The sequence below is a fragment of the Saccopteryx leptura genome, chromosome 7, assembly GCF_036850995.1.
Source record: "Saccopteryx leptura isolate mSacLep1 chromosome 7, mSacLep1_pri_phased_curated, whole genome shotgun sequence".
In the NCBI taxonomy this organism is placed as follows: Eukaryota; Metazoa; Chordata; class Mammalia; order Chiroptera; family Emballonuridae; genus Saccopteryx; species Saccopteryx leptura.
The window spans coordinates 60,327,525-60,471,703 of record NC_089509.1 but is presented as its reverse complement, the minus strand read 5'-3'; the positions used below and the strand labels follow the sequence as shown (position 1 = coordinate 60,471,703).

The 144,179-nt window shown below is 39.7% G+C and overlaps 4 protein-coding genes across 11 annotated transcripts in view; 2 read left to right on the top strand and 2 right to left on the bottom strand.

The window, feature by feature from the left end:
- Positions 1-47,351, top strand: part of GPR155 (G protein-coupled receptor 155) — a 50,837-nt gene extending 3,486 nt beyond the window's left edge. Inside the window, exons 3-17 of one of the 3 annotated variants that reach the window (XM_066345087.1) lie at positions 1,897-2,393; positions 12,178-12,577; positions 15,688-15,853; positions 16,714-16,869; positions 18,624-18,707; positions 19,321-19,438; positions 22,806-22,890; positions 23,906-23,996; positions 25,631-25,841; positions 30,365-30,469; positions 33,130-33,266; positions 34,878-34,973; positions 39,023-39,087; positions 41,142-41,279; positions 44,876-47,351. In XM_066345087.1, coding sequence (XP_066201184.1) covers positions 1,928-2,393; positions 12,178-12,577; positions 15,688-15,853; positions 16,714-16,869; positions 18,624-18,707; positions 19,321-19,438; positions 22,806-22,890; positions 23,906-23,996; positions 25,631-25,841; positions 30,365-30,469; positions 33,130-33,266; positions 34,878-34,973; positions 39,023-39,087; positions 41,142-41,279; positions 44,876-45,167 — 2,610 coding nt within the window. In that variant the 5' untranslated portion in view covers positions 1,897-1,927 and the 3' untranslated portion in view covers positions 45,168-47,351. Of the gene's footprint in view, positions 1-1,896; positions 2,394-12,177; positions 12,578-15,687; positions 15,854-16,713; positions 16,870-18,623; positions 18,708-19,320; positions 19,439-22,805; positions 22,891-23,905; positions 23,997-25,630; positions 25,842-30,364; positions 30,470-33,129; positions 33,267-34,877; positions 34,974-39,022; positions 39,088-41,141; positions 41,280-42,381; positions 42,540-44,875 lie in introns of those variants that run through there. The other 2 variants (XM_066345090.1, XM_066345089.1) reach the window with 2 other exon arrangements.
- Positions 47,352-52,936: 5,585 nt separating this feature from the next.
- Positions 52,937-87,178, bottom strand: SCRN3 (secernin 3). 5 transcript variants are annotated; one of them, XM_066346552.1, is made up of 9 exons: positions 87,094-87,141; positions 85,557-85,691; positions 85,048-85,217; positions 83,477-83,658; positions 82,727-82,926; positions 78,621-78,833; positions 60,919-61,081; positions 59,754-59,934; positions 52,937-56,129 (listed from the first exon to the last, which is right to left on the bottom strand). In XM_066346552.1, the coding sequence occupies exons 3-9, from the start codon at positions 85,204-85,206 to the stop codon at positions 55,959-55,961; spliced, it is 1,269 nt and encodes a 422-aa protein (XP_066202649.1). In that variant the 5' UTR covers positions 85,207-85,217; positions 85,557-85,691; positions 87,094-87,141; the 3' UTR covers positions 52,937-55,958. The 5 variants fall into 5 exon arrangements, with proteins under 5 accessions (XP_066202649.1, XP_066202648.1, XP_066202651.1 ...); XM_066346551.1 differs by lacking the exon at positions 85,557-85,691 and having other exon boundaries at positions 87,094-87,178; XM_066346554.1 differs by lacking the exons at positions 78,621-78,833; positions 85,557-85,691 and having other exon boundaries at positions 87,094-87,178.
- A 28-nt stretch (positions 87,179-87,206) lies between these two features.
- On the top strand, positions 87,207-122,076 carry CIR1 (corepressor interacting with RBPJ, CIR1). Of its 2 annotated transcripts, XM_066346549.1 has the most exons (10): positions 87,207-87,358; positions 92,353-92,447; positions 96,106-96,179; positions 96,761-96,771; positions 96,857-96,921; positions 97,215-97,263; positions 98,614-98,731; positions 117,363-117,469; positions 118,907-118,992; positions 120,779-122,076. In XM_066346549.1, the coding sequence occupies exons 1-10, from the start codon at positions 87,287-87,289 to the stop codon at positions 121,680-121,682; spliced, it is 1,581 nt and encodes a 526-aa protein (XP_066202646.1). In that variant the 5' UTR covers positions 87,207-87,286; the 3' UTR covers positions 121,683-122,076. The 2 variants fall into 2 exon arrangements, with proteins under 2 accessions (XP_066202646.1, XP_066202647.1); XM_066346550.1 differs by lacking the exon at positions 96,761-96,771 and having other exon boundaries at positions 87,314-87,358.
- An 8,958-nt stretch (positions 122,077-131,034) lies between these two features.
- SP9 (Sp9 transcription factor) lies at positions 131,035-134,797 on the bottom strand. Its single transcript, XM_066345454.1, has 2 exons — positions 134,672-134,797; positions 131,035-133,656 (listed from the first exon to the last, which is right to left on the bottom strand). Exons 1-2 carry the CDS (start codon positions 134,690-134,692, stop codon positions 132,220-132,222), a joined length of 1,458 nt encoding a protein of 485 aa, XP_066201551.1. The 5' UTR covers positions 134,693-134,797; the 3' UTR covers positions 131,035-132,219.
- Between the last annotated feature and the right edge of the window lie 9,382 nt (positions 134,798-144,179).

The following is a 144,179-nucleotide window of genomic DNA, read 5'->3' as shown; positions in this document are numbered from 1 at the left end:
GTGAGCATGGCCCCAGATGTGCAGAGCATTGGGTTCCCAGGTGGATCTCAGTCGGGGTACATGCAGAAGTCTGTCTATTTCCCCCCCTTCACTTAAATTAAAAAAATAAATAAAAGAAAACAAAGAGAGCTTTCTGTCAGTGAATTAGATAGTTCTTAAAAAGAACACTGATTTACTAAAAAGTGAATTAATTATGCACATATGGAGTCTCCTGTGTGCCATGCACTGTTAGATGTTAGGGATGCAAAAACAGTAAGCAAAAACATGCATAGATTGTGTTTCCATAGCACCTGAAGTCTAGCAAAGTAGATGGATCTGAAACAGTCACTCTAATGCAGAGGATAAATATAACATGAGAAAAGTGGCCTAAAGGTAAAGAACACAGTTTTATTTGAGAAAAACTCCTGGGCTGGCTGTGGAGTCAGAAAAGCCTTATTTGATAAAAGCAACTCCTGAACTATATGATTTGGAGAATAAGTAGGTGTTATTATGCAGGGAGTAGTGGGTGGGTAGAGAAGAGAACATTTTCAAGTTAACTGCATGTGTGCAAAGTCCATGTAGCACAAAGGACTATGGGACATTCAAGAATGCCAATATGTTGGCTGGTGTAAAAGAAACTAATAGTAGGTTGGTGGAATGCCATGAATTTTTTTCTTTTTTTTTTACAATTTTTAAAAACATTTTATATACAGAGAGAGAGAGAGAGAGAGAGAGAGAGAGAGAGAGAATGAGAATGGGGGGAGGAGCAGGAAGCATCAATTCCCTTACATGCCTTGACCAGGCAAGCCTAGGGTTTTGAACCGGCAACCTCAGTATTCCAGGTTGATGCTTTATCCACTGTGCCACCACAGGTCAGGCTGTTTCATTTTCTCTCTTAATGCTGCCAAATTATATTTAACTTTTGTTAAGTGATTACTTTGTGCCAGATGTAAGGACTTTACTTGAATAATCTCAGGTTCCTTTGAGGTGGGTACTTTTGTTACCATTACACAGATCAGGAAAATGAGGCACAGAAAATATAAGTTTTTGGTTCAAAGTTGATATATGATGCTTTACTATACCTTTCTTCCTAACCCATAGTCAAGTATGACCATAGGCTGGAAAGGTACCTTCTGTCTTGTGTGCCTCCTTGATGTAACCCTGAGAACTACTGAAATTTTTGGAGACTTTGGATACTGGTAAACATTCTGCAGAGACTCTGTGAGCTCCATGCTCTTAGTCACTAGGCGGAGCTCGAGGGTGGAGCACTGGAGAGGAGGCCAGGGCATCACTGCAGCTGTATTACTCAGGTCTGGTACTGAATATAGGATAGCAACATAAATATTTTGTACTGACCTGCCTTTGAGTGTAAAGAGGTTATTGTTTGGCCCTGGCTAGTTGGCTCAGTAGCAGAGCATGAGCCCTGCATGTGGATGTCCTGGGTTTGATTCCCAGTCAAGGCACACAGGAGAGGTGACCATCTACTTCTCCATACCTCCCCCACCCCTTCTCTCTCTCTCTTTCTCTTTCCCTCTCTCTTCCCCTCCCACAGCCATGGCTCGATTGGTTCCAGCAAATTGGCCCTGGGCACTGAGGATGGCTTCGTGGAGCCTCTGCCTCGGGCACTAAAAATAGCTAGGTTGTAAGCATGGCCCCAGATGGGGGTTGCCAGGTGGATCCTGGTCTGGGCACATGTGGGAATCTGTCTATCTCCCCTGTTTCACTTGGGGAAAAAAAGTTATTGTTTGCTGGGAAACACTCCTACTCTTTTTTTTTTGTATTATTTTCTCTGATGGTAGTTGAGGAAAAGTATGTGTATTTATTTGGCCATTTAATAAGTCTAAGTTTGCCAATGTATCCTTTCACCTAGAATTCTTCCAACTGATTGTACACTGAATCTTTCTTTCTTCTTTTCAGAGATCTAATTGAAGTTCGAGGGTGAAAGAAAATGAATTCTTTTTCTGATTTACCTGCCAAGAACTTAACCATTGCAGTCAATATGACCAAGGCTTTGTCTTCAACAGTAATGCATGGATTTAATTCCACGAACGACCCACCTTCAATGTCAATAACAAGGCTTTTTCCAGCCTTACTAGAATGCTTTGGCATAGTCTTTTGTGGCTATGTAGCAGGAAGGGCCAATGTCATAACATCAACACAGGCCAAAGGACTAGGAAATTTCGTCTCTAGATTTGCACTTCCAGCTTTATTATTCAAAAACATGGTTGTACTTAATTTTTCCAATGTGGATTGGTCTTTCCTATATAGCATCTTAATTGCCAAAGCCTCTGTATTTTTCATTGTATGTGTATTAACCTTACTAGTTGCCAGTCCTGATAGTCGATTTAGCAAAGCTGGACTATTCCCTATTTTTGCTACTCAAAGTAATGACTTTGCACTGGGATATCCTATAGGTAAGTTATTATTTATTTTTTTAAAGTTTTTAAAAAATTCAAGAGTTCTAGAAGTTACCAAAATTTAAACCTTTTAATTTAACTAAGTATTTGTTAGTGATAGATACTTACCGTCTATATAAGAAATCTTTTCATATTATTTTCTTAAATATGTCTTAAATTAGGATGGATTCTATTTTTCCTTAACTTCAGAGTTTGAGGCTCCTTGAAAGGACTATCTAAAACAAACTGTCATATTCAAATAAACTTAATGAACTTTCTTTCTAATAGTATTCTTTTTCTTCTGAATAATCCCATATGAAAGAAGTTTAATTTCCAGACGAGATCAGATTCTGATTTAAATTATGTAAAAAAAAAAAAAGATAAGCATATGTCTGTGTAATAGCAGTCATTATTAAATGTTAGCAGTGGGATTTTATGAGTGACTTCTTTCCTCCTTTATTTTTCTTACCATCTAGAATATATATTATTTTATATTAAAGCTCATTTTTTAGCTTATTCTTCAAACTGTCAATATACTTTAGTTGAAGTTAATTTCTTGTTTAAGAACAAAAATAGTGAAGGCTTTTCACCTTTTTTTTTTTTTTTTTAATTTTTTTTTTTTGCATTTTTCTGAAGCTGGAAACAGAGACAGTCAGACAGACTCCCGCATGCGCCCGACTGGGATCCACCCGGCACGCCCACCATGGGGTGAAGCTCTGCCCACCAGGGGCATGGGGCGAAGCTCTGCCCACCAGGGGGTGATGCTCTGCCCATCCTGGGGGTCGCCATGTTGCGACCAGAGCCACTCTAGCGCCTGAGGCAGAGGCCACAGAGCCATCCCCAGCGCCCGGGCCATCTTTGCTCCAATGGAGCCTTGGCTGCGGGAGGGGAAGAGAGAGACAGAGAGGAAGGCGCGGCAGAGGGGTGGAGAAGCAAATGGGCACTTCTCCTGTGTGCCCTGGCCGGGAATCGAACCCAGGTCCTCCGCACGCTAGGCCGACGCTCTACCGCTGAGCCAACCGGCCAGGGCGGCTTTTCACCTTTCCAACTTTTCCTTCTTTACCTTTCCAACTCTTTAAGAAGCCTAATTTTATATTTCTCTGTGTTTATATTTTTCTTATAAAACAGTAAACATACCAGTTTGAAATGTTGAGATATCCTGAAACATCTTTTCTTTCCAGACCACTCTGCCACTAAGAAAATGTACAGTTAGCCCTGGCCGGTTGGCTCAGCGGTAGAGCGTCGGCCTAGCGTGTGGAGGACCCGGGTTCGATTCTTGGCCAGGGCACACAGGAGAAGCGCCCATTTGCTTCTCCACCCCTCCGCCGCGCTTTCCTCTCTGTCTCTCTCTTCCCCTCCCGCAGCCAAGGCTCCATTGGAGCAAAGATGGCCCGGGCGCTGGGGATGGCTCTGTGGCCTCTGCCTCAGGCGCTAGAGTGGCTCTGGTCGCAACATGGCGACGCCCAGGATGGGCAGAGCATCGCCCCCTGGTGGGCAGAGCGTCACCCCATGGTGGGCGTGCCGGGTGGATCCCGGTCGGGCGCATGCGGGAGTCTGTCTGACTGTCTCTCCCTGTTTCCAGCTTCAGAAAAATGAAAAAAGAAAAAAGAAAAAAAAAATTAAAAGAAAAAAAGAAAATGTACAGTTAGTAACTACTTTTTATATGTTTATTTTTGCTTTCTGTTGTGCTTTCATTATGTATCCTTATGTGGGGACCTGAATATTATGGATCTAGTCAGTCACTCATTCATTCACTCATTCACATGGGCCCATTATGTAGCAGTAACTGTGCTAGCTTCTGGGCGTACACCTGTGAACAACATTCTTTTTTTTTTTTTTTTCCAGAGACAGAGAGAGAGTCAGAGAGAGGGATAGACAGGGACAGACAGGAAACAGAGCGATGAGAAGCAGCAATCATTAGTTTTTCTTTGTGCGTTGCAACACCTTAATTGTTGGTTGCTTTCTCGTACGTGCCTTGACTGCGAGCCTTCAGCAGACTGAGTAACCCCTTGCTCGAGCCAGAGACCTTGGGCTCAAGCTGGTGAGCTTTTGCTCAAACCAGATGAGCCCATGCTCAAGCTGGCGACCTTGGGGTCTTGAACCTGGGTCTTTCACATCCCAGTGCAACGCTCTCTCCACTGCGCCACTGCTCGGTCAAGCTGCACAACATTCTTATATATATTGAATTTACTTTTTTTTTTTTTTTTGGTATTTTTCTGAAGTTGGAAATGGGGAGGCAGTCAGACAGACTCCCGCATGCGCCGGACTGGGATTCACCCGGCATGCCTACCAGGGGGCGATGCTCTGCCCATCTGGGGCGCCGCTCCGTTGCAACCAGAGCCATTCCAGCGCCCAAGGCAGAGGCCATAGAGCCATCCTCAGTGCCCGGGCCAACTTTGCTCTAATGGAGCCTTGGCTGCGGGAGGGGAAGAGAGAGACAGAGAGGAAGGAGAGAAGGAGGGGTAGAGAAGAAGATGGGCACCTCTCCTGTGTGCCCTGGCCAGGAATCAAACCCTGGACTCCTGCACGCCAGGCCGACGCTCTACCGCTGAGCCAACCGGCCAGAGCCTGAATTTACATTTTAATGGGAAAATAAAATTAAAATTAAAATAATATCATGTAAGACAAGGGCCATATAAATAAGTAAAGTCTAAATAGTATGGAAGGATAGGAATGGGGGGATGCTACTTGAGATAGGGGGTCAGTAAAGGCATTTCTGATGATATAGCTTCTAAGCAGAGACTGAAAAAAAAACTTAGTGAAATGGACAGTTGAAAGTAACTTTCAGAAACTTTCACCAATAGTTTTAACACCCGCCCCCCCCCAGCTTATCTTACCACCAGCACCAAAAGGATTCTAGTGGACTATGCTTTTTATCTTTCTCCTCCTTTGACTACCTTCTATCTCTTTTACCGGAAACAGAGATATACCTTAAAAATTAAAATGACCACAAGTAAAGCAGAAGGTTTATGAGAGAGGAAAAGCTAGGCTTTTACATAACTGTGCTGTTAAGAGAAACTAGATGTGTTCCTTTAAGGTTATTGAATTTTAAAATTAAGAATGGCCCTGGCTGATTGGCTTAGTCAGTTAGAGCATTGTCCTGAAACATCAATGTTGCAGGTTCGATCCCTCGTCAGGGCATATACAGGAAACAACCAATGAATGCACAACTAAGTGGAACAACAAGTGAATGGTTTCCTCTCTCTCTCTCTCTCTCCTCCACTCTTTCTCTCTCTCCTTTCCTCTCTCTGTCTATAAAATCAATCAGTAAAAAAATTAAATTAAGAATGAACTAAGCATTTAAATAAAGACTTTAGAAATAAAAACAAAAAGTTAATGTGCTATCCATCTCTTCAGAGCTGCGTTAATAATGTAAATTTGTCAAGGTATTTATGGTATAAGGATCTAAGAAGTAGCTCTCTATCATAGTGTTAAATATTTAATAAATAATGCTATATCTTAATTTAGACAAACTGTAAGTATATGATTTCATGCTCTCATAGATTAGTAAGCCCATAACTAAATAGAACTAACATTTGTAACTTTATAGCTTATAGAGCTCTTTCTTATTTACTTATCTCATTTGAGGTAGAACAGATATTATTCTCTCTTTAAATAAGGAGACAGGCTTCAGAGATTTCACTGTTTTATCCCAGGTCATATAGCTTACAGTTACCTGAGACCAAAACCTTGGTCTTCTGGTTCTAAGTCCTGGGCATTCTCTTATGCCACACAGTTATATAATATGCCCATTTAATCTTCAGAAGACCCAACTAGCCCTTGTAATACATTACTTTCACAGAGAATCATTTTATTATCTTTGCATTAATCTAAAAATGTTTCATAAAATGAGTAGTAGCGGAAAAGACCTATTAAATTATCCATTTTCATATTGAGGCAGAATCTCCAGCTAAAACATATAGTCAGCCATATTCATCACTGCTTTTTTTTTTTTTTTAAGCAAGACAGTGGCAGACAAGAACGGAGATGAGAAGCATCAACTTGTAATTGCATCACTTTTAGTTCATTGATTGCTTCTTACATGTACCTGACTGGGCGGCTCCAGCCTAGCTAGTAACCCCTTCCTCAAGCTAGTGACCTTTGGGCTCCAGCCAGCGACCTTGGGATCACATGTATAAATATAATCCTACGCTGAAGCAAGCAACCCTGTGCTCAAGCTGGATAAGCCTGTGCTCAAGGCAGTGACCTTGGGATTTTGAACCTGGAACCTCAGTGTCCCAGGTCAGTGCTCTATCCACTGTGCCACCACTGATCAACTTCATCACTGCTTTTCTATGTCCCACATTAAATCAGTGAATCCTAGCAATGTGGTAGACCAGTTTTCCTGATGATTATGCTTATAGATTTTGAGTTGTGATTGTGGGGGTTTTTAAATTTTTAAATCACAAATAATATGAGTTTTTTTTATAACATTGGACTGTAGACAATACAGAATTCTTTACCAGAATTCAGTAGTATAGACAGAAGCACTTTTTCCTATACCTGCAGATTGGAAGGGGTGGTGCAGAACGGCAAGGCTGTGTATCTGCTCCAGTGAGATGATTTATCTGCCTCAGTTTGTTTCAAAATGGACATTCAAAATGATGACTTATCTGCCCTTTCAGTTTGTTATGTGGCCTCTCCCAGGAATTCCCACTCTCTTGTTCCCAGATAAACATTATAAAGTATAAAAAATGTCCTTTTTAAGACTACATTTGTTTTACAACATCAGTCCAGTTTCCGGCAACTAAAGAAAAGGCAGATAATGAATAAAGGAGAAGGACAGTCATGTTTCCTTTTTCTCTATGCTATGATAATTATAATGGTCTGTGAAACTACATTAAAATGATTTATCTATATCAAGTGACAGAAAACTACAGTGCCTTATTACAGACTAAAAATGAAGCTCTCTGTTTTTATAGAACAATTCTTTCCAAAGGTACTTAAAGAAATCACTGTGTGAGAGGAAACGAAGGTATAATGTTGATGTCAGCGCATCAGAATGGTCCCTGCCTTGGTCGTTAAAAGATACTAATAGGGCATAGTAAAATCCTATAATTTATTCCTCAAACAATGCTGATAGCATAAGTACCCTGACTAATCATAATTATGCTCTAGTGCCTGAGATGTAAACAAAAAGGAAATGAAGCATTTAACTATATATCATTAAGTAATAGAATGATCTTGTCTGGGTCTTAGTGTTATTTGCTAGGGATTGAAAACCTGCCAGAATCAAAATAGGAGCCACAATGGGTGGCTAATTTTCTCTTAATTCTTCAAAACTATATAATAATTCCTCATAATGGGATTTGCCCCTCCCCCCAAGAGCCTTATTTCTAAATATTAATTAGAACTTAATAGTTGATGTAATGAGCCCTGGCCGGTTGGTTCAGTGGTAGAGCGTCGGCCTGGCGTGCAGAAGTCCTGGGTTCAATTCCCAGCCAGGGCACACAGGAGAAGCGCCCATCTGCTTCTCCACCCCTCCCCTTTCTCTCTGTCTCTCTCTTCCCCTCCTGCAATGAGGCTCCATTGGAGCAAAGTTGGCCTGGGCGCTGGGGATGGCTCCTTGGCATCTGCCCCAGGCGCTATAGTGGTTCTGGTCGCAACAGAGTGGCGCCCCTGAGGGGCAGAACATCGCCCCCTGGTGGGCAGAGCGTCGCCCCCTGGTGGGCGTGCCAGGTGGATCCCAGTCGGGCGCATGCGGGAGTCTGTCTGTCTCTCCCCGTTTCCAGCTTCGGAAGAATACATAAATAAATAAATAAATAGTTGATGTAATGATAATAAACCTAATTTGTTAGTATGGGTCACTGCATTCATATATACTTTTTTCATATTTGAAATACCATCTTGGCCCTGGTCAGTTGGCTCAGTGGTAGAGTGTCAGCTTGGCTTGTGGACGTCCTGGGTTTGATTCCCAGGCAGGGCACACAGGAGAAGCCACCATCTGCTTCACATCTGCTCCCCCTCCTCTTTCTCTTTCTCTCTCTCTCTTACTCTCTCTTCCTCTCCCGCAGCCATGGCTCGATTTGTTCAAGTGTGTTGGCCCTGGGTGCTGAGGATGGTTTTGTGGATCCTTTGCCTCTGGTACTAAGAATAGCTTGGTCACAAGCATGACCCCAGATGGGCAGAGCGTGGGCCCCAGACGGGGTTGTGCGGTGGATCCTGGTCAGGGCACATGCAGGAGTCTGTTTCTCTGTCTCCCCTCCTCTCACTGGAAAAGAAGAAAAAAAGGAAAAGAAAAACCATCTTGATTGGTAACAAAAGAATAGCACTACCAGTTTATAAAGACATAATGTTATGTAATTATGCTAATGAATGGCAGAAGTAGACTGAAATTTCCATGTTTAACCATATTTTGTTAGTAATTTAACAAGTATTTATTCCCCATCTTTTACTGTGTACTACTAGACTAGGCTTTTTTTTTTTTTTTTTTTACCTCCAAATACCTGTTCAACTGACTTAAAATACCCCAATAATAACTTGCTTGATAAATACTCAGAATATGAAAGAAGAAGAGGCCCTGGCCGGTTGGCTCAGCGGTAGAGCGTCGGCCTGGCATGCGGGGGACCCGGGTTCAATTCCTGGCCAGGGCACATAGGAGAAGCGCCCATTTGCTTCTCCACCCCCGCCCCCTCCTTCCTCTCTGTCTCTCTCTTCCCCTCCCGCAGCCAAGGCTCCATTGGAGCAAAGATGGCCCGGGCGCTGGGGATGGCTCCTTGGCCTCTGCCCCAGGCGCTAGAGTGGCTCTGGTCTCGGCAGAGCGACGCCCAGGATGGGCAGAGCATCACCCCCTGGTGGGCAGAGCTTCGCCCCTGGTGGGTGTGCCGGGTGGATCCCGGTCAGGTGCATGCGGGAGTCTGTCTGACTGTCTCTCCCCATTTCCAGCTTCAGAAAAATACAAAAAAAAAAAAAAAAAAAAAAAGAAAGAAGAAAATTTGGATAAAAAAAGAAAACAGATTAACGAACAACAATTAGATATAAATTACTGTGTGCTACAAAATATATTTTACACTGTCTGCAACTTTGGACATTCATTTATGTGAGAAAGTACTTGGTGATTGGCTAGCCATACATAATAAAGACTGTTGCTCAAATTTGTATTGAGCTTTAAAACAATCTGAAGTCTATTATATGATGCTGATTAAAGCTAGTGTGCCAGGAAAGTAAATTCTGGGAAAAGGCATTTAACTTAAGTGGCTTTGTGGGCTGTAAGTTGTCAAAGTTTATGTGTTTTATCTTGGCTACTTGGGAAAATTCTTGTGCTCAGATCGAAAACACAAGGCTTTTCCAAAATATAGTCTATAGTCTCTGTTTTTAAAATTGAGTGGTGGGAAGGTATGGATGTCTCCTCTTAGAGCTGATCAGAAAAAGTATAGCTACCAAGAAAGTTAACAAAAGTGCTGCTTTTTTTACTTAAAAGATAAAACCTGATGAAACAGGAAAGGAAACCACTAAGAATTATAGAGCTGTTATATCTAGCTTGGAAATTGGAAAGAATTTGTGAAATTTTATGTACTCAAATGTGTTTTGTTTAACCACTGCTTCATTTCAGAAATATTATAGACCTCTGTATATGCTTAGCTAAAAAGAAGGAAATTAAATCTTATATAAAGTAGTTTTTAGCTAATGAGAACAAGGTTATATAATCTAGTTATATAACTTTAACGAGATATGAGCATGACATTACCTGAACTTATGTATCCTGAGGAAGTAAACAAATTTTCCTACCTGTGTCACTTTATCTTAATGTAAATTGAGAAGGCTAATCTTTTACATTTTTCCACATGATTGCTCCCTCCTTGTAAGTGATTGTAGCTGTTCTTTTGTCTTTCTTAACCTCAAATCACTTATGAATCAGCTTTTATATATTAGGTTGAATAATTTCAGAACTCTGCCAAAAATGTGCAAGAGACCAGGCTGCTAGCTTCAAGGCTCTAAGTTGCCCTGATCAACCTGCGACCAGGTCACCAACCCTCACTTCCACCAAGAAACTGCTAAAAGTCTGATCCATACCACGTACACTTTCTAAGGAGACTGAACTTATGCAGTGGTTAGGTTCTAACTTTGTCATGTACAGTCAAGCCCTTGAAAAAAATCCCTTAAATCACCTACAAAATGTAGCACACATACTTTGTGTATATTGTACCGTTTTTCCTAAGTCTAACACAGCCTAACTGGCGTCATTGTTCTTCAGTGAACAGCAAGTGAAGTAATTTATTTGCATTTGGGAACTTGCTTTATGAAAGAAAAAAAAGCTTTTGTTTTTCTATGAGAGAGTAATTGAATTTATGTTGGTTAAATATGCATTACATGACTCTACTGTATTCCCTTCCCTAACATTCTTTATCAACCTTTCCATCCCTAATTCTTCAGCATCTTCACTCTTCTTCCCTAAAGCCATGCATTCCCGTTCATTCATCTCAAATGGAGGCTGTCCATTTTCTAATCGCCTGCATACTACATGAGCAATAGCAGATGGGACTGGCATCCTCATAGCCACCTTGTACCACTGCTAGGTCATTATTTTCCCTTTTGTAAAAACTGCTTCTTTGAGGTTCATGCTCAACCTCATTGCTGTCATCTGCTGACTTCATTCGAGTCATTTGTTCTCATTCACTGAAGACTTGAAAATCTGGCTCACTGTTATCTTCTCTGCTCCCAAGTTTTGCCATTATCTTTTTTCTTTCTTTCTTTCTTTTTTTTTTTTACAGGGACAGAGAGAGAGAGTCAGAGAGAGGGATAGATAGGGACAGACAGACAGGAACAGAGAGAGATGAGAAGCATCACTCATCAGTTTTTTGTTGTGACACCTTAGTTGTTCATTGATTGCTTTCTCATATGTGCCTTGACCGCGGGCCTTCAGCAGACTGAGTAACCCCTTGCTCGAGCCAGCGACCTTGGGTCTAAGCTGGTGAGCTTTGCTCAAATCAGATGAGCCCGCGCTCAAGCTGGCGACCTTGGGGTCTTGAACCTGGGTCCTTCCGCATCCCATTCCGACGCTCTATCCACTGCACCATCGCCTGGTCAGGCTGCCATTATCTTTTTTGACTAGCATCCATGTGAACTACCCATCAAATTCTCTGCCCTCTTAATTCCTTGACCTTGTCTCCTGTGTTTTTCTCTACACCATTTCAGCCACCAACTAACATGGCCATCCTAGGTTATCCTGGACCTACTCATCTGGGAAATATTAAATTCAATAGCCCACCATCTGACTTACTCTGAACTCCTAAACTTCCAACTACTTCTAATGCTCACACTTCGTAGGGAACTCGAGTCTCTTCTGTCAACCATCTTCCCTTCTCTACAGCTTGGATGTTATCACTTCCATGTTCATTTTTGAGTTTGCTGTCTCCTACTTGCTCCTCAGTCCCCTGTGCCCTGACTTCTGCCTCACCACTCCAGTTAAACCTCTTTCTCAAGGGAACCAATAGCCAGCCAACTTGTTGCTATTACTACTTAAATGTTTTATTACAAGACTTTACTTTGAATTGTTTATTTTAAGAGTTCTATAATTCTTCCATTTTATTGTGATTTGTCTAAGTAAAATTTAGTGGGTATCACTAAAGATAATTTGTAAAAGTTGACTATCATTTTTAAGCTAAATGTTATTTAACAGTATTTGTTTGTTTTTTCAACTTTCCTACTAAAATACTTTTTACAAAATAAAGCTAATGCGGTCATTCTACATTATTTAGATTTCATTTACGATAAGCTATACTTATACACATAAAATATTATAATTTATTAATATGTTTCTGTGGTAATCATTTTAAAATCAATTGTAACTCTTGTTTTGCAGTTGAAGCTTTATATCAAAGTACATACCCAGAATATCTCCAGTACATTTATTTGGTGGCACCAATATCTCTTATGATGTTAAACCCTATAGGGTTTATTTTCTGTGAAATCCAGAAGTGGAAAGACAGTCAAAATGCTTCTCAAAACAAAGTAAAGATTGTGGGACTTGGACTTCTGCGAGTATTACAGAACCCAATAGTATTTATGGTCTTCATTGGCATTGCCTTCAATTTTATTCTTGATCAAAAGATTCCCGAATATATGGAAAATTTTCTTGATGGACTTGCAAATTCTTTTTCTGGATCAGCTCTATTTTACCTTGGTCTTACAATGGTTGGAAAGATAAAAAAACTGAAGAAGTCAGCATTTGTTGTACTAATGCTTCTCATCACAGCTAAACTGTAAGTTTTACTTATCTAACTTGGGGATTGTATTTTGTGAAAGTCTTATTTAGCCAGCTCATTGGGATGTGTATGCAACTATTTCCTCCTTTAAATAGTCTGATAATAATCCCCCTGAGTAGTTGCGATTTAAGGGAAAATATGATGTTGATGCATAGTGGAAAGTCATTTTCTTATTCCTTGTAGGTTATTCTTTCCATTTTAATGTTAGAGGATAAAGACTATTGGTTTCCCTGCAGCTTTTATATAGTTTTACTTAATATTTCCTAATTTCCCAGTTCAATAATATTTTTTTATTAATTTTAATGGGGTGACATTGATAAATCAGGGTACATATGTTCAGAGAAAAACATCTCCAGATTATTTTGACATTTGATTATGTTGTATACTCCTCACCCAAAGTCAAATTGTCTTCTGTCACCTTCTATCTGGTTTTCTTTGTACTCCTCCCTCTACTCCCCCCCCCCCCATTACCATCACATTCTTGTCCATGTCCCTGAGTCTCATTTTTATGTCCCACCTATGTATGGAATCATATAGTTCTTAGTTTTTTCTGATTTTTTAAGGAATTTTGCAGGGTTTCTGAATTTTCTAAATCTGTTAAAATCCTAGTCAAGGCCCTGGCCAGTTGGCTCAGTGGTAGAGCGTCAGCCTGGCTTGCAGAAGTCCCAGGTTTGATTCCCGGCCAGGGCACACAGAAGAAGCGCCCATCTGCTTCTCCACCCCTACCCCTCTCCTTCCTCTCTGTCTCTCTCTTCCCCTCCCGCAGCCGAGGCTCCACTGGAGCAAAGATGGCCCGGGCGCTGGGGATGGCTCCTCGGCCTCTGCCCCAGGCGCTAGAGTGGCTCTGGTCGCAACAGAGCGACGCCCTGGAGGGGCAGAGCATCGCCCCTTGGTGGGCAGAGCGTCGCCCCCTGGTGGGTGTGCCGGGTGGATCCCAGTCGGGCGCATGTGGGAGTCTGTCTGACTGTCTCTCTCCGTTTCCGGCTTCAGAAAAATACAGAAAAAAAAAAAATAATAATAATAAAAATCCTAGTGAAAAGCATCTTAGTTATGATAAGAACAATAATTTTGTATATAAACTTTTTATCTCATGAACTTGAGGGAAATATTTTGTAATCTGAGAGTGGTTGAAACATTTAAATATAAGTAAATTAATATGAATGATTATGATTAACCATCTGATCCAAGCTATCAGCCCCTTAGTTCATAGTTCTTCAGCTTACTTAGCTCGCTAGCCTGGTTATTTCATGGTGCAAATGACCTTGATTTCACTACAAGATTATCCCAGGGTACTTGGGGCATTCTTAACTATGAGTTCACCTATTGTATCAGTTAAATTTATGAGACTAGTACAATATAAATAGTATTTATATTTTCAAAATAATACAACTGAATATAAATTCTGAATATTATTTATGATGGTATTATGATCCTAAGAAATAAAGTATTAGTTAGTATTGGCACAGTAATAAATATGGTCCTGACAGTAATGATATCATCAACTTATAAGCAGAATTTAAATAGTCTCATTATTTTTAATTTTTATTTATTTATTTCAGAGACAGAGCAAGAGTCAGAGGGAGGGATAGACAGGGTCAGACAGGAACGGAAAGAGATGAGAAGCATCAATCATCAGTTTTTCGTTGCAACACCTTAGTTGTTCATTGATTGCTTTCTCATATGTGCCTTGACCGCGGGCCTTCAGCAGACCAAGTAACCCCTTGCTCGAGTCAGCGACCTTGGGTCCAAGCTGGTGAGCTTTTTGCTCACACCAGATGAGCCGGCACTCAAGCTGGTGACCTCGGGGTCTTAAACCTGGGTCCTTTCGCATCCCAGTCCGATGCTCTATCCACTGCACCTCCGCCTGGTCAGGCTATTCTCATTATTTTAACATCTTTTTTTCTGGGTCTTTGGTCCCTATTTAATATTTTTATCTATTTTTTTTTTTTACATAAAAGATACTCAGAAGAGTAGTTTGTTACTCAATTCTAGAGTATCTCTCTCAGTGCTGCTGTGACAATTTCATCAACCTTGGTCTTGCTCTTTTTTGTTTTTGTTTTTTTTTTACAGAGACAGTGTCAGAAAGAGGGATAGATAGGGACAGACAGACAGGAACAGAGAGAGATGAGAAGCATCAATCATTAGTTTTTTGTTGCCACACCTTAGTTGTTCATTGATTGCTTTCTCATATGTGCCTTGACCGCGGGCCTTCAGCAGACCCCTTCAGCAGACCGAGTAATCCCTCACTCGAGCCAGCTACCTTGGGTCCAAGCTGGTGAGCTTTGCTCAAACCTGATGAGCCCGAGCTCAAGCTGGTGACCTCGGGGTCTCGAACCTGGGTCCTCCACATCCCAGTCTGACGCTCTATTCACTGCGCCACCGCCTGGTCAGGCGGTCTTGCTGTTTTTACAGAAAAGTTCTGTTAGCTCAGCTACTGTAGATAATGCTCTTTCTATGGGATCCTAAAGGTTTGTGTAATCGACTCTTTACCAGGTCCAAATTTCACTGCTTTTTTTCCTTAGTTAGTTCAGTTGTTTAAATGCCTTTGCTAGATAGACCTTTTTGTCTTTCCAAAGAAGAGCTAATTGTGAGACACCCATTTTTCTAGTGGTTTGAGAATCTAACTGAGCAGCATGGTTATCATTACCTGAACCATTTAAGCCCCTAATCATAATAAAGATCAGCTTTGTTTCTCAAAAAGGAGTTTAGTAATTTTCTTAAAATAAAGTTTACTCAAATATCAATCTTTTTTCTTTTAACATTTCAATGAATTAATAGAGGAAACGGGAAATAGCAGCTATTATTATAACTTTTATAAACTTTTTGCAAGAAAATTATTTGTAGAACAATAAAGTCTAATTTTCTTCCTCCTGATTCCTGATCTTTGACGTATTTCTAGAATATTGTTATACATAATGGCCCTAAGTTGTTCTTGATTCTTTCAACAAACTGTCCATACGTAAGCGTACAGAGAAGATGTGTATGCAAAAAAGTATGCCTTCTAGGAAGGAGAAGACTAACCAAATGACAAGTTCACTAGAGCAATTTACTGCTTGGGGACCAGCATGCTTGGATATCAAGTTATCATGTATTTCTTGTTTTTTCAGACTGGTGCTGCCCCTTCTGTGCAGAGAAATGGTAGAAGTCTTGGACAAGGGCAACAGTGTAGTAAACCATACAAGTTTATCAAATTATGCATTTTTGTATGGTGTCTTTCCTGTTGCACCAGGAGTGGCTATCTTTGCAACACAGTTCAACATGGAAGTAGAGATTGTATGTATATACTACCTTCTAAGTTTGATTGTTTGTATGGTTGGTAGAAAATTAATTTTCAAAATACAGAAATTAGCATTTTTAATGAGAATTTGATATCTGTAAGTTGCCTCATGGTATATAAGGAGGCATCATGTAATGATAGCTATTTAATCTAGGGTCTTTATTCAACAAGGACTTTTTCATTAGTCTTTTTTAGTGTCAAGTATTTTATTGTTATACTTAAGTTTTGAGGGGAAAAAATTCTATTTCATTCCCTGATAATTTAACCATCTGATGCAAAACACCACATAACTACCTACAGTAAGTAGCTAAAATCAATTAATACCAAATTGTTATCAGTGTTTAAGCATATTGTATATGTCATCTATAGCATTAGAGTAAATGTTTTTGAAATAGAGCATGAAAGTACTAAATTGTTTAACAAAGGTCAGTTCCATTTTTAATCTGTAAAATGTTTGCATAGTAATTTTTCTCTTTTTGAATGGCTTTTATTGCCCTATATTTTATGAAATAATATGGAAGGAAACTTGTCATCAGTTTAATTAGATCATTAATATGGTTTACTTCCTAGAACGTAGAAGATAAGCATCAGCTATGGGATGTCTCCTACTTGTTATGTGAAAATATAAATTGAACATAGATTGGAAACGAAGCCAAGGGAACTTAATTGTGCTTTCTTTTAAGTACTCTTAGAAAGGGGGACTATGGTATTAGATAACATGCTGGATTCTGTGATGTCTTTTTACTGACTCCTGCTTTTATTTAGAACGCCTTAGTGTGCTGTGGCTATTTCAAGTTTAAGGTAATTGTTTAAGTGCAACAGTGACCCTTTCCTCAATTTGATTTTATTTTTGCAGATAACCTCAGGGATGGTAATAAGCACATTCGTGTCTGCGCCAATCATGTATGTTTCTGCCTGGTTATTGACCTTTCCCTCAATGGACCCTAAGCCATTGGCATATGCCATCCAGAATGTTAGTTTTGATATAAGTATTATCAGCCTGGTCTCCTTGGTAAGTACATTTCAGTGTAAAAATGGATGAAGATCACAGAATGAGTTTGTGACTAGCTTGGTAACAGAGATTTAAAAACCGAATTTTGTAGGCAATAGAAACACTAACGCCTACCCATGAAATATAATATCAGCTTTCTGAGATTTGTCTTTTGAACTGAAGTTAGAGTTGTATAGCTGACAAGGCATGAAATTTAGTCAGACCTGGATTTAGCTCTGGCCCTATTACACACTGGCTGTACGTCTCTGTAGAGTTACCTTAACTGTTCTAAGCTTCAGTTTTCTCAGATATAAAGTAGAGATTATAATTTTACCTGTTTCCTTGGTTGTTTTAAGGATCACATGAGACAATAGATGTGAAAAGTGTTCTGTATGTGTCGAATCACTGTACAAATACTAGCTTTTGTCGAATCATGGGGTTTAGGGATCCTCAGGATCACATCCAACCTTTTAATGTTAATGAAACTTTTTGGATATATCTAGCTCAGGTTAAATACTTAAATATTTGACAACTTGAGTATGTTATAAATCAAGTTGCCAATTAAATTTAAGCAGTAGGCCCTGGCCGGTTGGCTCAGTGGTAGAGCGTCGGCCTGGCGTGCAGAAGTCCCGGGTTTGATTCCCGGCCAGGGCACACAGGAGAAGCGCCCATCTGCTTCTCCACCCCTCCCCCTCTCCTTCCTCTCTGTCTCTCTCTTCCCCTCCCGCAGCGAGGCTCCATTGGAGCAAAGATGGCCCGGGCGCTGGGGATGGCTCCTTGGCCTCTGCCCCAGGTGCTGGAGTGGCTCTGGTCGCAACAGAGCGACCGCCCCGGAGGGACAGAGCATCGCCCCCTGGTGGGCAGAGCGTCGCCCCCTGGTGGGCGTGCCGGGTTTATTCCGGTTGGGCGCATGCGGGAGTCTGTCTGACTGTCTCTCCCTGTTTCCAGCTTCAGAAAAATACAGAATGAATGAATGAATGAATGAATGAATAAATAAATTTAAGCGGTATTTTGGCTGAAAATGAAAAAAGGGCAACTTTGACTTAACAGAAAGGAGGTGGGGATGCATATGTATATTGGTAACAAATAAACGTGTAATAAATGTAATTTAATGATGTTTTACTTCTGTTACATTCTTAAAATGTATGTCCTTTGGTAAGAGGGCCGTCTGGGGAGAGAGACAATATAAATTCTGATTGCCAATGAGGGGAGCAGAATAAGGAAATCAGCCAGCACACCAGGCTGCCCACTGCATAGGTAGAGTAGAACCCAGTCTTCTTCAGTGTACGGAATCCAAGGTAGTTAGCCTTAAGGTGAGCAGTGCGTATTGTTTGAAGTAAGATGGCCCGGATTTAGATACTGCGTGAGTCAATATGGTAGAATCAAAAAGGGAAAACTTAGTGCATGGCAGCCGCATCTCCCACTAAAGTTCTTTTCCTGAATGGTTAGTGGGCTATAAACCCGTGTCCCACCCCAGCCACAAAGGTAGGGGGTGTTAAAACGTGGCCCTGGTCAAGGCATTAGTTCTTAAAAATCCTGTAATTTTTGGATATTTAATTTATGATAGGATCTCTCCGTGCTTTTTATTTTACTTTAGATATAGTAGTTTACCTTAATACCCTTTTGGGAACTAGATAGATAAAAGTAAGTGAGATATTGGAATTTCTCTCTGAACCAGGATGAAATGGATTCTTTAAAGAAGCTAATCAATGAATTCAATAGATAATTATAAAGATTAAGAAGCCTGAATAACTCTTGAATCTTTTGTTTTTAAGATCTGGTCTTTGGCTATTCTTCTTTTAAGCAAGAAATATAAACAGCTTCCTCATATGCTTACAACTAATTTACTCATCGCTCAGGTTAGTAAACCTATAGTTATTTAGAACTATAGTTTCTCATTGATTATACCACTATAGAGGAGAAAATTACTTCTCTGTTTTTTTCCACTTATAAATTCAAAGATACTTTTTACCAAATGCATTTAATTATAATTTGATAACAATTAATTTATACCTAATCTATTAAATATTGCAATAGGTCTTGAACTATATAAAGTTGAGGTTAATAAGACATTTGATAATTTTGCATTTTAATAGAAATAATTGAATCATTTAAATTGAATCCTGACAGTCTTATTTCTCTAGTTAAGTCTTTGCCAAAAAAAAAAAAGTCTGTGCATGTCTCAAATTATAATGGAAAAACAGCATTTTCTATGTATACCATTACTAAATATGATGTTAGTATTTAGAATATTGTCATTTGTTGTAATTGGATATGTATATTGTTGAAGACTCTGTATAAGAAGGGTTTTTTTTACCATAAAACTTAAAGTTTTAGTTTAACTAGTATGCAATAGTTGATAATTATCCAGCAATAATTTAAATTGAATAATTATATTTGCTGTGAGTAAACACAAGTATGACTTTTATAAATATGCCTAACTTTGTTTTTTTCATATATATATATTTTTAGTCTATTGTTTGTGCTGGAATGATGATATGGAATTTTGTTAAAGAAAAAAATTTTGTTGGACAAATTTTGGTGTTTGTTCTACTGTACAGCTCCCTCTATAGCACCTACCTATGGACGGGTAAGTTGGATCATGAGTGACAATATTGGTCTGTCCCCTCTTTATCACTAGAAGGTCTTAGCTTTTAGCGATCTATTTGAAGACTCCTAGTACGGGAGTAAGGCATTCTCTCAGACAGTTACACCTACTAAGGTAGGCAGGCTGCACAGCTGAGTTTTGTTTCCTGTGTACTGTATTTCTCTGTGCGTTTGGGCAGTTTCCCCTCGCAGTCCTTTTCCTCAGGGTGTTTGGCTCTAGGCCACAGTCATCACAGCTCTCCTTTGTGAGACACCAAGAGTGCAGGTCCCAGAGGCAGGTGGAGAGAGTGGGGAACGGTGCAGAGAGGTAGGAGGCATCTAACGTGTGCCCCAGAGCTCGCTATTCGAGTCCAGCTAAACTGAATGAAAAATTCTAGCTGTTTCCTCATTGGTAAGACTGAGTCACTGCACCTTACAGAGTTATTTTGAGAATGAAATATGGGTGTTTATGCCTGGTATGTGGTAGGCACTAATAAATAGAACTGTGTTATTAAATAGAGGAAGAAATAGTAATATGAGAACAAGAGAAGAAATAAGAGGGTATGGAAGTAGAGGTATAACCAGTAAGAAAGACTGTTTCTCATTTCAACTGGCTCCCAAAAGGACTTTCAAAATGATTTAGCACATTGCTGTTTGGAAATATAATGTGTATTTATTTAGGTGCATTCTGGTATGTTTGTGAAACATTCTGTCTGGCTGTTTTGTATTCATATTACAAATGCAAACCTGTAAAATGGCTCATAAAAGAAAAGTGTAGAATGGCAGGGCAGTGATAGCCACTGTTAGGAGGCAGGTGTCAGGAAGTGGCTATGAGAAACAGGCCTTTCATTTCATGCCTTCAGGATCAAAAGCAGGGCCCATCTAAGTCAGCAGGCTTTTGAAGTGAAGCAACAATGTGGTGAGGAATTACACAATGAAAAAATCAGTGCAAAGAGGAGGTTTGAGGTTTTTGGGTGTTTTTTTTTAGGTTTGAGCTTTTTAAAGGCAAACACACCTTGCATAGCATAAGGAATTTCATGAGATGTCAAGTTAAAACAGCTTAAAGACTTTTATTTCCAAATACAGATAAACCAACTTGATCTCTAATACTTGAGTTTTTTAAGGCTAAATTATAATAAGAATAAGACAGCAGTAAATAGATCAATGAATCAAAAAGCCACAAGTCTCCCTGAAATACTCTTCAAGCATGCAAATGAAATCTATCCAAAAACGTTGTTCTGCATTACCTGACCCTGATGAAACTTAAGATTATTATGAATTTAAACCTAAAGTTTAAAATTCATTTTAAATCAACCCAATCAACCATTTTTAATTTCACTCATTTACATACCATCCTCATGAGTTTTGCCATATCTGCATACCACATGTCCTTGTTTTTTTCTTTAAATTACCTCACTTTTTTTACTTTGATAAATTGAGCCTTAATCAGTAAAATCCCAGGTTTCATGTGCTAGTGAAAATTTTTTGAAGCACATGCTAAAATAAACATATAACTAGTCAAAAAATTTTCACCCTTGTATCACCTGTTGTCTCTATACTTTTGAAAACACTAATCTGTTTTAAATCTTTCATATTGCAAATGAGGAAATCAAGGCTCAAAGAGTTCAACTGTGAGTCAGGAGCTCTCATAGCTTTGTTAGTGAGAGATCCAGGACTAGATTAGACCTGTTCCCATATCAGTCTTTTCACAGGGAAGAAATAATAAACGTTGGGAGGTAAAGAGCGCCCTCAGTACTGTAACACAGCTGGCCCACTTTTGTGATTGGTTACTTGTTTCCCTGGCCCTTTAAAAACCTGAAACTATGGAGTGTACAAATGTATTTAGAGAAGAGCAGTGATACTATAGTATCTCTTGAACTTGAGTGATGTGTGTAAAGAAAGCAATTCTCAAGGACCTTGGTGTTGATTTATATTATTTCTAGCAGAGGGCAACTTAATCTGTACAACCATAAATCTGGGTATGAATTCCTTATATAAAGCTAATATACAAAACCAAAGCAACTTAACAAACGAGATTCAAACAAAACTATAAATATTAGCAACATTATCAACAGGACAAAGAATCTTGTTTTGCTAACCTGAATCATAGTTTGAAATGTCAAGTGGAACTCACTTCTCTGGTTAGGGTTCTTTTTAGTTGGGCCTGCTTTATTTCCATGTGTGGGTTTATGATCTGGTTTTCTCATTGCTTTTCTCTCTTTAAACTACCACCGAACCCTTCATTTGGATGGTATGTTGTGATATCATTTGGCCTTCACTTGGCTCAAACTGAATATAAAACCACATGTAAGCCCTGAAATCATAAGACTGTACTTTGGTCATAAAGTGGGCATTTAGGTGATTGTCATTGAAAATATATTAAAAAGACTTGAAATTTTCAGCTTCTGACCAATATGTCTTAGGAACCATCAGGGTCTGTGGATCTGAGTTTTAAAAATACTGATAGAGTCGGACTTGCCTCCAATCAGATGGCTGGGTTTCCAGGCCAACTCTGCCCTCTGCTGGCTGTGGGGCTTGAGCAAACCCTCATTTCCCTATCTGTAAAATGAGGGTATTTATATATTTAAAACAGTGGTCTGTTCCAACGCTACAGTCCTAAGAGTCTAAAGCTATGTAGAATTTGTTAACTAAGACATTACTTGTATAAATAAGTATATGGTATAAGGAAAGCTAAAGAACTTAAACACGTTTGTTTTGTATTAAGTTCATATTGTATTAGATCCATCATTTAGACTTGGGGCATTTTCTAAGAACAAAATCTGTGTAAGAATTGCCTGGAGTTTCTTAGCATCAATAAAATGGGAGTGATTTTATTCTTATAATTGTTCTGTAGCTACTTAAAATTTTTCCTTTTCCCAAAAATACTCAGATTCCAAATACATCAGTCAAAAGAACAAGATGATTTTGGGCTTTTGGGAAAAAAAAGACCCTCATAGATTTGAATAAAGACACAGCATAGGAGGGAAAACACAAATGATTTTGAATTAAGAAAACCTGCCTCAAAATATTGGGGACAGCGTTTACAGAGGAATAAATTCTAGGGCAAAAACTGTAGACTGCTCCTGAAAGAAGCTTGGTTAAGTACAGTTCCATGGAGAAGCTACTTGATGCAGAAGGTGCACGATGCAGTGTGCACGTGGTGTTATATTGAGTTGTACACTTGAAACCTGTGTGGGTTTGCGAACCAATGTCATCCCAATAAATTAAAAAAAAATTTACAACCCTTCACTTTGATGCATTACACAGAATGGTGCTCCAGAAAATTTTTTTTAAATGTGTAAAGTTCCATGAAATCTGGTCAACATCAAGAGTACTTATGTATCTTTCGACCTCTGATTTCTTGTTCCTAGGCCTCCTAGCAATTTCTTTGTTTCTTCTGAAAAAGAAAGAGAGGGTACAAATTCCTGTTGGAATCATCATAATATGTGGCTGGGGGTAAGTTAGTAGTTTGTTCTATGCTTACATATTTCTGTAATACAAAAAATTTTGACTTCCATGACTGAAAGTATTTTTAAAAGAAAGGGTTTATTAGGCCATTCCTAGCAAAAGAGACCAGTCTTGGGGCATGTATTCTAAACTACCAACTACATGGCTGGGTAGGAAAGACAGCATGTCCATTTTCTCCGAAGTTACAGATATTTTTATAAGGTAAGGGAGAAGGAGAAGAAAGATGTAAGGCAGGGGTAGTCAACCTTTTTATACCTACCACCCACTTTTGTATCTCTGTTAGTAATAAAATTTTCTAACCGCCCACTGGTTCCACAGTAATGGTGATTTATAAAGTAGGGAAGTAACTTTACTTTATAAAATTTATAAAGCAGAGTTACAGCAAGTTAAAGCATATAATAATAATTACTTACCAAGTACTTTATATCGGATTTTCTCTAAGTTTGGTAGAATGAATCTTTACAAAACAACTTACTATAGTTAAATCTATCTTTTTATTTATACTTTGGTTGCTCTGCTACCGCCCACCATGAAAGCTGGAACACCCACTAGTGGGCAGTAGGGACCAGATTGACTACCACTGATGTAAGGTGTAGAAAAAATTTGTATTACCTGTAGGCAAAAGGATGGGAGAAAGTGAAGTGGGCCAGCTCTGGGGTAGGCAGGGAGTCCTCAAAAAGAAATATCCGCGCCTTTGGATTGGCGGTGAGCAGCAATCTATAAAGTCAACATGTAAACAAAAAGCAGATACCCTGGAGTTCAATATTGCCTGGCTAAAAAATCATCTATGGAACCAGCCATGTAGAAATCAATCCAAAGTTCTAACAGATATACAGGAATGTGAGCAGTCTTTTGTTAGTCAGCCAACAGCCATTTTCTAGACTAACAGTTCTTTCTTTCTCTCGCTCTCTGGCTGCTTTAATTTAATTTAGAACATCTCAGAATTTTCTTGTCAGTAGTTACTATTCATCCCTTCTTTCCCTATAAACCTTTGATATTCCAGAATTCCTGCTCTCCTTGTTGGTATTCTTTTGATAACTGGAAAACATAATGGAGATAGCATTGACTCAGCCTTCTTTTATGGAAAAGAGCAGGTGAGAAGAATGGATTGACAATTCTGTTCTTGGGAATGGTTCTTTTTAGCTTGTTAATGTGTTTTGCTATACTGGCATTAAAATTAATTTTGAAAATCGATTCCAATTTATCACTTATCACACTGGTGATCCTTCATCACTTTGCTAAGTTACCCCTCAAAATGTGGTAGATCTTACCATCTAAGTTTGCTCTTAGCTGAGGATTTCCAAAGTTTGTAACTTACTGAGTCTTCTTAAACACACTTATGAATTATGTTTTCGCTACTGGAGGAAAAAGTGATTAATGTAAAGCCATTTAATGAGTTAACAGTAATAATAAAAGCCAAGTTCTTGACTTCAATCCTGTAATATAAATTTCAGAACAAAACGTATCTGCGAGAAAGTGTGCTTAAAAAGCTTAGAGGAGGAGACTTGTGGCACCTGCTAAATCAGAAACTCTCCAGGGGGTAGGGCCCATGGATGTGTTTTTTAAAAGCCTCAAATGATTTCAATTCCTTACCTTTTTTGGTTTTGCTTTGTAATTTTGAATTTTATTGGGTTGTTGTAAGAATAAATAAGATTATACATATAAAGGACTTAGACAGTCTTAATGTTGGCACATAGTCTATACTCAGTAAATATTAGCTATAGTTATAGACCGCATTTCCCCATGTATAAGACGCACCTTAATTTTGAACCCAAAATTTGAAAGAAAAAAAAAGTATTACATAAACTTATTGAACTCAAGTTTTATTCATCATAAAATTCATAGAACTCTTCCTCGCTGTCAAATGCAAGTAAAAAAATATACCATTCTATAAGATGCACCCCAAATTTTTAGGAAAAGGTGGGGTTTTTAGACCCCAAATTTTTTGAAAAAGGTGCATCTTATACATGGGGAAATATGGTAGTTTTAGTATTATTACTATAACAGAATATCTAGTTGAAATATGCTTGAACTATGTATTTTTTTATGTGTGTATTTTTCTGAAGTGAGAAGTGAGGAGGCAGAGAGACTCCCATATGTACCTGACTGGGATCCAGGTGGCAAGCCCACTAGGGAGCGATGCTCTGCCCATCTGGGGCTTTGTTCTATTGCAACTGGAGCCATTCTAGCACCTGAGGCAGAGGCCATGGAGCCATCCTCAGCACCAGGGCCAACTTTGCTCCAGTAGAGCCTTGGCTGCAGGAGGGGAAGAGAGAGATATAGAAAAAGGGGAGGGGGAGGGGTGGAGAAGCAGATGAGTGCTTCTTCTGTGTGCCCTGGCCAGGAATTGAACCTGGGACTTCACACGCCAGTCCAACGTTCTACCACTGAGCCAACCGGCCAGGGATGAACTATGTATTAAAGCAAGCAAAAACTTTGAAGAAGAGGTTTGTAACCAATTGTTTTAATTACATATGGAAGAAACCAATGGCATTGATGTATAGTGAAAGAAGTGTCTAGAAATTTTATATGATTCCAAGCAAACTAATTTTTCCACAAGTAACTACATCCCTTTAGTACTCTTATTTTTAAAGGACCACTGTTCTAGAGCATTTATAGCTATGGAGATATCATATTTTCCATCAAAAAAGTACCCTTAACTTATTCTACTAAGATACCAAGATAGAATTGTGAAAAGTGACATAATGGCTTTTTGCAATGTTGGCAGATGATCATCACATCAGTCACCCTGTTCTGCAGCATTGCAGTAGCCAGCATATCACTCATGTGTATGAACCGCACCACCCAAGCAGGACTCTATGAAGGTTTCAACCAGTCTGAGAACCACAAAGCTGCAGAGCCTGAAAACACTGCGTTTGAGGAGAGTCCAGTGCCAGTAAATGAGCCTGAAGCTTTTACAACTGCTATCCCAGAAACAAGTATGATCCTTAAATATAAAGAAACTCATGTATGCTAACTGTGTTGTTTAAGGGAACTTCCTTGAACTATCTTGAATAGCGCAAGTATAGTATTTGTCTGATGAAGAACTTGAATGATAGTCGATAATAGGAAAGAGCCTGCAAGTTCATTCGTCAGATTCTTGTTTATAAATCTTTGTGAGGATAGTCTTTTGTTAAACCCTAAAACTTCCTAGGACCTGAGAGTTTTAGAAAAAAGGGAAGCTGAAGGAAGGCCCTTTTTAGGAAACTAAATACCTACATTTGTTAATTTAACAACTGATATCAGGCAAGCACCATCAATAAAATGCTAACGAAGACCTGATGAAACAGGATTAATGGTGGTCAGGAGTTGACAAACTACAGTCCAAAGGCCAAATCTGTTCAATCACCTGTTTTTATGTGGCCCAAGAGCTAAGAATAGTTTCTATATTTTTTAAGGGTTAAAGAAAAAAATTTAAAAGCAAATATTTTGTGACACTTGAAAGTTATATGAAATTTAAATTTTAGTGTTCGTAATGTTTTATTGGAACATAGCCATGCTCATTCATATTTGTATTGTCTATGGCTACCTTCACGCTATATTGGTGGAGTTGAGTCATTGCACAGAGACTCAGTGGCTTGCAGATATGTATCATATGGCCCTTTATGGAAAATATTTAGCAATCCTTGGTATAAGCAAAAATATAACCCTGACTGGTGACTTTGTTCGTAAGTTAACAATTGTTGTGGGGTTTGCTTCAATTCATGAAGGGAACTCAGCAATGGAGTATACATTTTGGATTCATTAGTGCATGTGGAGATTTCACAGACAAAATATTGTGCTGCCTGACCTGTGGTGGCGCAGTGGATAAAGCGTCGACCTGGAAATGCTGAGGTCGCCGGTTCGAAACCCTGGGCTTGCCTGGTCAAGGCACATATGGGAGTTGATGTTTCCAGCTCCTCCCCCCTTCTCTCTCTCTGTCTCTCCTCTCTCTCTCTCCCTCTGTCTCTCTCTCTCCTGTCAAAAAAAAACAAAAAAACAAAACAAAACAAAAAAATATTGTGCTTGGGGTACAAATGACAATACATACTTTTTTAGAGAGTTTGTAGAATCAAGGGATGACTAATCTCAAACCTATTAGTTGTAAAGATCAATAATAAGAGATAGAAAGAGAGTTAAAAGAAAAGATTAAATTAAAAACATTTTAACTGTCTCTATCTCAACAGGAAAAAAGTACCACAAATCATTTTTTTTTTAAGATTCAGTTTCTGGACCTATGTAGGTAAGGCCCAGCTTATTTTTTTATTATTGTTGTTGTTTTTTAATTTATTTTTTATAGAGACAGAGAGTGAGTCAGAGAGAGGAATAGACAGGGACAGACAGACAGGAACGGAGAGAGATGAGAAGCATCAATCATTAGTTTTTCATTGCGCATTGCAACACCTTAGTTGTTCATTGATTGCTCTCTCATATGTGCCTTGACCGTGGGCCTTCAGCAGACCGAGTAACCCCTTGCTGGAGCCAGTGACCTTGGGTTCAAGCTGGTGGGCTTTTTGCTCAAACCAGATGAGCCCACGCTCAAGCTGGCAACCTCGGGGCCTCGAACCTGAGTCTTCTGCATCCCAGTCCGATGCTCTATCTACTGCACCACCGCCCGGTCAGGCAGTACCACAAATCTTGTAAGCCATTTTACATTGCCTTTCTTCTCTCTCTCTTCCTTTGTCTGTCTCACACTTGAAGTATCTCGTGGTTAAAAACAGGGGGTTGGAGCCACACCGCCTGGCTTCGCATCCTGACTCCACAGTTTACTCCTGTTTACTCTTGGACAAGCCCCTCCTGCCTTGGTTTCCATATCTGATGCTGATAATACCTACTTCATAGGACTGCTGGGGCCTACTGCATAGAGCTGTGGTTTGCCAGCCAGCTTCTGACCTTATTAGCCCTGCTTCTATCAGGCCTCCTTTAATTCATTTTATTGATGATGCTCACTGATTTGTTAGATCTTTTGTGATTGTATCATCAGAATTTCATTCTTTTGAGCCTTCTTGACCATTTTCCCTGTTAAAACAGTAGTTTAAGGAGTACCTTTATGTTTTCACTAAAATTTTAAAAGCTACTTTCCCTAAATCTAGAGTCCTTTTCTGGTCATGCCCAGAATCCTTTCCTTCTTCACTTTCTTTGTAAACCCGTCTACTGTTTGTGTTCAGGCAGAGCTTGGAGGCCACCATTTCCAGCCGGTTCCCTTCCTGTGAGTGTTTCGGAACAGGCTGTACAAGGCCTAACAACACCTGTGGGGAGCCCTAGACTAAATGTCTTAAGCCCATAGACTTTTGCTGCTACCTCTTTACATGTCTTTTAAAAATAGCAAAAATTCTGTACTGTAGGTGTTCTTTAAGTGCTACATCATCACCTCCAGCAGGAAAACTAGTTTGCACCTTTAGTATAAATGAATGGAGAACCAGAAGACAGATATCACTTACCTCCACAGGAAACCTTCTACAATGTTTATATTTCCTTCTCCTCTTATCTCATTTTTATAATTGCTTTTTAAATTATCTGCATAACCCACTAGACTGTACGTGCTTTGACTGACTTGCCTATCATTATAGACTCAGCACCTAGCATGGTATCGACTTACCATATGTGTTCAGTAATATTTGTTAAATGGATAGATAGATGGATGGGGAGGATAAGATGTGCCATGATTTTCTGAAGCTACCCTGAAAACTGTCATGGCCGAATACTTGTTTATTTGCCTATTCACCCACGTTCCCAAGGAAAAGATCTTTAATCGTGCCTGGTTATTTCCCTTTCCTAAATCCTGCTCTGTTCTGCTTTACTAGTAGTGTTAACACAACCTGACCAGTGATGGTGCAGTGGTTAAAGCATTGACCTGGAATGCTGAGGTCCCTGGTTTGAAACCCTGGGCTTGCCTGGTTAAGGCACATAGAACAAGCAACTATGAGTTGATGCTTCTCTCCCTCTCTCTTTCTAAAAATAAATAAATAAAATCTTAAAACAAATAACAAACAAAAAAACACAACACATTAGATGTCCTGCCTGGCCTTCCCAAACCTCAGTAATTCTAAATAGTTTGCTTACCTCTGCCCCTTGCTAAACATTTGTTGGAAACCTATGGTTTTCACGTGTTATAGTATGAAATTATGATTGATAGGAAAGTTAATCTATTTTAATATGGAATCAAAGGTTCAATTAATAAAAGAGAAGGCTAGTGGGCCACTTATATAACCAACTTATGTTTGAAGGAAAATACTGCCACTTTCATGGTGGTCATCATGTATGTGTGTGTTGTCCCTGTTGTATGTCATTGGAGTGGGTTGGCTTTATCTCTGTTTTCTTAATAAATTTAGGCTGATTTAAGCCTTCAGGTTACTGAAGATAAGAGGACTGGGCCAGATAATCTCTTCTTTTCTATTATCCTATGGCTTTATTTTTTAACCTTGAGATAGCATTATTATCTTAAATTTATAAAGATATTTGCAATAGCTTATTATAGATTGTAGTTTTCATACTTTTGAAATCTATTTTTGTTTTTAAGAACACTGTTGAAGAATTAAAGCACATTATTAATGAAAGGTTCAGCCTAGGAACTATTTTTTTCTAGAATACTTAATATAGTATATCACTGAAGTTACTGTTCCACTATAAGCCACATCGAGGAATGCCATGTCTACCTACGTGCAAAATGTTGTAAAGGACACTGCATGCAGTTCTGTGACTAAACAGCGGAAATCTTACAGCTGTCACAGATGTCTATAAACCAATCTACCTATAAACCAGCAAGAGATTTTCAGCAGTATATTTTTGAAAGGAATAGAAAGAACATTATTGTTTTTACTACATCTTCTAAACTAGTAGGAGACACATTCTTGAAAGCATTGAGTTTTGAGCTAAACTTAGAGGAGGAGAATGTTTAGATGAATTAACAAAAGTAATAGTGCCTGTCAAACTAGGCCTGGAGACCCAAATAACATGGGGTCTGTGGAGTCCACTAGAGATTTGTTCTGAAAGAAGGGAAGGGCCTTGGCTGAATAGTGGGAATGGCTGGCTGGTAGGGGCTAAGCCCTCGAGATCTTTCAAATTCAGGCAAAGATATTTGAATGAATTACCATAAGCAACAGAACATTCGGGTGAGTTTTTAGGAAAGTGGTCAAATTCTTAGTTTCCAAAACACAGTGGAAACTAATAAAATAGCATGGATAAAAACATTTTTCCTTGTCTCAATCAGTGAGGAGACAATATGTAGAGGAGCTGATTGTCTGCCACTCTAAATGTTAACTTTTCTGTATAAGCACATTTGAACACTTTTTCATAGGTACCATGTGACATTTCCATTGAGGCTGTATGGGACATTTGTGTGTATATAAATGGATGTGTTTGTTTGGATTTTTTGTTTGTTTGGTTGGTTTTTGGTTTTGGTTTGTTTGGTTTGGCATCTTTTGAAGTTGTCCAACTCTGTTATGATTAGGCTCTATCCTCACATGTTATTTTATCTATAAAGGTTGCTGCCCCTGCTCCATAGGAAATGGTGAATTATGCTGTGCATCCACAGAGCCAGTAGCAAACATAAGCACTAGTGGACCTGTAACCCATTCATTTGAGAAAGGTAAGTACCTATGAGGATGGGCCTAAGGAACAGAAGTTTCTTTATCCTTAGGCCTTAAAGAACTCTCCATAGAATTTCTATAGAGGCTACACTGTTTAAGAATATGTGTCTTCAAATAAGATGAGAAAAAGTGCTAATATGGTAATTGTGCATAGATAGAATGCTTAGTTAAAAAATAGTTTTTATAATGTAATAATAGGTAATATTACATAAACACATCAATTTTTCCAATAAATTTAACCCAAATGATAATTCCAAGAAGTTTGCCCTAAGCACCACTGTGGTGCTTTGGCCTTTTTTCTTGTTTTAGAAGCTGAGACTCTCCCCCCACCTCCTTCTTCCCCAGGGCCAGGACTAATTAATTAGGGCTTAATTATATTTTGAATCCATATATTTAAAATATACCCTTTCTTATAAAAAGAAAAATCTTTAAAAGTAATAATCTTTTGGCATACAGACTAAGAGACTGAATCACATTGTGGTCTGAATTTCAAATTATTTAAAACAATTATTTAGAACACACTTAAGTGAAATTACAATGCACTTTTAGTTGATTATTCTTATTATCCAATTGAAAGGGAAACCATAGAAAGTTCTCTTTATAATGAAGCATGCGCCAACTGTATTGTTGCCAAAGGTATTATGTTTTTATATAACAAATGTTATAAGGATTATAAGAAATAATATATGCTAATCACTTAGTACACTAAGTGGTGTACAAAGTAAATGCTCACTAAACAGAGTGGTAGCAGTAGTAGTTATTATTCAAGCAGGGTTTATATTTGGCTGTCATTTGCTGACTAGAAATGAATCTTAAATAGTACAATTTGCATTTCCATAGAACAAAGTAAAAATATATCAGATGTTTATTTGTGCTCCCCTTTACTAAAGCTAATGTTTGTTTACGTCAGAATTCCCAAGGCTTTCCTTCTCGTTGTGTTCTCCCTATACAATATCTCTAATAGTAAAGCACATTGACAAATTCAACATGTACTTTGATTTAATGGGTTTTTTTTCTGTCTCCAGAAATCTTATGTTTTGCTTATCTGTCATTCTTCATTAATAATGCTGATTCTTGAAAATAAAAGTAAGGGACTTCTTAGATTCTTTGATCATATTTTGCAAAAATTATATAGAAAGGAGCCATCATGCCTAACCAGGCGGTGGCACAGTGGATAGAACGTTGATGTGGGAAGCTGAGGACCCAGGTTTGAAACCCTGAGGTTGCTGGCTTGAGCACAGGCTCATTGGCTTGAGTGAGGATCGCTGGCTTGAGCGCAGGGTTGCCGGCTTGAGCATAGGATCATAGACATGACCCCATGGTCACTGGCTTGAGACCAGAGGTTGCTGGCTTGAGCGAGGGGTCACTGGCTCAGCCGAACCTCTCCCCCCACCCAGGCCAAGGCACATATTAGAAAGCAGTCATTGACCAACTAAAGTGCCGCAACAACAAGATGCTTCTCATCTCTCCCCCTTCCTGTCTGTCTGTCCCTGCCTGTCCCTCTGTCTCTCTGCCTCTCACTAATAAAAAAAAAGAAATGGGAGCCATCATAAATGGACTTTGTCTGCTCACACAATTTAGTATCATTTCTAAGCCTAAAAGAAAGTCTAAAGGAAATCAAACCATGTATGAATGAAAAATTTTAGAGTTTAATATATAATTAATTCCTCATCCTCAAACACTGACACAGCACAAGGGTAAAATAAATATTTCAATGAAATATTTCAAATGAAAGTTACTGAAATTTATTTTTGACCATTTTTATAGTATTTGTACATAATATTTTAAGACTACTTTATTGTTAGATTAAGGGTTAGAGCTATAAAACTGTGTTTTAGTCATTGATTTTTTGAAACAAGACTATGTTAGACATCTATTTTGTAAAAATTTTTTCCCTAGCTTTTGATGCTATATGTAGTGGAAGTGAGGTAGGAAAACAAAAGTTGCTTGAGAAAGGTCCCTCACTTCTATTTTAAGCCAGAGAAGAGTCATGCCTGTGATTTGATTTGGTTCCATATGTAAATAAAGTGTATGATTTTTTGTTTTAATTTGGTTCCTTTAACACAGCGGTTCTCAACCTGTGGGTCATGACCCCGGCGGGGGTCGAACGACCAAAACACAGGGGTTGCCTAAAGCCATCGGAAATACATATTTTATTTAAAAATGTATTATATAATAAATATGTATTTTCCGATGGCTTTAGGCGACCCCTGTGTTTTGGTCGTGCGACCCACCGGTTGAGAACCGCTCCTTTAACAGCTTTCCTAAGGCAAGCGTTAATGAAAGGCAAGTGGTAGTAGTAAATTTGTTTTACAGTCAGCCAAAATAGGGTGTTCGTGACCAATATGTAGATTTATTACAGGTGAAACTTGAATTATTAATTTAGCCTTAAAATGTGTGCGTGTGTGTGTAATAGTGTTGAGTAATGTGGAAAGGAACATTGCAAACTACTCACATTTCACGTTTTTTCAGATCAACACTCTACAAGTAGAACTCTCCTGAAACATGAGGGAGCCTCCCTTAGATTTCATCTAAAGTAACATCCTGATTCTGAGCTGAATGTGCACATGTGGTGGTTTGCTTAGGAAGTCATTATGAATTTAAAATGCATTCAAATAAAAAGCTCTGATTACAAATTGTTACACTTACTGTTTTGTAGATGATCATTGTGTAAGTCGCTGTAACTCCCAGAGCTGCATATTAGCCCAGGAAGAAGAACAGTATCTACAGAGTGGAGACCAGCAACTGACTCGACACGTGCTGCTATGTTTACTTCTCATTATTGGCCTGTTTGCTGTAAATGTTTCTTCTGATTTTGTTTGGGGGCCATTTCTTTAAATGTCTGGCAAAGGTTTTATTCTGGCATCTGGGAGAATCTTATTTACTATTTCCTTGGGGGGGTGGCAGCTGGGCCATCTGAGTCATAATCTTGAGCTAAATGTTTTGGGGAGAAAGAGGGATGAATAATTCACATTACTCTGTTGCCTAACTGCTCTAATAGCTTATTTTTGCTTAGAATGACTTACTCATTCTATACTCTGAACCTAGAGTTTGGTAAGATAAGGTATCTCCGTGATGTGTGCAGGGCCACTGTTCCCAACGTTTTTCTTGACTGACCTCAGTGGGTAAAGGCCTGCGTGGTCTCCCAGAAGATTTTTTAATTATGAAAATAACATAACCACTTCATGTAACAAATACTTACAAAATAGAGAAAAGAGGAAAAATAACCATCATACTAGGTCTTCTATTTGTTGTCAGGCATTTTCACGTTGCTACATCACGTTCATAATCATTACTTTAAATGGCTCCTCAATAAACTGTAGAGGAGCTACATTATAATGAACCAATTCCTTATATATCATTCCCAGGTTATTTTTTTAATGGCTCTAATAAACATCTCTATTTAATGTATTTCTTTTTGATAGATTCTCAAAGCTGGGAAAGCTGATCAAAGAGTATAAATATTTCTGTGCCTTTAGATGCATTTTACTAAATTGTTTTCCAAAGGAGTAGTATAGATTTATAAAGTATTCTCACCATTTACTATTATACATTTTTTAATTTGATTTTTTATAGGTAAAATATAGCACACTATTTTTAAATGCATTTTTTACTACTAAGGATTTTTTCATTGCTGTTATGTCCTCTTGTGAATTGTCAGTTATCTTTATATACCGTATTTTTTTTGCTCCATAAGGAGCACCTGACAATGAGACACACCTGGGATTTTAAGGAGAAAAATAAGAAAAAAAATATTCTGAACCAAATGGTGTGTTAAAATATTTAATAAAATACCGTATTTTTTGCTCCATAAGACACATGGGCATTTTCCCCTCCACTTTCGGGGGGGGGGGGGGTGTCTTATGGAGCAAAAAATACAGTAATTCTTTAAGATAGTTCAAGTGTAACTCACCTACAGGTAGGAAATGGAAATATAACCTATGAAGAAAAACCCTCTTACCCTTTCACACTGGGATGCTTATTACACAGAATGATATCAGCCAGCACCATTTTAACTACTGTTTAAGAACAGAAATCAAAAAGAAATGCTGCCAAGAATTTTTGCTTAGTGATGTGATTGTTTTCATTGTGTGGAACTAATTTTAAAATCAGTTCTGTCTCACGCTAGTCGACAGTCCTGATATATTATGTAAGCTTCGTATTATGGCTCGTGTCTTCTTGCTTCAAATCTGATCAGAATAGATACTGTTTGAGTGACATCTGTCAGGAGGAGAGGTTGAAACCTCTTGTTTGAAAGACAAAGCCTCTATATTCTCTTGGTGTTTTTCTTTTTAGTTTTTTATTCTCCCTAATTATTAAGTAGGTAAGTTATTGTTCTGTGTTCTGGATAGAGAGAAATGATTGGCTTACTTCATTAAAAAATACTATTTTCTCCTTCCTTTTCAGAATCTTTCCAGTTGTTTATGGTGGCTATTCAACCAAGAGCCTGGAAGACTATATGTTGAGTTACAGTTTTTCTGTGCTGTGTTTAACTTTGGCCAGGTATTTACTTACTGAGAACTTTGAGCAGTTTTCGTTTGCCTGGATGGCTTGATTGGGGAGAAGAGTGTGCGGATGTTGTTGTCTTTAAAATCAGAAGGGTTTATTTTGTTTGCCAGCTGCTGGTGTGCATGACAGCTGACAGCTGCTGCCTGTCTCCTGGTAGAGATGAATTAGTATATTGGTTGAAGTCACAGAATGCACACTGAGTGTTGTAGTCAGAAATACCAAATCGTTTTTTGCTTTGGCTTTGAGATAAAGAATGATAATGTAAGCAGCGACAAGATGTTCCAAGTACTTTTTAAACTTTATTGTGATCTTAATAAGTCACTTTGGGAAAATTACTTACATTCTTTGAGCCTTTGGTTTAGCCACTTGAATTGGTTTTTGTTATTTTATTTAAATTTTTATATTTTTGAACAATAGGTATTTAAATCTTTTCTAAAAATTATAAATTGGTGTATAAGTAAATTTTGGCCAGGTATAAAAATTACTATTCCTTGAGAGGATATAATATACCATCCATTGTTAAGCATTTTACAGTAACTATCTCATTTAAATATCACACTACCTGCGAAGTAGACATTAGCATCCCTATTTTAAAAGTTAGAAACTAAGCTCTGGCCGGGTAGCTTAGTTGGTTGGAGCATCCTTCCCATATGCCAAAGCTGTGGGTTCTTTCCCCAGTAAGGGCACATTCAAGAATTAACCCATGAATGCATAAATAAGTGGAGCAACAAAATGTTGTGTCTCTCTCTCTCCCCTCTTTCTTTCTCTCTAAAATTTTTTAAAATTAGGCCCTGGCCAGTTGGCTCAGTGGCAGAGTGTCAGCTTGGCATGTGGATGTCCCAGATTCAATTCCCAGACAGGGCACACAGGAAAAGCGTTCATCTGCTTCTCCACCCCTCTTCCTCTCGCGTCTCTCTCTCTCTCTCTCTCTCTCTCTCTCTCTCTCTCTTTCTCCCCCTCCCTCCCTCCCTCCCTCTCCCTCCCCCCCTCTCTCTTTTTCTCTCTTCCTCTCTCTCTCTCTTCCCTTCCTGCAGCCATGGCTTGATTGGAGCAAGTTGGCCCGGGTGCTGAGGATGGCTCCATGGCCTCAGCCTCAGGCCCTGATAAGAGCTCAGTTGCTGAGCAACGGAGAAGTGCCCCAGATGGGCAGATCATCGCCCCCCTAGTGGGCTTGCTAGGTGGATCCCTGTCGGGGGGCATGCAAGAGTCTGTCTCTGCCTCCCTTCCTCTAATTGAATAAAAAGAAAATTAAATTATAAACAAAAATTCTATGAAGAACTAATACAATAGTGCTGTTGTCTGTTTATTTCAGTTAAAATGGATATTTAAAGATAAATGCCATTTTACATATTAAAAAATATGTGCAAATTTTAAAATTTGATTCAGAATTCAATCCTTTTTTTAATTTTATTTAGACAATTTTAACGAGGTGACATTGATCAATTAGAGTGCATAGATTCAGAGAAAACATCTCTAGATCATTTTGATATTTGATTGTTATATACCCATCACCCAAGTCAAATTGTCCTCCCTCACCTTTTATTTGGTTTTCTCTATGCCCCTCCCCTCCCCCCACCCCCTCTCTTTCCTCCCTCCCCTCCCCCTGGTAACCACTGCACTCTTGTCTATGTCCATGAGTCTCAGTTTTGTGTCCCACCTATGTATGGAATCATACAGTTCTTAGTTTTTTTCTGATTTACTTATTTTACTCAGTATAATGTTATCAAGATCCCACCATGTTGTTGTAAATGATCCGATGTCATCATTTCTTATGGCTGAAGTAGTATTCCATAGTGTATATGTGCCACATCTTCTTTATCCAGTCATCTATTGAAGGGCTTTTTGGTTGTTTCCATGTCCTGGCCACTGTGAACAATGCTGCAGTGAACATGGGGCTGCATATGTCTTTACGTACCAATGATTTTGAGATTTGGGGGTATATAGCCAGTAGAGGGACAATCTGTTCTTGATTAGGTAATGTTAGTCCCCTGATTATCAGGTTGAAAAAAGTACTGTTTGAATTTGGGTTTGCCTATTAAATCTAAAATAATTGGCCATATGAATGAGTTAGTTAACATTTATCAGATGTTCCTGCCAGTTTTTCCCTAAGATTAATTTTTTGAAGTATTTCAAGTTTGTTTTTCCATTATCCTGGGAGCAAAAATGTCCATGTCTAGTTAGAAAAGTGACCTCAATCAGTTTATTACAGACAGACATGAGCATCCCAAGGGCTGGTGATGCCCATTTCACTGTTCTCGATCAGATTTTGTACTCAAGAACTGTGAAATACTAGATTGAAAAAGCATAGTCTTACTCAGCATTTAGCATTTTTTTTAATTATTTTGTATTAATCTAAATTTATTATGTTAACATGGATTCAAGTGTCCCACTCAGTATAACTCCCTCAGCCCCACCCCCTTGTCCCCCATTTTGCATTTCTTAAAGCCGACTCCAAGCTGAGCCATTCTAGGACTAGAACTGAGAAAGCTTCACAAATAAAAAAAATGTTAGGAATGTTGCATTTGAAATGCCCCAATAGCCATGCTCAGGTGCTTCAAAGGAAGAAGAAAGATATCACCACCTCCCCCCCACACACACACACCTGCATCCCATTTTCCTCTTGGGGAAGTATTGAAGTGTTATAGTCAAATCCTTCCCTTTTGGTTATTTCTAGTTCCATATTTCCGGGTGAAGAAAGGTAGGTCCGTCGTGTAATATAGTGCATCCAACCCCGCACCTACCCACACTTAGGCCTGTATCCCACAGTGCCTGAATGAAGGCAGCTCCCAGCCTCCTGTCTCCCTCATGGCCCCGATCTGTGGCTGCTAGCTATCTGGCGCCAGTTTGCTTCATCACCCCCTGTCAAAGCCCTTTCCCAAAGCACTTGCTAGTTTCATTTCACATAAATTTTGTTCAGTTGCTACATTATGTTCAGATACTACAGCATTTTTATTTATTTATTTTTATTTTTTATTATTATTTTTTTTTTGTTTAGTAATTTTTTTTTCTTTTACAGAAACAGTCAGAGAGAGGAATAGATATGGACAGACAGACAGGAACGGAAAGAGATGAGAAGCATCAATCATCAGTTTTTCATTGCAACCACCTTAGTTGTTCATTGATTGCTTTCTCATATGTGCCTTCACCATGGGGCTACAGCTGACCGAGTAACCCCTTGCTCTAGCCAGAGACCTTGGGTCCAAGCTGGTGAGCTTTGCTCAAGCCAGATGAGCCCGCACTCAAGCTGGTGACCTCGAGGTCTCGAACCTGGGTCCTCCGCATCCCAGTCCAACGCTCCATCCACTGCGCCACCGCCTGGTCAGGCAACTACAGCATTTTTAAATTCTGTAATTACTGAAGTTTTAACAGAAAAATAATAAGAAAATACTTAAGCACAATGTGAAACATTTTATTTTCTTTTTAAAAAGGAAAAAACAAAGGCATATAGCCCTAAGTGGTTTCATTTTCTTCAGTATGCTCAGGACTGGTTTATATCATAACTAGTGGGACAGATGATGGGGAAGAGGCAGCCAAGTATCATACCTACCTCCAGGCACATTAGAAGGCCTGCCTGTGAGCTTTATTTAAAATGTTGGTCTAGCCTGACCTGGCGGTGGCGCATTAGATAGAGCATCGGACTGGGATGTGAAGGACCCAGGTTCGAGACCCCGAGGTCGCCAGCTTGAGCACGGGCTCATCTGGTTTGAACAAAGCTCACCAGCTTGGACCCAAGGTCACTGGCTTGAGCAAGGGGTTACTCGGTCTGCTGAAGGCCCACGGTCAAGGCACATATGGGAAAGCAATCAATGAACAACTAAGGTGTCGCAACAAAAAACATGATTGATGCTTCTCATCTCTCTTCGTTCCTGTCTGTCCCTGTCTATCCCTCTCTCTGACTCTCTCTCTGTCTCTGAAAAAAAAAAAAATGTTGCTCTAATCATATAGGTTTGCTTCCCCAAGTACTAAATTCCATGGCTTCCATAATTTCTGTCTTGAAATTTCATTGTTGTATTCATAAAATCTAACTATTTTTTCTTCCATAGGGATTTATTTCCTTTGGCATTTTTGGATTGGACAAACATTTAATCATACGACCTTTCAAAAGAAGGTAAATTGATATGAAAAAGAATTTGTATCTGTAAAGGTGATGACAAAGCCATTCTTTTAAAATACTGATATTTTAAACCTTTATTAACTAACTGCTGAGAGACCACAGAAAGGGTGAGCTAATACCACAGATAGGTTATCTGTTGATTCTACGTATTTGTTGTAAATAATTGCAGAGAAGATATTAGAAGACTTGTTATCAATCCAACATTGTAATTTGCATTTTAATAAGAAATGATGGATAGTGGCTTCTATCTGTGCCATTATCTACATATACATAAAGTAAAACGAAATTTGAAAAATTATTTAGAAATGCTGTGCCCCAAAGGTCTCTATTTGATTCTTTCACCTTTGACAACAGGACTTCTCTATCAAACTGACAATTTATAGAAAACTCAAGTTTTCTTCTTTCTAAATTTTGGCTTTTCATTAGCTTGGTGAAGAGTTGCTTTGAATTCAGACCAGGTATTTTTTTTTTCTTTTTTTTTTTTTTTTTCTTTTTTCCAAAGCTGGAAACGGGGAGGCAGTCAGACAGACTCCCGCATGCGCCCAACCAGGATCCACCGGGCACGCCCACCAGGGGGCGATGCTCTGCCCCTCTGGGGCGTCGCCCTGCCGCATCCAGAGCCACTCCAGCGCCTGAGGCAGAGGCCACAGAGCCATCCCCAGCGCCCGGGCCATCTTCGCTCCAATGGAGCCTCGCTGCGGGAGGGGAAGAGAGAGACAGGAAGGAGAGGGGGAGGGGTGGAGAAGCAAATGGGCGCCTCTCCTGTGTGCCCTGGCCGGGAATCGAACCCGGGACTCCTGCACGCCAGGCCAACACTCTACTGCTGAGCCAACCGGCCAGGGCCCAGGTATTTTTTTATGAAGAATAAGGAAGGCTCTGGCTGGTTGGCTCAGTGGTAGAGAGTTGGCCCGACGTGTGGATGTCCTAGGTTCGATTCACAGTCAGGGCACACAGGAGAAGCGACTATCTGCTTCTCCACCCCCCAACCCCCTTCTTTTTCTCTCTCTGGCTCTCTCTCTCTCCTTGCCTCCCTCCTTCATTCCCTCGCACAGCCATGGCTCCATTGGTTCAAATGTATTGGCCCCAGGCACTGAGGATGGCTCCATGGAGACTCTGCCTCAGGCACTAAAAATAGCTCAGTTGCAGAGCATGGCCCAAGATGAGCAGAGCTCCAGCCCCAGACTGGGGTGGGGGGGTTAAGTGGATCCCAGTTGAGGTGCATGTGGGAGTCTGTCTTTCTATCCCCTCCTCTCATTTGGAAAAGAAGAAAAAAAGAAAAGAAAAGAAATAATGAAGTAGGAATACTTCAACTTGGGGGGAGGAGAATTAGGTGGGGTAGGGGTCGAGTTAGAAGACCTTGTACTTCATTTGTTTTCAAAGTCATAATTAGGAGAAACTAGAAATGCTAATGGAATTTCTACTACTAATGATATAAAAAGTGCCCAATATATGGTAACTGGGTTTTTTTACCTCTTTTTTTCCCATCATTAACATCATCATCATTGCTAAGATATAGTTGCTTGGGTCATAATCCTTTCATGGGAGAGAAAAAGCATAATAGGAAAGTCATTGGACTTAGTTACCAGCTTCATAATTGGTCAATTAAAATAGCCAACAAATTTATAGTCTGGGTTGGTAGAAACAGAATTGTTCTGAACGCCAGATCCCATTATGTGTTTTTTGAGTACTGAAATTGGAAAATGATTAAATAAAATAATTGATCTCTGTAAGTTAGTTTTGCATTTCAAACAGTAGAATGTAGAATAAGAAACTTCATTTATGGTAGAAACTGAAATGGGTCAAACATGTCAGGAGGATATTTTATAAAATTTTTCTGGACGTTTTATAAAATGCCCCCCACCCCCACAGCATGCTTTGAATAGGAAACTGAACACAGGCTTGTTTCTGTGCCAGACACTAATGATGTCTGGGTGTTGCTGATGACAGCTTTGGTAAATGACAGCTCAGAAAAGCCCTGTTGATGGGGTAATAAGCAGGAAAGGTTCTCTTCTTTCCTTTAAAATGGCCTCCTTAAATTTGATTTTCAGACTTGAATTTCTATGGAACAATAAAGAAACGGCAGAAAACAGGGATTCTCCTGTTCCTGAGGAAATAAAAATGACCTGTCAACAGTTTATCCACTATCACCGTGACCTCTGTATCCGAAACATAGTAAAAGAAAGAAGGTAAGTATAGATTCTAGGTAATTATATTTTAGATGATAATTTTGGTTTGTAACAGATTAAGTAATGTGGTTGTAACTAACTATATGATTGTTCCTTTTAATATCACATATATATATGTAAAAGTTAAAAATAGCTATAGTTTAAGGAACAGCATATATAAGAGCCATTATCATTTTAATTTTTATATTTTTAAATGTCATATAACTTCTGATTTCCATATAAAATGAAAACTCTAAGAAGGAATCAAAATGTAGTCGAATATCAACTTTCATTTCGTATTGACAATTAGTGTCTCTCACAAAACTTTGAAATACATTGGATTTAGAAGTGATTTTGTATTCCCCATCTCTTAGTGCTATGTTATTTCATATTAATAATGATATTGTCAAGAAAATGAAATGAAATTTCTGTCTCTTAATTCTAATGCTTGTTATTTACAATAGCCAAGATATGGAAGCTACCCAAGTGCCCATCAATAAATGAGTGGATAAAAAAAGTGGGGACACACACACACACACACACACACACACTGGAAAAGAATGAAATCTTACGATTTGCAACAGCATGGTTGGACCAAGAGGGTGAAATACATCAGACAAAGAAAGACAAATACCATATGATTTCACTTATATGTGGAATCTAAAGAATAAAATAAATGGACAAACAAAATAAAAACAGACTCATAGTTGCAGAGAACAGACTGAGGGTTGCCAGAGGGAAGGAGGCTTGGGGGACTGGGTGAAAACAGTATAGGGATTAAGAGGTACAAATTGGTAGTCACAAACTAGTCACAAAGATGTAAAGTACAGCATAGGGAATATAGTCAGAAATACTGTAATAACTATGTGCGGTGCCAAGTGGGTATTGAAAGTGGGGGGTGGGGTTAGTTTGTAAAGTACATGATTGTCTAACCACTGTGTTGTACACCTAAAGCTAACTCAAAATAATATTGAACGTTAAGCTATAATTGAAAAAGAAAAGGTCTTTATTTTTTAAAAAAAGCAGTTTTAGGTTCACAGCAAACTTAAGAGGAAAATACAATATAAAGACATCGCCCCTAAAACAAGCAGACTGAAAATTTTTCATTTTTATCTAATTTCAGAATTCTCTGTCTTCCACAGCATCACAGTTTAAACTAACGTGTGGAAGATAACAAAAACCACTCTTGACCTTGATCTGTGTTTTCCAGTAGTGTAACCTCTAAGCCACATGTGGCAGTTGAGCTCCTGAGATGTGGCCAGTGGGATGGAGTCCACTTTTAGTGCTTACTTTTAATAAACTTAAATTTAAAACTGAAAATATACTAATTCTGCTGCTTATTTTTCTACCTCGAGTCTTAATCTTCAGTCTGTGACATCATATTTATTATACTAATCCTCAGGATACAGAGCATGCAGCAGGAAATCCAAAAACAAATGTTACCAATATTTTCGGTTGTCGTAAAAGAGAAGAAAACCAAAACTAAATATAAAGAAACGCATGCTTTTATGTCTACAAGTGAAAATTTGCAAACTTATAAAAATTACCATGTAGGGTAATTAACCTACTTATTATGCCAGTATATTTTATTATAACCAGAACGTCGCCTCATACAGCTAGTGGAAGGGGGGCTCACTGGGTGGGGACTAATAATATTAGAGCTCAACTCCTGGATATGCCGCTTATTAGCTGTGTGACAAGTTCAATTTAACTGTGGGCAAGTACAACTCTCCAAACCTTTCTTTTCCTCCTCTTTAAAATATCTGTTATTTTAAAGAAGATATTTTGTTCGATTTAAATGACAATCTATATGATGGGCCTAGTCCAGTTTCTGGAAATGGTCAGCTATGAAGAAAAGTTAGTTTCCCACCCTTAAAGGGCCAAACACAATTATTTCAAAAACTGCTCTTTAAAATTAAAAAAATGAGATCCATTTTAGCTCTGCCAGACGCACTGTGATTGCCGACTGCCGAGAAGCATAGCCTTGCCATTTGCAGGGCTGCGGGCTGCCTGGGTCCCAGGAGGCCGAATGGGCCTGCTGGTCTGATGCTGCTGCTCTGCAGAGGCAGGTTCCATGCGCTCTGCTGGAGCTCCCGGCAGTCGTCAGGAAGCAAACAGTGTTCCCCTGGTGTCTGATAGAAGATGTTGGGCTATAAATTAAAATCAGCAAGCAGGAAGAAGGCTCAAGCTCAGGTTGCAATATTCAGGCTTCTGTTGAAAGTGATGTTTGTAGTTGCAAAGCATAAATTAAGATACCTTATTATGAAGTAAAATACTGATGTTAAAATATTGTAATTTTATGTACTTGAGGGAAATTTTCATGTATATTAATTTCTTCTAATTTTTATGTGAAAACCTAATGTATATTCATTTGTAGTTAAATGTCTTTACATTTTTGTCACCTATTTCTCATTTCATCTTGGTTTTCACCCACTGTTTCCTATTGGCAAGCACTTTGGATTTTACAGTTTGACTGATGCTTCTGAACAGATTCATGTTGTCTGTTGCATATTTGTTTGAAAATGTACAGAATGCATTTGATTGGGTGGTTTTCACATTTCTCTTTCCCTTGTTCATTTGCTTATACCTGAGGCACCCCACATTTGCATTGTGAAGAACATTTCAAATAATCAAGGAGTAGATTCAGAATCGAAGTCCCTTTTAAAAATCATAGATTTAACAAGACAGATCTCACTTATTCTTCCCTCGCTTCCTAATGCAGCAAATTGCTGGCATATCAGTAAAGTGGTCTTGGCTGCTGAGGGCAAGAGGAAAGGCTATTTGTGGGCACTGTGGCAAGCAGAAAATATGAAGTTTGAGTAGTTTAGTTAAAATTGTCCTTAAGAGCATGTAAAAAATATTATTTAATGTTCTGGAGATACATTACTTATTATAACTGTGAATATAACTTACTTACAAAATATATAATATTCAGCTGTCTACAGAAGGCCATCTGATCATTAAAGGCTATCACTGCTGTAAAAATATTTCTCTGTAGATGACTTTGCATTATCTGAGTCTTTTTTTGGTTGAGGCATATCTGTCTTCACAAGCATTATTGAAGTATTTTCTTTTTCTCCGATGGGCCTTTCTAAGGTCAGGTGAGTTGAACCCTTTATATTCAGAGTAGTTTCACCTGACCAGGCGGTGGCGCAGTAGATAGAGCGTCAGACTGGGACGCGGAGGACCCAGGTTCGAGACCCCGAGGTCGCCAGCTTGAGCGCGGGCTCAACTGGTTTGAGCAAAAGCCTACCAGCTTGAACGCAAGGTCACTTGGTCCAACAAGGGGTTACTCGGTCTGCTGAAGGCCCGAGGTCAAGGCACATATTAGAAAGCAATCAATGAACAACTAAAGTGTTGCAGTGCGCAATGAAAAACTAATGATTGATGCTTCCATCTCTCTCCGTTCCTGTCTATCTGTCCTTGTCTATCCCGCTCTCTGACTCTCTGTCTCTGTAAAAAAAAAAAAAAAAAAAAAAAGAGTAGTTTCATTCCTGCCACACTTTTAACTATCATGCTCTTTCCCTGTGTCCTGTTTTTCCTTGCTTGTCTTCTATCATGCAGTGCTGATACCAGGTTTACAGAATATATGGGTGAATCATTCCTTTGACATACAGGTGTGGTACAAAGACTTCTGCTGGGACCTTCTGTGGCTGTGACCTGGTGAACTGGCTAATTGAAGTTGGCCTTGCCTCGGACCGTGGTGAAGCTGTGATATATGGAGACAGACTGGTGCAAGGGGGAGTTATCCAACATATCACCAACGACTATGAATTTCGGGATGAGTACTTGTTTTACAGATTTCTTCAAAAGAGTCCTGAACAGAGTCCTCCTGCCGTTAATGCAACCACTCTCCAACGGGAAAGATATAAAGCAAGTGAACCTTCAGCCGTATCCCCTAAGACTTAAATTATGAGGGCGAGAACCCCACACGCAGTCATATTCTAATCCCAGATCTGTTACTAACTGTGTGACCTCGGGCAAATCGCAACCTCTCTGACCCTCACGTGCCTCTTCTGTAAAATGTGATATTTCACCCCATGCTAACATTCCCTGATTTTATGTGTATGTAAAACACAGGAACCTTGCCAGGAAAAAGAAAAAAAAAATCAATATTTAAAGTTCTGAATGAATATAATAATTAGTAATTCTTAAATAATTATTTACAACCAATTATGTCAACATTTTAAAACATTGCTCCCTGCAGCTGTTTGCTGTAATTTCAAAATCAACATCTACTTACTATTCCTTTAAATTGCCAAATTTGGCAGGTATAGTGCTGGTAGGAAATGGACCTTAAATTATGACTTTGTACTTATTGATAGCACCTCCTAAAAAAGAATTTTACTGATTTTGATAAGAGGCCTTCTTATAATATTTTCCCCATTTCATTAAAAACTGGAAACACTATTTTTTAAGGTTCATCTTTTCTTGCTTTTCTATCCAAGGTACTAATCAGTGCCATCAGGAAGGGAATAAGAACTTCAGTAAATCTTCTCATCTACAAAATCCATCAACAGAAGTATAAGTCTAATCTTTAACTTTTGTGCTAAAAATAGTAATTTGAGCAGATTCACTTAAATTTTATCAACACGATTATTGCCATGTGATATATTATTTCTGCTGTTTACATAAAGCATCACAGTGCAGAAGGATAACCCTGTTACCTTAAATTCTATGCCTAACATCCTACTTTCACAGTTAGAATTTAGTCTTCCTTGTCTGCATGTGTAAAAATCAGTGAATTTGAAAATGACCGGTGTCGGTGTCATGGCGGCCTCCATGCCGGGCTCAGCCTGGGGCACTGACCGCTTCTGCGTGGAAGGCTGTTGATGCTCCCTGCTGCTTCCTGGAGAACCCAGAAGCTCTGCTTTTGCACCGGGAGCCTTCAGTGTGAAACTGGCTCAGGCTGGTATTAAAATACCTAAAAAATGATTTGCGAAAATGGTAATATAATGTGTTTAATGCTGAACAATAAATATAGTTGTAATTAAAAAAGAAAATTACTAAATGTTGCCCTCAGACAAGCTTTATGTTCTTTGGTAAATTAAAAGAGATCTAGCCACATGACCCTATTTATTAGGTATCAGTTTTGGTTTAACATATTTAAAATATGTTCTAAATATTTATTTACCTCATACTTTTAGTGTCTCACATATAGAAGGCATTTAGAAAATAATTTATAGGATTAAGTCGTTTAATTTGTAATTTGTTTTTTAACCTGCTTGGAAGCCTAAATGTATTTAACAAGTACAGGCAGACTTTGGAGATATTGTGGGTTCAGTTCCAGACCACCACAGTAAAGCAAATATCGCAAAAAGTGTGTCACACAAATTTTTGGTTTCCCAGTGCATATAACATGTTAACCTACTGTAGTCTACTAAGTGTGCAATATCATCATTGTCTGAAAAACAATGCATATACCTTAATTAAAAAGACTTTATTGCTATAAAATGCTAACCATGATCCATCATCTGAGCCTTCAGCAAGTCATCACCTTTTTGCTGGCGGAGGGTCTTCCCTTCAATCTGTGACAAGCACAGTATCTGCGAAGTGCAGTCAAGTGAAGCTCAGTACCAGGTATGCCTGTAAATGCTGCTTTAGCGTGTAGCGTTCACCTCTACCGAGTTTAAGTTATGATTAGGAAACGGGCTGTTTTTCAGCAGAACTGTCTTGCTGCAGAAAATTTATTTTTTAATGTGACCACAGTGTAGCTCTCAGAATGCTCAGGAGTTGACATAAACGCCCACTGCTGTGCCAGGAGACTTTTAGAGCTGCAGCAATAGAGATGTTAATTCACATGCATGCAGACAACTCAAAGTTAAGTGGAGAACTTGTTGTGTTCGTGAGCAACTCATCCTACACATGTTCTGTTATTTGCACGAAGGGAATGAGCAGCATCTTTCTTTAAGGGAGACATTAAAAGAAAACCCTGGGTCTGAATGAACTGCAGTTTCAGAAAATGAAGGCTTTTAAGAGATGTTTTTAGGATTAAGGAAGAATATACTAATTTTATTAAATGAAAATATTTGTAACTTTTACTCTCTCACTGACAAAGCAAGTTTCTCAATAAAATACCTATTTTAACTTGCATTGCCAACGTCTTTTCTTTGGGTAATCTGAATAATTCAGAAGCAACATAGAGATCTTTTCTCTATTATTCATGACCCTGTGAGATATGTGCACAGGGCCTTGCTCAATTATGGACTCAGTAAACAGTTTTTATTAATAACTCAATATGACATTAGAGTCCTTTTCACATATTTCATAACTTAATATGCAGGGTCACAGCTGGGAAAATTATCTGATGCATTTTGATTGAAACCTACCACTTTTATAATAATCTTCAGCATGATCAATTGTTCTTTTTTGTTGTTGTTTTCAATGAGTAATTTCATGCCTAGCCTGTGCTTAAATTTCAATATTTTTAAAATAAAGTGTGCTTGGCATTTTAAGAATAGCAATTAATCAGTAAATTTCTAAAAGAAAGAAAAATGTAAACCTATTATTTAACATGTTTTCTATGCAGCAGAATACAGCTCTTAGGTTTTGTCCCTCCCTATCTCATATCATGTAAAATACTGTACTACTTTAGACCACTGGACGTAGGTAGTCAAGTGATAAATGATGGTTGGAAACAGTTCAGGATGAGATGTTATCACTATTCTTCAGGAAAAGATAGGATGATAAAAGCCGGAAGTCACTAATTAGAAAGAGAAACCATTCACTGTGTAGAACCTGTTTCTGGCAAATTGTTTAAATAGGCACTAAACTTCCAAAATTCTATGCTGTATAATTATTTCTAGGGCAAAATTGTTGGTTGAAGATTTAATATATAAATTAATGTTTTCATAAAATATCAAACTAGCTTTCTCAAAAATACTGAGCTTATTAGATTATTTCCTTGGTTTATTACATAATTGTAAATAATAGTTTTTTTTAATTTAGAAAATTAAATTTAACAGTGACATTGATCAACAAGAGTACATAGATTTCATGTAAACATCTCCACATCATTTAAAGGTTGACCAATAAAAGTTTTATTTTTAGCTACTATATATTTTAAGAAACACATGAAATTTAAGCAAATTTTAAACTTTCTAAAATATACAAAGCATTAATTATCCACACAAGAACCAAACCCAAATACTGTATTGGATTTATAGAGTAAAGGTCTCTTAAACTGTTAAATAAATTAATCTACATGTCCTTATAATAATCTTTGTCTTTATCTGGAGGGTGGGGTTCTTATTCCCATTTTGAATATGGATAAAGGCAACAGGTTGACCTGAGACTTATCAAAAACTACCAAGTTGTACAGATTGTCTACCTAATTTTCTTAACTTTACACATAGAGGACTATGTAAATTCTTTCCAACAGTACTGAGTGTTCACTTAACAAAATATTTATTGGGCCTGTGCAGACACAATGTTGAACACTGAGTATACAACAATAGGAACAAATATGGTTCCTATCCTCATAAAGCTTCTATTCTACTGTGAGAGACATGTTTACACTTGTTATGGGATCACATGTGATGAGTGTATATAACAAGAAACTTGACCTTGTGGTGTGGGGGAAACTTCCCTGAGGAAGTCATGTTTCAGCAAAACTCTAAAGGTTGAAAAGAACTACTTATATAAAAGGAACAAATGAAATGAATGCAGCAAGTAGAGAGTACGGACATGATGAAGAACCTGGCCACATACAAGGAACTGGAAAAGCAGCATAGTTAAAATTTAAAAAGAAATATACAATGGTGGGTTACTGTAGAAAAATCGCCAGGAATTAGACTGTTGTCCTGAGACAAGTCTTTGGGGCGGACTTTGGAACGCCAAGTCCTGCAGGGGCAGAATGCCGCTCTGGCTAGCACTGATAAGACTGTTTAAAAGAAATAGCTCATCCCTATAGCCTTTTCGTGCATCCCTGAAAGATATTAGTTACACATCCTTCTCTGCACCTGACTCCATTCTAGGCTAATATAACCCAGGCTCTGCTAATTTATTTGATGAGCAAAGACACCAATAAATACGATGAGGCTGCAGAGATCTCGGCTCTCAGTCCTAGAGGCTGGGAGTCCCCTGTACCCCATCTTTTCTCTATATTGTGCCTTGTGTGTTTCTTTTTTCTTAAGTTCAGCAGCGCCTTCCTTTCCTGCACACCCATTGCTAAGCTGGTCACAGCAGCTTCCAGTAAAGATGGTGATGTAGATACTTGCCACCTCCCACAACCATATCAAAATTACAGCTAAACTACAGAATAACCATCATTCAGAACTGCCTGAAATCTAGCTGAATGGAAATCCTACAACTAGGGTTAAAGAATAAGCCACACCGAGACTGGTAGGTGGCACAGAGATGCAGAACAGGCTGATCCTACACCCACGTGTAGCAGATTAAAATCAAGCAGGATATTTTGACTGCAGAGGTCCTCCCTGAGGAGCAAGAGGTCCCAGCCCCACACCAGTCTGCCAGGGTTCCAGTGTGAAGAAGAGAAGTCCCCATACTTCTGGCTGTAAAAACCATGGATCGAGGCTGAGGGAGACAGAAGGCTGCTGGAGTCCCAGGCAGTTCCTCTTAAAGAGTCTGTGTAACTGTGTTGATGGGCTGTCCCACATAGGGGCCCAAGATAGCAACTAGTAACCCAAAAAGGGCTGATGGGGTGCTGCAGACAATAAGGTCCCTCATCCCTGCTGTAAACACTTCCTCATCTGGCCTACAGGACCTCAGGTTGAAAGCAGCATTTTTCATACCTGGTACCCAAAGGACCTTTACTAGCTCACTATAGCATTGCCACCTACTCACTGCTCCTGGCAAGTCTCCAACATTCTGCCAGACTGTACGAATGGCAGCCATCACCCATTCTAATAGGTATGGTTTCCTGGGTTGTCATGGAAGTTCTGAAGACGCTGCCTCAAGGAGGAGTGTGTGATAATGGCAGCCAATTTCTCCATCTCTGTTCCAGAGAGCATGATGCCACCCACACTTATGTCACACAACCACAGCAACCAAGCTACCAAGGATTCAGTAGGTTTCTGCCTAAATTGTGCCCCCAACTCCATCAGCTCTGCCTGGGTGTAGAGCTGGACCACACAGTGCTCCACTACCTGCTGAGGGGGTTGTGCCTGCCCCTGAGCGACTCTTAGCTGCTGGGTTTTTACCTTCTGGGCAGCCTCTGGCCAGGCTCTGAGTCTGTGGATGGCAATGGAGACTCCTCAGAAGTGGAGGAGTTGGAAACACCTGCTCCCACTGACTCAGAGCCACTCTGCCGGCACAGATGCTGCTCCTTCTTCAGCAGCCTTTCTGCTCCTGCAGCTGTTGGCTCTCAGCTTGAAGTTGAAGCTCAAGCTCTTGAACCCACAGTTACTTCTCCAACAGCTGTCACTGCCAACATTCAGCTTCCAGGGAAAATTGCAACTTGTGAACCTGTAACTCCTCCAGAGATTGCTCCAGTTCCAGGTGCCATTGGTGTTCAGCCTGCATCTCACACTGCAGCTCTCAAAACCAGTTGGCATCCCTCTCCAGCACTGTCAGTCCATGCCATCACCGGCACTCTGTGTCTTCTCGCAGGGCTATATAAAAAACCCAGCCCACAGCTCCCAAAAGGACAGCCAAGGGGAAGCATATGCTGGAGAACAACAACTCCTCTATCCCACCCTTCAAGGGTGTTGACTGCCCCATACCAATCTGATCCGAATCCTGCCAGCTGTGCCAAATGTAGGCTGGAAGTTGTGGTCATGCAGATTCACACTGAATTCAGGCAGACGGTAAAGGAACTGTGTAGCTGGAAAATGGTGGGTCATTCCATTTATTGGAAGCTCGCAAAGACAGGCAAGCCAAAAGAAGAAAAAGGAAAACTTGCTTTTCACAGTGGAGAGCAAAGGGTCAAATTGTGCCCCCACCACAGCGAGGTGCAGTTGGTGTCCTGATCCTGAAAAGCAGGTTTTCCTTTGTTTTTTCTTCTTTTGGCTTGCCTATCTTTGCAAGCCTCCAATAAACGAAATGGCCCACCATTTTCTTTAAGGAAAAAAAACCCTGGCCTGTGGTGGTTCAGTGGATAGTGCAACGACTTGGAATACTGAGGTCGTCAGTTCAAAACCCTAGGCTTGCCTGGTCAAGGCACGCCACACAACCAATGAAGAGCTAGAGTGAAGCAAATACTTCTTGCCCCCATCTCTCTGTAAAATCAAAGAATAGGATCTTTTTATTTTTATTATTAAGTGGGAGGCGGGGAGGCAGAGAGACTCCCACATACTTCCTGACTGGGGTCCACCTGGCAAGCCCACTACAGGGCAATGCTGCCAATCTGGGGCTACTGCTCCTTTACTTGGCAACCGAGCTATCTTAGAGCCTGAAGTAAGGCCACAGAGCCATCCGCAGAGCCAGAAGCCAACTTGCTCAAACCATTAGAGCCATGGCTACAGAAGAAGAAGAAGAGAGAGAGAGAGAGAGAGAAGGGAGGGGTGGAAAAGCAGATGGTCACTTCTCCTGTGTGTCCTGACCAGGAATCAAACCGGGACTTCCACACGCCAGGCCGACTCTCTACCACTGAGCCAACTGGCCAGGGCCTAAAAACCTTTTTTAAAAAGTAGAATAAAAGATTTAAAAGATAAACAATAGAACCCTGGCCAGGTGGCTCAGTAGACAGAGCATTGTCTCAGCACACAGAGGTCACAGGTTCAATCCCTGGTCAGGGCACATACCAGAAGCAACCCATCAGTACACAGTTAAATGGAACAACTAAGTGGAGTAACGAGTTAATGCTTCTCTCTCCCCTCTCCCACTTCCCACCTGTTTCTTTCCTTTTTTTTTTTTTTTACAGAGACAGAGAGAGAATCAGAGAGAGGGATAGGGACAGATAGACAGGAACAGAGAGAGATGAGAAGCATCAATCATCAGTTTTTTGTTACGACACCTTAGGTGTTCATTGATTGCTTTCTCATATGTGCCTTGACCATGGGGCTACAGCAGACTGAGAAACCCCTTGCTCAAGCCAGCGACCTTGGGTCCAAGCTGGTGAGCTTTACTCAAACCAGATGAGCCTGCGCTCAAGCTGGTGACCTCGGGGTCTTGAATCTGGGTCCTCCGCATCCCAGTCCGATGCTCTATCCACTGCACCACCGCCTGGTCAGGCCTCTTTCTTTCCTTTCCTCTCTCTCTCTCAAATCAATGAAAAAAAAATTTTTTTAATATGTGAAGAATAAAATGGCAATAAATACATATCAACAATTGAATCTAAAAAACAAAATAAACAAGCAGAACAGAGACTCACATACAGAGAACATTTTGATGACTGCCAGATGGGAGGGGGCTGGAGGGATGGGTGAAAGCAGCGAAGGGATTACGAAGTACAAATTGGTTGTTATAGAATAGTCGTGAGGAAGGGAAGTACAACATTGGGAACTGTCACTAATATTCTAATAACTATATATGATGTCAGATGGGTACAGGACTTATCAGGATGATCAGTTAGTAAGTTATATAATGTCTAATCACTGGGGTGTGCACCTGAAACTAATATAATATTGCATGTCAACTGTAAAAGAAAATATGATTTTAAAAAACAATGGTGAAAGTGCATTTAATAATGATACCATACCATCCAACACTCATGTTCCTGTGTACAGTTTCCCAAATGAGTTGTAAACTTATGTCTATACAAAAAACATGCAGACAGGTATTTATAGCAGCTTTATTTTTAATTGCCAAAACATGGACACAACCAAGATGTCTTTCAGGAGTGGTTATGAGCAAGCTGTCCAGACAATGGAATATTATTCAGCACTAAAATAAAAGAAAAACCCATCAAGCCATGAAAGGACATGGAGAAAATTTAAATGCTTATTACTAAGTAAGATAAAGAGCCTGTTTGAAAAGGTTACATACTATGTGATTCTAACTATATGAAATTCTGGAAAAAGCAAAACTGGAGACAAAAAAAAAAAAGATCCAATGGTTGCCAGGGGTTAGGGGGACAGAGGGATGAACAGGTGGAGCACAGAGGATATTTAGAGCAGTGAAGTTGCTCTGTAGGATCTATAATTGTGAATACGAGTTATTATACATCTGTCTAAATCCATGGAAAGTACAATGAGTGAACCCTAATGTAAACAATGGGTTTGGCGTGACGATGACGTGTCAGAGCAGGTTCCCCAATTGTAACCAATGTACCACGCTGGGGGGGGGGTGTTGATAGTGGGGGGGGGGGTACAGGAACTCAGTCCTTCAGTCTTAGTTTTGCTCTAAAACCTAAAACTGCTCTAAAAAATAAGGTTTTATTTTTTAAGTTTTAGGAGGGAAATTCATGATATTTACATTTTTGACAAATCACTCCGGCTGCAGTGATTCATGTGGACAGAGATAAAGTATAAATATGGTGTAGAAGAACAATTAACTGCAGTTCTCCAGGTGAGAAACGGTGCTAGTTTGATTTCAGGTGGTGTCAAAAGAGAAAATGAAAATGTTTTGGCCTTAGAGAAATAAGATTCAAGTATATGTCCCTGGATAAATCAATGAACTGCTTACCCTCATATATTAAAAAAGAGAGGGGGAGATGTTTGGGGGTTGGCCAAGGTTCTGCATGATTTAGGGAGAACATCACACATATGGCAAGCAGAATTACCTGGGAACTTGAGACAAATATCTTTTCTTATTTTTTTGAATTTTTTGACTTTTTAGAGAGAGAGAGACATTGATTTGTTGTTCCACATATTTATGTGTTAATTGGTTGATTCTTGTATGTGCCCTGACTGGGGACTAACCCACAACCTTGCCATATTGGGACAAAGCTCTAACCACCTCAGCTACCTGGCCAAAGCCTTTTTCTTTTTCTAATGGCAGCTCTGTATTAAACAAGAGCAAAATCAGGAAGATTATGGTTTTTATGAGAAAACTTCCAAAAAATAATTTCCTGAGCACTTTTTAAATATAATGACCTACTACTTTAGTAATAATCCTAGTTGCAATGAAGTCACTAATAAATATGATTATATAATCAAATATCTAAAATGGACATTTCTAGAAACCAATAAACACAGTGTTGAGCTGGATTTTTTCTTTTGTTTGTATTTTCAGCTTCAAGTCTTACTTGGTAATCTCAATGTAATTTAACATAGTTTGATAAACTTTGAGCAGACAATACGTGACACATGAAAATGTTCTTAATGTTCATAATACACTAATAATTCTATTTCATTGTTACTATCTCCTCCCTTTTTCTGTTTTCAGTGAGTGAACAGAAGTAAAAATGAGACACCTGGCCTGTGGTGGCACAATGGATAGAGCGTCGACCTGGAACACTAAGGTCCCAGGCTCAAAACCCCTAGGTTGCCTGCTTGAACATGGGCTTCCCAGCTTGAGAGCTGGGTTGCTGGCTTGAGCATGGGATCATTGACATTGACATGATATTTGCTTGAGCGCAATGATATTTGCCAGAGCCCAAGGTCACTGGCTCGATTAAGGGGTCAATGGCTCAGCTTGTCTCCCGCCCAGTCAAGGTGCGTATAAGAAGCAACCAATGAACAACTAAAGTGAAAGTGAAGCAACTATGAGTTGATGCTTCTCACTCTCTCCTCTCTTTCCCTCCCCCCCCCCTTTTTTTTTACAGAGACAGAGAGAGAGTCAGAGAAAGGGATAGATAGGAACAGACAGGAACAGAGAGAGATGAGAAGCATCAATCATCAGTTTTTTGTTGCAACACCTTAGTTGTTCATTGATTGCTTTCTCATATGTGCCTTGACTGGGGGGCTACAGCAGACCGAGTGACCCCTTGCTCGAGCCAGTGACCTTGGGTCCACGCTGGTGAGCGTTTTGCTCAAAGCTGATGAGCCCGCACTCAAGCTGGCGACCTCGGGGTCTTGAACCTGGGTCCTCCGCATCCCAGTCTGACGCTCTATCCACTGCGCCACCACCTGGTCAGGCTCTCCCTCCCTCTCTTTCTCTCAACCTTTCTCTCTCTCCCTTCCTCTCTTTCTCTCACTCTTTCTCTCTCTCTCTCTCTCTCTCAAAAAAAAAAAAAAAAAAAAGAATTTGAGACACAGAAATGGTATCTCCTAAAATCTTGGTTCCCTATCCCATTTCCTAATCTCCCAGACAAGCTCTTCTGAAAATATTACATAAATAACCTGCTAAGAGGTATGGCCAAAAAATGCTAAATAATTAGCAGGTAAAGGCTCACTGGTCATCCAAGTCTTGATAAAGAGCATGTCTGAGTTTAATAAAAGTATATTTGTAGAATTAATAGCCTATATTAAGACAATGTGTATATCTGGAATACTTTGTTAGAGCTGGTTAATATTTGCTTAAAGCACAAAAAATCTCACTATGCGAGACATTTTCATTACTAGAGAAAAACTTTCTTGCAATTGGAAGGACAATACATAATTATAATAAACATAAACCCATGCATTATTTTGTTTCGTGCTTTATGCAGAATTGAATATGTGTAATTTGTAAAAAGTTATTGTAGCTACAAACAAAATAACACAGGTCAGTACCTGATGTAACAACTGGCTATCCATAATATATTTATCTAATTCTAATGTTAATTCCTTAATATTTCAGCAATTATACACAGTTTTAATAATCAAGCTATCACTTGAATGCTATTAAAGCATAATCATATCTGCTCTCATTAGGTTTATATCATTTACCAAGGTGATTGATTCTGACTATAAAGTTTGCTAACCCTTTATATGATCATTAAGAACTAATATTTGACTTATAAATCTGAATTTCATCTTTTGCACACTGAGAAAAAAGATTAACAATTTTATCCACATCAAGATGCTTGTTTTGAAGTATGGATTCCATCTCTTTGAATAGTTCTTTCTCCAGTTTCCTCATGTTGTTCAACATTGTTTTGGCTTTTTCCTGAACAATTAAAAAATAAAAATAATTAAACACCCTCCCCCACACAAGTTTAACCAAATTCCAATCAGTCTCTACAGACAAGGTTTGTTCATTCTGGTCAGGTTCCCCTCCTATTCTTCAGATGCAGAAGAATAAAATTCTTTTGGAAAATAATCACCGCTCCAAGAGAGAGTTAATGTATTAACCCCAAATTATTATTTTTACTATAAAATACAAGAAAATTATGTAGGATTAGTCTATAAGCAAGAAACCTAAAAGACAAATAACAGGACAGTTGAAAATCTGATATTAATTATGAGGAAATGCTGCTGAAAATTGAGGTTGAGAAGTATTATACATTTGAATCTCTAAAACAGTATTGTCAGATTAAACAAAGGAAAGATAACAGTAATATTCAAGAGAATGAGCAACTAAAAGATAATAAAGTTAATAGAAAGTGAGCATAATTTTAAAAATATGAACCATTATAGGGCAGAACTCCACAAAACAAAGATTCTTAACGTCAACATGGACTTAAATATGAAATTGTATGCAATTTTTTTTCTGAAGAAATTGCATTTCTTATCAGTATTGGAATAACTGGCCACCTCTTTAGAAAACAATGTTAGAATCCCTACTTTATACTATACACAAAAATGAATTCCAGATGAATTAAAGAACTAAATTTTTTCAAATAGATACATACATACTAGAAGAAAATACAGAAGTTACAGTTGTCTTGAGGTGAGACAGGCATTTTGAAGCATGAAATCAAGGTGCTTTACAGGAAAGGACCAGCAAGTATAATTTGAAATATAGCAAGGATTTACTATTCACATAGTTTACCTCTTTGAAACAAAAAACAAAAACAAACAAGAGTCAATTGAAAATTAGGCTAAGGAAAAGAATAGTCAAGTCTTTTTTTTTTTTTGGATTTTTCTGAAGTTGGAAACGGGGAGGCAGTCAGACTCCCGCGTGCTCCCGACCGGGATCCACCCAGCATGCCCACCAGGGGGCGATGCTCTGCCCATCTGGGGCGTTGCTCTGTTGCAACCAGAGCCATTCTAGCGCCTGCGGCAGAGGCCATAGAGCCAACCCCAGCGCCCGGGCCAACTTTGCTCCAATGGAGCCTCGGCTGTGGGAGGGGAAGAGAGAGACAGAGAGGAAGGAGAGGGGGAGGGGTGGAGAAGCAGGTGGGCGCTTCTCCTGTGTGCCCTGGCCGGGAATCGAACCCGGGACTCCTGCACGCCAGGCCGACGCTCTACCACTGAGCCAACTGGCCAGGGCTAGGCAAGTCTTTTAAAGAGGAAATATTAATGGCCAGTAAACATGAGAAAATTTTCAACCTTATTAATAATCAAGAATTGTACATTAAAACTACAGGTAGAATTGACTCTAAAACACAAATATAGTTATTTGCAGACCCAGGACTAGAATCCAACTCTGTCACTTCTACCCTCAAACTCTATTGTCTTTCCACTACTTGATGTTGTCAATCAATATTTCATGCCCATTAATAAAGCCTAAAACAGTATCAGCTTTTAAAATTTTATTTCAGTATTACTTAGAAAAATGTCAATCAGCAATTTAATTTAGTTTAACAAATATTTAATAAGCCTACAAAACTCACCTTCCAGTAATGAGGGGGAAGGGAAGCTGCTAACTCTAGAAAACTATCATAAGCAATCCTGGCAGTAGGGAGCCAGCTCAGGGAGGAGGAGTGGGGGAATATTCCTCCAGAGCAGACTCTCTTGAAATTTATCAGTAGGAACTGAAGCAAAGGCAAGAAAAAGCAGGGGCTCATCATATTCACTGTGCTGAGTCTGGAGATTAACCACGCCCGGGGAGTGGATGACACCTCTGGCCCAGTGGAACGGGCCCTAGTCAGCACATAGTGGGCTCCTAGAACAAAACGCTCAGCTCTCACTCCGTGCCATCAGGCCACAAAAAAGTGTTCATGTTGTAGGTCAGAAGTGAAAACAAACTGGGCCCAGATAAAGCAAGAGTAGTGTCCAGAATACATAGCAAATAGAAGGTCTGGACAGAGTTCTCTTTTAAGCATAAGCAAGATGGTGTGGGGCAGGGTATGTCAACTATGCAAATATATACTATAGACAAAAGTAAATAATCACCCACAGGAAAAAGCATTTAATTCACTTAATGTAGACAGAATGTAAATGTATATACCATGATGAAGTGAAAGGAATTATAGGCAATAAAAATGAGTTTGTAGAAGAAACAGGTGAGAAAATACATAAAATGGCCAATCTTTTCTTTCAATGCAGGGAATCAGTTGATAGTTCTGTTAAAAGCCTTTAGTGAGCCCTTCCATTTCCTTCTAATCTTTTTACTTTTTATCTTTAAGAAAGAGAGGGTAGAGGATAGAGGTAGTATGGATATTATACAATTATTTGCCTACCCATCTATCTATCTGCCCCCCAAAATATATCTGCTTATTTTTGGAGATAACATTCTGGGTGATATGTTAATCTTCTATAATGCCTACATTGTTTAAAAAAGATTTTATTTATTGTTTTAGAGTAGAGAGAGAGAGAGAGAAAGGTGGGAGGAGGAGTGGGAAGCATCAACTTGTAGTTGCTTCTTGTATGTGCCTTGATTGGGCAAGCCTGGGGTTTTGAACCAGCGACCTCAGCATTCCAGGTTGATGCTGTAGCCACTGTGTCACCACAGGTCAGGCTATAGTGCTTACATTTTAAAATAATAAGTATTTATCATTTTTTTAAACTTCAACTCATTATTATTATTTTAAGTCAAAGAGTTTCTTAAAGCACTTTCAATTAAAGTTAATCTGAGGCTATACGCTTAAGAACATTATGTACAAGACCAGGTTAACTACCCTCCAGTGGCTTTGTAATTTTTGGTATCAGATATATACTAAGCAAGCTACTTAAACTCTCCAAGTCTCACATTCCTTATCAGTAAAATGGAGATAATAACAGTACCTCACATAAAGGGGTTTGAAGATTGAATGAAATATTCCATGTAATACTACCATGGTGCTTGGTATATAGTAAGTACTCAATAACAAGTAGCTTGTATTTAATTTTAATTAATTTTTTTAGCCAAAGAGAGACAGACAGACAGAAAGGGAGAGAGATAAGAAGCATCAATTTGTTGCAGCACTTTAGTTGTTCATTGATTGTTTTTCTCATATGTGCCTTGACTGGGGGGCTTCAGCTGAGCCAGTGACCCCTTGCTCAAGCCAACGACCTTGGGCTTCAAGCCAGTGACCTCTGGGAGCAAGCCAATGACCAAGGGGTCCTGTCTATGATCCTACGCTCAAGCCGGCGACCTCAGGGTTTCAAACCTGGGTCCTCAGCATCCCAGGTCTACGCTCTATTCACTGTGCCACCACCTGGCCAGGCAGTAGCTATTGATATTATATTTGACATACTACATCTCTCTAAAAGACTTACAACATATTCTTAACCATTATTTTTAACCAAAAATAAAAAATAATAGAGCTCAAAAAAAAGAATACAGCTCTACCATAGTTTAAGCATCTAAACTATTTTTAAACTTATTTGTATATAAAGGAGGGAAAGAAAACTAAAATTCAAAATATGGATTGGTTCACATTTTAAACTATTTCTAATGATAAAACAGAATAAAACTGAATCATACCTCCTTCCTCTCTAGCACTTCCAGTGCTTGTTGATGCTCTCGGTAGAGTGGGTGTCTTCTGTCAGGTTTCATCTTAACATGCAGCTTCTTTTCAACTGGATCTGCAGGTTCAAATGTTGGTGAACTGGTGTCCAGTAGTTGTGAAATTTTTGGCACAAATATGAAAGGTTTAAAAACAGATCTAAAAGAAAAAATCTTTTATTAACTTTTTTTCATGTGGAGTTATACAAATATTCAACATTATTCTAAATCTTGTAAGGTTCTCTCTAGTAGAAGATTCTATTCATTTGTTACACACTGTGTTCCCGTCATACTAGTTATAGCCATTCCTGTCTTCCCTGGGGCAATGGGATCCCTTTAGGAGACAGGAATCCCCTTTAGGGCAGGGGACCACACTTTATTTAGCCTTGTATTCCCATAAACGTAACACAAGGCCTGCCATATTAACAGTGTCAAGCAAAATTACAGTTCATCATTTTCCACTGCAAACTCCACACTTGGAGGTTAAAAACAACTCTCAATGTTACAGATTGAGGATTAAGGTTCTGGATGAAAATAAGCAACAGTATTAATACAGGGTTCACAGGTTTCATTCCATTTTCTTGAAAATATCTTTAATAATATGAAAGATTACAACACTGAAAGATAGTGAATATAAAAGATCATTTCTAAATGTAATGTGCATTGTTTTGTGAGAAATAGTAATGACTTAATCAAGAGAGTCTGTATAAATCCTACTATACTTGAACTATTGATATTTTAAGTTTTACATGGATAGATTTTCTAGATATGAGTGCATAAGCAACCATCTAAATCCAGCACAAAACATCATTTCCTCTTTTTATTAACTCTCACTAATCATAATGTAAGACTGAAATCTACATAAGAAAACCAAACTTTCTTTTCTTGCCAATGTTAAATATACTTGAGGAAACAGGATGTAGGGATGACTGCATACCTGAAACTATTAACATTTCTTCCAACAAAAATGAGAATAGTTATGGCAATTATGTACAATGGCAGACTAAACCTGAACAGAAAATGCATCCAAAAATTACTTTTGTATTTATGTAATAAAAATTTAACTTGACAAAATCATCAACAGACTAAAGACTCTACCTAATTCCTTGACCCTTTGCTGGTTTATAATATTTTGTGACTTTACCTCTCAGGATCAGGAGTCCCAGTAAAGAAATGAATGCAAGGAAGGCTGGAGTCTTGAGGTAAAATAGAAACCATGCTTGCAGTGGTCATGAATTCTCCCTCCATATTAATACCACTTGGTTTATCTCGAAGAATTTCTATCATTGTTTCAAATGTTACGTTTCCTATGGAAACAATTTTTAAAACCATCAAATATGCATAAATTTGCAGGTGGTATCCTGCAAATATAAACTGCTTTCTCTACTGATAATATATAATAACATGAGATATTGGTCTAGGTATAAATGAAAAGATTGACTATAAACAAACCTTGTACCATAACTGTCAGGTTAGATTCATTCTACTGTTGAAAGAATGATATATTTTTTTAAATATACAGTCTCAAAACCATTATAGCAGGTAAAAATCTATGTCATTGCCTAAGAAGGAATCAGGCCTTGGCAGGCTGGCTCAGTGGTAGAGCATCTGCCTGGTGTGTGGATGTCCCGGGTTCATTTCCTGGTCAGGGTACAAAGGAGAAGCGACTATCTGTTTCTCCACCTCTCCCCCCTCTTTTTCTCTCTCTCTTCCCGACACAGCCATAGCTCAAATGGTTCGGGTGAGTTGGCCTTGGCGCTGAGAATGGCTCCGTGGCCTCCACCTCAGACACTAAGAAAAATGGCTCGGTTGCTGAGCAACAGAGCAACAGCGCCAGATGGGCAGAGCATGGCCCCTAGTGGGCTTTCCAGGTGGATCCTGGTAGGGGCGCATATGGGAGTCTGTCTCTCTGCCTTCCTGCCTCTCACTAAAATAAAATAAAAAATAAAAACAAAAATAAAGAGAGATTCAATAATGCAAAATTACATTCAATCTCAATTGTCCTTACAAACTTTTTTTGGTGTATTTAGTAGCAATGAAGTGATGATATCAATATTATCTGAATCTATTCTGGGAACCAACTATTATGAAAATAGTGTGCTTAGATCTTCTTTTAAAATTAAAAAATTCTTTTTTTTGTAATAATTTCTTTGCCTGAAATTAATACTTTTATGTGAAAGTGTGAATTGTAGTCAGAGTAGGAATGGGAACATGTGAAAGCTATTATGGTTAATGGTATTTATATGTGCATAATTATGCTAGACTATAGAGGTTTAAATGTCCATTGTTATGTGATTAAAATAGATGTATTATACTCTGTTTTCTGCTTTCATATGTGAGGTTTGATATTTTAAGATTTTTTTCTAGAAAAATAAAAAATAGTCTATCTCTTTAGCAAACACAACATGTCCATGGTTACAGAAAGCTTCAGAATTCTGAATTTGGAAGGCATCTCCACCAAAATATTTTAAGTCTATCATGCCTTCAGACAGCTCTGATCCTTGTTATACATATCCACAGTCAAAGATGTAGTTCAGGATCTAGCTACATCATGATAAAATGAATAATCTTAACTCTACACAATCCAGTCCTCCAAAAGTAGCCAAAACACCTTTTCACGTCATAATTCTCTTCTCTGAAATTTATGACTCTCAATTCCTCATAAATCAAATTAAAATTCCATCAAAACTTACTACTAAGGTTAACTGAAATGACTTTTTCCTCTCCATCTATAGGTATTCCTGATCTTTTGTCTATATTGGTCCTAGCTCTGCCATTAGATTATAAATTCTCTAAATACAAAACACAACTTTCCCTGTTTCCTTCTCAGTAATTCAACATATATTTATTGAGTACCTATTTTTTTTGTATTTTTCTGAATTTGGGAACAGGGAAGCAGTCAGACAGACTTCCATATGCGCCCGACCAGGATCCACCTGGCATGCCCACCAGGGGGCGATGCTCTGCCCATCTGGGGCATCGCTCTGTTGCAACCAGAGCCATTCTAGTGCCTGAGGCAGAGGCCACAGAGCCATCCTCAGCGCCCGGGCCAACTTTGCTCCAATGGAGCCTTGGCTGTGGAAGGGGAAGAGAGAGACAGAGAGGAAGGAGAGGGGGAGGGGTGGAGAAGCAGGTGGGCGCTTCTCCTGTGCGCCCTGGCCGGGAATTGAACCCGGGACTCCTACACGCCAGGCCGATGCTCTACCACTGAGCCAACCGTCCAGGGCCTATTGAGTACCTTTTAATGCCAGAAACTCTTCTAGACAATGAAAAGACAGATAAGCAGACAGACATATACTGAGAGATATAAACATAGATTTGTAGCTTTGCAAATATAAAGAACTGAAAGTCTCCTGATTCAATTTCAACTAAAGTAACCACAGTTAACAATTTAAAAAGAATCTTTCCTCAAGGATTTCAGAATAGGTTTAAAAGCTTTCCTTTGAATAAACACAAGAAATTATCATTACTAGAAAACTGGTACCAGAAAATAGGCACTTAAAGCAACACATTTAAAATGAGAATCAAAATTTCATGGTAAATAGTGTAGGAAAAGGATGGAGTCTTTAAATGAAACAAAAAATATTACAGCCTGACCTATAGTGGTGCGGTGGATAGGGTGTCAACCTGGAATGCTGAGGTCACTGGTTCAAAGCCCTGGGCTCGCCAGGTCAAGGCACATACAGGAAGCAACTACTAAGAGTTGATGTTTCCCGCTCCTCCCCCTTTGTTTTCTCTCCTCTCTCTAAAAAAAAAAATCATTAAATAAAATCTTTAAAAATAATAAATGAAACAAAAATATTACAAAATAAATTTACGTTTATCGTTAACAAAATTTAGGTTAAAATTTTATGTTAATTCATAGAACAAAGAAAGAAACAACTGTAACTCTGCCAACAAAATATAAGAGAATGCCACTTTAACTATTGCAGCATTATCATAAAGATAATTTTTGCAAAAATATTTGAGGACTTCAAGTTTCTCAAGTCCCTGTCTTAATTCTTTAACATTCAGATCATTTTCCTTTGAAGTATTTTGTCATGTTATTATTGTACTCAGTTTTTTCTCCAGTGCTTAATAGGTATAACTCTCTGCCTCATTTTTGTGAATGGCTTTGTATTTGACTTAAGCAGTTATCCAAAATTACTTTCATTAGGCTCTGGCTGAATAGCTCAGTTGGTTAGAGCAGTGGTCCCCAACCTTTTCTGGGCCACGGACCAGTTTAATGTCAGAAAATATTTTCATGGACCGCCCTTTAGGGTGGGACGGATAAATGTATCACGTGACCGAGACAAGCATCAAGAGTGAGTCTTAGACGGATGTAACAGAGGGAATCTGGTCATTTTTTTTAAAATAAAACATCGTTCAGACTTAAATATAAATAAAATGGAAATAATGTAAGTTATTTATTCTTCTTCTGCAGACCTGTACCAAATGGCCCACGGACCAGTACCAGTCTGCGACCCAGGAGTTGGGGACCACTGGGTTAGAGCATTATCCCAATATGCCAAGGTTGTGGGCTCAATCCACAGTCAAGGCACACATAAGAACCAACCAATCAATGCATAAATAAGTGGAACAACAAATTTACTTTCATGGACTCCTTGAAATTTTGCATCTTTTGCAAGACTTTCAGTTTGCATTTTATTTTGTGTTGTGTATTGTGTTGTTGAATAATTATTAACAGACTGATCAACAAAAATGCTGACAGCAAAGTAGAAGAAAGGCAGTATTAAGTGGGAAAAAGACTTCTGAATGAGAACTAATTTTATAAATAGTTCATCAGTGATTATCATTATGTTTAAGACTACTTTTTCTTCCCTAGGTAACACTTGTAACTTTACGGCATCAGACTGAAAACTCAGATAAAATAGACATCCCTCCTTCCATTTATCACAGATTTCTACAATCTTTGCTTCATTAACCAACTGATACATGAATAAATGAGGTCATTTTTTAAAAGAAAGTACATCTTCTCTGTTTCTTACATGGCCTCATTTTATATGTTTATTAAAAAGTTTATATTTATGAAAGTATAATTCTACTAGAAAATTAAAATAGGACCACTGAAATATAATTATCATATTTCCCCATGCAAAAGACGCTTCCATGTACAAGACGCACATTAATTTTGGCGCCCAAAATTTAAAAAAAAAATGTACTGCATAAAGTTATTGAACTCAAGTTTTATTCATCATAAAATTCATACAACTTTTCATCACTGTCAAAACTCCCATCTATTAGCTTGTCCTCCTCTGTGTCTGATGACAAATCACTGTCTTCATATATTGCCCTGTCTTCAGTTCCATCTATGGCATTTGAAATGCCACACTTTTTTTTTTTTTTTTTTACCGTGACAGAGAGTCAGAGAGAGGGATAGATAGGGATAGATAGTCAGAAACGGAGAGAGATGAGAAGCATCAATCATCAGTTTTTTGTTACGACACCTTAGTTGTTCATTGATTGCTTTCTCATATGTGCCTTGACCGTGGGGCTGCAGCAGACCGAGTAACCCCTTGCTCGAGCCAGCAACCTTGGGTCCAAGCTGGTGAGCTTTTGCTCAAACCAGATGAGCCCGCGCTCAAGCTGGCGACCTCGGGGTCTCAAACCTGGGTCCTCTGCATCCCAGTCCAATGCCCTATCCACTGCGCCACTGCCTGGTCAGGCAGAAATGCTACACTTCTTAAATGACTTGGCAACTATCTCAATCTTGATATTATCCCAGTATCTTTTTCACCAGGTACAAACTTCTCCTATAGTTGGTTTCTTCACTCTTCCTGCTGGTGTCAAATTGTCCCCAGAAGACTTCATCCTTTGGTTCCTTTTGTCTCTCATGGCAGCTTTGAAGGGCTTGTTAATGCTGACATCAAGTGGTTGAAGCTGGGATATCAAGCCTGCAGGTAAGATGGCAAGTTTTCTTTTCTGCTCTGCAGCAATCTTGTGTTTTTTGTTATGTGTGCAGTTAACTGATCAAGCAGGTTTGTGTAAGAGCCCACCTGGTGTCCTTCTTCAAACTTTCTCAAACCAGATCTTCATCCCATCCTGATCTGTCCAACCCTTGTCATGAACATGGACAAACACTCCTCGATGAATGTCTTATTTTGACATTGTTTTGCATTTGAAAATCAGCATAGGAGGCAGCTTGGTTCTATCAGCACAACAAGCAAGAACAACTGTATAATGGCTCCTTTCACATCCACTTGTCTTCACAGTTACAGTTTTCACCCCCTTCTTATCAACAGTTCTGTTACTTGGGACATCAAATTGAAGGGGGACTTCGTCCATATCTGCAATCTGTCCCAATTCAAACTGATGTGTCTTCCAACACTGAATGACAAAATGATGAAATTCAAGGAACTTCCGCTCATAGTTTTCAGGCATCTTTTGGGCAAGTCTGGGTGTGTATGCATGCTTAGTCCATTCAATTTCATGAACCTGAAGGACACAATTGTGTCCTCCTTTGAAATCAGTAACTTCCTTTTCATCAGCAGTTCTTCTTGCCTCATGTTGAATCATCTTTATGGACATAGGAATTTCAATTGCCCTTTGCTCTTCAATCCGTATCTTCAATTCCCTCTCTAAATCAGGCTATTTTGCTGACTTGCCTCTCATGGTCTTCTTCTGCCATGGTGTTTTCAGTAGGGTTTCTTCTACCTGTAGCCAGTCTCGGATTGATCCCTCATTTGGAGGACCAAACTTACATTCATCTACATAATTTCTATTCACTTTTGCAAACTGAATCACTTTTAACTTGAATTCAGCACTGTATGAAAATCTTTTCTGGGCAGAACGTGGCAAAATGTAACCTACTGTAATACACCAGTAACAAGTGCAAAACAGTGAGCACAAAGACAATAAAAGCGGGAAATGCAAGTTAAAAATATCTACAACTGCTGTATAAGATGCACCCAGTTTTTAGACCCCAAATATTTGAAAATTGGTGCATCTTATACATGGGGAAATACAGTACCTACCTGAAAAACCCAAGAGAACAGATTTTAAAACTACAAAAATAGGATATCAATAAGGTGTTCCATTAAGTAAATAAAAACTCTCAAGTTTTTTTTTTGTTGTTGTTGTTGTTTTGTGACAGAGACAGAGAAAGGGACAGATATGGACAGACAGACAGGAAGGGAGAGAGATGAGAAGCATCAATTCTTCATTGCAGCACCTTAGTTGTTCATTGATTGCTTTCTCATATGTGCCTTGACCGAGGGGCTACACCAGAGTGAGCAAGTTCCCCCTTGCTCAAGCCAGCGACCTTGGGCTCAAGCTGGTGAGCCTTGCTGAAACTAGATGAGCCTGTGCTCAAGCTGGTGACCTTGGGGTTTCGAACCTGGGTCCTCTGCATCCCAGTCTGACACTCTATCGACTGCGCCACTGCCTGGTCAGGCATCAACAGTTTTATTATAGCTCACAACCTATTAGCAAATTTAGTAGGGAAATATCCTATTCTCATTACCAGTATATATATTAAGCACTATGTTCCAGAAGGTCCAGAAGGTCCCAGACCATATCAAACATGTCTGCTACTATATGGCTCCATGCCTACCACAGAGTAAGTGCTCACAAAAGATTTAATGAAAAAATGTCAATATGTAAAACCTAGATAAATAAAACTATAAAAGTCTATTAAGGAACATTAAGGAAATTTTTAATAAATAAACAACCATATCCTGTTCTTGAATAGGAAGGCAGTATCATTAGATGTCAATTCTCTCATAAAATAATCTACAATTTTAATTCAATTCCAGTCAAACCTCAAAAAGATTTTTTGGGGGGAGTTGAAAAGTTTATTGTAAAATTCATATGGAAGAATGAACATTCAAGGATTTCCAAGAAAATTCTGGAGTTAAAAAAGAGAGTAAAAAGGAGATACTTGTCCCACCATATTAAAAAGACTGTATTATAAATTCACTCATATTGTTCTTTGGCTCATAAACCAAGCATTAAGCAGTTAATATGTACATTCACACCTTGTAAATGAAACTGGACAAAATACAGTAATCTAATTTATGCTTGGGTGTACTTAGAAATTTATATTTGATAAAGTTGATTGGCATTTCAAATCAGTAGAGTAGATAATTCACTTAATAAGTAGTGCTGAGATAAATGGCAAATCATTTGCAGGGTGGGGGGAGAAAGCTGGAGTCCTAATTCATACAGTATTTTAGCATAGTTAACTTACAAAATAAAACTATAACATGTCAATAACCATTTCTGGTACAGTTAAAATTACCTTTCTAAAAGTACGACACTGAGTGCTAGCAGCCACATGGGGCAAAATCAACTATTATTAGTTTTCTATTTACTCCAGCTATACTTTGTCCATTTTTCTCCTTTCTCCCCCTTTGCAATTTTTCAAGTATTTATTATTCTAATTCTATGCTGTTAGTTTTTTATACATTCATTTATTAATTTTTCTTGACTTCTTACAGTCTGCCTTAAATCAGTTCTTCACCACTTCTCAGTTAATACAAGGACCTTACACTTTAATTCCAACTACTGCCTCCTGTCTTTTGTGCTATTCTTACACATTTAATTCTACTGTGTTCATCAGGGTCTTCTGATTTTATTAGGATTTTATTAGGGAAAATGCCTGTGCGAGAAACTGTTATACATGTCTGAACCTGGGTTTAGTTGAGAGGAAATGAAGGTTGGGTAGAAATGTCCTAGACTGCCAAACCATCTAAGGAAAGGTTGGTGAAGCCATCAGGGGTCCCTGACCCAAAGTCAGCCATCAGAGGAGTCCCGTGTGTCCCAGTAATGGGCCTACCTTAGTCTTCCTGCTACTTTCTTAATGTTAGTTTATCATTTTATAAATAGGTTATTTAAACTATCTTTTTCTCATGTGGATAGGTATGTAGAAAATGCTAAAATGCGTTATTCTAAGGATTTTACTTTTAGACTTATTACTATAGAGGCACGGAGTAGCTGTAGCAGCAACAACTCCTTCCATTTACTGAAAGCGTATCAATGGCTAGACACTGTGTAAAGTGATTATCATCTTTAAGCAACCATATGAACCAGGTATTATCTTCACTTTACAAATTAGGAAACCATGCTCCTCATTTATCTTCTTTATGAAATTTTTAAAAAGTGGACTTCCTTACTGGTCCTCTTATTTCTCTCAGTAGTCTTACACTAGTATGTTGTATGTACTTCATAAGTGTTTTTGATTAAATTTTAAAAGGATTGTATTCAATTATAATTTGCAGATAGTTTAACAAAGATTACTGTTGTGTACTATGTTGGCAATAAACTTAAATCGTCAGGACATAAAGTTAGCAGGCCTTCTTAAGAAATAAAAAACACCACATAATTAAAGTGGAGAGGAAAATGTCAAGAATCCTAAGGTTTATGGTAATTAAACAAAAGGAAGGAAAAAAAAAACAATTACAAATTAATTAGTCACTGAATCATAATTGTTTTATTCAACAATAAAATAACTGAATAATATATTTAAAATGCATGACTACAGATGCACCTGACATGAAACTTATTATTCCCCTAAATTTGAAGTACAGTTCATCCAGCTTTCTGTTTTGCCAAGATGAATGTCTTTCTAGTACTTTCACAGAAAATTATTTACTAGTACATTATGATTAATTTTTTCTAGATGGAAAAGCTTACCTCTCTTCAACTATCCCTGATAGCTATTAACTGTGCTGCATGTATATCTAAATTGTATCTATATTCACTCATGTATTTTAAATAACTAGTTTAAATTGCAATGAAATTGCACCCTGTGTTTTGCATTCATTTTAGTGAACCCAGGCACTGAAGTCTGAATACTTATTCAATGCTTGCTAGTGGATTACTTAGTCATCCTACTCAAGTGATCATGTAAATCCTCCTTTCATTTTGAGAATTGTAGGTTTTGAATATAGAAAACATTTTCATAATACCTATATCATCGCAATGTTATGGTTCTGAAACTGTTTTCATTAAAACTTGCCATTTATAGGAATTTAGATTTGAATCATTTTAAAGTCTCACAAGGTACAGAAGCTATAGGTATGATCAGTATGAAAGGCAGGCTTTTGCTTTATTGCTTAGTTTTAATATTAAGACTTGTTTTCAGGTATGCCTTTCTTTTTCCTCCTGCATTTTTTCACATTTAACGAAAGATATTGCTCCTATAACAAGTTATCCTCCTAATGTCTGAAGGGTCTATAATGATATCTCCTTTCTTGACACATAATTTGTGTCTTCTTTCTTTTTTAAATTTGTCAATCTGTCTAGAATTTATCAATTTTATTGACCTTTTTAAAGAACGAGCTTTTAGTTTGATCAATTTTCTCTACTGTTTTGTCGCTTTCCATTTTATGGATTTCTGCTCTTTAATTTTTCCCTGCTTGGGATATATTTTGCTCTCTTTTTCTTTTTTCTTTTTTTTTCATTTTTCCGAAGCTGGAAACGGGGAGGCAGTCAGACAGACTCCCGCATGCGCCTGACCGGGATCCACCCGGCATGCCCACCAGGGAGCGATGCTCTGCCCCTCTGGGGCGTCGCTCTGTTGCATCCAGAGCCACTCTAGCGCCTGAGGCAGAGGCCACAGAGCCATTCTCAGCACCCAGGCCATCTCTGCTCCAATGGAGCCTCAGCTGTGGGAGGGGAAGAGAGAGACAGAGAGGAAGGAGAGGGGGAGGGGTAGAGAAGCAGATGTGTGCTTCTCCTGTGTGCCCTGGCCGGGAATCGAACCCGGGACTCTTGCACGCCAGGCCGATGCTCTACCACTGAGCCAACCGGCCCGGGCCTATTTTTTCTTAAGTTTATATACAGTGTGTCCGTAAAGTCATGGTGCACTTTTGATCGGTCACAGGAAAGCAACAAAAGATGATAGAAATATGAAATCTGCACCAAATAAAAGGAAAACTCTCTCAGTTTCATACCGATTCAGTGCAGTTCGATGTGGGCTCACACACAGATTTTTTAGGGCTCCTTAGGTAGCTATCCTGTATAGCCTCTACAGACTCGTCACTGACTGATGGCCTACCAGAACAGGGTTTCTCCACCAAACTGTCGGTTTCCTTCAATTGCTTATCCCACCGAGTAATGTTATTCCTATGTGGTGGCGCTTCGTTATAAACGCACCAATATTCATGTTGCACTTTGGTCACAGATTCGAATTTAGCGAGCCACAGAACACACCGAACTTTCCTCTGTACTGTCCACATCTCGACTGGCATGGCCGTGGGCTGCTCCACTGTATACACGGTGTTACATCATCATCTGCGCATGCGCACATGCTGCCACATCATCCTCTAGAAACTGGGAGAGTTTTCCTTTTATTTGGTGCAGATTTCACATTTCTATCGTCTTTTGTTGCTTTCCTGTGACTGGTCAAAAGTGCACCATGACTTTACGGACACACTGTATAAAAGTTTATATTGTTGATTTGAGACCTTTTCTATTGTTTAATTTTCCTGGAAGCATGAAAACTTTTGTTGCATCCCATAAATTTTGCTATATTAATTTTCATTCTTTTCTTTTTTAAAATTTATTGGTTTGAGAGAGAGGAGAGAAAGAGAGAAGGGGAGGAGGAGCAGGAAGCATCAACTCGTAGTTGCTTCCTGTATGCACCCTGACCGGGCAAGCCCAGGGTTTTGAACCGGTGACCTCAGCATTCCAGGCTGATGCTTTATTCACCACTGTGTCACTGCAGGTCAGGCTAATTTTCATTTTCATTTCATTCCAAATATTTTCAAATTTCCCTTGAGACTTATTTTTTGACCCACAGATCAAAATATGAAGTTGTGTGCTCTTCCTATAAGAAACATTATGTTGGCCTGAGGTGACCTCTCAACATGGTTTGCAATACACTTGACCCAGAAAACCTCACAAACTCATGCAAATCTAGAGGTCCAAAAAAAAAGTCACCAGTATCTGAGGGTTGGTCATTCTTCAGAAGCAATGTGTGCCATTCTGTCATTACAATGATGGAGTTGGTAGGTGTACTCAGACTAAACAGTGGGGCTTGACACAGGCTCGGTGGCCCACAAAGAGTGCTGAATTTTTGCCGCACTGGCTTAAAAATGCAAAGAGTAATGCTGACCTCTAGGCTGTAGATTCTCTGGTCACAAAGCTCCCAAGGTGCAGCACTGAACTTGCCAAGCTCCTGGGCACAATGACCCACACATGAGCTCTCCCTGCCACACTGAGGCAATCCTTATTGAGAAAGAGCAGGTGGTTCCTAAGTCAGAAGACGAGGTTGCACAGAAAAAGGATATCTCAGAAGAAACTGGAGAAACAAAAATTTATGACCCAGGAGTAAATTCAGCATAAATGCTAACAATAATAAATATTTTTTTAAAAAGTTGTGCTATTTCCAAGTATTTGGGGATTTTCTAGATATCCTTTTGTAATTGATTTCTAATTTAACTTCATTATTAAAAGAGACCATATTCTGTTACGTTTCTTTTTAAATTGTAAAGATTTGTTTTATCAGCCCAAGTGCTATTAGTAGAAGAGTGTATAAAAAAAGCTGTGGTACATTTACTCTGGCCAATCACCCCAATAAATTTAATTATTAAAAAGGTTAAAAAAAATAGCCTGACTAGGCGGTGGCACAGTGGCTGGCACAGTGGATAGAGTGTTGACCTGGGACATTGAGGGCCTAGGTTTGAAACCCTGAGGTCGCAGGTTTGAGTGCAGGGTTGCCAGCTTGAGCATGGGATCATAGACATGACCCCATGGTCGCTGGCTTGAGCCCAAGGTTGCTGGCTTGAGGAAGGTATCACAAGTTCAGCTGGAGCCACCCCACTACCCTGGTCAAGGCACGTATGAGAAAGCAATCAATGAACAACCAAAGTGCCACAACTACGAGTTGATGCTTCTCATATCTCCTCCTATCTGTATGTCTCTGGCTAAACCCCTTGCTTAAGAAAAAGAAAGGTAAAAAAAGAAATAGGTCATTGGTACAATATTAAATTCCATATAAACTCAGGACTTCTTGGGCTCAAATCCTTGTTCCCCCATTTTATAACTGTTTATCCTTGTTGCCAAGGTCATTCTGCTAAGGTTTTGTTTCCTCATAAACAAAATAATAAATAAGCTGTGTATATGTACATAGAAACAGGACTACAAAGAACTGCTAACAATGACACATTTTACTTTTGCAATTCAAAAAAAATTTTTTTTTACCTGACCAGGTGGCTGTACAGTGGATAGAGCATCGGCCTGGGACACTAAGGACCTAAGTTTAAACTGCTGAGGTCATGGCTTGAGTGCAGACTCACCAGCTGGAGCGCAGGGTCAATGACCTGAGCATGGAATCATAGATATGACCCCAAGGTCACTGGCTTAAGCAAGGGGTCACTGGCTCAGACTGAGCCACCCAGTCAAGGCAAATATGAGAAAGCAATCAATGAACAACTAAGGTGCCACAATGAAGAATTGATTCTTCTCATCTCTCTCCCTTCCTGTCTTTCTTGGGGAAAAAAAAAAAAGTCCTAAGTGCTTATGAGTAGATTGAGTAAATTTTTTTCTTTTGCTTATGGGCATTTTATAAATGCTTGATTTTAAACATTTGTTACTTTGGTTTCAATGATTATATTTTTTAGTTTTAGAATTTCTGTGCATTTTAGAATTTTCAAGTTCATGTTTTTTCATAATCTCCTACTCTTGCTTTATAGATTTTTTTTTTCCCGAAGTTAGAAGCGGGGAGGCAGTCAGACAGACTCCTGCATGTGCCCAACCAGGATCCACCCAGCATGCCCACCAAGGAGCGATGCTTGGCCTATCTGGGGCATTGCTCCGTTGCGGCCAGAGCCATTTTAGCGCCTGAGGCAGAGGCCATAGAGCCATCCTCAGCGCCCAGGCCAACTTTGCTCCAATGGAGCCTTGGCTGTGGGAGGGGAAGAGAGAGACAGAGAGGAAGGAGAGGGGGAAGGGTGGAGAAGCAGATGGGCGCTTCTCCTGTGTGCTCTGGCCGGGAATCAAACCTGGGACTTCCACATGCCAGGCTGAAACTCTACTGCTGAGCCAACTGGCCAGGGCTGCTTGATAGATTTTATTCCTTCCTTTTTATCTTTGACCTACTTATTTTTAACTTTTTATTACAAGTTTCAAATATGTAAAAATTTAGAAAAATTATACAATGAACCTTCATATATTCATCAGTGCTTCAACAATTTAACAAATTCCTATCATCAAATTGTTTTGAAGCAAATTCCAGTCACATCATTTCATCCAAAATAGTTCAGGACATATATGCAAAAAGGAAACTTTATAAACAAAATGCAATAATCACACCTGAACTTCTTAATATTATGAAATCATTTTGAAAATTCTGATCACACTGTTTTAAACTTCTTTCTGTTACCTTTAATTGTCCCTTGCATATGAATTTCCTACATTTGTTGAGTTTATGAATTGTTTTTCTCTTAGCACTGAATTTGCTCATGTGTTTATCATTTTTCTTTAAAATCATCTTCAGAGGGAATTTTCTTTGTGGAGAATCCTGCCAGCATGGGTGGTTACTACAGAACCTACATCCTCCTTACCTGGATCTAAAATATTGAAGATGATACTAAAAAGCAGAAGCCTAGGGTCCATTATTTTACATGGGAAAAAATAACAATGTATTCCCAGCCCTCATTTAAAACTCAATTTCCCCCAAATATTACTAAAACACTTTTAAAACCTATGTAACAATATAACAAGAATTTCTGTATAATAGGAAGCATGTAAAACATGTGTTACCTATTTAACTCTCAATGAACTTTACAGTAGTTGTGCTCATGTGCAATACATAATAATAATGTATCTTATTAAATAACAACTCATTTCTCTTTTATACTGGGAAAAAAACAAAACACTATAATGTAAATAGAAATTCTGTTTCCAACCATGAAGAAACAACATGGTCCAGCATTACCATCCTACTATTAAAAACAAGCACACAGAAAACTACACAAAATACAGAAAACTGGTTTTGGACACTGGACAACAGGTCAAGTAAGATTATGATCACTGAGAGAGAGGGAACAAAAAAGGTAAGTCCTACCATCATATTAAATCCAGGAGATTAATGTTGTTAGAGGCAATCTCCAGAGCACAGTGTAGGAAGGAGGAACACAAACTAGCCCAAAGACAACTCTAAGTTGAGGAAACAAAGATCGAAGTTCAGGGAAACCAGTTTGGCTACAATTTACAGAGCAGAGCACCAGAGAGAAAGAAGCTACCCTCCAAAAAGTTATAAAAATCTGTATAATGGTTCCCTTAAGCCTTTGTCTAAATACCAATTATCACACACACACAGTGAAACATCACAAGAACAAAGAACAAATTTTAAGGCAAGAGCAATTAGCAGAAACTATGAGTAAAAAAGTTGTAACTCTAACACAGGGCTGAGAATCTAGTGAGTTCCCACCAGCTAGAGTGGAGTAGAGAGATGTTTAATATACAGGGCATTCAGTGGAGATCCTAGAAGAATAACATTCCTTAGTAGTGGAACTAAACTAGTCCTAAAGTAAAGGCAACTCTAGAGCTGCCCTTGAAAAGCTTAAAAACAAGCCTATAAAAGATGAAACTGTTTTATAAGTAACTTAACAGACAAAACACCATCTATCACTGTTTCAAGAAATAAAACAAAATCCAATACTCACCAAATAAAATCTGCAATGTCAACAATCTGATCAAAAATTCATGAATAAGCAAGAAAATGTGACCCCAAGCCAAAGAAAATTGAAACAACAGAAACAGACCCAGAAATTACAGAGGTAATGGGAGTGAGCTTGCAGACCAAGATGCCAAAACAGCTATTATAAATATGCTGAATATGATCAAAGATTTAAAGAAAAACATGAAGATAATGAATGAACCAATGAGATATAAAAATACCCAAATAAAACGTGTAGAGATGAACACTACAATATCTGAAATGAAAATATCAGTAGATGAGATTAACAGCAAGTTAAATAATGCAGAAGAAAGTATCAGTTAACTTTAGGACACAACAGTAGAAATTACCCATAGTAAATGTAGAAACTACAACCTTTATCTGAATGCCCATGAAACTTAAGTGTTTTCAATGACAGTTACAAACAGATTCATTATAGCAGGTTAATTATTTGGATGGAAAATTTGAGAAAAGCTCTATATATTTGTTATATCAAATCTTCTCATAGTGCTATAGAGACACAGGTATGCTGGAATTCTGTGTGGTTTAGTGGTTCTAAACCATTGTTTGTTTCACAGAGTAGCACAGGTAGCCCCAGTTGTGCCTACAAAATATGTGTAGCTCAGAGTTCAAGCTTTCACAAGAAACTTATTAAACCAAAGCCTGAGACAAGAGAAAGCTCAGTTCCAGGCTAGAACTCTAAGTAGGAAGCAGAGTAGCATTTTTTTATACTGTGATCTTGATAAGGAGTCCAGTTCTTGCTCCCAGATAGGTCTTTCACCTAGACACCTTCATTCTCATAGATGTTAAAACTAGCCTCTAAGGCTTATAACTGGACCAGAATCCCACCCTTTGACACAGAGAGGAAAACAACTGCATGGGAAGACGACATCTCAAATCTTGCTAATACTATGAGTTCTCTCCTCATTTTTTTTTCCCCATTTTTCTGAAGCTGGAAACAGGGAGAGACAGTCAGACAGACTCCCACATGCGCCCGACCGGGATCCACCCAGCACGCCCACCATGGGGTGACGCTCTGCCCACCAGGGGGCGATGCTCTGCCCATCCTGGGCGTCGCCATGTTGCGACCAGAGCCACTCTAGTGCCTGAGGCAGAGGCCACAGAGCCATCCCCAGCGCCTGGGCCATCTTTGCTCCAATGGAGCCTTGGCTGTGGGAGGGGAAGAGAGAGACAGAGAGGAAAGCGCAGCAGATGGGTGGAGAAGCAAATGGGTGCTTCTCCTGTGTGCCCTGGCCGGGAATCGAACCCGGGTCCTCCGCACGCTAGGCCGACGCTCTACCGCTGAGCCAACCAGCCAGGGCCCTCTCCTCATTTTTGTACCTAGTGATTTCCTCTTCTTGTGTTCAAACTTAGCTATATGTGTCTTTACTGTTTTAATTTTTTTTTTTATCCACATGCCAGGCAGACACTCTACCACAGAGCTAACCAGCCAGGGCCTATAGCATGATCTTTTTTTTATAACACAACACTGGGGAACAATTTTTTTTTCATTTTATGTTGCATGAGGTTTTAGAACTATTTCTATATATTTCTGCATCACTGATTCCAAATCTGGAATCTGTTTTTTGGTGCATGCTCTAGTTTTTATGCAATTTTAATTTCTTTTTGTTATAGTTAATGGCATGCATTGGTTTTTAAATTGGAGTTAAAGGGCAACGATTCTTGGATTGAACATAACCACAAGGAAATTAATGTTTTACAAACATCACTTTTACATAATTGTAGTTGTTTTTAAATGTAAAAAATTATTATCTGATAAAAACACCATCTTATTTTGTTTTAAGATTGAATCATGGCTTCCTTGAGTAGGCGTAAGTGTAAGAATAGTCCTGACACCTTCTGTCATATATGTAGCTGTTACACACTTCAATGTCAAAGGCACAATATTTCATTATTTGTGACACGTGCATATATTGCCTATTTTCAAGTTCCCCTTGAAGATCAAGACAAGAATTGGACTCTTCATATTGTGTGTCATAATTGTGAGGAAATGCTTTGTGACTGGACAAAAGAAAAATGCAAAGGAATGCCTTATGGTATTCCCATGGTTTGGCGTGAACCTAACGACCACAACAGTGACTGTTATTTCTGTCTGATCCATACAAAGGGCATTGGCAAGAAAAAACAACATATGATCGCATATCCTAATATTCCTTTAATGTTATTTTACTCAGCATTTCTACAGCTTTGGAGTAGAAAGTATAAATTCTTAATCTGCTCAGTTTGTCTTTTTTTATTTTTTTATTTATTGATTTTTAGATAGAGGAGGGTGGTGGAAGTGGGAAGCATCAACTTGTCATAGTTGCTTCCCATATGTGCTTGACCAAGAAAGCCCAGGGTTTCGAACTGGTGACCACAGCATTCCAGGTCAATGCTTTATCCACTGCGCCACCACAGGTCAGGCTGCTCAGTTTGTCTTTTTGACAAGTTCTAGATATAACTTTTGTAATAAAAAATAACCAATAATAATACTAGCAAAGATAAATGAAAGAAGCAACAACCATAGTCCAAAAACTCTGTCTCCATGTTCCAATGAACTCTAAGAAGAAAAGTAATCCCAACCTGGATTTAAGAACCTTAGTAAGAACTGGAAAAATGTCTGAAGATTACAAATCTGAACTTGTCCTTCAAAAAGAATCACTACCCTCTTATAATCATACAGCACTTCACTCATCTTATAAAATAGCTTATGCCCTGGCCAATTGGCTCAGTGGTATAGTGTTGCCTGGTATATAAAGTTCTGGATTCGATTCCCAGTCAGGGCATACAGGAGAAGCAACCATCTGCTTCTTCACCCCTCCCCCTTCTCTCTCACTTTTTCTTTCTCTTTCCCTCTGATAGCCATGGCTCCAATGGTTACAGCAAGTTGGCTCTAGACACTGAGGATGGCACCCTGGCCTAGACTCAGGCGCTAAAATAGCTCAGCTGCTGATCAACAGGGCAGCTGCCCCAGATGGGCAGAACATGCCCAAGGGGCTTCCTGGGTAGATCCAGGTTGGAGCATGCAGGAGTCTGTCTCTCTGACTCCCTGCTTCTCACTTAATACATTTTTAAAAAGCATATAATATCACAATAATTTTAGTTTAAATAAAACTACATCTTTACTAAGAATAATTCTTCAAAAACATTTTATTATACCCATATTATATCTACACAAAATATAATTTTTCATTTTTATGTTATTTAAATGATAAAATTACCTTTGTGTTTATCCAGAAGTTTGTAGCCTTCACAGTATCTGCCTGGAGAAACTGTCATCTTGGCTGTGTCAATATAAGAGTATGTTGCCGCAAAATCAAACTCCTTTTTACCATCCCACCAACCTTTCTGCTTAGCGTAGTTTCGCATGTCTGGGTGTTCCCGATCAATCTTAGTTGTTATAGAAAGCTGATTAGAAATATTACGAACTCCCTCTATTTTCAAAGAAGAAGAGGTGAAGGGAGAAGAAAAGTGATATTTAACATAAAGCACATTGTAATTCTTAATCACTATTTTATGTAAATTTAGACTTCTAAATTTTATACTATATGCATCTATTACATATTCAAAAAGATAAATTACTTTTTAAATTAAAAATTTTTAATTAAATTTTTTGAGTTTGATTCGCATGCAATTGTAAACGAAGTAATAAAGATCCTTTACCCAGTTCCTCCCAATGGTAACATCTTGTATATCACAACCAAAATACTGGTATTGATCCAGTCAGGACGTAGAATATTTTTATTACCAGAAGGATCACTCAAGTCGCCCTTATAGGCACTCACTCATCTCCCTCCCTCACCCCTCGTTAACCCCAGGCAACCACTAGTCCGTTATCCATTTCTAAAAACTCTCATTTAAGAATGTTACATAAATAGAATCATATAGTATATAACCTTTTGGCTTTTTCATTCAGTATAATTCTCTAAAGATTCATTCAGGTCATTACATGTGTCAACAGTTCATTTCTTTTTATTGCTGAATAGTATTCTATAGTATGTATGGATGTGTGACAGTTTGTTTAGCCATGCACAAATTAAATGACATTTGGGTTGCTTCCAGTTTGGGTTGTCATGGAAAAAGCTGCTATAAATATACATGTACAGGTTCTTGTGTGAATGTAAGTTTATATTTCTCTGGGACAAATGGACAATATTGCAATTCCTAGGTTTTATGGTAGTTGCATGTTTGCTTTTTTTAAAAATGCCAAACTGTTATCCAGAGTAGCTGTATATACTTACTAGCAATGTATCAGTGATCCAGTCTCCACATTCTTACCAGTATTTGGTGGTGTCATTCTTTATTTTAGCCATTCTGATAGAGGTATAGTGATATCTCATTGTGATTTTAGTTTGTCTTTCTCTGATGGTTAATGATGTTGAACATCATTTCATGTGCTTTTTTGACATCATGTCTTTTGCCCATTTTTCTAAGTGGATTTTTTTTTACTATTGGATTTTGAGAGTTCTTTGTATATTTTAGATATTAGTCTTTTGTATGAATTAGATTTTTTAAATACTGAAGTCATAAATAAGTTTAGAACAGAAATATAAGGCTTCTAAAAATAACATGATACTAAGTTATAAATAAAATGTCCAACTAAAATACAAAATAGAAGAAACAATAAAAGCCTAAAGAATTCATAATAAAATATATCATGAAAAGTAAAACTTGATATTTTTACTTTGTGAGAGAGAGAGAGACAGAGAGAGATAGAGAGGAAGTAAAGAGATTAGAAGCATCAATTCTTTGTTGCAGCACCTTAGTTGTTCATTGATTACTTCTCATATGTGCCTTGACAGGGGGGCTCAAGCCGAGCCAGTGACCCCTTGCTCAAGCCAGTGACCTTTGGGCTCAAGCCAGCAATCATGGGATTATTTCGATGATCTCACACTAAAGCCAGCGACCGCCCTCACTCAAGCTCATGAGCCTGCACTCAAGTCGGAGACCTCTGGGTTTCAAACCTGGAATATCAGCATCCCAGGTTGACACTCTATTCACTGCTCACTACCAGTCAGGCAGAAAAATTGATCTTTTTTTAAGGCAGTATTTGAATAATAGTCTTCTAAGTAGAAATCAATTAAGTTACTTTAATGAAGTCATACATGAGATATTCCCACTATAAAATCTAGACTTAACTCATGATAGAACAAATACAGAAAAGAAGAAGTTTCCATTTAATAGCTAATTCCTTACAGTTTAACTATTTGGTTCTTGGGCTCCCTTAGTAAGGAAGAGCAACCAGTTGGCAAAATTAATCTACAAATGGATAATTAGACCCAATAATAGTGCTGTCATGGATGACTAGCTGGGTCTATCTTTTTCAAAAGAACATGCCAGTATTTATTTCTCTCTTCTATGTGGCATTTTTAATAAAATAAAAAGTGCTTAATGGTACAATCAATACTTGTACCCAATTATAATAAATGGTACCAAATTATCACAATAAGAAAAACAGTCTAAATTCAATATGTATTTTTAAATGTTGTATTAGTAAACATACATGCAAAATATAAAATAAAACATCCATCAAAACAACTGGTAATTACCTTTTTGGAAAATAACATCCAAACCTTCTAAAACTCAAGGTCCCTTCATGAAGCCTTTCTGAACTCCTCCAGCTCACAATGACTTACTTTCTCTGAACACATACGGCATATATGTGTCTGTGTCATTCATGTACCATGTAATATTTCCACTTGTGTATCTTATCTCCCTTGAGCTCCAAGAGGTAAGTACACAAGAAGTATGTGATCATACTTGAGCACAAGACTATATTCTAGTGAAACAACACTGAATTGGGAGTCAGGATGCAGAGACTTAAATTCTAAGTCTTCCACTCACTGCCTTATATGTGGATATGTGGATTTTCTCACTTGAAAATGACAGGAATATGTGATCACAAAGAAACCATGAAAAACAAAGCAAAGCATTCTAAAACAATCAAATTGTTTTACTATGATACCAATTTTTTTTATATTTTACTATTGTACCAAGATATTCTTTCCAACCATTAACCCACAGATATCCATTCCACCCAAACATCCTCCCCTTTCTCACCACCATACCCACAACATGATGAAATTCTAGAGTTCAGCCCAAAGTTAAAAGAAAAAGAAATAGTAAGGGGTTATTTAAAAGTAGAAAAGCACTATAAAACAGCTAAGCGCTACTGTACAGAAAATAGATACAGATTATTTAAAATTTATATATAATGTGAAAAAGAAATAACAACACCTTTCCTCATTTTCAAGAAAGCTCTTTATAGTGCTCTCTCATTGTATGTTCTTTACATTTTTTTCATTTCTGCCTGACCTGTGGTGGCGCAGTGTATAAAGCCTCGACCTGGAGGCCTGACCTGTGGTGGCGCAGTGGATAAAGCATCGACCTGGAAATGCTGAGGTCGCCGCTTCGAAACCCTGGGCTTGCCTGGTCAAGGCACATATGGGAGTTGATGCTTCCAGCTCCTCCCCCCCTTCTCTCTCTCTGTCTCTCCTCTCTCTCTCTCTCTCTCTCTCTCTCTCTGTCTCTCTCTCTCTCTCTCTGTCTCTCCCTCTCCTCTCTAAAATGAATAAATTTAAAAAAAAATTTTTTAATAAAAATAAAAAAATAAAGCCTCGACCTGGAATGCTGAGGTCAGTGGTTTGAAACCCTAGGCTTACCTGGTCAAGGCATATATGACAAGCAACTGATGAACAACTAAAGTAAAGCAACTAAGAGTTGATACTTCCCATCCCCACCCCCAATATCCTCTCTCTGTAAAATCAATAAATAAAATATTTTTTAAAAATTATAGCCTGACTCAGAGGTGGTACAGTGGATAGTGCATCAACTTGGGACTCTGAGGACCCAGGTTCGAAACCCTGAGGTCACCGGCTTGAACCGGGCTCATCTGGCTTGAGCGCAGCATCACCAGTTTGAGCACAGGGTTGTTGGCTTGAACATGGAATCACAGACATAACCCCATGGTCACTGTGTTGAGCCCAAAGGTCGCTGGCTTGAGCAAGGGTCAGTGGTTCAGCTGGAGCCCCCTGGTCAAGGCACATATGAGAAATAATCAATGAAAAGCTAAGGAGCTGCAACTATGAGTTGATACTCCTCGTCTCTCTCCCTTCCTGTCTGGCTCTGGCTCTCTCTCTCTCTCTCTCCTCTCTCTCTCACTAAAAAACAAACAAAAAACCAAAAGTTATTAAAATATTTTTTTCCATTTCCTCTGTAGTTCAACCATTCATTGCACTAAATTATAAATCTTGAAGGACAATTAAATGCACTGCAATTAAGGCAGTGTTTATGAATTGTAAAACAAATGATGGAAAGTTGTTTATACCTTGTACTTTCTCTGCTGCCCAGTACTTCCCTGCAGTCTCCAGAATCCAGGCTTCATTTCTATCCACTATCAGGAAACTGTTGTGATAGCTAAATTCCATACCACCCTCTGCACAATTTCCACCCTGGCCATGCTTTTCTAACAAATCAACAATGACATCAAGGGCTTTTTCAGCTGTATCAGCTCTTTCAAGGCCAAGTCTAAAATAAAAATATTGAAATTCTCAGATTAAAATAAATTTCCATTATTTTGCTTAAATAATTTCATGCATGAGATTTTGTGTTTATATTCAAAGTAAAAATTCCTACAAGTTAAGAGATAAGCTGAAATCCAACTTCAAAACTATTCCTCAGGAAGCCAGTTTGGAATCAGAAACAAAGAGTTTGGAGTCAAATAGATAGTGTTCAAATTCCAACTTGGTAATTTATTGGCAAGTTACTTTATCTCTGACTCTCAGGTATCTCACCTGCAAAATGAGAATAATAACATATACCCTGAGGTTACTGTGAGAATTACTTACAGTCTGATAAAATACATTAGGTACTTCCAAGGAATCATGATTATCAACTCTTAGACTCTCCCAATTAATGCTATTTGAGAATCTACACTGCATGCCAGTACTTTAAAGCATTTTTGATACAAACTATAAAGTATTAAAGTCCAAAATTAAAAGAAAAATATGTAGGAGTTACACCAAAATTTAAAATTTAGACAAGTTCTATAGTGCAAAAAATATAACACAAAAATGACCTGACAAGGTCCATGCCCAGGAGGGCCTCTTCATCCAGAACTTCTTCTCTTCCCCAAACAGCTTCGTTCCCAATGCACACTCCATGCTCATTCGCTCCCATTTCTGCTCCCCATAACCAAGCTGGGCGACTGAGAACAACAGCATATGTTTCAGGAACTTGATCAATTTCTATGTAAGTACACTGTAAAGAAAGTTATAGTGACAACCATAAAACCAAAAAATAAAAGTTATCAGAGTCTAAAATCCTAAAAATCAATCAGAAAATGTGACCATTACAGAAGAGATAAATGAAATACAACTAAATTAAAATTTTCAATAATAAAGCATAACCATTAAAACATTCAGAACTGACCCTGAACATTTTATTCATTCAAATAGTTGCTGAACATCTCCTATTATAAAGCATTCTGTTAAGAGATGAATCAGATACAGATCTTGCTTTCAAGAAAATAAGACTTGTACATTAACTACGGTACAACAAATCTAAAGTACAAGGGCCATGAAGAACAGTGAAGCTAAGGAACTAATGGAAACTCAGAAGAGAGATGGTTTCTAATTGTGAAATCTTGAAACATTTTGTAAAGGAAGATGTATGTGAGTTGAAGCTTAAGGGAGCAGTTCTCTATCTCAATGTCCAGTATTTCTTGGTTAGTGATATACTAAGTCCCATACAGTAGCCCTTAAACACAGGGCACTGCCATAAAAGCCCATCTATCTGGCATGTCCACAATAGTGAAAAGAATGAGAACTACACTGGTTAACAGGATAAGCTAGATATAAATATCAAGAGACAAAAGTAGAAATTGACCCAAGATGAATAAATCGTTAGAGCAAAAGAAAAACTGGCCTAGTATATAGAAAACAATATAATATATTTAATATATTTTAGTATTAGAATATTGAAATCTAAAAAATGTTAGCAATTAAAGCGCCATGTAAGACTTTAAGTACCATGTAAATTACTTTTTAAATAAAAAGTTTAAAGAACCCATACATTACTTAATATGTATTCTACCAAATGACTACATAAAATTCATGTTGATATTGTTATCACTGGCCCAAAATTTTATTTCCAGATAATAAAACTGTTATTCCAGAATCTGGAATGCCTTTTCCAATCTACATCAATCAGAATCCTTTTGGTCCATCAAATTCCAGCTAAAACCCCAACTCCTGGTGAAGCGCTCCTTCATCCCCAGTCTGAATCAATTGTCCTTTCTGCTCTTAAGTGTTGCACTTTATAATGGGGTTAGCTGCATATGCATCTGGTTCCTCTACTAAATTGTAAGCTTGACAGCAGGTTTTAAACCCCTGTCCTATTTAACATGCTTACATATAGTAAGCACTAAAGTATTTGATTAAAAAATTAACCATTATTATTATTTATTTCAGCTTCCTCTAAATCATGAAATAAACAAGAAGTCTACTACTGATTCAAATTATTTTTCAAATTTAAATTAAAAAATTTTTAAATTCTGTATTATCTGCCAAATAGCTAGCTAATGAGAAAAAAACCTTTATGATATTTTTAAAGAAACATATTGCTAACAAAAATATATACTTCACCTACCTTAAGATGTCCTCTGAGGTCATTGTGAACTGCAGCAGGAAAATAAACTACCTCTTGTACTTCATCACAGAGTCTATCTGAATTTTTTCCAAAAATAATCCTATTTTCAACAGTTGCTGGAGGTAAAGCTACAAAAGTGTCACAGGAACGAGGTTCCATTTTTTTTTTAACTGAAAATCATATAGAAGATTCGAAATAAAAAGAGAAAATCATTTTTAAGATATATACAAAAAGTTTTACTTAATGACCACAAGATGGTATTGCCATATCTAATAAAAACTGTTCATTGAAATTTTAAACTTCATGTACTATAGTAAAAAAATCAGTAAGAAAATAGCAATAACAGCTTCTAATCTATAGGTCAAATTTACCCCCTAAGATCTTTTTCTCCTGAAGTCTTCCCCGAGTCACCTTTGACTATTTCCAAATTTGGGAATCACTATATCTAGGTTCTACTGTTGTAAATGCCATATTTTATTATGTTTATGTACATATATGAATCTCCTTACTGGACTATGAGATCCTTGAGGCCTGACAGTATGTGTTATTAATTGTTGTACTCTTATCAGCAGAACTTATAGAAAAGTCTCAGTATTGTGTACCAACTATTTCCTCAAAGAAATGAAGAAGGGATCTCTTTTGAGCTGGAAGAGAATACACACAAATTATAATATCGATAAGAATGACATTTTGAAACAGCCTCACTGAATCAGACAAATACAAAAGATGTCAACAAAATTTAAATTTTTTGATATTTTCATGAGGAAGCTCATATCCATAACTTGTAAACCCTAACTGTACAGTTTACGATCAAGATTATGCCTTCATTCATAATTCAGAAAAATCATAAATCCTAGATTTTAGTAGAATGCTTAAGTCTCTCACACTTTTTACTTTGCTTCCAGAATAAACACATTGTTTTAGTTTCCTTCTTTCTTTTATTGTATACTTCCCAAACCTTAAAATGGCTTTATGTACACATCTTAAAAACAAAATATAAATATAATAAATATTTAATTAGAAAGACAAAAATTATTCAAATAGGAAACAACTTCAGCCTGAAATTTCTAAGAATTTTTCTCTTTTCCTCCCTCAGTGATGGAAAGAGGTCACAAATGCTTCTGCTCTTTTCTGTATTTCAACCTTATTTCCTGGATTGCCTTCTATTTGTGTTCCAAAGTAGGCTATTTCATCTCTCTCCGGCCTCCTGCCCCACTGGTAAATATCTTATAGGGCTGTTATAAGAATTTAGTAAGGTAATGTGTAAAGCGTTTAGCACACTGCGCAGAAGAAGATACTAAAATAAAAGCCGTTATTATTATTTGGCAGCCGAGTAAACGTCTCACAAAAGGCATCGCATACACACACACACACACACACACACACACACACACACACACACACGCAAGAGGAGTTGGTTGGTGGATCCCCTATAGCAGCCACGTCCACTCAAAACGCTGGAGTCTCAGGGCCATCAAACTGCACCAGGTGATCTGAGCTCCCCAACAGTTTGTACGAGAGGAAAGCTAAGGAAGCATACAGCCTAGTTAGGAAGCCTCCAAGCCTATTTCGGAGGGGAAGCCTTGAGAGCCTTTACAAACAACTCGTGTGTATATATCATTCAACAAATATTTACGGAACAAATTTCCGTACCAGGCACCGTACAGCCGGCAACAAAACAGCCCTCATTCTTGTAGAGCTGACATTCTATTTTATATGCTATAGTTCATTGCTTTCAGAAACATCCTCACAAACGTGCAACATTTTCTGAGAATTACTATTTTCATAACACAGATGAGAAAATCGGTGCAGATAAGTTTATGTAACTCGAATTCGAGTTTACAGGTTAAAGGACTCGAACTTCAAACTCATCTTGCAGAAGAGCCACCGCTCGCGCCGCACTCCGCACCCCAGTAGGGGCCGTTCAACTGCAGCCCGTGCAGCTGCGACCCGGAGCCCCCGCCACGGGTCCCGGATCCAACAGCGCCTCACTTCGCGTCCTCCTGTTTCAACCATGCACGCCCCTTCCCGGTACACGGCCCTCACCTGGCCTCCGAGCAACCAAAGGTAAAACTGGGAAGGGGCTAACAGTGGTAGGTAGTGGAGTTCGCTGCCGGAAGCTGTCACCTTTGACCCCGGAAGTCCCCGCTGTTACGGAGGCGCAGTTCCGGTTAGGCGGCGGAGTTTGTTTACGTTGCTCTCAGCTCTAGTAGCTGTTTTCCCCAGCTTATCCGCCAAGATGGGGAAATCTTTCGCCAATTTCATGTGCAAGAAGGACTTTCATCCCGCCTCCAAGTCCAATATCAAAAAAGTGAGTAAGGGGAACCGGGGAGGGTGCTGGCCCTTTGGGTTCCCAGGGCATGCTGGAAATGAAAGTGGTGGTGTCTCTAGGATCTCTGGGACAGTCGCCTCCTCCAGGCATCATCCTCTTTTAATCGCGCCTTTTTCCCCGCTGAGAAACCCGTTGACAAAGCTAATCCTCGACGTTCATTCTGCGTCAGCCCGGAGACGGGCCGCCCTGGTCTGATCCCCCTGGGCTCTGTGATCAAGAATTTGAATCCATAAGACATGAAGACTGATAATAGGGTTCCTCATTACTTCCCTCAGCAGATTCTGCTTTTGTCTTTTCGAATCCCAGGAGCGCAGCTACAAAGAAAACTTCCTATTTAAGATAAGGTATATCTTAAAACGGAAATAAAGTCACTCTCTTGCGTCCTCTTTTTATCTTACCCAATTGTGTAGCGTCTGCCTGATAACCTCGTTGAAGTTTGGCTTTTTAAGTAATCAGTTACATGTCTACTACATGCAGTAAAGAAAAACCGTGTTCAGTATTGTAGCAGTGGAAAGCAGACGTGAAGTAGGAGGAGTCTGAGCGTTGGAATCAGATCTGGATTCTAGTTATTCAAACACAGTCGCTTTTAGCCCTGACACATTGCACATAATAATTACTATCTCTCATTACAGTCTTCTAATCTATAAATTAGAAAGATCAGGCCTAACCTATGGTGGTGCACTGGATAAAGCATGAACCCAGAATGCTAAAGTCAACCGAGAAGCAACTACTATGAGTTGATGCTTCCCGCTCCTCCCCATCCTTTCTTTTGCTCTCTCCTCTCTAAAATGAACAAAATCTTAAAAAACAAAAATCAGTTGCCTTGACTTGTGAAGTTGTTATGAGGAGTAAATAAAATGGTTCAGATAAAGGTATTGAAACAAAGTACCACCTAGCACTGTGTCCACCACACAGAGCGGGTGCTCAATAAAATGTTAATTGCCCATACTCATTTACTTATTCTCAGCCTGTCCCAAAATACAGGTGTTACCCAGTTTCATTCCTGGAATATGCCTTGCTTACTCTCTTCTTTCTTAAGCAGTAACATCCAGTTTGATAGTTTTAACTACCCCCTCTTCACTCATGACTCAAGTCCACCCCAGGTGGTTCCCCCCAGGAGCACCTCAAAATAGCTATATACTAGCCAGTTTCATCTTGCTATCCTACATGCATCTCAAACTCAACATATCTGAAATGGAACTTACCTTTCATTAAAAATCAGCTGCTTTTTATACTTCCTGTCTCATACGACTAAGAAAGGTAGTAACACAATCCTTCACCCAGTCACCCAAGCAAGAAATTCAAGATTTGGCCTGACCTGCGGTGGCACAGTGGATAGTGTCAATCTGGAATGCTGAGATCACTGGCTTGAAACCCTGGGCTTGCCTGCTCCTTCTATCTTCTCTCTCTCCCTCTAAAAATGAATAAATAAAATCTAAAAAAAGCTTTAAAAAAAAGAAATTCATCCTTTTCCCATCACTCCTTTATCTAGTCAGCTAATAAATTCTCGAGCCCCCCTTTTTGTCACTACTGCCTGTATCGTAGCTTAGACCTGATATCATTATCTTTCACCTGGGCTGTTAGGTTTCCTAGCTGGTATTTGTGCCTGCAGTCTTGATACCTCGCAAATCTGTTCTCTACATGGCAGCTTTACTGAGACATAACTTACTTAACATAAAATCACCCATTTAAAATATGTAGTTCAGTGGTTTTTAGTATATTTATGAGTCTATGCAATCATTACCACAACTTTAAAATATTTCCACCACCCCTTCCCACGCCCCCAAAACCCGTATCTGTTAGCAGTTCCTACCCATCTGTCCTTTTTTTTTTTTAATAAATTTTTATTTAAATGGGGTGACATCAATAAATCAGGGTACATATATTCAAAGAAAACATTTCCAGGTTATTTTGTCATTTAGTTCTGTTGCATACCCCCCATCTGTCCTTAACGCTCCCTCCTCTCCAGCCTCTAGCCTTAGGCAACCTCTAATCTGCTTTCTGTGTCTATGTGCCTGTTCTGGACATTTCATATAAATCATGAAATATGTGGTCTTTCGGGAAATAATGGCTTCCTTCACTTAGCATAATGTTTCAAAGTTTATCCATATTGCAGACTGTATCAGTGTTTCATTCCTTTTTATTGCTGAATATTCAATTGTGTAGATATGTAGCACATTTTATTTGTCTATCAGTCGAATATTTGAGTTGTTTCCATTAAGTAGTCTTTTTAAAGCACAAATCTGATCTCTTCCCACTTATTAAAATACTATAGGATTAAGTCCAGTAATCTGGCTCCAGTTTATTTTTCCATCTTCATTCCCTTCTGCCATTCTCCAACTGCAGATTTTATATTCAGGTAACATCAAACTACTTAATTCTGGTTTTACACCTCTGAGCCTTTGTCTGAGTCATTCCCTCTACCAGTAATATCTTACCTATTTATTCATTGGCAGAATTTTGATCCTCTTTTAAGACCCTGTTTAACATGTATGTAGTTACTTGTGTACAAGGTTTTCTGTTGGCAGCAGAGTTGTTAATAAAAAAAGATCAGAAATTTCTTAAATCTCAAATAGTACAGCAAGAGATTGAATTAAATAAAAGATGTTATAGCCCCACAATAGAGTGATATTCAGCTCTCAACCCACCATACAAAATTTTTTGTTTCCTGATCTGGGAATGACTTCCATGATATACAATTTTATTTTATTCATATTAGTTATGTGTATATATGTGTGCAGTATATGTTACCATTTATGAAAACCATGAGAAAAAAATGTGTATATTTGTTTTATATATACAGGGTGGGACAATAATAGGTTTAAAGTTATCCCTATTGAAAATAATACAGTAATTAAGTAGTAATACAAGAATAAACACTGTTTCATGTACTCACAACTGTAAACCTACTTTTGCACCACCCTGTGTATTCTTTGATGTACAAGTGCATTGGGACATCTTTGGAAGGCTGTAGATATACAAGAAATGCATAACATTGGCTACCTGTGAATATAGTTTCTTAATATAAAAAAACAACTTTTTAAAACCAAAGGTTGCTATAAAGCATTTCATTATACCAGTCTTCATTCTTGCTGCCCAACGTTATTTATTATCTTGTTCAATTTCATTATATTGTACATATTTCTGTTACCCAAATATCAAAATTTATTGTTACTATTTATATAAAATCACATTCTTATGAACAGCTTAAAATTACAGAAAAGTTAATATGATTTTTCTGTTAGCAGATTCATTTTGAAGACAGTATTTTTTTTACTTTTTATTCCAGTCCATGGTGAATACTCAATATGTATTTAAGCTCTTGAGCAATTGAGACAAGTAAAAATAACTTTGTAAAATCTAAAGCAAATGAATAGCAGTTATTCTGTTAGATGTAATATGTTATTCATTAGACTGTTATTAATATGTTATTCTGCCAGGCATTACTCTGTTTGTAATTTGAGCTACAGTGAAAATTCCAGACGTGCCTTTTTTTGCCTATCCCAAGTGTAGGTTTTTTCCTCTACTATAACATTACATTGTTAAGTATAAAGTCAGTGGAAGAAACTTTCAGGAACTTATACCAAGATAAATTTCTGGTATATTCTGTCCCTGAAGGGTTCTCTTTTCATTTCAGTTTTTGCTTTTATCTCCATATGATTCTTTCTTGTTCCCATCTCAAATTGTGTGCCCATAGAACTTTCCTATCTCAGCACTACTAAAATACTAATTACTACCCTTTTTTTGCTTCTGAAATTGAATAATGTCAGTCTTGTTCCACATACATCCTCCTCCCCACACTAATTTTTCTCCTTATTTTAATAATTATAATGTTACCAATGTATTTGTACTCGAATTTACTTTTTTTTTTTTTCCGAAGTGGGTGGGGGGCAGACAGACTCCTGCATGTGCCTGACCGGGATCCACCAGGCATGCCCACTAGGGGGCAATGCTCAGCCCCTTTGGGGCGTTGCTCTGCTGCAATTGGAGCCATTCTAGCACCTGAGGTGGAGGCCATGGAGCCATCCTCAGTGTCTGGGCCAACTTTGCTCCCATGGAGCCTTGGCTGCCGGCGGGGTGGGGGGTGGGGTGGGGGGTGGGGGGGGTAGAGAGAAAAGAGAGGGGGAAGGGTGGAGAAGCAGATGGGTGCTTCTCCTGTGTGCCCTGGCCAGGAATTAATTATACCCAAGACTTCCACACACCAGGCCAACACTTTACTGCTGAGCCAACCGGCCAGGGCCTCAAATTTACTTTCTTAAAAGATAGCACATTTGTAGGAAAATATTAATTGTTTTTGTTGAATGGTTGTCAACCTTTATTCTAAAGGTGGTGGAAAGTCATTGATACAATTTAAGCCTGGAAGTAACATAATTAAATATCCTTGCATAAGTTGTGTGGGCTTTTTACCTTCACTACTTTTATGGTTTTGAGAATTTCACATAAGGACACATCAGCCTATGGTGTTGGTGCCTTTAAGACATCTGACACACCTCTCATCTCTTTGTTTCTTCTCTTGGCTCTTCCCATTTTCTACAACTATCTTTTATTTCCTCTTCCTTATCCTCCATTTCTCCTCTCTTGGGGTGTCAGTGGTACTCATTGGCATCCATGGGCATTATTTAACCTGACTGTTATATTCTGTGTGTCTTCTACTCTAGACATATTACATTAGAGAGATGGTTGTTATCCTCTGTGAAATAACACAGGAACTGAGTACAAAAAGCTCTTATATCATAGGTATTCAGAGTGATCCTCAAGTGTGACATTTTTATTTAAAAGTTTAGCTCTTTTGAATGGTTGGATGTAAGGACTTATGTACAAAGGCACAAATCAGACTTTTCAGCTCTTATTTTGTGATGGTGTCTTAATGACCAAAATAGATTGTGTTGGTCATACAGTATCTTTTCAAACTTTAATGTAAGAGAAAAGCAAATTTTCTATTTAATTTAAAATTTTTTACTTCATTAATTTAGGTATGGATGGCAGAACAGAAAATATCATATGATAAGAAGAAACAAGAAGAATTAATGCAACAGTATCTTAAAGAACAAGAATCATATGATAATAGGTAAGAAATTCCACTATCCTGGTGATTTTAGAATAATCAGTTACATGAGGATGATCCCTTACTGAATTATATATTAAATTAGCCTTTTTGAATTGAATGTTTTAAATATAAGATTCTACTCTTATATTTGTAGATGGCCATTTACCCATAATTCACATTAAATATAGATTTGTGTGACATTGTATATAGTCTAGGATCAAGTCTCAACTTTGGCAAAGTTTAAAAGAACCATAAAAATCTATACTCAGACTACTGAGACCTCTCACAAAGATATTTCTTTAAAATACACTGAAATGAAAAGTTACACAGGAAAGCTTCAAAAAGTAAAGTGTCTCTTCTTGACCTGCATGTCATTGTTCTGTTAATGGCAGGATCTTGGCTAGAGTTCTACATTGGTTTGGTCCAGCAAAGAACCTGCCCTATAGTTGTTGTCATTTTATATGTGTATTTGTAAGTCTGACTCTGAGGCTGGTTTCTCTGGTTAATCAAGCAGGTGAATAGTGGTGCTTTAGTTCCATGGAACATACCTCTCACTTCTACTACTGGTTTTTATCAAAATATGGAACTTAAGCAAAGTAATGCTAAACTATTACTACTAAATACTCTCTTTAAAACATAACATAGTATATAGAGAGCAAAATTAAAGAAATACTTTTAGTTCAATTAAGTACTTTTCTCATTTTTAGTAAATCTGGTTAACTTTTATTCAATACTATACCTACTTTATGCAAGACAATGAATGATATTGTAGGGGCCTATAAAAGTGTGATAGCCGTCGGCCTAGCGTGCGGAGGACCCGGGTTCGATTCCTGGCCAGGGCACACAGGAGAAGCGCCCATTTGCTTCTCCACCCCTCCGCCGCACTTTCCTCTCTGTCTCTCTCTTCCCCTCCCACAGCCAAGGCTCCATTGGAGCAAAGATGGCCCGGGCGCTGGGGATGGCTCTGTGGCCTCTGCCCCAGGCGCTAGAGTGGCTCTGGTCGCAATATGGCGACGCCCAGGATGGGCAGAGCATCGCCCCCTGGTGGGCAGAGCGTCGCCCCATGGTGGGCGTGCCGGGTGGATCCCGGTCGGGCGCATGCAGGAGTCTGTCTGACTGTCTCTCCCCGTTTCCAGCTTCAGAAAAATGAAAAAAAAAAAAAAAAAAAAGTGTGATAGCATAGTTTCTCTCTACCTTCAAAAAAATCTAGAAAGGAATGGATATACACGTAGTTTTCAAGGCTGAATATCATAACTGTTGTATTAAAAACACACTGCTTTAAAAACTCTAACATGCTAGCTTGGCCTATGGTAGCACAGGAGATAGAGCGTCAACCTGAACACTAAGGTGACTGGTTCAAAACCCTGGGCTTGCCCGGTCAAGGCACATACAATAAAGAAAGCAATGAACAGCTAAAGTGAAACAACTATGAGTTAATACTTCTAGCTCTCCCTACCTCCCACCCCCGTCTCTCTCCTCTCTCTGTAAAATCAATTTAAAAAAAACTATAGCATGCTAATATAGAATAGAATAATTCCATTTGGGATTACAAGGTAAGACTTGAAAGAGGTGGCATTTAAACTGAACTATAAGAGGCCCTGGCCTGTTGGCTCAGTGGTAGAGCGTTGGCCTGGCGTGCAGGAGTCCCGAGTTCGATTCCTGGCCAGGGCCTACAGGAGAAGCGCCCATCTGCTTCTCCACCCCTCCCCCTCTCCTTCCTTTCTGTCTCTTTCTTCCCCTCCCGCAGCCGAGGCTCCATTGGAGCAAAGATGGCCCAGGCGCTGAGGATGGCTCTGTGGCCTCTGCCTCAGGCGTTAGGATGGCTCTGGATGCAACAGAGCCAGGCCCCAGATGGGTAGAGCATCGCCCCCTGGTGGGCATGCTGGGTGGATCCCGGTCGGGCGCATGTGGGAGTCTGACTGCCTCCCCGTTTCCAGCTTCAGAAAAATGCAAAAAAACCACCTGTTTGAGGTGGTGGCAGTGGGTGCCAGGAGGAAAAGGTACCTGCTGTCTGGGTCTGTGTCACTGACCTGGTCTTTCCCCAGCTTGCTGTCCTTATCCGTGCTTGTCTGTCTCTTGTGACACTTGTTTTTTTCCCCTGCCCCTGGGGGTTGTCTTCAAACTGTTGACTTCTAGGATTTGCTGATTTCACAGTGTGGTACTACTTTGTTTTTGTCTGTAGATTATTTCTCCAGGGGAAAAGGCAATGATTTCCTAAAAACTCATACGAATGTGAAGAAAAGCAGTATGTTACTGATTGTTGTCATTGTCATTGTTTTTTTATAGTGTAAAATAAAAATAGTAAACCGAACTATAAGAATGATAGGAATTTAAATTAGTGGTTCTCAACTGAGGGCTGTTATTGTCCCCCCAGGGGGACATGTGGCAATGTTTGGACACATTTTTGATTGTTACAACTCAGGTTGGGTGCTACCAGCCATCGAGCAGATGGAGACTAGGGATACTAAAAAACAGCTTATAATGCACAAGACAGCTTCTCACAACAAAGAGTGATGCAGTCCAAAATGCCAGTAGCACCACAGTTGAGAAACCTTGATTTACATGTCATAAAAGCTTATTAAAGATGATCACCATGGGAGAGTAGAGAGGGTGTTCAGGAAACAGTCAATAATTGAGTTAGACCAATAAAGAGATAGGGTAGGTGGGAAAGTAGGCTTGCAACAGATTATAGTGTGTTTATTCTTCATCTTAAAAAAAGAATTACTTGCCTTGGCCTGATAGCTCAGTTGGTTAGAGTGTTGTCCTGATAGACCAAGGTTGCGGGTTCAACCCCCCAGTCAAGGTACATACAGGAATCAACCAGTAAATGCATAGATAAGTGGAACAACAAATCAAATCAATGTTTCTCTTTCTGTGTCCCTCTTTCCAAACATCAAGCAATAAATTTTTTTAGAGTTTCTTTTTTTTCCTTTAGTAATTAATAAATATTTGAAGCTATGTATATATATCCTGTGTTTTTTGGAATTTTGCCCACTAATTTTAACATTCATTGACGGATCTTACCTGTATCAGTTATTGTGGTTTTCTAATGGTGATTTTTTTTTTTTTTTTTTTTTGAGAGAGAGAGACAGGAAGGGAGAGCGATGAAAAGCATCAACTCATAGTTGCATCACTTTAGGTGTTCATTGGTTGCTTCTCATACATGTCTTGACTGGGGGTGGCAGGGATTGCAGCCAAGCCAGTGACTCCTTGCTCAAGCCAGCAACCATATGATGATGTCTCTAATCTCACACTCAAGCCATCAATTCTGCACTGAGGCTGATGAGCCTGCGCTCAAACCAGGTGAGCCCACACTCAAGCTGGCGACCTCGGGGCTTTGAACTTAGCATCCCAGGTCAGTGCTCTATCCACTCACTGTACCACCACTGGTCAGGCCCTAATGGTGATTTTCTAATTCTCTCATTCCTTCTACACTTTTTTAAATTTGAATTCTTCTCAAAAGAAAAATTTTCCCTTTGTCTCATTTAGTTAGATATTTATTCATTTATGTCAGTGTGGACTCATAGATATTTCAGATGTCATCTAAGGAGTGGAGTAAAGTTTTGGAACTTTATCACAAAACTTTAATTCTCTTGGAGTTTTAGGGGTTGAGAGGACAGTTATTCTATAATTTTTTCCTCTTACATAAAATTGTTAACCTTAGTCTTATTTTATTTAGATTGCTTATGGGAGATGAACGGGTAAAGAATGGCCTTAATTTCATGTATGAGGCTCCACCAGGAGCTAAAAAAGGTACTCGCCTCATTTCTTTTCTTAGGTCTTTGGTATGTTTGCAACTAACGTTTAAGAGCGGTTAATGACATTTTTAAAGTTGTTACCTTTTAAAATTGCTATTATTGTATAAAAATAATATTTGAAAATGCTGTAATCAGTAGAGTAAATACTAAAAATATTTGTCTAATATATAATATTTCATGATTTGTCCTTTGAGGAGGAAAAAAATCTCAACATCAGAAGTACATTTATTCTTTTATAATTTATGTATATATCTTTTGTCCTTACTGAATATACTTATAAATAGAGAGCATAATATTCACTGTTTAAAAATCTATAAAAGTAAAAATAAAATAAAAATCTATAAAAGTTAAAAAATTAGGAATTACATGCTTATTAAGTGCTATCTCTTAATACTATATTTTATCCTTCAGTGTTTTGAACTTATCTTGTGAAAGAAAAAAATGTCAAACCAATAAACTCTACAAGTCACAATTAAATATCATGATATATCATAGTATATATAGTATATGATAAACTTTTAAGAAGTTTTTAACTTGATCTACCTTTTCCTCCCATATTTTTTGTATGCAATCAAGAAAACAAAGAGGTAAAGTACCACTTTCTATATTTGAATTTACTTGCAATAGATTGTAATTTTATGAAAATATTGAAAGACTTTTTAATGATTTTAGAAAGAGGAAGCAGAAGGAGAAACCGAATACAAGTTTGAATGGCAGAAAGGAGCTCCCCGAGAAAAGTAAGAACTGGTTTTCTTTTCAGATAAAATATATGTCACTAAATTTATCTAATATCTCCTCTTGTGTTGTCTTTTCATTCTCTGAAGAAGGCATTTAATATGAATAGGTAGTTTTAATAATTTGTCTTATGCAATTAATTTACTTGATTATAGTCTCTTTTATTTATTTTTTTCATTTTTTTAAAATTACAGGTCATTAGACTAGACATTTAATAACTAAGTGATGTTGGAAATACTAAATGGATTTTTATAGTTCTATATATTATGTTTGTATATTTTTTTTTACTTAATAGATATGCCAAAGATGACATGAACATCCGAGATCAGCCCTTTGGTATTCAGGCAAGTGATACATATTTTAGTCTGTAAGTATAATTTGTATTTAACAAATGCTTCTCTATATTATTATCCAAAGGTATTTAAGCAGAAAAGGGGCTCAATTGTTTCTATTTGTACCTGGTAATAGAAGGACTAGGGGAGAGAACATTAAATGTAATAGACTGATGAAAGAGAGAAATCAAAGTTTTGTAGTGAATGTTATGATGATAATTGGCTTTGCCATTTCAAGGAATTTGGAGAATTAGCTCAAAATCCAGAAAAGATGCAAAAAAATACTTGTTTTGAACTAGAACAAGTTGTCATCAGCGGGCTAGATTCTTGTTATAATTAACATTTTTTGTAACATTGCCACGCTTATTTATTTTCATACTGTCTGTGGCTGCTTTCCTGCTACAGTGACAGAGTTGAGTAGTTGTAACAGAGACCTCTGGCCCATAAAGCCTAAAATATTTACTATAGGCTAGCGGTTCTCAACCTGTGGGTCGCGACCCACAGGTTGAGAACCACTGCTATAGGCAGTCCCTGGGTTATGAATGAGACTGGTTTTGTAAGTTTGAAAATGTTTAAGTTTTTACATGCACAGAAAGGTAAAAAAGTATGTTAAGACAAACATCTAAGTTGCATTTAATAGGGAAATGTACCTGTTCCAACTTACATGCAAATTCAACTTAGGAACAAACTTATAGAACCTATCTCATCCCTAACTGGGGGACTACCTGTATCTGGCCTTTTACAAAAAGTTTGCCAACCCCTGGTCTAGGAAATTGAAACTTAAAGGTTAACTTTTTAAAATTAGAGAATTTAATATGAAACCATGACATACTTTGTTTTGAAATTTTACCTTTGTTTTGTTTTGTTTTGAGAGAGAGAAAGGAAAGGAGGATAGGAAAGGGAGAGAGAGAGAAACATCAGCTTGTTATTCTACTTAGTTGTGTACCCACTGATTGCCTCTCATACATGCTTTGACCAGGGCTTGAACCGGTGACCTTGTGGTTGTGCCAGCACCCTCTGGATCAAGCAGTTGACCCTGGACCAGTAACCTGGGCACTCCAGGACAACGCCACTGGCCAGGACACCATTTGGGGGGTGGGAGGGGAGTATGACATTGTTTTATTGTCACAAAATAAGAGTCAAAAAGAAGTACATAGAATTTAGCTTAGCTTTCAAATAGGATTTATAGTAAAAGATCTTAGTATTTGTATTAAATTATAAAATATATTTATGGAGTCTCTTTCTCTGGATATCTAAAATTAGAATAATTCAATATAAAGTCTACCAAGAAGGAGGGATTCGAACATTGGTTAGATTCTTAGTATTTTAATAACCAAAATAATGTTTACTATTATTTCTCAGGTTCGAAATGTGAGGTGCATTAAATGTCACAAATGGGGTCATGTCAACACAGATCGAGAATGTCCTTTGTTTGGTCTTTCTGGAATCAATGCAAGTTCAGTTCCCACTGATGGCGCAGGTAGGCATTAGACATAATTTATTTGTTTTAGAATTTATATCAAGGACAAGTAATGAAAGATAAAATAATATTTTCTTTTAATCTCTCTGGGTTATTGTTTTCTTTTGGTTGGGTTGGGTTGGGTTTTTTGAACTAAGGCACATTCCCAAAATATGATGCCCAATGGGAAACTCGGATCATATGTTTTGAATTTGAAAGGCTGTATATTAGAATTAAATTTAATGTGTCTAGCTAAGGGCCCCTATGAAGGATATATTAACATAATTTATCAGGTTAGTAACCTAAAAATGGCAGGAAGAAATGTTATTTCTCATAGTAATGTTCTCCTGAATTGTAAAAGTAGGTTGGTCTAGAAGTCTTAGCAATTACCTTTTTTTTAATTCAGAGATAAAATCAAAACTAAGTTTAAAATGATGTTAACTATGTTAAAATTATTTTTTACTTGAAAATTATTTACTTTCCAGCATATTATTGTCTACTTAAAAAAATTGGCCTAATTTGGTTTATGTCATTTGGTTTCTTTTTATTAAAAATAATTAAAACTGAGAAATTTTAACTTAAATTAGTATATTGTTGAGACAGCCACACTGATCAAACCATAACTCATAATAAATTATAATTAGAAATAACCTGCTTAACCCTATAACGTTACACAAGTTATTTTATTTTGTGTGGTTTATTTAAAGATTTTATTTATTCATTTTTGAGAGAGGAAAGGGGGGGGGGGAGCAGGAAACATCAACTTGTAGTTGCTTCTTGTATGTGCCCTGACCAGGCAGTCCTGCGGCTTCGAACTGGTGACCTCAGCATTCCAGGTTTATGTTTTATCCACTATGCCACCACAGGTCAGGCAAGGTATTTCACCTTTATGAGCTTCAACTCTTCATTTTAAAATAAGGGTTTGATTATATAACTCGAGATCTTCTACATTTTTTTAAGCAGCTATAAAATCTGTTTTTCTTTAAAAAGATATATAAAACAGATAAAGACAAAGCTATTCTATTGAAGCAAATCTCTGGGCATGAAGCCCCATCCTCAGCTCATCTAGTCCTCTGATGCACCTGTTCATACTCTCTATGGCTTCCACTGCCACCTCTGAGCCCAGGGTTTACCCTCAATCAGCATATGACCTTCAGTCTCCAGTCTATAGCAAGAGATACTGCTTTTTCTCAGCAAGCCAGATGTAGGCTGTAGGATTCAAGATGCCAGTTTTCATATTAGGAGTTTAGAAATCTGATCCATTATCAAGTTTGACACTCTTTCTTTAATGGTGTTATGAATGTCAGAATAGGTAGAGGAAGTACACAGATAGAATATTGTAATTAAAATTTTAAACCTGACCGATGGTGGCACAGATAGAGCATTGACCTGGGATGCTGATGTCCCCGGTTTGAAACCCTGAGGTCGCCAGCATAAGTGTGGGCTCATCTGGCTTGAGCATAAGCTCACCAGCTTGAGCTCAGGGTTGCTGGCTTGAGCATAGAATCATCAATGTGATTCCATGGTCACTCACTTGAGCCCAAAGGTTGCTAGCTTGAAGCCCAAGGTCGTTGGCTTGAGCAAGGTGTCACTGGCGTGGCTGGTTCCCCCCCAGTCAAGGCACACATGAGAAAGCAATCAATGAACAACTAAAGTGCTGCAACTGTGAGTTGATGCTTCTCATCTTTCTCCCTTCCTTTCTCTTCCTCTCTCACTAAAAATATAAATAAAAAATAAAAAGAACTAAATGGGGAGTAACTTGATTTAGTGGCCAGGAAGGGCCTTCTGACGAAGTGATGTTAAACTGAGACCTGACAATGACAGGAAAGATGCAGCTGTGTAAGATCTGAGAGGAGAGCATTTGGTATCATAGGCAGAAGGAACAGCCTTCCACACAGAGGGAACCATAACTTCAGAGAGCAGTGTACTTGGTGGCCAAGAACACAGACTGGGGAGCGCTAGAGCTAAGTCAGTACCTGATTTGTAATCCTAGCTCTGCTCCTTAGTAGCTTAAAGCAAACTGCTTAACTGCTCTGTGGGATGTAAGTGTAAGAACAAATACTGGTAAATATTTTCTAAGAATATCTCAAAACACTGAACTCTCTGATAAAAATCAGTCACTTTACCTTCTGTGACACCACATAAGATGATGTACCACATACTTCTGATGTATCGTCAAGGTTGAGAGCCATCAGCTCAGCTGTATGTAAGAACAGTGAGTTGAAGATCTGCGAAACAGTACTTTTGTTTGTTTGTTTTAAATTATGTTTTACTAATATTACACACTCATGGGTTTATCCCAAAAGAGTAATCATGGATATGTCCAAAGATTTTGTTGCTAAGTATTTTGTCTAATAGTAAGAGAGAGAAGCTAAATACATAATAAAAGGATATTAAGTGAATAATTATGTGTTATCAATTGTATACTATACTGTGCAGCCATTAAAGATGATGTGAAGTCTGCTTAATGATATGAATGTTGTTTATATCATTTGGCCGAGTAAGATTATGAAACAAAGTAGTTATATGGATTCAATTTGTGTTTCTTTTTATATCTTTAGGTAAACATACAGATAGATATTTTTAGAAAAATGCCTGGAAGGGGATAGCCCAACATATTAACAGTGGTAGTACGTTTATAATTTTTAAGTGAATATTATTTTTGAAGAATTAAAACTATACATAGAAATAAATTACTTAAAATTGTATTGCTCAGTTGATGTCTTTAAGGTTTGACCTGAATTTAGCAGGATCACTTAACTAACACTAATAGAGAATCTTAAAACAAAATCAAAACTCTCCTATATCAAGTAGGAGAGCAAGTAATAATGATGTTGTATTTGAATTTGAATGCAATGAAAAAACAAACTGCCCAATTTCCTAATCCACTTGCTGATTCAAGCTAAAAAATCTTTTTATTTAAAAAAAATCACCTATTGAATAATGTCTCACCAGTGAATAGAGATTATTTTTGCAATAAGGCAATTTCAGTGGATGTGGTTATCATGGGATAATCACACCCCTGGGGTATATAGTCTTGTGCCTGTAATCCCCCAGGAGTGTAATTATTTCATGATAACCGTACCCCCTGGTGTTGCATTATTTCTATTATGAAATTCTTACTGTAGTATATAAAGTAACTTACTTTGATCACTGGAAACTGCAAGGTGCTGTTAGAATGTTCCAGCTGTGAGGTTTACAGAGACCAGCTCTGAGATTTACTTCTCCTTTACAAAGTTAAATTAGGCAATCAAAATGCTTTTTTGGCTAAGCTTGTTTAGAATATCTTTGCTACTGATAAGATCATCTTTGTAAGTTTTTATCTATTCTAGATACATCCAAATTATATGTAAAACTTGCAAGCTTCAATGGTGACTGAATTTTTATGAAATATTTTTATTTTACAATATAATGAAATGTCCTGTTACCCAGCTTATATCCATATTCTGTGGCCCTATTCTTATTATAGAGTGTTATCATTTGTCACTCATGTTTTTTAATGTTATTGAAATTGAACACTTTTTGCCTGACCAGGCAGTGGCACAGTAGTTAGAGCATGAGTCTGGAATGCTAAGGACCCAGGTCAAAACCCTGAGGTTGCTGGCTTGAGTGTGGGCTCATCAGGCTTGAGCACAGGGTTGCCAGCTTGAGTGTGGAATCATAGACATGACCCCATGGTCGATGGCTTGAGCCCAAAGGTTGCTGGCTTGAAAACCAAGGTTGCTGGCCTGAACCCAAGGTCGCTGGCCTAAGCAAGGGGGTCACTGGTTCAGCTGGAGCCCCCTGGTGAAGACACATCATGAGAAAGCAATCAATGAACAACTAAGGTGCTGCAATGACGAATTGATGCTTCTCATCATCTCTCCCTTCCAGTCTGTCTGTCTCACTCTCTCTTTCTATCTCGTGTGCACACTTAAAAAAAAAGGAATAAAAGGAACATTTTTTAATCTGCAGTGGTGTTTTCAACAAAGCAAGTAGATTTCTTTGGGGGGGGATTATTTGGGTTTTTGTTTATTTGTTTGTTTGTTTGTTTGTTTGTTTAGTGGGCCATTATATTTAATCCTAGCTCGCACCCAGCCGGTGAGAAATACACACAATGGATAAACAATTCCCTTTCCATTCAGGGCTCCCAAAGCCACTGACTTAGCTGAGTTTCCTAGAATCAAAGGTTTGTACCTCACCAGCCTTATTCTCACCTCTGTTCCCCATCTCCTCTTTGCACAAAGTGGCTTCTTCTTCAGCACTCCGCCATCTTGGCTGCTTCCCTCTGCAATGCTAATAGCAGGAACCGAGCGATTATATGTATTTTTGACTTCACAGATTTCATAGTTACATGTATCTGTATGCCTTTAGTGAATCGTTTTGTTTGTTCTCTTTGTCTTGTTTCTTTTTCTTAGACCTCTCTTTAGAGAAGTTTTAGGTTTATAGCAATATTGAGAGGAAAGTACACTGATTTCCCATATACCCTTCCCTGACAAATGCATAGCCTTCCTAATTATCAACATTCTTTTTTTTTTCCTCTAAAGTTAGAAGCAGGGAGGCAGTCACACAGACTCCTGCATGTGCCCAACTGAGATCCACCTAGCATGCCCACCAGGGGGCACTGCTCTGCCCATCTAGGGCATTGCTCCATTGTGGCTGGAGCCATTCTAGCACCCGAGGCAGAGGCCATAGAGCTGTCCTCAGCGCCCGGGCCAACTTTGCTCCAATGGAGCCTTGGCTGTGGGAGGGGAAGAGAGAGATAGAGAGAAAGGAGAGGGGGAAGGGTGGAGAAGCAGATGGGTGCTTCTCTTGTGTGCTCTGACTGGGAATCGAACCCGGGACTTCCACACACTGGGCCAATGCTCTACCACTGAGCCAACCGACCAGGGTCTATTATTAACATTCTTTTCAAGAGTGGTACCTTTATTACAATTAATGAACCTACATTGACATATTATCACCCAAAGTCCATAGTCTGCCTGAGAGCTCTCTCTTGGTGTACATTTTATGATTTGGATGAATATGATATGTACCCACCATTATATCATACAGAGTGGTTTCACTGCACTGAAAGTCCTCTATGCTCCACCTGTTTATCCCTCCCTCCCCTCCACTATGTAGTTTTGTCTTTTCCTGAGGATCATATAGTTGGAATCTTATAGTATGTAATTTTTTTCAGATTGGCTTCTGTCATTTAGCAGTATATACTTATGTTTCCTCTATTTCTTTTCATGGCTTGACAGCTTTTTTCTTCTCAGTGCTGAATTTCATTGTCTGCATATACCACAGTTTATTAATCCATTCACTTACTGAAGAGCATCTTGGTTACTTTCAGGTTTTGACAATTGTAAATAAAGCTGCTCTCACTCATATGTAGGCTTTTGTGTGGTCATAAGTTTTCAATTCTTTTGGATCAATACCAACAAGTGTGATTGCTGGATCGTGTGGTAAGAGTATGTTTAGTTTTATAAGAAACTGTCTTTCATTGTAGCTATATCTTTTTGCATTGCCACTAGCAAAGAATGAGTGTTTGTGTTGCTCCACATCCTTGCCAGCATTTGGCATCATCAGTGTTACGAATTTTGACCATTCTAATAAACGTGCAATGGCATCTCTGTTTAATTTTTATTTTTCTGATGATATGATGCAGCGCCTCGTTTCATGTGTTTACTTACCATCTGTATTCTTCTTGGTGGGTTGTCTGTAAAGGCCTTGGACTTTTTTTGTTTGGACTGTTTTTTAAATTGGGTTGTTTTCTTGCTGTTGAGTTTTAAGAGTAATTTATATATTTTGGATAACAGGTGTATTTTCTGCAAATATTTTCCCCCAGTGGCTTGCCTTTTTATTTTCTTGAGTGTTTTTTAAACAGTTTTATTAAGTTATAATTTACATACCATTTAAAGTGTACAATTCAGTGGCTTTGAATTCAATGGCTTTGAGTTTGTGTATTCACAGAATTGTACATTCATTAGCACAGTCAATTTTAGAACATTTCCATTACCCCAAAGGGAACTTCACATTCCTCAGCCCTCACTGTCCAGGCCGTCTCCCCCAACCCCAGGCAACCAATATCCTAACTACCTTTTAGTTTTTAGATTGCCAGTTTGAGACATTTCCCAGAAATGAAATTGTACAATATCTAGTGAAGAAAGTGGTTTTAATGGCTCTTTCTTTGCCTTGAAATTTTACACTTTAGTGCAATTAAATTTGCATTGCTTTCCCCTACCCCCAACCCAAAATAAGCACTTTCAGCATTCTCTCTCCCCACGGAGTCTGGACATGTCACCCTCCTCGCACATTGATGTGCAACAATATGCACAGAGTATTCATTGTTAACCCGGGAACCTCATTCAAACTCTCCAGAGTTTTTATTCGGGTTTAATTATATAGGCATGAATGACAGAATCATTGGCCATATGGTTGAACTCAATCTCTAGTCCCTGTCCCTTTCCCAAAGGTCAGGCTGTTATGTGGCTCAAACGTCCAACCCTCTGAGCACATGGTTGGTCTTTCTGTTATGGCCAGTCCCATCCTGAGTCATCTCCATAGTATAATATAACCTATGTAGGGGCACACCTTGGTCACCTTATTAACATAAACTATTAGATCCCATCCTGAATAACAAAGATACACCTGTCGCTGAGGAAACTTGGAAGATTTAGAGGCTCACTCTCAGGAACTGGGGACACAGGTCAGCCAAATTTTTTATTACATAGCAGTTGTATTTTCATTTTCACTTAGTTTAAGATATTTTAAATTTTCTCAAGACTTCTTCAATCCATGTATTATTTAGAAGTATGTTGTTTAATCTCCAAATATTTTAGCATTTATTTTTGACTATCTTTCTGTTACTAATTTCTAGTTTAATTTTATTTTGGCCTGAGACAGTTCTTTGTGTGATTTCTATTTTATATTTCTTAAAGTGTGTTTGTTATATGGCCAAGAATGTTACGTGGTTTGCCATGGTGAATATGAGCTTGAGAAGAATGTGTATTCGAGTATTATGCTATTGTGGGATGGAGTGTTCTATAAATGTCAATTAGGTCCACTTGATGGATGGTGCCATTCAGTTCAACTATATCCTGTTGGTTTTCTGCCTCCTGGATCTTTCTATTTTTGTTAGAGGGGCATTGAAGTCCTAGCTATAATAGTGTATTTGTTTCTAATAACATTTCTATCAGTTTTTGTTTTGTTTTGTTTTTGCTTCACATATTTTGATGCACTGTTAGGTGCATACACGTATGAGATTGTTATGTCTTCTTGGAAAATGAACCCCTTTTCATTATGTAATTGGCTCTCTTTATCCTTGATGAAATTTCCTTGATCTGAAATCTGCTTTGTCTGAAATTAATATAGATACTCCAGTTTTATTTGATTACTGTTAGCATAGTATCTTTTCTATCCTTTATTTTTAATCTGTCTTTATATTTAAAGTGGTTTTCTTGTGTATAACACATAATTGAGTCTTATTTCTTACTCTGTTATTGATATAATTGGATTTTTTTTCTGCCATATTTGTCTTTGTCATTTTAGCTAGAGAGAGACAAGAAGCAAGAGAGATGAGAAGCATCAACTTGTAGTTGTGTCACTCCAGTTGTTTATTGCTTCTCATATATGCCTTGATGGGGAAGAAGAATTTTACATTAAGCCATAGAACTGATAGCAGTATTCTATAGCAGAGTCCCCACATGCTGTTCCTCTTTTTATCAACCTTTTATGTTGAAGGCATTTTTGTTACTTATGAGAACGTATTTGGGAAATTCAACAAAATAATTGTCTGATTGTAAGGTTTGCTAGAAAGACACACAAGACCTGGCTGGGTATCTCAGTTGGTTAGAGCATCGTTCTCATACACCAAGGTTGTGGATTTGATTCCTGGTCAGGGAAAATACAGGAATCAACCAATGAATGCATAAATAAGTAGAACAACAAATCAGTGTCTCTCTCTCCCTTTCTACCTCTTCCTACCTCTCCCTTTCTCTTTCTAAAATCAGTAAATCTTTATTTTTTTTTATATTTTATTTATTCATTTTTATTAGAGAGAGAGGGGAGAGAGAGAGAGAGGGAGAGATAGAGAGAGAACAGGGGGAGGAGCAGGAAGCATCAACTCCCATATGTGCCTTGACCAGGCAAGCCCAGAGATTTGAACCGGTGACCTCAGCATTCCAGGTCGACGCTTTATACACTGCGGTACCACGGGTCAGGCAATCTTTATTTTTTTTAAGACTTCATTTATTCATTTGAAAGAAAGAGAGGGAATGAGAGAGAGAGAGAGAGAGAGAGAGAGAAGAAAGGGAGGCACAGGAAGCACCAACTCCGTTTGTGCCTTGACCAGGCAAGCCCAGGGTTTCAAACCGGCAACCTCAGTGTTCCAGGTTAACATTTTATTCAGTGTACCACCACAGGTCAGGCAATAAATCTTTTAAAAATAAAAACACATAGAAGTATACTGGAAGGACTCTCTGTAGAAAGAAAGATGATAAACTCATTTGCCCTTGTGGCAAATCTCCCTGAATTGGTTATGGATTTCTCTTATGCAACTCCCTAAAGATGTTGAATCCTACCAGCAGAGCTGCTAGGAAGCCCTGCATCTGATGACAGAATTTTTTCAAATCCTCCAGCATAATTCAACTGCAGAAAAAGTATTTGTGTTACTAGAATCTCAATAAAGCTAAACTAAAATAAGCAGATATTAAAACTAATAAATAAGGGATTGACTTCACAATGAAGAAGTAAAGATGGGCACCATCTCTGACCTTTATAACATCTAGTTGGTCAGTCAGGAACCAAATTTATTTTGAATGCATGAGGAAGCTAGTTAACCGAAAAGAAATTTTGACCTATTAAAGAGATTATTCAGCAAACTTATCAAGTCATAGTGGTTCAAAGGTCAAAATGATGCTCTGGATTGGTACTTTATATTTTGGTTATTTTAAGTGATCACCAATGGTTAGGCCATTTCAAACTACACTGCTCACAAAATTAGGGGATCAGGGAACATGCAGACACTCCAGGACTTTCAGCCTTTTGTATAGCGCATATTCACCAATGAAATAAAAGTTGGTTTCGTTTGCATCTCATTTGCATAATTGAACAACTCTTTCACTTGTTTGCTTTTCTGATGTTCTTGTTTAATAAAAATCAAATGCTTTTTTTTATCGCTTTGTATTCATTTTGAAATATCCTTTAATTTTTGTGAGCAGTATATTATAAGCAGTATTATAATTCAGTGATTAATTTGTTGTTAGAGTAGCTATGCCTTGAAATTCCATTGACATTAACAGATTAATTGCAGTCCTGTTCTATCAGTAAATGGCTGTTCTGTGCTAAAGGCATGTATGGGACCAGTAGTGGCTACACCTCCCATAATCTCTAAGGGGTAGTATGATTTTCAGATCACAGTCATAATTCTCTTTTACATGACTTCCTATTATCATCATTCCATCTACTCAAGGTCTGCCAACTTCAAGTAAAGGAAATTAGCTAGTGATTACCTAGGAAAAGGAGAGTGAATGAACTGTAGTCTACGTAGTAAATACTAATTATTCTACTCAAATTAAACTAATGAAGTTAAACATGAACCTTCATGTTCCAATCACTTAGAATAAATACCCTATGTTTTACCTTTTCCTAAATCCTGTGAGAGTTTAAAATTTTAGTTTCTAGTTCTTTCCTGGCAACTATGAGCTTTTCTGAAATAGGGACTATCTCATTTATCTTTATATCCCCAATGCCTTACACAGTCTACATGCTTAGTTAATAATAATTTAATGAGTGACCGAATAGATAGGCTTTACTAACTATTCTGAACATCCCTATTTATCATTGTTCTGAATGTACCTTATAACACAAATTTACAATTTATATTTTCATACAAACTGATTTTGTCAAAAAGATTATAAGCTGGCCCTGGCCGGTTGGCTCAGTGGTGGAGCATTGGCCTGGCGTGCAGAGGTCCCGGGTTCGATTCCCAGCCGGGGCACACAGGAGAGGCACCCGTCTGCTTCTCCACCCCTCCCCCTCTCCTTCCTCTCTGTCTCTCTCTTCCCCTCCCGCAGCGGAGGCTCCACTGGAGCAAAGATGGCCCCGGCGCTGGGGATGGCTCCTCGGCCTCTGTCCCAGGCGCTAGAGTGGCTCTGGTCGCAACAGAGTGACGCCCCGGAGGGGCAGAGCGTCGCCCCCTGGTGGGCGTGCCGGGTGGATCCCGGTCGGGCGCATGCGGGAGTCTGTCTGACTGTCTCTCCCCATTTCCGGCTTCAGAAAAATACAGAAAAGAAAGAAAAAAAAAGATTATAAGCTTAAAAGCAGAAACCAAGTTCTCTATTCTTTCTCTCTCAAATACCTAGTGAGATAAAATAAGTCTTCAATAATGCATACTGATTTTTAAAATCACTTTCTGTGTTGTATATACTAGGGACAAATAAGTTAAAATTCCCTATGCAGGGTTTTCTCCATAGTTAAGAGATACAATATAGAAATGTAATGAGAGGCCCTGGCCGGTTGGCTCAGTGGTAGAGCGTCGGCCTGGCATGCAGAAGTCCCGGGTTCTATTCCCGGCCAGGGCACACAGGAGAAGCGCCCATCTGCTTCTCCACCCCTCCCCCTCTCCTTCCTCTCTGTCTCTCTCTTCCCCTCCTGCAGCTAAGGCTCCATTGGAGCGAAGATGGCCTGGGCGCTGGGGATGGCTCCTTGGCCTCTGCCCCAGGCGCTGGAATGGCTCTGGTTGCAACAGAGCAACGCCCCGGAGGGGCAGAGCATCGCCCCCTGGTGGGCAGAGCGTCGCCCCCTGGTGGGCGTGCCAGGTGGATCCGGGTCGGGCGCATGCGGGAGTCTGTCTGTCTCTCCCCGTTTCCAGCTTCAGAAAAATACAAAAAAAAAAAAAAGAAGAAGAAGAAGTAGAAATGTATGAGAGACTATAGTAACATAGTAATTATTATTTACTCATTTAAAATATCATGTGTGGCCCTGGCCGGATAGCTCAGTTTGTTAGAGCACCATCCCAAAGCACCGAGGTTGCCAGTTTGATACCCAGTCAGGGCACACACAGAAACAGATCAATGTTCCTGTCTCTCTCTTTTCCTCTTTCTCTCTCTCTCTCTCTACCCCCTTCTTTCTACCCCCTCCCTCTCTCTCCTTTCCTCTCTCTTCCTCTCTATAATCAATAAAAATATTTAATATATATTAAAAAATAATTATCAAGTAAAACATACCATCTTAAGTGTAGTCTGAGTTTGACAGATGTATTCACCCATATAACCAATGTCTCTGACAAGATAATAGAGCATTGCAGTCCCCCTAGAAAATACCCTTTGTCCCTTCCAAGTTGGTCTCCTACACCCACAACCACTATTCTAATTTCTAATCCCATATATTAGTTTTACCTGTTCATGAACTTCATATAAATGAAATCATACAGTATGTATTCTTTTGTGTGTAACTTTTTTGACTCAACATTCTCGAGGTTTGCAGGTGCATAAATTTTCAAGAGCATTCATATTCTTATAACTTGCTTAAAATGTAGTGCTAATTTCTAATACTTCATGTTCCTCACAACAGATGATTTTATTAAGTTTCTTGGCATGACATTGGTTAATAACATATAAGTCACGTACAATTCTGTAATACATCACCTGTATATTGCATTGTATGCTCACCTCCCAAAAGTCTCTTGTCCCTCTGTCATCCTATAACAAAATGATTTTTCTTAGTCCTCTAGGTCTAGGACTATGAATTTACTTTATTATAGCTGGATGTAATATCACTAAAATATTTGCACATAAAGTAAGTTGAAAATGTAAGCTTAAAGACTTACTAAGTAAAAGTCATGTCTTTAACTGTACTGATTCTTTAAAGCAAGATTGTTTTTAATAAACAGTGTTTTCTATTAGCATACAATAAGGGCAGTTTCATCTCTCCTTTTGTGTTTTTTTCCAGATACATTGACTAAATGTAATGTTAATTTTTCCTTTACATTGTATGGTTTAATAGAGATTAAATTAGCTGTCTTCAGTATGAACTTGGGATAAGGGCAATAAGAAACCCTATTTTTTCCAGCCCCCACTAAGATGAACTGGCAGTGTGTCAGGAAAATTCCTGGTAAAGAGCAGTTTTATTACAATTCGGTATAGTTGGTTCTTGCATAACGTTTAGAGAATCATACATAAAACATTCTCATCTATATAAATAAAAGTCGCCCACATACTTTATTAATAGCTTTGTTCACTTTTTCCCTGGGACTTGTGCTGCGTGTTCCTACCTACTGTGCTCCCTTTCTTAGCCTTTTTCTTTTTTTAAAGATAATTTTCTAAGCTTTCTTAAAAGCAAAATGGTTAGGTAATATTAGGAATCAAATATAAGTGTAAGAAAATTCTTGATCATTCCTACTAGACAGATCTCTTGCTTGCTTATGTGCTAGAACTAGTGTCTCTAAGCGTCCTTTTTACATTTAGTGACAAGGAGAGGCTTTTTCACTAGATACAGTCAATTTAACTTTAAGAGAGTTGTATTTTCATGGAAATAATTATATTTGTGATAATGTTGAGGGGCTTTTAAAATACGTGTGTTGTTAAGGTTATATCATTATTACTATGACAACAGTCAATACATAGTGAAAGCAGAAACATACTAGGTTGAAGTCTCAGTCTTTCTTCCTTAGTCTAGTTCATTAGCCAGAAATGTGTATGTTTTCAGATATAATTTCCTGTATTCAAACTTGAGAAAACTTTCCATATATTCTCCCAAAATATGTGGTATAAAGTATCAGTATAATTTAATAATTTACCTCTAGATCTTACTACAAAGTTACAGGAAATACAAGGGCTAGAACATATTGAATGACATCACTATTCAGAATGTGGGAAATTCTACAGGACAAATGACCAAGTTTCTTCAACAGATGAATAGTAGTAGTGGGGGAGAGGGAAAAGTGGCTGAATTTTTTTTAGATTAAAAGAGACAACATAATCAACAGTTCAATTGCTATAGAAATGTTTACATGAAACCTGTGTATTCTTATTGATCAATGACACCCTGTTAAATTTAATTTTCTAAATAGAAATAGGTTTGAAAAGAAAAATAAAACCAATCAATCAAAGAGAGAGAGAGAGAGACTTAAGGTATGTGTCAGTTTCAAATAAATAAAGAAAGAAAGACTTAAGAGGTACGTGAAACAAATGCCATGTGTGGATCTTTTTGGATTCTAATCCAAACAATTATAAAAAGGACACTTAGAGACTACCAGGGAAATCTGAATGCTGGATATTAGATGGTATTGTAAAACTGTATCGATAGGTATAATAAAGGTGTTAGGGTTTCATTTTTAAGAAATAGTCCTTATTTGTTAGTGATTTATATATCTGATATTTATTTAAAATATCAAAAAATAAAGTTGGAGTTAATAGGTAAAACAAGAATGGCAAAATCTTGATAATCGTTGAAGCTGTGTGATGAGTACATATGGTTCACTATATTATTCTCTCTAGATTGGAAAAATTTTCCATAATATAAAATTATTAGAATACACACGTAATGAGCAGGAAATAAATTGATTACCATGGTAATAGTAAACAAAACTACTCATTTTAGGAATAGCCATTGAGTTTGAGTAAGCAGTACCATCCTATAAATTAATGTTTTAAATTTGGTTGAAGGAGGAAAAGGCATTTCTAATACAGCCTTATTTAACCTATAACTCCATGCCCTGTCTTCTCCCACTGAATACCATAAAATTATTAGAAGGTAATTCTTCATTTGGGAGGAATGATGAACTTTGAATGGAAGATACATCTGTCCTAGTGCTAGCAGTGAAACACAAAAAGTGTCTTTGTCTTTAGCATTAGTCATCCTCTGCTGCCCTTCGTGCGATTAACCTAGGACTGCCGTCCTCCTGTTGTTGAATCAGTGGTATGGCCCAGTGGCCAGAATTGCCCATATTATTCTCTGATACAGTATCTCCTTTACTACAGAACATTTTTTACTTTTCACCACTTTGCTTGGTTCTATGAAAATGAATGCTCTCAATGAATAGATTAAATTCTTTACAAATAATTTTGTACAACATAATTCATCTTCTGGGGACTGTATTTCCCTGAGACACTGATTTATGGTACTTTTTTTTCATAAAATTAAAAAAAAACTTTTTATTTATTGATTTTAGTGAGAGATGAAGGGGGAGAGAGAGAGAAAGACAGAGAGAGACAGGAACATCAGTCTGTTTCTGCATGTGCCCTCACTGGGAATTGAACCAGCAACCTCAGCGCTTCAGGATGATGCTCTAACCAAGCTAGCTATCTGGCCAGGGTTATGAAATTATTATTTTTTTATTGATTGCTTTTATTAGAGGGGGGGAAGGGGAACATTCATTTGTTGTTTCACTTAGTTGTGCATTCATTAGTTAACTTCCCATATGTGCCCTGACTTGGGATTGAACTTGCAACCTTGTTGGTTTTTGGAAGACGTTCTAACCAACTGAGCTAATCGACGAGGGCCATGGTATTTTTCTGGTAGAGAATGTCTGGGTTTAATCAGGACATAGAACTGAATACCATCACGATCAGTTCTCTGATGCTTACCCTTATCAGAGAAAGCTTGCAAAATTAATGAACGTTGAAAACAGTTTCTTCAGCAGACCCGCTTTTGTAAGTTAAAACATTGATTTTCATGCTCTGAAGGCTTAAACTATCCTGGCTTACAGGATCTAAAAAGGAGCCCTCACAAATCTACATTTTAAAACAAGTGCCCTTTTCTGGAATATCTGGAATTATTCTGCCATAGCAAATTTAAGAGCAAATCAAACACTACTGAGCCCTAACTCCAGCTGTAATTTAAAGTATTGAGGCACCATACATAAAAGTGATTTTGCATTTGAACATATTTGTTAAATCTTTTTTTCAATATATCTGTATAATCTATTATGTCAACTAAATTTTGAGTTCTTAGAGTCATTTCTGTCAATTTAACTCTCCTAGCCACTGTCAAAATAACATGAAAGTATAAAGACATCTTACTAAATATTAAATATATCTTAATTAAACCTGACTTGTCACATCTTCCAAATCCAGAAATTTTGATAATAGGAGTTTTAAAATAAAAATACATATATGAATAAGATGGGATTTTGAACATGTTACTAATGAGTATTTTTTTAATTACGAAGAATGTAGCATAAAAAAATGCCTGACCTGTGGGGACACAGTGGATAAGACTTCAACCTGGAACACTGAGGTCACTGGTTTGGGGCCCCAGGCTTGCCCAGTCAAGGCACATATGAAATGCAACTGCAAGTTGATACTTCCAGCTCTTCCCTCTCCCCTGACTTTCTCTCTCTCAAATCAATAAATAAAATATTTTCTTAAAAAAAGATAATCATAGCCTGACCAGCTGCTGGCGCAATGGATAGAGCGTTGGACTGGGACACAGAGGACCCAGGTTTGAAACACTGAGGTCATCAGCTTGAGCATGGGCTCATCTGGTTTGAGCAAGGCTCACCAGCTTGGACCCAAGGTCGCTGGCTTGAGCAAGGGGTTACTCGGTCTGCTGTAGCCCCCTCGTCAAGGCACATAAGAGAAAGCAATCAGTGAACAACGAAGTTGCCGCAACAAAGAATTGATACTTCTCATCTCTCTCCCTTCCTGTCTGTCTGTCCCTGTCTGTCCCTCTCTCTGTCTCTCTCACACACAAAAAAAAGATAATTGTAAAAGTTTTATAGCTATTGGCAGAAATAATTGGAATATCTGGATATTCCAATTTATTTATTGAGTACCATTTGTCAGGTATTTCACTAAGCACTGTATCTGCAGTCTTACCGTGTAGAAGTGTATGCTAAACATATGTACTACACAGAGTAATTGACATTTTGGAGAAATATAAATACTAGAAGGATAGTGTTCCTTTCATGATATGTATACTCTCTGTCAGACTGGAGAAAGATCATTTTTTTTTGTTTTTGCTTTTGTTTTTTTTCCTTTTGTTTTTTTTTTACAGAGACAGAATCAGAGAGAGGGATAGATAGGGACAGACAGACAGGAATGGAGAGAGATGAGAAGCATCAATCATCAGTTTTTCGTTGTGGCACTTTTAGTTGTTCATTGATTATTTTCTCATATGTGCCTTGACTGTGGGGCTGTAGCAGACCAAGTAACCCCTTGCTCAAGCTAGCAACCTTGGGTCCAAGATGGTGAGCCTTGCTCAAACCAGATGAGCCCATGCTCAAGCTGGTGACCTCGAGGTCTCGAACCTGGGTCCTCTGCATCCCAGTCCGACGCTCTATCCACTCTGCCACCGCCTGGTCAGGCAAGATCATTTTCTTAAAGTTATTGAAAGTACTGTAATGAAAATATAAAAGGAAAAAGATTAAAAAATATATAGAAAGCATGTTTTCTAAAACATCTTATTAAAATTATCATCTTTTGATGAAATTAGTAACCTCTCATCATAATAGCCAAATTTTTTGGCCCTTTTACTAGAGTGGTTTCTATCCTAATTCTTAGAATGTTTGCTTTCTGAATTCATTTGACATGTAAAACAGTTGTTGACAATGAAATGTAGTTTTAACATTTCAGAAAAGGCATTTTCTACTTCATAAAATTATGTTTTGCCTGGCTGGTGGTGGTACAGTGAATAAAACATTGACCTGGAATGCTGAAGTTGCTGGTTCAAAACCCTGAGCTTGCCAGGTCAAGGCACATACAACAATCAATGAACAACTAAAGTGAAGCAACTATGAGTTGATACTTCTCACTCCACGCCCATATCTCTCTCCTCTCTTTGTAAAATCAATAAATAATTAAAAAAAAAAAAAAAGAAATACGGCCCTGGCCAGATTGCTTTGTTGGTTACAGTGTCGTCCTGAAGCACAGAGGTTGCCGGTTCAATCCCTGGTCAGGACACATACAGGAACAGATCAATGCTCCTATCTCTCTCTCTTTTCCTCTCTCACTAAAATCAGTAAATAAAACTTTTTAAAAAAATTGTTTCTACATGTGAAATTTGGGAAGCCACCAAATTGAACATTATCTAATTAATTTAAAGCTATTAATTATATTAACACTTGTATATGACATTTGGAGGCAACCACTATTAATATTTAAAATTCAACTTTTATTTAAGCATTTGTTATCAACCAAATTGAGTAATTAAAAGATTTTCAAAGTAATCCATAGGATTCCTGTATAAAAGAAAACAAATAAAAAATCCTATATTGTTTTAAAATAAAATATTAATGAAATAAGATGCTGCTTTATGATATATTTGTTTGTTTTAAACTAAGGAAGGCTTTTTTTCCCTCAGTAAATTAAAACATTGTATTATTAAAAACTTCCATCCTTCAATAATAAGCATTTTCCCCCTTTTATCAGCCTAATACCTACCGCCAACTTTCAGTTGTGTTTCTAACATGAAAGGAGTGGTAAAGACTGTAGAGTCTAGTGAAAGATATTCACCTACACATGTACTCTTTGACCAAACTTTTACCAAAGATGCTACTGACAAGTGAACAGATTTGAATTTTATTGCCTTTTCCCCCCATGGTAACATATATGTGAATATTCAACAGAGCAGCAAAAAGAAAAAAATAGATGGTTAACTTAGTCAAACTAGAGAATCAGTTTCTGAATGCTTTTCTGTCCCCCACCTCCCTTACAAATTTTTTGTTGGCAGGAATTGTCTTATTCTTTCATATATTCCAGATAGATTGTCCAGTGTAGTTCATTTAAACCAGTGTCGATTATTTAGGCCAGAAACTTGAATAGCTTCCATAAGCTGTTATTATTTGCTACCTGCAGGGAAAACAAAATGAAACTGGAATATGCAAAAGAAAGAGGAATGGGTCTCTCCTACCTTATATAAACCTAATGTTTGAGGGAAGGGCTGAGATGTTTCAACTTCTTTGTTTTTTCTGTCTTTGTATATTTTATATTATTTATCCTTAGTATATATTATGTGACCAAAAAGAAGCTCATTTTTCAGTTTGGGATTTTGCCAAGATGGAAACAGCAGATTGTGAAAAATATACAACAACAAAAATATACAAACCTATTGCTAGCCTAAAGTAGCTTGTCACCAACGCCACATAATAACTAGAAATTTCAAACTCCGGGGTTTTATACACACACACGTGGCACACGAGATTAGCTGAACTACTTATAAAAACCATACCATAGCATGTGTGTATGTGTTGTGTGTGTTTTGCTGATAATTAGCAACCACATGGCAATGTACTCAGTATTGATAGTTGATAAATAAAGGTGAGAAATTTTTTTAACTGGAATTTAGAATAATTGCTTACGTAGCTTTAAAAGTATATTTTTTAAATTAAGTTCTTACTAAGGTAATAACTATTAAAAGTTTAATTGCAGTTTTTTATAATTTTGCTTTGATTTTATACTAAAAACTGCCAAACAGATAACATCTAAATGTATCTTTTTCAGTATGACAAAGTTACAGAAGAAGAGATTCCCCTAGCACGTAAAGAAAAATGCAATTATTTTCTATTCTGAATCTCCAGACTGCTGTTTTAGAAAATCATATCTGATTATTTGCTCAGCAGAAGATTATTGAGTTGATTTAGCTGTGATTTTACTTAACAAAGCTTCAACTGCATTCCTACTGTGGAGTCCGAAAAAGGTAGAGAGATATAAATGATACATTCAAACTGTGATTTTTTTTTGAACAGGGCCATCGATGCACCCCTCAGAGCTAATAGCGGAGATGAGAAACAGTGGGTTTGCACTGAAACGAAATGTACTGGGGAGAAACTTAACCGCAAATGATCCATCACAGGTAATGATCTTTTTATCAGTAAGCTGAAAATGTCTATAAATCTAAATGTGATTGCTTGTGAATTGCTACTTAATGTTTTCCAATATGCATATATCCATAGGAAAGCAAGCTAGATCAAAGAAAATGCCTAAGATATATTTTGCTTTTGCTTTTTTATTATTTTAACTTAAATGAGAAATTGTTTTTAAACCTATATTTTAATAAATGAAATTGCTCCTCTGGGTTTATGTGGATGAAATATCTAACTGAACTGTTGATAAGGTTTTTATTTTTTCTTTCCTGCTAACTTACCCCTGAAGTGACATTAAATAGAACCAATGGGAAGAAGTGTAGAAAAGAAAACTCCTAAAAGTTATATATAGCAAGTATTTTCAACATTACTTAACTGTATATAAATCAGGAAATTGGTTCAGTTAAAGGGTTGTAGATAATCCTAATATAAACAATTTATCTTATTTAATGAGAAAACTGGAGGCCGGAGAATTTTAAGTGATTTCCTAAAGATCATGTGGCTATTTTGACATAGCTGAGACTAAAACCCAGACTCCTACTTGTGTAAACTGCTGCTCTGAAAAGAGACATATTATTTTTCAAACTTTACTAAGGATTGTTTGTATAATCTATATAATCATATATTTGTACTGTTTGATATATTTGATAGGTGTTTGATAATGAACTGTTGAAATTATAGAGGCTAAAATTGCGATGTTTTCATCTTCCCCAAAAGTTAATGATCTTCTTGGTTTTAATATTTCATCAAATTTAAAATAAAACATTTAAACTCTCAAGTATTTAAATTCAAACTCAAGAGATAGAAAGTAGAAGCCGTGTTATAAATGTTTTATCTATATTTCTCTATTGTACTCTTCCTGATTAAAGTTTGTTAATGCTGGCAATGCTGTTGTCTTAATCCTTAATTTACCCTTCACACACACACACACTTTCTTATCTAAAATGTCATACTCCTGACCTGTGGTGGCGCAGTGGATTAAGCATCGACCTGGAATGCTGAGGTCGCCAGTTCAAAACCCTGGGCTTGCCTAGTCAAGGCACATATGGGAGTTGATGCTTCCTGCTCCTCCCCCCTTCTCTATCTCTCTCTCTCTTCTCTAAAATGAATAAATAAAAATAATTTTGGCCTGACCTGTGGTGGCGCAGTGGGATAAAGCGTCGACCTGGAACACTGAAGTTGCCGGTTCGAAACCCTGGGCTTGCCTGGTCAAGGCACATATGGGAGTTGATGCTTCCTGCTCCTCCCCCTTCTCTCTCTCTCTCTTTCTCTCTCACTCCTCTCTCTCTAAAAATAAATAAATAAATAAATAAAAAATGTCACACTCATCTAGCAGTATGTCCCTAATACAAAATTTTTTATTTTCTAAATGTTTTCTTTCCTAATAACTAACTAGTCTTACAATCTAATGATCTTTGTTGATTCAGGAGTATGTTGCAAGTGAGGGTGAAGAAGATCCAGAAGTCGAATTTTTAAAGTCACTAACAACCAAACAAAAACAGAAACTTCTCAGGTAATGAAAAAGTATTTATTTATTGGATTCTATCACATTGTTTTGTGTGTTTCATCTTAGAGTCATATTCAGCTCTGATCCTAAGAGCTCATGAAGGTACTTAAACCATGAATCACATTTATTTAATAATTTATTCTTCAGCTATCGTAAAACAGTGTCTTTCTTTTAGTAATATGAAAATGAGCCTGACCTGTGGTGGCGCAGTGGATAAAGCGTCGACCTGGAAATGCTGAGGTCACCGGTTCGAAACCCTGGCTTGCCTGGTCAAGGCACATATGGGAGCTGATGCTTCCAGCTCCTCCCTGTCTCTCTCTCTACTCTCTCTCTCTGTCTCTCTCTCCCTCTCTCTCTCCTCTCTAAAATGAATAAATAAAATAAAGTAAAATAAAAAAAAAATAAAAAATAAAAAAAAGAATTCAAAAAAAAAAAAAGAAAATGAATCTAAGATTATATACTCAGATTATACCACACACAAAAAAATGGCACTTTTCAGAACATTTAATATGGAAATAGATTTATTTGTAGGTTTTACTTGTAATAGATTTGCATAAATCGTGGCAGTTTATTCTTAGAAAATATTTTGGGCCATGTATTGCTCTTTTTATATTTTGTAAGATTTTATGAGGAATGCTGAAAAATGCTTAAATTTAAGTGTGAATCTTGTTCAACACTCTACCTCTGGATTAAAGACTCCAAGAAATGTCTGCTGAGTCCAATAGAGGGAGCTCATGCTGTTTTGGTATATGGAGTTTTGACAATGGCTGGAAAGAACCCTTTTTATCTCAGGGTAACTCAAGCCTATCATAAACAAATGACTCTTCTGAGAATGTGAAGTGCTTTTTAGAAATTCAGAATGTCTTTTATTTATCAATCTAAACAATTGTGAAAACCAGGATGTGATTATTTTTTATAAGGAAAAAAAAGTATAAAAAATGTAAAGTATATTCTTATTCAGAATTTCTGGGGAATATGCTCTTGAATTTTGATAATGTAATATTGATTAATATTTCTATAGATTAAAATAATATATACCTAAAATTAATTTTTTACCTGATTATAGTTACATATTTGATTTTGTAGTAGTTCAATCAATGAATGTTGCAAACCTGCTTTAGGTTAGGATGACCATTTTTTAGAGTCTATATAATTTCAAATTCCGATTCAGTAAGATTTTTTTTTCTTAGCGAGAGAAAGAAATGGAGGGACAGGAAGAGAGGGAGATGAGAAGCATCAGCTTGTAGTTGCAGCACCTTAGTTAGTTATTCATTGATTGCTTTCTCATATGTGCCTTGACCCGGGGGCTGCAGCCTAGCCAGTGACCTTGGGCTTCAAGCCAGCAACCTCTGGGTTTGTCTATGATTCCACACTCACGCCAGCGACCCCATGCTCAAGCTGGTGAGCCTGCGCTCAAGCCAGATGAACCTGCATTCAAGCTGGGGACCTCAGGGTTTTGAACCTGGGTCCACAACATCCTAGGCCAACACTATCCAGTGTGCCACTGTCTAGTCAGGCTGAGTCAGTAAGATTTTTTTTTAAATAGTCATTTCTGTTGAGCAAAGTATACTGAGAGAAGTGGCTTAATGCATTTAATTTTTTATTTAAAATTAATGAATTTATGGCTTGGATAATTTAAAAGGGAGAAAATGATTTGTTATTTAATCAAGTATGTGTTCATATTTAAATACCACTTTTAATAGCTTCTAAGAAAACATATTATCTCTTAAAAATTTTATGTTTGTTGATGACAGGACTATTTTTAGTCTGTGACTGTTTTTCCCAATAACAGGAAATTGGATCGACTTGAGAAGAAGAAAAAGAAAAAGAAAAAAGAGAAAAAAAAGAAAAGGCTTCAGAAAAGCAAACGTAAACACAAAAAACATAAAAATAGATCCTCTTCTTCTTCCTCTTCCTCCACTTCCTCTAGTGAGACTTCAGAAAGCAGCAGTGAGAGTGACAACAAAGAGAAAAAAATAGAAAAGAAGAAAAGAAAGAAAAACAAATGTTCAAGGGATAAAAACAATGATTTGGAAGAAAAAGACAAGTCTAAGAAGAGAAAACTTGATGAAGAACTTTCTAGCAATCACTTTAAGAAGGAAAAGGCCAACGAAGAGCCTAGATTTTTAAAACAAGAACATTCTAGGGAGACTAGCAAATGGAGTCATTCTGACTTTGACAGGAAGTCCAGAACCCATGACCACAGCCCAAAGAAGAGAGGATCTGAAAGAAATGAGAGGAGCAGCAGAAGCCAGAGCAGAGAGCAGAGGAGCAGGAGAAGCCGGAGCAGAGAGGAGAGGAGCAGGAGAAGCCGGAGCAGAGATGAGAGGAGCAGGAGAAGCCGGAGCAGAGATGAGAGGAGCAGGAGAAGCCGGAGCAGAGAGGAGAGGAGCAGGAGAAGCCGGAGCAGAGAGGAGAGGAGCAGGAGAAGCCGGAGCAGAGATGAGGGGAGCAGATGCCGGAGCAGAAGTCACAGTAGTTACAAGCAAAGAGAAATAAGAAAACAGCCAGAGCGAAGTCCCAGCGAAGAGCAGAATATAAGAAATGACACCAGAAGCCATGGCAAAGATATGTACAGAGAAGGGAAAATGCACAGAACAAACTCAGGAGATAAGCATACTAGAGAGACACACACAGACCGAAGCAGAAGTAGAGAAAATAAAGAGAGACTGCATGTGACAATTAGCTGGGAGTAAAATATATCCACTTTCTTATTGGATACCTTTAGCAAGGGCTAATATGTACTGTTGTCTTTATAATGAAAAAAGCTCTATTTTAATTTTCCATCTCTAAACTGTCATATCAAGTATAAAATTACATGAATCTCATAAAAATGAATTTTGCAAATATTTGTAAATAACCTGTTTTGGAGCTGTAAGAATATTTTCTTTTGATAAGTGTAGTGTATCTTGTGTTCTGTATACCAGATAAAAGCTCCATATAACTGACATTTTGTTTGTTCTTAAACATCATTAAAAGAATGACAGTACTAATGAATGGGTATAATTTATTTTTTAACTTAAATTTACTTGAAGCAAAGTGTAAATAAACGTTGAAATTCCTATGGCCTGACTTGTGGTGGCTCAGTGGATCAAGTGTGGACCTGGTCGTCGGTTCAAACCTCTGGGCTTGCCCTGGTCAAGGCACATATGGGAGTTGATGCTTCCTGCTCCTCTCCCTTCTCTCTCTCTTTCTCTCTTTCTCTCCTCTCTAAAATGAATAAACTTTTAAAAAGCTAAAATAATTTACTATGAATTAAATAATGAGTTAATATTTCTCTAAAACTTTTAAACTCCCTTTAGGTGTTTTGTTCTACAGAGTAACCTATTTACATTTGGAAAATACATTAGTTTTCTGTGCTGCCATAACAAATCACTTCAAACTTAACACAAAAACGATTCCACAGTTTTGGATATTAGAAGTCTGAAATGGGTCTCACTGAGGTAACATCAAGGTGTCAGGAGGTTTGGTTCTTTCTGGAGGCCCAATGGAAAACCTGTTTGCTCACCTATTCCAGCTTCCAGAGGCTGCCTGCATTCCTTGGCTCCTGGACCCTTCTATTTTCAAAGTAAAGGTGAGTCAAGCCTCACATTTAATCACTCTGATACTTTGACTTTCTGCATCCCTCTTCTGCTTTTAAGGGCCTTTGTGATAATGGGCCTATCAGGAGAATCATTATATTTTAACACTTATCTTAGCCAAAAGGCTGAGAGAGAAGCGATCATCATCATAGTTTAAAATCAAGTGATTTGCAAACTTAATTCCTCTTTGCCACATAACTAACGTATTCACAGGTTTCAGGGATTAGGATGTGTTTAAGGAACCACATTCTACCTACCACAGATGGTCTTTCTACTAACTGGCATATAATTATTAAAGAGTTTACTTCTAAAGGTTAAGATTTATGTAATGTCACAAATGGACCAATGTAAACTATTCAGATACATTTTCATGAGTAGAAATATATAAAGCATATTTAAAATAGCTGCAAAATTTTCCCTTGTGTTTCAAAGTACCTGGTAAAGGGAAGCTATAGAAAAAATCAGTACAAATTATAAGTAACAAAAAATATATACTAAGCATCATAGACATGAGTATTTTTATTGGGGTTCCACATTTTTTTAGACATGTTATATAATATAATGCAACTATTGATTAGATGGATTTGAGGGTTTGCAGTCATAAGTTCTATAAGAAAGTAAGTTTGAAAATAGTCTGTATGAATGTCTTTGTCTTGTATAAGCATAAACAAATGTCCTGTAATTTATTTTTTTAATTTTTAAGACTATTTTTAGAGAGGAGAGAGAGAAGGGGGGAGGAGCAGAAAGCATCAACTCCCATATATGCCTCGACCAGGCAAACCCAGGGTTTCGAACCAGCAACCTCAGCATTCTAGGTCAACGCAATGTCCTGTGATTCAGAAGCAACTAACTAAAGGTGTAAGCAACGCTTTGATTATTTAGGTTTTTCAGTTCATGAGGAAGAGCTTGAATTCCTTCTACAGTATTCTTTAATAAGTTACAGTGTACCTAAAAGATTTCTTTCCTTCATTTAAAAAACATGCATTTGAAATTGATAAAGACTACTAATTTACACTTTGAGTTCATTAATGTTGCACTAATTATTTTCTATCTTAAGCCTTTTTAGACTTTGTAATTTTTATAATGTCAAAACCTACGCAGTATCTACTGTCTTAAAGGATTTCTGAACCAATAGTGTTCATGACGAGAAATGTTGAAATGAATCCCATAATTTAAAATGAATTAAAGAAATACATTATCATTTTTTACACTTTTTTCATTTGATTTTCACAAAATTGTGGTCCTTTTAATTTTATATGCATAGGATTTTTTTTAAATCTCTGGTTTAATTATTCTTCATTGTTAAGATTGAAAAATATGAAGTGCTATCAACTATCCATCCAATGGTGAGAAAAATTCCCTTGTATTTATGGAAGATACTGATTTGCTGTTTGGCTTTTAGTCTTGGTCACCCAAGGGTGCTAGACAGCCACAAGGGACTAGCATATCAACCTTGCAAAATTAAAAACTAAAGGAAGGCATTTTCACATACATTAGGTAAGAGCTTTAAAGAGATTCACCCTACTTGTGCATACTGTAATGATATAGGCAAAGGGAATTGAATGATTCTTAAAAATGTTAGACACCCAATTCTGCTTTTGCTTTTGAAATTAATGGTAGAAATCATAGAAGATATAAACCTCATAATAAAAAGGATGTTTATCTGTAGAGTCCCCTAAGCACGGAAATCCAAAAAGGAATCCTTCAAGTATAACCAATCTATGATTCAACAACAAAAGTCCTCAATAGTGACATTTTTTTAAAAAAACCACAGGAAAAGTCTGGTGATATTTGTTCTTCTTTTTACCCTTAATTAAAGAAATTCTTTTCAAGAAATCTGGGTATGCCAAGTGATATTTATTTGTCCAGTGGCCTGGAAACACCCTGGCAGAGTTAGGAGACATTTTGGGGGCACTCCCCCTTTCCCTGACTGAATATTTAATTTAACATAATTTAACACTAGCAAATTAATTCCTGTAGGAGGTGCTGTCGATTTACAAATGGCCGGGAAGGATAAGGTTACTAGGTTAGGACTTGTTTACTTATCTGAATGTTACATAGTTTGTCATAATTTAATTTAATAAATGTACCAAAATAAGCAGAGGTTACTACTGCTAAGCGGTAGTTCTACTTACCTTGCAATGTGAAATGGAGATCTTGTTTTGAATCATATGGTTTTAATGTGATAAAAGCTTTTTATCTGAAAGGCTTGGAGAGACTTACCTTGTTCTTTCATTAGAGGGCTGGCTGATAGTGAATCAGATCAGTCCACACTGCTGGAACACAGCGTTTTCGAGTTTTAATCGCCAAACATTTAATATGCTTTAACATTGAAGCGCAAAGATTTCCAAAATCCACCTGAGACATTTCATTCTCCTTACCTAATGACCACTGAGCCAAAGACGCTGGTGGAGGCCGCATTCTCCACAGCTGCATTTTAACTTAAGTAGCTGAAGGATATTAAGAGATCTTATTTAGGTTTACTGAAAAGGAAAACTTTGGTAGTTACCACTTCTTGAAAAAAGATAAAGAAAGGCATGCAATAGCTGCGGGCTTTGGGAGTGTTTTTTGGATCAAAAAGGAAAAATCCTTTTAAAGAGTTGTGAAGAACAAATAAGACCGAAGGAACTCTAAGGTTTGGGAAATGCGATGACAGCTGAGAGCTCTCCTGATGGGGGTCCTAAAACCCGGTCCTGCTGACAGAAAAGAAGCAGATACTCATCACTTTACCCCTTCTCCTCCCTTCACGCCACACTTACCACCACCCGCAGAATATAACAGTAATAATAAAGCCAACTGCGGGATGAAACGGAGGAGCTGCCATTACTGTAATGGGAAGACGCATTTTCTGGCCCAGATTGTCCGTGAGCCACCTTTCCCCCTTCGTAGACACAAAAAACACATTCTCCTTGACTCGAAGGCCGTCTCAAAGGGGTGGCAGAAGGGGAGGTCCGGGGTCTCGGTTGCTGGCGAAAGCGGGGATTCCAAGGACCTCGCCCTAAACCCACAGGAAGCCGGAAAGGGGCTGGAGTCTAGAGTGAGTCTGGGGCTGCGGTTGCCCCTTCCTATCCCCGAGGCGAAGCTGCCCCAGCGTACTACGGTGCTTTCCTTGTGGAGCCGGGGCTCGGAACCTTCTGAACACACCTCAAACTCAGATGGGAAGGCGGAGAATTAGGGTGCACCCTTCTAGAAGACAGGCCTCACACGCGAGGCTGCCGCTGGACTCCCCACCCGCAAAGTGTAAGGGCAAAGGGTCGGGTTAGCACGCGGCATCGGTTCCCCCACACCCCTTGCCGGTGTCCTACCCAGAAGAAATTCCCGGGCCAAGCCGCCAGGCTGCGGGCCACAGGAGCTGCATTCAGGGGACCTGCGCACCCCGGCCGCCGCTCGCCCTCGCCTGCGGGTTCCCGCCTAAGCTCGCCCGGCCTCCGGCGCGTTTCTCCCGCGCGGGTCGGAGGGCGGATAAACCTTCTGTAGTAAGGAAAGCGAGTGAATGCTGAGGCTCCACAGGTGAAGAGGATGCATTTGGACGCCGCTGCTAATCTCACTCCTGGAGCAAAAAGGAAAAAATATCAACTCTCGCCAGCAATCTACAAGCAGAAAACGGATTGGGGGAGACACCGTATCATTTTGCATTTATTTTATATATGAATTGCCTAGAAATAGGTATTTGCAAAACAATGCAAATCCCTGGTGTGATTCCCAAAGGAAGAGAATGCAAAGGTGTAGGAAAAGCTAAAAACTTAGGTTCTTTTCTTTCTCAGATTCCTGAGAATAGGCCCTGAAAGAATGTGTCCCAACGGACATTCTGAAACCTTCACCCTAACTGGAGTTGCTAACATTCTGTAGATATTTATATCAGTACCATATAGGGTAGGCATGTCTGTGTGTATTTACCTCATACATATTTCTATAAACTTGCGTCTGGAAGGGGGGGGGGTAAATAACACTGAACGGTTAAAATTATGGAGAAGGGATAATAACTGATTACTAATTTGAAAGTAAATAAACAGGTGACTTTTTCAGATCAAATTCCTCCTTGGATCGTTACAATAAATATCTCTGAAGGAAGCTCTCTATTTATGTTGTCATTGATTAATTCTTCACTACCTCATTTGATTTCGATTTAGAACGATTTGATTCTAATTGAATTAGCATGTAATTTGGATGTACATAATTACTGTAATTATGACATTCAGGTAAGGCAGCTTTAGGCTGAAAGGCAATTTCAAATTTTCTAGCAACCTACTTTGTACTGGGAAATGGACAAGGACTTTGCGCCCTGCTATCCAAGTAGTAATTAGCACATCTTTGAAATAGGCAGTGCGGCAGGGTTTGTATTAAAACAGCAAATACAAATCCAGCCGAGTTATCCGCTGTAAAGGTGGCTGTGAGTTCTCGGAAATGCATGGCGTTTCCCCAGTTTGAGATCGGGGAGTCCGGTCCCTGGGCCGGTTCTGCGGGCTCTCGCTGCTGCGGTTGACTGCGCCTCCGCCGCCTTGGGCGCGGGACTTGGAGGTGTAGCTTTTTAGATTAAAATTCAGTAAACACGCAGGGTGGGGAAGTGGGCAAGAGAGGAGGAAAAAAAGCCACTGCAACAACGTCTGAAGACTGGGGGTGGGGTAGTGGACTAGGAAGAGGAGGGTAAGGGGCGGCGGGGGTATGGCAATGCTCAGAGAGGAGAGAAAATTGGTCAACGCCCCCAACTGTTATCCGATTTTAGATTTGAGTTTCAAAGGGAAAAGGTGGGGACAAAGGGGGTCATTCTGCGCTGGCAGGAAGTGAGGACCCTTCGGGTGGGGCTGAGGCTAGGGGTTTCGGGGTTTCTGGCTCTCAGCGCCCTGCGCTTCCCTCTCGGCCCGGATCTGCCCAGTAGATCCCAGAACTCGACTCAGGCGGGACGGCCTCCTGGAGGACGCTGGCAAGGCCGGAGGCTGCTTTGGCTATGCCGGCCCAGGGCTGGTGGAAGCTGCAGGTCCCTCGCTTCCCTCCCCTTCAAAGGGGGATCCAGGGTCGTGGGACGGTCTGGTTGCCTGGTTTAGTCAGCTCGGTTCCGGTCGGCCCAGATAGTGCACGCGGATCTCGCGGACCTGGAGCCCCAGGATCCCGGTTCATTGGGCGAAAAGTACTGGGTGCTGTGCCCATGCCCGTTCCCTATCCCGGGCCCACGTCGCCGCCGACAGTACCCAGCGTATTCAACTCTGGGTCCAAAGACCCTGAAGTTGCCATGAAAGGGATGTTAAATGCAACAATTCTAAGATTAGGGCCAAGCAGAGCGTTATTTTGTTTTGTTTGGATTTTCAGTTAGCACGTTTCAGAAACCACCTCTTTTTCCAGGAGCAGTGAACCGGCCACTGCTAAACAGTGCCCTCTCCCATAGGGGGGCTCTCTCCTTCCCTTACTCCCACTCTCCCACCCCATTCCTCAACACAAAAACTCGCTTTTCTTTTCTTGCTTGGGTGGGTTGTTGCAGCTGGCAGCAAACTCCGGTCTCCCCAGCGCTAATAACGGCAAGCGAGGCGGACAGTGCGGCCTTCCCCGCCCGGAGCTCTAGATGGCGCCAGCGAGCTGCACTCGCCAAGCTCCTCTTAAGGGAATCAAGAGCGACTGTCAAACATAAAAGCAAATCAGAGTTTTCAGTTTTTTTAATGTGTTAAGAATGTTATTCCTTAAGAAAATTTGTAGCTAAATTATTCTCACTTAAAATAAACACTTAGTATACCAATTACACAAACGGGCGGGATTTATGTAAGATTTACTTCATCTGCATTTTTGTGTTGGGAGAGAGCCTTAGCGAACACAGATAATAGATGCAAATAAGATTAGAGTTAAAATAAATAAAGTTTCCATCTGAATAAAAAGAAATTCAATTTCACACGACTTGTAACGATTTGACGGAATGTCCAGACACGCCGTTCAGGTGCAAAATATAATCTCGTCAAAAAAATGTTTTCCCTCCTTGAGGAAAGAAAATGTTTTTCTTTTTTTCTTTTTCATCATCAAGGAGGCTCCAATTCACTTCAAGGAGGAAAAAATAAGGCCAGGAAGAAAAAATAAACCGGCGGGGGAGGGTATAGATTGGGGCTGGGTGCGTGCAGGGTCGAGAAAAACTTATCTTCGTTCCTCTACTGCGCAGGAAGCTACAGCAGTAAACGCTGGGACAACACAGCTGAAACGAAATCGCGTTTCCCCACACCCGGGCCTGAGTGAGACTCAGGGGTTCCGTCTGCTCCCCTGTCCCCACACCGGCCTCCAAGCAGGTCTGAACCTCAACCCCTTGCGGCAGCCTCCAGCTCCTCCCGGGCCCCAGAGCCTGAGCGGCCCAAGCCAAGGTGGCGCTGGGGGAGCCTTGGCTCCCTTCGGGGGTAGACCTGAGTTGTCTCTCGTGGCCTCTTCTCTCACGCACGCTCTCTCCAATCCGCTCGGCCTCAGCGGGTCTCCACCCGCCCAGGTGGTCAAGGTTTCCCAGCGCCCCCCTGGGGCCCTTAGGAGTGAGCGGGGCTTCGGCAGGACGGCTGGGGTCTGTTTGCGATTGTTGGCTTCGGCCGAGGGACAGGAACCCCCACCCGCTCCAGGTTCAGGTTCCACCAGCGCTGGTCTCCCGGCTGGACGCTCGGGGCCCTAGCCGCTATCCGCCGTTTCTCGGAGCCGCGGTGATGGACGTCCGCTGACCCACGGGGCAGAGACAGAGAGCAGAGGCCTTGATCACTGGGCTGAGGAAGGAGCCTCGCGGCCAGCGGGACCTGCACCGCCAGGCCCTTTGATCTGCCTTTATTATCCTCGAGAAACAAAGCTGCCTGGGACAGACGCCCGGGCGCCCTCATTCCTCAGGAAAGCCCACCATACCCTCACCTCTGCGCCGCTGGCCCGCACCCCCAAACATGCCGGGCACTCTCTCGGCTTCCAGCGCTTCGGCTCCAAGCCCCCTCCCCCCGCCGAAGAAAACGCACCCCTGCCAGCCTCTGCAGAAAACTAGACTTAAACCAAAAGACGCGCAGAGGGCTGAGGGGCGGGGAGTCCCTGTTTTGAACGGTTTGATAGGAGAAAGAAAATAGCCAAAGAAATAAAAACTCAAGGAAGAAGAGCGGAGCATCTAAGGCTGTGGGGACCGCAAGAGGGGAAGAAGCCACCGAACCTCAGGTTGCAAATGCTTCTCTGAGAACCTTTGCTCTGGTTTTATCTCTACTTTGTTACTTGGCTTTCCAGGGCACAGTTTCCAAGAAAATTTTTTGTTGATTGTTAATAACAATAATTTGTTTTTTCTGCCTTATAAATCAAAACCTTCAGTCAAGTTCCCAAGATGGACAGCAATAAATTTCTTTTCCCATTGGGGCTGACTTTGCTTCTATTTCCTATTGTATCGGGAGCCTTTTAGAAATATTTTATTCCGTAAATGCGCACTTTATTTTCTAAATTAACATTTTCTTTTTTAGAATTGCGAAATTATCTCATTTACCAATTTTCTTTTTGTCTCTCCCTCTCTTCTCCCTCTCTTTTAAACTGGGGCTGTTAAGTTGGTGGTCAGAAGACAAAGCGAGTGAAAATAATTTTCATTTCAATAATTGCCTTCTGGTCAATTTAACTGTGCCTTATTTTGAAAGAGACTGTCTAAATGAGATTCCTGTCCCAAATGTGTTCCCAGGCCTGATCCCAGCCTTTAATTATTCCTGAGGTTTTTTTCTTCAGAATAAGACGCCGCACTGAGTAATCACAAAGAAGTCAGAGAGCATCCTTGAACCTTTTCAGAGGCAGCGCCACTGATATTCAAATAACCTGCGAGGGCCATTTGACGGCGCGGGGACCTAGGCATTTCCAATTCACTATTTGCATAGATCAACCGTCTTTGAAAAGGAAAGGAGCAGTTGTCTTCCATAACATTAAAAAGCCTAGTTATCAAATCAAGTGCTTAGTTTGGGAGCTTTTAAAACGTTTACATTTTATCTCAGGTTGCCCTTTACCGTTTGACATGCAAATTTGGTGCAGTTAATTTAGACAATTAAAAAGATCTTCAAGCGAGCTTTGTCACGGAGAATATTTGGAGTTTTCCCTGTGGACCAGCTGAGATAAAGTTGGCCAGAACAAATGATGTCTAGGAGATTAATTAGATATTTGATAAGACATGAATCCCTAATAAGGGAATACAAGGCACAGGGGGCTGCTGTGTGCTCTAAGTCAAAATTAATAACATTTAACAAGATTTTCATTTAGGCATGAAATGTCTTTTCCGGGGTATTGACTCTAGCGATTTATTCCCTTGAGTCGCTCCCAACATAGAGGGCCTTGGGAACTAAAAGACTTCTTTTAAAAAGGTTTTTTCCTTTCAAATTGTTTAAAAATCACTTTAAAAAACAAACAAACCCACTGGAGTTTTTTCTGACCTTCTCCGGGAGGTGTAAGCACCTCCCCAGTTAAAGCTGCCAAAGACCTTTGCTTTTTTTAGGCGCTCCAGAGTTTTAAAATGTCACCTTTTGAGAACTCTCCCATTAAGTAATACAACTACACATTCTTATAACCCAATTTAATTTACGCTGTTAATATACAAATAAATAATTTTGACTCCTCAAAAACATATGTTTATGGCTTTTATAACTTACATGAATCTTACATTACCTAAAACTAACATTAAGCGAATATTTTTACCAACCAAAAAAGTCGACCCACATAAAGGTTACTGAGGGAGGAACAGGATTTTTTAAAGTGTATTGTTCAGAGTCCTTTAATAATACCAAAATGAAAATATGATGTCAATATTTTCTTCATACAGATAAACGCATTTAATTTCTTTAGATGACCTTAACTTACGTGTTTGTGAAATGATAACTCAACATTTTAAATATTTTTACATATATACTGACTTTCACAAAGTGCATCAGAAAATTAAAGAAAAAACTCCCTGAATTTCAGGAATTCACACAAAAAAACCCTCTATTCGAATGAACATTTACAAGAAAATAAAAGAGAACACAATCTTTGAACCCTATTTATACAGATGTTATGAAATACAGAGAAACTGTCACTAGACTTCCAGTTTAATTTCTCACCTTAAGCCTCTTTTGATGCTTCCTTTTTTTAGGGAAAACAAAGTCTCATTGTAAATAGATATCAAGCAGGACTTGGAGCATTTTATATATAATATAATCCACACAAAGGGTCTGCTTGGTTCCCGTTTGTTTTCAAATGTTCTGACGGTCCTTTGCAAGTTGGTGCCTTGTTTTGGGAGAAAAGGAAAGAGAAGGGTAGTGGAGGGTGTGGGCTGTGGAGGAAGAGGGAGCGTTTCTGTGTATTGCTCTTCACTCGAGAAGTTTGGGCGAGTGGTGTGTGTGTATGTGCGCGAGTGTGCGTGCTTTTGGTTGAAGGTCTCCTGTGTGTGTATGTCTATGTGTGCAGTTTTTAAGTGTTGTTTGTATCGGAGGATAGATAGTTCGCTTTTCTTCCTGGACTACGCGTTCGATTCTTGTGTGGACGCAGACACCAGAAGGGAGCTCCTGGCCTGTCCAGCGGAGAGCGGCCGACGAGCAAGGTACTGCTCCACTTCGCGCCGGCCCGGGGGCGTCACCGGAGCCCCAGCCCGTCCGTCCCCCGCGCGCTCGCCCTCCGAACCTCTCGCTCGCTCTTGCTGTCTGTACTCGCTCGCGCTCCTCTTGCCAGGCCTCTAAGAGTCACTGGGGCCAGACGCGGCGTCTTTGCCTCCCGCCGAGGCCGCCGCTGCCGCTGCCGCCGCCGCAGCCGCCGCCGCCGCCGCCGCCGCCCGGGCCGCACTGACGCCGGAGTCGTGCAGGATGAGGTCGGGCGACTCGGAGCGGGGCGTCTCCAGGTTGCTGGCGTCCGTATCACTGTCGCTGCCCTTTTTGCCCCCACCACCCCCGTTGTGCGTCTTAATGTGTTTGCTCAAGTGGTCGCTGCGCATGAAGCGCTTGTTGCACACCGGGCAGGCGAAGCGCTTCTCGCCGGTGTGAGTCCGCAGGTGCCGCTGCAGCTCGTCCGAGCGCGTGAAGCGCTTGCCGCAGAAGAGCCAGTTGCACACGAAGGGCCGCTCGCCCGTGTGCCAGCGCAGGTGCGCCTTCAGGTGCGACGTCTTGCCGTACACCTTGCCGCAGCCCGGGATGTGGCAGCTGTGCAGACCCTTGCGCCGCAGGCTTGCCCCGGCCGGGCCCAGCCGCTCCGCCTCCTGGCAGTTGGGGCAGTCGCAGGTGGCGCGGCCCGAGTAGCGGCGGGCTGAGCGCGCCGAGCTCCCCCCCGCGGCGGCGGCCGCGGCGCCCGAGATCATGGCGCTGGCCGCGGCGGCGGCCACGGCGGCGCTGGAGTCCGAGTAGGAGGGAAGCACGGGCTTGAAGCCGTCCTGGGCCAGCAGGTGCTGGCTGGTGGAGAGTAAGTGCGAGGCGGCGGCGGCCGAGGAGCCGAGGCCGGTGGAGCTGAAGGCCGAGTGCGTGAGCGAGCTGAAGTCGGGGTTGTACGTGCCGAGCTGCGAGTGCAGCGAGGCCTGGGGGGCGCCCGAGTGCAGCGAGCTCTGGAGCCCCCCAGCGGGGTTCTGCACCTCCAGCCACGAGCCCGGGCTGCTGTGCACGTCCCACCACGACGACGCTGCGCCGTTGGTCACCTCGCCCGCCGCCAGTGTCGAATGAAAGCCTGACTTGTACCACGACTCGTACGGGTGCGCCATGCCCACGCGCGGGTACAGGCCGTCAGCCGCCGTGGTATGCACCTTGGAGATGAAGGCCGACTGGCCTCCCGCCTCCTGCGGGGACACCCCAGCCGCCGCCGCCGCGGCCGCCGCGGAGTTGGAAAAGAGGCCGCCGTAGTCGCTGCTGAACGCGGACGACGTGGGGGACGTGGAGGCCAGGCAAAAGGCGCTGTTGGCTGCGCCCGAGCCGCCCGCCAGGCCGCCGGAGCCGCGGCCGCCGGTGGCCACAGCGAAGCCCGAGAGGCTGGAGCCGAGATTGCAGCTGGACGAGGAGCGTTTCCAAGGGTGGAAGCCGCCCTTGGCGAAGGCGCTTGACTCTGGCAGCGTCGTCAGCGGGCTCGTGTTGCCGATCTTGTTGCAGGTCGCCGCCAGCATGGCCAACGGGGTCGTTCCGAAGCGCGGCTCTTCCTAGAGTGGGGGTTGGGGGAGGGAGCAAGGTGGAGGAAGGCAGGAAGAAGTGGGAGGAAGACACAAAGTGCACCGGTGAGCAGCCTCGTCGCCCCGAGGCGGGTCCCGTGGGGTCGTGGCTCCCCAGCTCTTGCCTCCTCCCCTCGCGTTCACAGAGAATACGCCCGGCCCGGCGTGGGGCACAGGCGATCACAAGGGCGAGGGGCCCGGCGATGGAAAGTTGTTTTTCGGTGGGGCTACTAATCAAAGATGTCTCGGTTCTCCCAGCCTCAGTCGCTGCAACCCCTGCCCAGAACCAGACTCGGGGGGTTCGCCTTCCGCTCGCGGTAAGACCCTTCCTTCACGGAAGCCTCCACCGCCCTTTGGGGTGGATGAAGCATGGAGGTAAACACCACCACAACAAACAGGGTGAGGACGGAGGAGGCCGAAACGGCGGCCCAAGGGCGGAGGAAACTTGGGGCATTCCTCCAAGGGTGGCTACTACTTGACTCTTCTTTAATAGAAAGTGTTGGGATTTAAAAAAAAAAAATGTCTATGCACCCAAAAACCCGATTATGAAAACAAGACCATGGAGAAGCGACCCAGAGATAGATCTGAGTTACAGGCGAACGGGAGAGCCGCAGAAGTGTAAATGTTTGTTAACGTAACTACATGAAGTCCAAACCGATTAAGGCTGTTTTCTGGAGACACCACTGTCGTCTAATTGAAACAATCCCAGAAGCAAGGGGGGGGGGGGGGGGTAAGGTATAAATCACAAGGGGAAGAAAAGAAACCTCTAGGTTTTCTTTAAAACCAAATTTAAAGGCCTTGCTTAACAAATCATACTCTTACAAAGCCACCGCCGAGGTGCCAATAACTTGGAAAGAATCAGTTCCTAAAATGCGGAAAGTGCTAAACGAAGTTGAAGCTACAGTCCGGCAGCAACAGTTTCTCCGGAACCGCGGACCCAGAGAAGCCATAACGAAAAATTACTAGAGTTAAAACAAGCAAATGAGTTGTCGCATAGCCGACTTACCCCAAGTATAGACGTGGCCATAGCAGGTCCCTGGGCTGCGCGGCGGGGCCAGGAGCAGGGCTGAGACTGGAGGCTGCTCGAGAAAACTGTTCCGGTCCCACGCTGCTGCCGCGTCCCGGTGCTCGCGGCGAGCGGACTCCGGGCTCCTGCGGGCTAAACTCAGCCTAAGTGCAAGGAGCACCCGCTTTGAAGTGCCGCTGGCTGCGCCTCTCGCCCAATGAGAACGCAGACAGAACAGACGGGAGCTGCCTCGCAGCCAATCAGACGCGCAGACGGGCCCGAGCCCGGGCTCCCGGCGCGTGCCAGTCAAGGCGGCTTGAGAGGTCCCGGGCGGGGGTGGGGGTGGGGGGGTATTGCGCGATAGGGATTGAAGAGATTACAGTGCAATTATAAATTTACACGCACGCAACAAGCCAGGTTTATGGACCGTTGAGACTGAGCCACAGTCTTCTGAAGCACCCCTAGATTATACAAGTTAGGACTGACAGTCCAACTCCACTTCCCACTTGTGGGAAAGGAAGCAGGAGGGAAGAGGGCACAGAGGCGTAGGTCGCACTGGCAAGGCCCAAGTGGAAATGCAAATGTCAACGCTTACTTTGTTTGTACAGGCTTTTGCCTTCGATACACACAACTTCAGCTTGAATCCATTATTGCTCATGATTTTAGCATTGTCGTTTGTCTTCTACCCAGTTCCTTATTCCCACTGGATTCAGTTTTACTTTGAGTCACATTGAAGAGAGGGCGCGAAGGGACAGCCTCCGATGGAAGAGAAATAGGCCTCTCTGGCCAAGTCTACCCCCACAGACTTGGGAGGGCCTGGAGCCTGCTGCATCCCACCATTTACCCCAGCGGTCTAAGTGACTTCCTAATTGTCGCTCTGGCCTCTGACCCGGGGGGTAATGCAAGTGCCACTCACACCAGAAGCTTCTGGTGGTAATTGAGGGCACCCTTTGTACCGTTTCGCCAGCGCCTAGATACCAGGTTAAACCAGTTGTCAAACATGACTAAACAGTGGACGTGCTGATTATCTGCCGAGTTTCACTGGGGACTGGCATGGGGGTGGGAGGCATCAGCCCCATACAACACGCTGCAAGAAGCTGCTTATTTTCACATTGTAACAACTTTGGAAACAGAGAAGGCACGAGCCACGTCCGCCCCCCACCGCCAACCCCGCTGAAGCTGCAGCTTGCTCGGCTGTTTGTTTAACCCAGCGAAGATTTGCATGCCACGTTTCAGCTTAGAGTTGTTTTTCTTGTCCCAGCTCCAACCCACTCCCACTCCAGACCCCCTGGGCCTAGATGCTCCTCTGCCCAGAAAGGGCGCGCTGTTGAGAGGTAGCCCCCCCCACACACACACACACACACACACTCAGCGACTTGCTTTGGTGGACACGCTTAAGGACCCTCTCTCAGGGACCTCCATCTGCTAGTGCGGGGGATGAGGCCAAACGTGGGTGCCTCCACATTTTGCAGGCTTGGAAACATCCCGAAGTCCTCTCCGCCTCTTGTCAGTGTAAGAAAAAGGTGTCCTCAAACAGACAGCTACGAGTCCTGGAGCCCGTCAACAACCGCTGAGCTGTTTGTTTTTCTTTCTTCCTGGGACATGCTTTCTCTTTCTTCAGCGCAGCCAGGAGCTGCTTTTAAACCAGAAATGCCAGCGCCTCGGACAGACCTGGGTACTGGTTTTAATGTACCACATTCCCCTCAAAACCCACATCCTGCTTTTTAAAAGACAGTTTAAACCATGAACCTCAAGTGGTTGAGTGCAAAAGACGAGTTGTTGCGGAGGAGAAGCAAGTGAGGAGGATATGGAATTGTGCTTTCTGTCCTCTTTTGCAATATCTCTTGGCTCAAAAGTGCAACCAGCGTGGCTCTTCTCTCGGCCCTAAGATGGAGCCTGCGTGCATCCTGGTGTGCTCCGTGGATAGGGAGGGCACATGTTTTCTTTGCTTATCGTTAGAATACCTTTGCTCAGGATGCCTTTTCCTCCCCTTTGGTTTAAGGTGGAGAAAGCACCGAGGAAATTATGATAAGAGAAAGGAAAGAGTGAGAAGATTCGTGTGGCTGTAATGAAGCGCTGTACACTGGAGGATTGGGGTGGAAATCCGAGGGTGGGGAGAGGCAGGTGTGAAAAGCCCTTGGGTACTCGGGGTGCAGTGTTGAGGGGGAATCCAGGTAGCCTGGAAGAACCAGAAAGCCCGGCAGGGGAATCCGGGAGCCGTTCCCAACAGGTGACTTCTGCCCTGGAAGGGTAGACTGGTGCTCGGCTTCCTGTAGAGACTCCGCGTGGATTTACAAATAGAGGGATTGTTAAGTGGCAGCGAGGCGTTTCCGTCTCACCCAGTGCAGCCCCGGGAGGACAAACGCCGAGGTTTCCCCCTTCCACCTCCTCCCCTACCCCCAACACACCCTCTCCTTACGGAAACCTGACAAAGTAATAAATAAGACAATCTGAAAAGCCATTTAGCACTGGTGACATTTTCAAATCAACCATTTAAAACAGTTCACGCTGGCACCTCGGGCTCCAGGCGCCGGGTTGGCCTTCCTCTTCTTCTCCTGGTCCTCCCCTCCCCTCCCCTCCCCCTCCTGCCGTTTTCAGTGTAGTTCCAGCTGTCAGACTCTCTACGTGGGCTCTGGGATATTCCTTTAGATACACGCGTTGGGATCACAAAAGTTAGGGAAATCTTCCAAACCAATGCAGGCAAACACTCCATCCACTTCAAATCTAAAGTGGGGCGTCAAGGAAATCTTTCTGAAGAAGTCCAGTTTTTTGTGTGACAGATTTTTTCATCCTCTAAAAATCTAGTTTTTAAACAAAGATCAATGTGTTATGCTAAAGCGTTGAGCTGACTGTTAAAACATTTGGGGAAATAATGACAATGTAACAAAGGCCTGGTTTGGAGTGAATCATCATCCTTTTTAAAAGTTAAAGCAATTTTCAGGAGAATAGCTTTCAGCAAACGCTTTACATTATTCAAAACGGCCAAATAATGCTCTATTATAGCGCCTGAATGCTGCCAGTCAGCCCCTAAGTGCAATTTGTGCAAAGGCCCCGGTGCCTTATCTCCACTTCTTTATAAAGAGGTGAATATAAAACAATTTCTTCCAAACCCAGACAGAGAGCACGAAAATTGCTTCCCTTTCTGCAATCAGGGCAATTTAACTGGAGTGCAATTAGCACTATTAAATGTCGATTCTGCATAAACAAATCTGACTGAGCAGCGAAAGTGGGGTGAGAACCTCATATACACTGAAACTGATTTTTAAAAATTATGTATCTGGGTCCTTTACAATTGATCCGTGACGTTTTCATCTTGGAATATATTTACATCGTAAATACATATGGTTAAATCAACAATTTTCTTTTTGCAAAAAATTTCAATAGGAATCCTAATAAAGAAGAATAGGGTAATTAAAGGGAAGAGTTCACTTCCTTTGAACAAATATTGTTTCCCCCATCTTGCCTCTCCAGAGAGCTTTGATCTAGATCAACTGCTCAAGTTGCTGCGTTTAGGAGGCAAAGCCGGGGAAACAATTCCGTCATTAGTACTGATCCGAAGGATTGGAGCTCCTACGCTACAGGAGGAAAAAAAACCCCAGCTTCACCCTGACGCACGAGTAGCAGGGTGGGATCGGGGGCGATCAGTTATCTTATGAAAAACTCGAAATATTAGGCTGCCCAGTCTCGGGGTGGGGGTGGTGGCCAGTAGCAGAGTTAGCAGCGGATATACAGCACGGGGGTGGGGTGAGACAGAGTTGGGGAGACTTGAAGATGTGGGCGGGAGGGGAGGCGTCGGGAAAGAAGGAACCGAAGGTTCTCGCCTCGGCCCTATGGGCTGGTGCCAAAACCTAGGCCATCCGTGCCGGGATGCTCCGTGGTGGAAAGAGGAGAGGCAAGAGAGAGGAACCCGTAAAAAACGTGTGTCTGACCTGTCCTCCTCCTACTTGTCTTTATTTATTTACTAACCCGCAGAGCTCCCTTTTTTAATCATTTGCGCAGTTAATTATGCTTTTCATTTGCATGACCTAGAGTAATGATTATCAGGTTAACATTGTGTGAAAGTTGGGGAGATACATTAATAACTTGAGTTAAAAAAATTTTTTAAGCTGCTCTGTGCACCATAGTCACCTGCCATGAACAAGAGCTAAGGAAGCCGGTACAGACCATAGCGCCTGTTGAGTATGGTGAATCCTTCCCACAGTTGGAGTTTGTCAGTTGTGGGTGCAAATGAAATGCAGCTTTTGATTAGAAGGGAATCTTTTATAGTTAATGCATAGTCTACTTTAAAAAGCACCAGCCTTGAGATCAAATAGATGAAGAAAATTAATTGAAAACTTAGGAACTCTCCCACAATTTCTGTTGAGCTTTCATTTAATATTTGTTCTAGAATGCCCTCATTCTAGCCCAACCCTTGCAAATAAAAAAGGATCAATAGACCAATGGAACTTTCATCTTTTCTTCATCTCAGAAGTCATACTGCTGTTTAGAGGTGTCAGGAGATGCAAATCCTTCTTGTCTGTAAGGTCTACTGAGGAACTGAAAACCCTAGTCTATTAAGTACACTCCAAACATTTGTTACAGAACTAATTTTTTGCTGCTTAGACATATCAGGGCCATATATTTTAAGTCTGCCTTGATCTGTTTATCTGAGCCAAAAATGCATTAACAATTAAAGGAAAGACTCTGGTGTGTCAAAGGAAGGAAGGTGACTGTAGACTGTGATGATTTTAATGACTGCAATTATTGGAAGATTATTCAACAAGCATCATAGATCTGTTTACTGCATTACTTGGAAACTATGGGGGAGCTATTCGTCTTGGGGTTTTGCCTTCCTCTCTCCCTCATGAACTACCATAGCGGGGTCTTAGACCTCACTAAGACACTAAATGTGGCATTCAGTGTTGGCTTTCTTTTTTAGAGCATTTCTACCCAAATTAAGTACATTTGTTGTCTCAGCCAACTCTAATGGAACAATCTTTGGAGATATTAAAGCAATTTTTTTTTTCCATATAGACCCTGACAGGATACCAGTTTCCTCAACATTATCCTTTCATAGGCAGTCATTGAGAAGACTTCCTCCACCATCCAGGGCTGGCCGGAGGCACTGTAACTGCAAGATGTTAAACATTAGCCTAGGCATATCTCCAGGACTCCATATTGGAGAAAGTTTGGGGTTCTTTCCCTTCCTTTTAACATGCCTTTCACCGCATATTATTCCCTATCACAACTCCTGATGTTGCCCTTTTAGAAATCAGCAAATAATAGAAAAGGTATGTTTAGGAGCATACTGGTTTGTGGCTAAGGAAGTTTTCCCATACATACAGACACAGGGGATACAAATAAAGAAGATTTCTTTTCTGACAAAAATAAAACCATCCTCAGTCTACAATAACAAATAAATCATAGACTTGGCTTTGTTTATTAATGAATCACTGATTTGGAAGTGAGACTTAAAAAGAAAAAAGAAAAAAAAGAATTGCAAATGTCCCCAGTAAGCCTCCTTTCCTCCTTCTCCAGGGGCTCTGAGACTGCAGTGGTGCTCTTCCTGGTTCTGTAACTGCCCAGTCTCAAGACTAAGGGGGACATGGCTGGAATCGAGAACCTTTCCTGTTCAAACAGGAGCCTGCAGAACTCTGCCAGTGGCAATTAGGAGCTATTACAAGCCATTAGATTGATCAATGTACCTTAAACAATTCGGATGATTTATATGGTTGATTTACAGGGAGAAGAAAAAGAGGAGTCGGGGGAAGGACTTCATATCCTTTACAGCCGTGGCACTGTTCTGGAAGAGACCTGGGCCCAGCCTCTGTTCACTGCCTAGAGCCACCAGAGCGATTTATTTAGAAAACTTTTCAAGCAAGGACATAGGCTTGCCTGGCTCATCCGGTGGGTGGCAAGATGTACATTCTTTGCCTCTTTCTCTTTTTTTCTAAGGAACAGCTTAGAAAGACCAAGGCCTAGAGGAGGGGGTGAAAGTGGGGAGGTGAAGGTCACAGAGACGACACCTCCCTAGCGGAGGACACCTCCCAGAGGGGTCCTAGGTGTCTCCCTTCCCACGGTCTGTTTCCGAAGAGGGAGAGGATGACTTACATGTTTGTTCAACAGAGTGTTGTAGAGCAGTGTGACTCTTTTAATTATGGGATGAACACAGAACCTTTAGCCCTTTAAGTTTCAGGTGCGACTCTGGGAGGAGCTGCGACCCAGCTCCACGCGTGCAGATGACGCAGGGGGCAGGGTGGGGGTGGGGTGGAGAGGGAGGAGACTCCGCAGAACGGAACTCCTCGCTAGGGCTGACTATTTAAGTTAATCTATCTGCCTAAAACAAAATTACAACAAAGCTGAAGCGATCAAAGCTGGCCCCGCCATCCCCTCCTCCCGCCCTCCTTCCCAGCCCAAAGTCTGTTTGTAGTTGTCTCCTCTGCTGCAGACACTCGTCATCGGTCTTCTCACGACAAGGAAATTCCTGCCAGTTTTTCCAGAGCCTGCAAGGAGAGGACAGACGCACTTCACATTTCCCAGTGAGGAAGAGTTCCCTTTGTCTACCTCCCCCTCCCCCAGCCTGCCCTCAGCTCTGAAACGGGGACAGGCGGAGGGCCAAAAGACCCTGGGAACCCATGGAGGGTGGGCGATCGTAATGGCACCTCACGTCCAACTCTGCCCTTGCTGGTTCCTCCTCTTCCTCCTCCGCTTTCTTTTCTTTCCCAACTTTCTCTTTCTTTCCTTTCTCCTTCCCTCTTTCCAGTCGTTCTTACCACTCATGTTTCCCCCAGCTGCCGCGCCCAGAGCCGGGGCAGGCGCAGCTGGTTTCCTGGCCTTAATGCTTTGGCGGGAAAGAGCTTCGTCCTAGCTTGTTCATGGGTGTCTGGGACAACTCCTCTTGTTTGTGTCTAAATGTGGAATGGGAAGCATTCTGGATTGATAACGGGGCACAGAGCGAAGAGAGGGGAAGCCGAGAAACCACATGCATCGAGAGAGTTTCTACCTGTGTCTTTTGCAGTCAGGATGCAATGGAAGCCCGGGATTTGGACACTTCTAGGTGGATCATGATTTCGCACACACACCTCTTCCACTACCAGCTGCTGCTCTCATCTATCTTTTTTTTTTTTTTTAACCCCATATCTCTTTTTCCCGAATTCTTTTTCTGAGTTAGTTTCTTTCAGTCCCTCCTTCTTAGAATTTATCGTAGGGCCCTACAGCTCAGTGAGTGGCTGAGAAAGAAAGTCGGTCATCAGATTCCCTTTAAGGACCCAGGCAATCCTGTGATATCCCGGAAAACAGGCCTGTCCTGGGTCGACCTACGATGCTTTCTGTATTTTGGCCCCTCTAGAGTACAATCCTGTGCAGGTTAGCCTCTCTTGTCACATCTACCGTTGTACGTCACACTCACCCCCATCTCGAGGCCAGACTGACACCACCACCTTGACTCGCTTCTCAAAGTATCGAGAGCGGGGTATACACAAGGGCAGAGGGAGGCTCCGCACACATCAGACACACGTGCGCCTCTTCTTGCTCCCCCTCCCGCTGCCGCACGCAGAATGCACACTGACGACACAGGCACACTCACTCGGGCACGCGCCAGCGACGTCCATCCTCCTTCTCAGCCAGGCTGCAGCATGCAAGACAGCCTTCAGGCAGGTGACATCGCCGCGGGGAGGCGGACTCCACGCTCCAGATGCCACCCTAGGAACTGAGAAGTTCAAGTCCCCCAAAGCTAGCTGCGGGCCTCCCCGGCCGGGTGGCCAGCTGCCTTGCAACGGCTGGGCCTCCCCTCCGCCTCCCGCAGCTTGCAGGGCACCACCTCCTGCTCTGCGCGCCTCTGTGCCACCTCCGCGGTCCGGAGAAGCCTGCCTACCCTCCTGCCTTCCATAGGCTAGGTTACATCTGGGATGCATTGCCCCTTAATTGTCAATCTCATTATTGTGATCAAGTGAACGTTGCTAATCTCTACATTTATTGTTTAGGTAAATATAGGCTGCGTTTAATCAATACGCAGAGCCCCAACCCTCGCAGCGCCAAGTAACTTAAGTCAACGGTGAAGATTTCAGTGTGTGCGTAATTACAGAGCACGCGAAATATTCACTCCAGCCTAATCCCATATCTCTTCTCCGACCTGAGGGAGTGGGAGGAGGGATCATTAGGAACTCCACCCTCCGGGATCCAGGGCGAGCTCCCTCCGGGAAAGAAAAGGACTTCGTGGTTTTGGCATCAAGAGCCTGGCAACGAAACCCGAGGCTGGACTGGGGAAGCCCTGCTCTCCAACCGGTTCGACACCGCGCTGGGCGCCGTCTCCTTGCGGGCTTCTGGACCCCTCCTCTCCAAATCTGCCTGGGAGAAAAGAGGGTTGTTCCCCACTGGGCAGCGCCGGGCCCCGCTGGAGGGCTGAGGGCGGGGCCGAGGAGGCGGGCGGCGGGTGCTCCTGACACCCGGGTCTGCGCAAGCTGACTCCCTCTTTTCTTCTCTGGCTGCTGGGGGTTGCCGGGTTCCTTGCCCCGCGGGAATTCCCGAGAATGCCAAGCTCGGGCGCCCAGAGAATGGGCTATTTGCTATTCTTTTGAAATAGCTATTGTTTCCTAAAAGGGACTTTAGCCCAACCAGAGGAAGAGGATCCGGGATTCGCGGCAGGGGGTGGGCCGGCCAGGGGAGGTGGGCGGTCGGCTCTGCGGAGGGGTGATGTCTGCTCCTTACAACAGCTTGGCCGCTGTTGTGGCCTCAGAGTAAGGGGCCTCTCAGCCTCTGCAGGGAGTTTGTTGGGATTCTTCCCGATGGTTGCTAAAATAACTCGATCCCTCCCGACACGCCCTGGAATGGGGCCCAGGAGGCTGACCTTTCAGTTTGAGGCACAAACACTTTCTCCTTCGGCACTTTGTCGCTACTGAGTTTCTGTTTCTCCGCTCCATTCCCGACAATGTTCGTTATAAACAACCAGTAACTCGTATTGTAATCAGATACCCGCCTTGCATGGAATTGTCCCAATTTAAATCAGCTGGATTCTAAAGTCAGCTCATCATTTGCAAGTTTAGGGTGTCGGTGCAACCACCAAACTAAATTACAGCTGGTGCTTGAATTAGGTCCTATAGTATTGAATAGCAGTTGGCTGTTTTTAATTTTTGGAATTGAACAGTTCTGGTATAAGGTATCGCTGCTTTCTCCTTCCCTTTAAAGTTGAACAGCATTTCGAATAAGAGGAAAATTAAACACAAATGTCAGTGCAATCCTGAAAACCTTTTACTTTCTATTACTCCTTCCTGAGCCTTTTCTCCGATACCACCCAAGCCTGTGACTCTTTTTATCAGCCAGAGAGATCTGTTACCACCCTGCTGCAAACTATCCTGCCAGTCAGTCCAAACACCAGATAAATACCGTTTCAGACTCTTGATTGGGATGTCAACTGAACTTTTTCTAGGTTATGGTTGTTTTTAAGCTAGAACAAGGAAAAGAAAGGCAAGAGAGCTGATGGCCTGGGCTCCTAGGTGGCCACAAACCCTTTGGGCTCTTAGAAGCTGGGTGT

What these genes read in the sequence shown, in the direction of transcription:
- SCRN3 (XM_066346551.1), bottom strand. Translation starts at nt 85,206, where the DNA reads ATGGAACCTCGTTCCTGTGACACTTTTGTAGCTTTACCTCCAGCAACT. An exon ending in CTGGGCATGGACCTTGTCAG is followed by an intron (nt 82,927 to 83,476) that starts GTCATTTTTGTG and finishes TTTTTATTTTAG; the next exon opens with ACTTGGCCTTGAAAGAGCTG. An exon ending in GGGACTCCTGATCCTGAGAG is followed by an intron (nt 59,935 to 60,918) that starts GTAAAGTCACAA and finishes TTTTTCTTTTAG; the next exon opens with ATCTGTTTTTAAACCTTTCA.
- CIR1 (XM_066346549.1), top strand. Translation starts at nt 87,287, where the DNA reads ATGGGGAAATCTTTCGCCAATTTCATGTGCAAGAAGGACTTTCATCCC. An exon ending in CAAGAATCATATGATAATAG is followed by an intron (nt 92,448 to 96,105) that starts GTAAGAAATTCC and finishes TATTTTATTTAG; the next exon opens with ATTGCTTATGGGAGATGAAC. An exon ending in CCGCAAATGATCCATCACAG is followed by an intron (nt 117,470 to 118,906) that starts GTAATGATCTTT and finishes TTGTTGATTCAG; the next exon opens with GAGTATGTTGCAAGTGAGGG.
- SP9 (XM_066345454.1), bottom strand. Translation starts at nt 134,692, where the DNA reads ATGGCCACGTCTATACTTGGG. An exon ending in TGGCCACGTCTATACTTGGG is followed by an intron (nt 133,657 to 134,671) that starts GTAAGTCGGCTA and finishes CCCCCACTCTAG; the next exon opens with GAAGAGCCGCGCTTCGGAAC.